Here is a 144,179-nt window from a genome sequence, read left to right on the forward strand (position 1 = left end):
GTATGTGCAAGTGAGGAAGCCAAAGGTGAGGTCAAAATGAGAATTTTGACTTGACTTGCTAGCTCTGAAGAAGGAGCTAGAGAGACAGAAGCCAAGGAGTGCAGGTGACCCAGCTGACAGCCAGCAGGGAAACAGGGGCCTCCATCCTGTAACCGCAAGGAAATGAATTTGACAACAGTCTGAATGAACTTGATTCTTCCCCAGAGCCTCTAGTAAGAAACAGCCCTGCCAATACCTTGGTTTTAGCCCAGTGAGACCCATGTTGGACTTTTTACTTACAGAAATTAGGAGATAATAAACGTGTGGTGTTTTAAACCACTAGGTTTACAGTAATTTGTTACGGCAGCTATAGAAAACTAATACAGGCAAGCACAGAAGGCTCCAGAGAAAGAAATTCGTTCATCCAGATGAATAAATCTCAAGGAAGCCCAAGAATAGCCTAGGAAAGAGATGAGTGTTAGGGGAGAAATAGATTGCTGTGATAGGGCAATCTTAAATCCCAGCTCCAAGTTACCTGTATTTACCATTGCCTCTAGGAAATTATACCTTCTCACCTCCATGTCATGGTTAGAGTGTGATTAACTCTTTTATTAAAAAAATATTTGCAAAAAGAAGAACTAAGTGAGGGTGACATAGAAATCAGTGGCACCTTCCATGGCTTTCTTACATGTCATCTTAGCCCATCCAATTCCCATTGAACATCTCAGACCTTCAGAAAAATTAGATGACTTTTCTAAAGTCATACAGCTGGTTATTAGTAAATCAGAAACTTGATTTCAAGTTCTCTACTGTCTTATCCTAAGTTTTTCATGTCATTCACCTTAATTCTTACCTATTATGAAAACTGGCTGGAATTCAAAGAGAATGCATTTAATAAATAGGCTACAAGAAAGTATGTTGTATTAGCACATGGAAAAGGAATACAGGCACTTATCTGGATTATTTATAGTTCAAGCCACATCATCAATAGGTAATCCTGGGTGTCTGACTCACTGATAACTCAGGAAAAAAACTACCAAAGATAGCTAGATACTTGGGAGAAGGAGAATTTTTGTTGAGATGACACAAATCGATGCTTCAGTAATTCTCTATTACACTTTTCCCAAGATCTCATGGCCACTTGGCAACATTGAATAACCTTGGTACCAACAAGCCTGAGTCTGCCTTAGCAGATAAAATCAATTTCTAATCCTGGAAGGCAAATTGAAAAGCCTTAGGAAGCAAATGAAATGATTCAGCATGCATATTGAGAATGGAATCCAGGAACTCAAGACAGGCAACTGCCCAGTTATTTTAAGAGAGCCTTATTTGGAGCACACTGGAATCCTCCCCACTCCCCACCCATCTGAATTCCACCAGCATTGCCAGCATTATCCTTTTGGTGTCCTGTATTTGCCCCTTTCTATCACTCTCAACCAAGCACCTCTCAACCAAGCACCTCTCAACCAAGCACCTCTCAACCAAGCACCTCAACCCCTCTGTCACTCTCAACCAAGCACCTCAAACCCCAGAATGCTGAGGCCAATAACTCTTGTACTCTGCTGAGTTGTGAGACCCAACCACAGATCCATCCCCATTCCAAGTCACCTCATTCAAAACATCCAGAGCTAGAGAAAGATTCAGGAGGTTTCTGCTGGAGCTGATAGACAGCTATCCAACACATTGAGGGAACCCTTAAAAAGGTGAAATCATTTATGTAACATCTCAGCTGAGATCATAAAGATGTGGAATGCACATCCTCCACTTTCTAGAATGAGATCCATAAAGAAGCAAAATGATTAGGGAAATATCCTCGAAATACAATTGAGATATGTTCACTTTAGAAATTCCTGTCGATATTTCAGTTTTGGTCTAAGAATTGCATTTTAGCTTTCCAGAGCCTTTACATCTCTAGCTGAGCTTAAAATAAATTCTTCAAGGACTACCCAGACTTCTGCACATGAGCACACAAATACAAATCCATTCCCTAAATGTTAGTGGCAACAAATAAATGGAAATAATCCAAGTCATTTATTATAATTGGTCTCACCAAGAATGCAATACTAAAGAAAATTTGGTAAATTATTCACCTTCGTTGAAAAGAATATTTGTAAAAAAGAGACACCATCCTGTCTTTTGGTTTTACCGTTTAAATTTCAATAGAATGTTTAATATAAAGATAATATGCAGCTGGAGACTTTCCATCTAAGTTAGCATAATTTCTTGAGTACTTATTTTAGACTTATCTCAAGGCTAAATTCCAAGGAGTGTGTGGAGGAAGCTGCATCAATGGAGAAGAGAGAGGAGAAAGAGAGAAAAAGAGAAAAATAGAAAGAGAGAAAGAGAAAAAGAAAAAGAGAAAGAGAGGAGAAATAAACAGAAAAAAGAGAAAGAGAAAGGAAAAGAGAAAAAAAAGAACAGAGGAAGAGAGAAAGGGAGAGAAAGAGGAGAGAGAGACAGAGAAAGAGAAAGAGAGAGAAAGAGTGTGCAAATGCATACACAAGCTTCAATGTATGGAGAGGAGTGTATTTATAAGCTATCGAGCCTAGTTTCATCACTTCTTGAGGACAGCTATACTCTGGTCTTATGTTCAGAGAGATGCTACTCAAAACAAAAATTATCTTCTTTTGCTTATATTCATTCTCGTTGATTTCTGGTGAATCCTTTCAAAAGTCCTCGATGTTGCACAAACCGATTCCTGGCAGGTCAACCTTCCACTGATAAGTTATATTCTATGTACATGCAAAGAGCATACAGTAAAACACAATTAACTCGTATAGAAACATATTAGGAATTAAGGAAGACCCAAAACCTGGCCTTGATTCTGATGATTTTTTTTTCCCCCTTTTTCTTTTTCTTTTCTGAGACAGTCTCGCTCTGTTACCCAGGCTGGAGTGCAATGGCACAATCTCGGCTCACTGCAACCTCTGCCTCCTGGGTTCAAGTGATTCTCCTGCCTCAACCTCCCGAGTAGATGGGACTACAGGCATGTGCCACCACGCCTGGCTAATTCTTTTGTATTTTTAGTAGAGATGGGATTTCACCATGTTAGCCAGGCTGGTCTCGATCTCCTGACCTCGTGATCTGCCCTCCTAGGCCTCCCAAAGTGCTGGGATTATACTCATGAGCCACTGCACCCAGCCTCTGAAAATACTTTTTATTTTCCCTGGAAGAAAGTCACTTAACTTGCTTGAACCTGAATTTGTTTATCATGAAAATGATGCTCTCATATGTCCCCACTGCTAAATGAAGAAGATGCTCTCCATTCTTGGGAGATGGTAACTCCATGAATACCAGACTGTCCTGAAGCAGGGAGCCTGGGAAGTAGGTGAAGAGAGACTTGAGACATTCAACTGATTCTTTTAAAAAAGCATAGCCTCATTATCCAATGAGGAAAATAAAGGGAAGAGAGAAAGTGCACTTGGACAAAGAAATGGAGTGGTATTAGACACATCTCCAACTTTCCCTCCACCCTCCAGTTCCTCTAGCATCACCCACTCTCTAACATCATTAGAAAGAGCTGCTAATAATGAATTAGAAAAGAAGAAAAAAAAAAGAGGGAGTGTCTTGATGTTTATTTAGTTCTTTTTGGCCAGAGAAAGCTACACAAGTCTCCCGGGATGCCACTTTTTCACCTCTAGGTCTCTCTACATTATTATTTGATATTCTTTGGAAGCCAATACTAAGAGGAAACTCTCAAGCATGACATTGGCAGTCCTAGACCGCCAGCTGTCACTCCTGCCATACACCACAAAACAGTGATCTCCAGAGCACTGCCCTGATTCTTCCTGCCTCAAAGACACATAGTTATATGAGTTAACAGGACCAGATATAAAAGTGTGGCTTCTATAAAGACACGTGCACATGTATGTTTATTGCAGCACTATTCACAATAGCAAAGACTTGGAACCAACCCAAATGTCCATCAATGATAGACTGGATTAAGAAAGTGTGGCACATATACACCATGGAATACTATGCAGCCATAAAAAAGGACGAGTTCATGTCCTTTGCGGGGACGTGGATGAAGCTGGAAACCATCATTCTGAGCAAACTATCACAAGGACAGAAAACCAAACACCGCATGTTCTCACTGGTAGGTGGGAATTGAACAATGAGAACACTTGGACACAGGGCCGGGAACATCACACCCCGGGGCCTGCCATGGGGGTGTAGGGGGAGGGATAGCATTAGGAGAAATACCTAATGTAAATGACGAGTTAATGGGTGCAGCAAACCAACATGGCACATGTATACCTATACAACAAACTTGCTTGTTGTGCACATGTACCCTAGAACTTAAAGCATAATAAAAAATAAATAAAGTGTGGCCTCTTATCCCCGCCATACTCCTTTTCTATGTCACTTTTAAAGCAACATCATTCAATAGTTCTACAAGAGTATAGAATGTTGTCAGCTTTGAAAAATACAGATTTCCTCAAAATGGGAAGTCTCCAAGTCCAGAAAGATTATGGAGTAAGCATGTTCTGTCCTTGGAAACGTAAAAGTCCAGAAAGATTATGGAGTAAGCATGTTCTGTTCTTGGAAACATAAGCCATAGAAAATGGAGAAGAGTGAAGGTCAGGGACCTCTTCTATGGCTGTACAAGCCTGTTCCAGAAGGAGAGACCTAGGATGATTAAAATACTGTTTTTGCAGCTGTCACACAAACACTACTTAAAATTCCCATTCCCTATCCCAGGATTTAATGCAAATTGCCCACATGACAGAGGGTCAAAATGACAATTTACATGCAATTAGCCAGATGTGTTGGAATGAAATTTCTCCCGCCCACCCCCCAAAATTATCTGAATAATTTACACATACATAATCACCTTACTCCAGTGGGAAAATAGTATGCCTTTATTTATTTCCTTCAAGTACCTAGATTTTCCAACAGTGTTACAACCAGAAAGTGTCATGTCCAGAAAAGCAAATAAGATAACTCTGTGAGGCCAGGCTGTCCCTCTTTTAAATGCAGACAGAATTAATTTGTGTTCATTAACTCCTTATCAAGTTACCTGACTTTGATTCCCAGCACAAAATGTATTTTAAAAAGGGGTTTGGGGGCAGTGGTAGATTTTCAGGAAATAGCGAGTCCTTTTTCTACTGAGATAAAAATCATTTGGCAAGCCAGGGTGAAATACTTCTAGTTTTAAGAGAGAAAAAGAAAGAGAAATGTAGAAGATGATAATGAACCACAAAAGGAAAAGGTTTTTTTTAAAAAAAAAAAAATTTAAACCAGACCTTACTTTTGAAAACAGCTCAATTTGCAGCAAATTTTTAAAGAAATGCCAAAGTTATTCCTTTGGGAATATGTCCGAGCTAAACCAGGCCATAGGATGACTGCAATAAAGGAGTGAGCAATTCAGGTGACTTTAATTAAAAAGCTTAGGCTCATCAGAACTGACCTTTCAGACCCAGCCTTTCATCCCAAAAAGGATTAAGCTGGTAAAAGCTAGTGATATGGACCTGAAGGAGGGGGTCTTGGAGCCTTGGGGACCAGGTTGCATTGTGAGCTAACTGTGGCTGACTGGACAGCAGATTGCTCCTTGGGAGGGCAGTTGGTTTTTATAATGAGGCAGTAGAAGCAAAGAGGGATGTCCCATAAGTTAGTGAGAAAAGATGAAACCCTCAGATGACTCGTAAGTTTCACTTGGCATCTTTTAATTGAGAGGCTTTAGAACCCCTTGGCTCCAAAGTGGCCTCCCTCAGTCTGCTCCCCAGGATTCAGATGCTGTGTGGGAAGAGATGGTCAACAAGGGCTGGGGAAGAGAGGACAGGAAGGGAAGCTAACAGCCAGGGTGATCGCCCTGCAGAGGATCAGCTCCATGCTTGGAGCTGTTTTCATGCCAAGAGCAGCAAGGATTCACTCTGAAGACAATCCAGAAGTCAAGGCTGCGCACAAAACTCCCTAAGAAAGCAGCCCTGAGTCTATGGGTGGGAAAGACCATAAACTCAGCTTCTATTGCAGTGAGAAGACCGATCCTTGTTAGTTGGGATCCAGGTTTGAAGGAGAAGTGTAGGAATCATGGAGTCTGGAGGAGGAGAAGGGATTGTATAGTCTTACTGTTTGCATTTATTCAAATGCAAGGGGGAGCTACCAGCTTTCCCTCCTCCCCATCTGGGAAGGATTAACACATTTGAGGGCTCTGAGCACTGACAAAAATTACTATCCTCTTCACTACCTATCTGCAAAATGGTGATTGTGAAGTTGTTCCTCAATATGATGGTTTTTCTCCTTCCATGCATATGGGGGCAATGCCACTCCCCATCTCCTTGAAGTCAGGTATGCCATGAGATTTGCTTTGGCCAAGGGAACATGAACAAGAAAGGAGACACTTTCAGGCAGAAGACTTTAAGAGTCAATACAAACCTTCCCGTACTGCCTCCTCTATGCCACTGAGGCCAGGGATATTCCAGTTGGTGGAAGGTCTTCCATATTGCTTCCCCTGATGAGGACAAAGTGGCACCAAACCACCTTACCCTATCCTGTCGTCCCATACTCTTGCTGGCTGACCCATGGTATATTAGTCTGTTTTCACAGTGCTGTAAAGAACTGCCTGAGACTGGGTAATCTATAAAGGAAAGAGGTTTAATTGACTCACAGTTCAGCATGGCTGGGGAGGCCTCAGGAAACTTACAATCATGGTGGAAAGCAGAAAAGCAGCAAGGCACCTTCTTCACAAGGTGGTAGGAAGGAGAAGTGTTCAGCAAAGGGGGCGGGGGGGAGAGCCCCCTTATAAAACTATCGATCTCGTGAGAACTCACTATTACCTCCGCCACGATTCAATTACCTCCACCTGGTCTCTCCCTTGACACACAGGGATTATGGTGATTACAATTCAAGATGAGATTTGGGTGGGAACACAAAGCCTAACCATATCACATGGTGAATGTGTAGTATAAGTAAACAATACATCTTAGTTATTTTCAGCCACTGAGATTTTGACATTGTTTTTTACTGAAGATACAAAAATATAAAATACCTAACCAAGAAGTCCAAAAGATTTCGGTTTCCTTAATGACTACTTTGATCATTTGGATTTCCATGAATAACCAAATTCTTTTAAAAACTTCTCTTTTGATGCTTCTGATATGATGCGGTACAGTGAGTATGCACCTCACCTGGTCTGACTATTGGGAAATCTAACCCTTCTCCCATTAGAAATTCTGCCCTGTGGCAAAACACAGCAGAATACACTGACTTTTGTAGACTATGTGAGTATCTCCTCTCTGCTGTCATTTACCAGAGAGTCACATGTTTTTAGAAAATTTATTCAAACTCTCTAAATTTCAGCTTTCTTAGTTATAAAATTAGCACCATAATTCATATCTTTCCAAGTTATTGTGCCCCAGGGAAGATAAGAAGTACACCAAGTATAGGGGCTCTCCCAACCCACTCCTGACCACCAGTAGACACATCACTCAACCCTCCTGAGGAAGGGTTTCCTTTCCATAAAATGAGACAATACCTACCTCCCAACTTGGGGTCAGGATTAAATAAATCAGTCAACATAGGGCTCTTAGCAGGTCTATGCACTGAATACACAGCAGGTGATATAATCATTGTGCTCATCATTAAATTGTTAAATTGCATAGCACCTAATATATAGTCAACAAATCTTAGCTGCTTCCCTTGCCCTTGGAGAATGAGAGCTTCATGTTTAGGAATGGAATCATTTGAAATAGCATTATCAACAGCTAATCAGCAGGGTGGCCAACAACCTACTATGAAGAGAAAAGGACTCAGAGTCTCTGCTTTAGACCTGTTTATGGCAAGACATGTCTGGGGCCTTAGGATGCCAGATTTTTTCCATTCTGCGAACACATGGCTTCCATTAGTTTACTGATACTGACACATCCGAGGCTTCCAAAGAACTCTGGGCCTCTGATGAGTGAAAGGTTTGCATGCCCAACAAGGAAAAGACAGGCTTCACAGGCATAAAAATGCTGCCAGGGGAGGGGCAGAGGAGGTGTTGAGTTTAGGTAGGAGACCAAATCTGGCTCTGTTTTTAATGACCATCCTGTCTACACCTGAAAATAAACTAGCTACACCTGGGGAAATTTCTAATGCTTCTGGAGCTCCAATGCCGATGTCAGTGTGCATATATAGCCTTCATTAATCAGAGTGAGCGTCATGTGGGTGTGTGCACACAGGGACTGGAGAATAGTGAATAGTTTGCACAGTGCTCACACACCGTCTCTACTGAACTTTCTAATCCAAAGCAAACCCAAGCTCGAATGATCAGCTTCTTTTACTATGTGTTCTAAGGACATCGTTGTTTGGTTGGCTTCTTAGAAACAGGCCTGAATTCTAATTAGTTTTCAGTTTGAGGCTGCAGAATGGTAACTCAATACCTGCCTAAACTTTATCATCTGTTTCCCATCTTCAAAGCGGCACGGTCCACTTTTGTGCTGAGCAAAGGTGATGCTGGGGACCTCATTTTGTGTTTTGCGTCTCGTAGCAACAAGTGCTATTTGAAAGAGGGGGAAAGGTGGGGCCATCGCTGACCTAAGTTTGGGACAATTCTTTGCTCTAAGTTTCATCCCCATGGGGAGGATTCCAAAGAAATAAGGCTTTGTTTCCCTGATTACAGAAAGGATCTACCTCGTTGGGGCAGTCCTATTGGCTCTCAAAATGTTTGTCATTTCAGACTATACAGCAAGAGTGAGCAAATAAAAGTCTGATGAAAAAATAATGAGGGCATATTTGCCTAATACGTGAAAACTAATAACGTGTTTTCCTGTACACCAAATCATCTGATTCTTTCAACAGCCCTACGAACAAGGTGAGCAGTTCGTATTGGGGCATTTTATAGGTGAGGAAAGTAAGACCGAAAGTGGTCGGTCCTCCTTGATTTGCATCTTGTCTCCTGACAACTAAAATCTTAAACCCTGGGCACGTTTCTCCATCTCTCTGTGTCCTCATCTGCAAAATGGGGAAAACAACAGTTGCTACTTCATGGGTTGCTGTTAGGTTTAATGAGTTAATATATGTAAAAATCTAAAAGTGATTAAAGATCACCTGTGACATAGAAAGAGTCAAATATGTGTTGGCTATTTTGATGATGAAGAAAGGTATTGAGTTGGTGCAAAAGTAATTGTGATTTTTGCCATTACTTTTTTTTTTTTTTTTTTTTTGAGACAGAGTATCGCTCTGTCACCCAGGCTGGAATGCAGTGGCGTGATCTCGGCTCATGACAAGCTTTGCCTCCTGGGTTCAAGTGAATCTCCTGCCTCAGCCTCCCAAGTAGCTGGGACTACAGGTGCCTGCCACCACACCCGGCTCATTTTTTGTATTTTTAGTAGAGACGGGATTTCACCATGATAGCCAGGATGGTCTTGAGCTCCTGACCTTGTGATCCATCCACCTCAGTCTCTCAGAGTGCTGGGATTACAGGCATGAGTCACCACGCCTGGCCACCATTACTTTTAATGGCAACTACGATTACTTTTGCACCAACCTTATAAAGTTGAAAATGTGGTACCCCAGAAGCTTAGAACTGAAAGTATCCATAGGAAGAATTGGGCTGAGATGAAATCCACATCAGCATAGCACAGAGAACATGAGAAAAACAAAATACCCTTGTTTATGTGACTATTCAATTCCCATCCTGTTTACACTCCACACTCTACCCTGGATGGATGACACACTGCTCCAAGCCCCTCAAGGTCATCAGGAAGATTGTGACCCAATCTGACATCTGGTCGTGGAAAGTTGCATTTCCTTCTTATTTTATAAAATGCATATGTTGGGGGACTGGGGGAAAGAAGACCAAGTTTGACCCCCTCCAATCCATTTAATAACAGCTAACATAAATTGGGCTTTTCTTATGCGCCAGGCACTGTGATATATATTGCACACATTTTCACATTTGTTTCTCATAGAGGGTGATAAAATGTATCAGTTTGCTCAGCACTGATGGGTTCCCTGGAACTTGGCTGTGTTTGTGTGTTCTCATGCTACTAATAAAGAAATACCCAAGACTGGGTAATTTATAAAGAAAAAGAGGTATAATGGACTCACAGTTCCACGTGGCTGGAGAGGTCTCACAATCATGGTGGAAGGCAAAACAGGAGCAAAGTCACATCTTACATGGTGGCAGGCAAGAGAGATTGTGCTGGGAAAATCTGATTTATAAAGCCATCAGATCTCATGAGACTTACTCACAACCACAAGAACAGTATGGGGAAAACCACCCCCATGATTCAATCATCTCCACCTGGCCCACCCTTGACATGTGGAGATTATTACAATTTAAGGTGATATTTGGGTGGAGACACAGCCAAACCATATCACTGGCTATAACTGAGTGTCCTGGGCAAGCTGGGACTGCTGGTCACCCTCCACGAGGAAGGTGCTCAATTCCATTTTGCAAATGAAAGAACTGAAGTCAGAGGAGTACCAAGGGTGGTGAGGCCAGTAGGGACTTTTCAACCCGTGCTTTTAAATCACTGTAAGATACCAGCTATGGAGAGCATCTTCCTACGGGAGAAAGTTGTAGCACATCAGTAAATGGATGAAGTTAGCTGTTGCTTTCTTTTTTTTTTAAACTTTTGGGTTCAAGGGTATATACACAGGTTTGTTACATAGGTAAACTTGTATCACAGAAGTCTGATGTACAGATCATTTCATCACTCAGGTACGAAGCCTAGTACTCAATAGTTATTTTTTCTGCTCTTCTCCCTCCTCCCATCTTCCACCCTCGAGTAGACTCTGTGTCTGTTGTTCCCTTCTTTGTGTTCATGAGTTCTCATCATTTTTCTCCCACTTATAAGAAAGAACATGCAGTATTTGGTTTTCTGTTCCTATGTTAGTTTACCAAGGATAGTAGCCCTTAGTTCCATCCATGTTCCCACAAAAGACATGATCTTGTTCTTTTTTATGCTTGTATAGCATTCCGTGGTGTATATGTACCACACTTTTCTTGTCCAATCTGTCATTGATGGAGATTTAGGTTGATTCCATATCTTTGCTATTGTGAATAGTGCTGCAGTGGGCAAAGGAATGAAATGAAACTTTGCAAATGAAATGAACAGACATTTTTCAAAAGAAGGTGTACATGCAGCCAACAAGCATATGAAAAAAATGCTCAGCATCACTGATTATGAGAGAAATGTGAATCAAAACCATAATGAGATACCATCACACACAAGTCAAAATGGCTACTATAAAAAAAGTTTAAAAAAGAAAAAATAGATGCTGGCAAGGTTGCAGAGAGAAGGGAACACTTACACATTGTTGGTGGGAGTGTAAGTTAGTTCAACCATTGTGGAAAGCAGTGTAATGATTCCTCAAAGAGCTAAAAACAGAACCATTCAACCCAGCAATCCCATTGCTGGGTATGTACTCAAAGGAATAGAAATCATTCTACCATAAAGACACGTGTACACAAATGTTCATGGCTGTTGCTTTCTTTATTACAAAGGGTTTCATATCCTCCTGGACTGAGTTTCTCTGTTGTTGATGCTGTTGGTGTTTGTCTGCTCTATGGTTGTTACACTTCCATAGGATTTGGAGGCATAATCTGAAATGTTAAATAACAGACTTTTATTTTTCTAACTAGTGTCATTCCATCTTTGAAAGAAAAATAAGAATAATGACATTAGCATTAGCAACTCTGAAAGAATCAAGACCTGATCTTCATAGTTCTATTACTTTCTTTTTCTATTTCCCCCTAAAAATAAGTCTTAGCTCCAGTGACTTTCTATGAATTACAATTTCAGAAGTGACCAGGGCTTCTCAAAGGGCACTTTCTTAGCTTCCACGTACCTTCCAAATGTATATCAAGGCTTCACATCACCTGGTATACTGCCTCTATAACACAGGTTCACAGAGTGGGATCCATGGCATAGAGTCGACCAAAGAAGTTATCATCTCAAGTTATAAGGAAGCTCAGGAAGAAAGGTTTCACGTGGAAAAAGGATTTTCCAGTTTCTTAAATAATTGTCCATGAATGGATTTACTTAAGCAAGAGCTTAAGTACACTTCAAAAAGAAACCAGGGATTATAGCTGCAAGATGAACATTGCATCAATATAAGGGCCACTTGGGGACACTCTGAAATCCCAGGGCAAAATTGACTGTCTTGGTTTGACAGAGGAATAGGGCCAATTGGGGGTTTAGGCTGATTTTGGTTTTTGTGAGTCATTTTGTCTGTGAACATGCCTTACAAATTAAAACAAACCCAAAAAATCCCTAGGTGTGAGATGATTAAAGTTTTAAATCTGGTCACTTGTAAATCACAAAAGCGCTGGATGAAAGCCACGCTGTTTGGAGGCTTTTGTTTTTCTTTTTAAAATCTTAGGTTTGCTGAGCTTATAAAGACTCCTTGAATCAAATAAAAAGTGAAGGTTTTTGGAGAGAGTCATTCTCTTCATATCAGATGCATTTTAGTCTATAATTTTCCACTCTGGCTTATGTGGCTGTCTAGGCTTGATTCCATCAACTCATTTAATCTCCGATTTCATAAAAAACATGCTTTCTGTTTATCTTTGTCCAAGTGAGTGCAATCTGTGCTTTCTAGCTCTCCTAACAATCCCAACTTTTTGAATTTCGTATCAGAATGGCTGTGTGGCATGGTAAATCTAGGCTGTCCTTGACAGGTTAGAAACTGCATACTCCTAGTGAGAAAATTAAGTGACTGCTCCCAAAGACACTAACTTAGCAAATTCTAACCTAAAAACAGATCATCACTTTAATTTACTGTGATTAAGTGAAGTGGGGGAGAGAAGTTAATGCAAATCAATGCATAGCTATAAGTTTTCAAAAAAATAAATGGTGAAGTTTCCCCCACAAACACTTAATGTTCATATACAAGCTAGTTGCTGAATTAGGGAAAATTTAGCATTTGACACAAGCTCATCTAAAACCAACCTAAAACAGAAACTTGAACTGAATTTGCTTACTGCTACATCCCTCTATTTTGTAAAGCTTAGAAGACTTCTTATGCTTCAAGGAAAGTTTGATAAATAACCATCTGACCAACAGAAGCTTGACATTTTAGTATCATTTTAATATCCTACCTAATTTGTATGTATAGGTCAGAGCTGTCCTACTGACCCATATATACAGATGAGATGCCTGAGTAAAACGACTATCTTTTATTACTATTCAAGGTCCTTGTTTTGTGTATTGGGTTGGTGCAAAAGTCATTATGGTTTTAAATATAATTTTGGGATGAATTTATAAAGATATATTCTACTTCAATGTATGCATCATTACCCCAAATAGATTCCCAACATTCTATCAATCAATCATTCTTATGGTCACAAACATTTGTTTCCCAAAAATATTTATAAAATTCTGTTTGTCAGCCCTATCATATATATTTTTGATCTATCCTATCTCAAATACTTACTACTTAGGAAACCAAAGCCCAAAATAAGTATTAATTCTCTATCTACCTACACACACACACACATATACAGCAATAACTTGCAAATAAGAGTATGATGGGAAAGAAAAGAGAGAAAGGACAGTCTACCACATGTCATGAAACAGACTTGCTTAATTTCACTCTGTATGGGGAATAAAGTATTAGAAATAACCCAAACAGCTGAGATGAAAGGCATTACTTTTGATTATTCATTTGTTTTTATTTCCAGCTCATCGTCTGTTATACAACTTTAGCCTTTTTAAAGTGAATTTATTTGTAAATAAGAATAATGAGTTGGCAACTGGATTCAGGTCTGGCCATTTTACCTGAGCAATGAAAAAATAAATGAGGTAGCGGTGTGCAAAACCATCTGACTCCCCTTTGAAATCCTCTTGTTTCCTCCTGAGATTGTCTAATTATAGAGTAATGCTGGAAGTATTCTTCACTTGCAGATTAATTAGTTGATGCTTAAGCAGTTCTTTGAACATAAAAGGCAACATGTAAATCTAAGTGTAATCAATCATCCTCAAGCTAATGATCATTTAATTAGTGCTTTCTGCTAGTTTAACAGTCCATAAAGAAGAGGGCAATTTAGGGAAGGGTCTCCAACCATTGCAAAGAGGTTGGATGTAGCTATAACTAGAATGAAAAACAATGTTCAAAATGAAGGTTTTAACATTGGAAATAAATTGGAAATTGACTTTCCCTTCTTCTGGTGACTAACAGCCATAAAGGAACTGAAAATGAAGCTTATCTTTTAGTAGCATTTGCTTTTTTCCAGAATTAGGAATCACATTTCAAATTGGGCTTATCCGATGTTTTATGGCAAAACCAAATACTTGAGGTGATATTTACAGGGCAGAAAAAAGTTAACTCTGGAGTGTTTGTAAATATTATGAAGGCTTAACTTCCTGCATTCTTAGTAAAATGGTATCCTAAATAGGAAATCATGTTCAAGTTGAAAGTCATACGATAAAGCTAGTTGTTTTGTAAAATACTTGTATTAGACCTTCTTACATGATTTTCTAATTATTTCTGTATTACTTCCCCTACTTGATTATATGCTCAAAGCCAAGCGCCTTGCCTATTTCCAGCCTTATTCAGCTAAGAGTCAGCATTCATTAAGTGAGTGAATCAATGAACAAATAATAACTAGAAATATACCTGTACAACGGATATAAGCAAATGTGGCTTTCGGTATAAAAATTAATCTTCTGAACTTAAAAAATATTATGCCAAAGAAAATGTAAACAGTTCTGTTTGTCAATTAAGTCCCCATTCTAATGCTGGGCTAACACAAACATCATCACAAAGAGATCATCCAGCCAACATGCTCCAGTTACCCAGCACTGCAAGGAGCCGTACTGGTTTACCTAATCAATAGCTGCATCACATGAGTTTTTAAAGCCACAGTTTTCTCAACTATGAATTGGGGCAATTGTGACAGTCACATGGAATGATCACAAAACCAACCAAATAATTATTTAATAGGTGTCAGCACAATTAAAATCAGTTGATTTTTCTTTTTACAAAACTTTAACTCAACAGAGAAAAAAATTTAAAACCTTGCTGAAAATATGTGTAGTCCTATCTCCCATGGACAAGAATTTCCTTTGCAAACTGATAATTCAAATAGCACAAAAGCAACATTAGAGATCAGCACTGATACCTCATGATAGTAAGAGGCACACACCTCAAACCTAAGCTTTCAGGGATGTTGTAAAATTCATCATTTAAAAAGAGATTTTTAAAAAGGCAATAGCAGTTATGAAGATATATGTCATATTAGCTTTTCCTCAAAAGAAAAAAAAAAAAGATGCAGAGAATTTAACCATGAAATAAACAATAGTATAATTAGGGTAACAGTAATACTATTTAAAATTTTACTCAAAAAAAGAAACACTTCAACAATAGTAGTAGATGAGTGTTTCAAAGTACTCAGATGTCTATCCTGTTTTTCAGAAGGATGTTTTTCATGTTCCTATCAGAACTCATGGAAGAATTTCTATATGCAATTTCCTCAAAAAAATCTCCACATCTAAATCTGACAAGACAGAATTTTTGGGCATTCCTTACCGAATAGGCTGGTCATACAGCAGCACGCATTTGACTGCATTCCAAAACATGTGTCTTAAGAGGCTCTACTGAAAATGTTCCTGCAGAAGACGAACACACAAAAACTATATTAGAACCACAGGTAAAGCATTGGATGCAAAAACCACATTCACCCTACAGTCTTTTGACAAAGGTTTTTCATAACTTAGCCTTTGACTTCTCTTACTTCTCGAGCGGATTTAATACCATCGACTTCTACAGCGTATAAATAATCTTGGTCTATGCACCCAAAGTCATGTAAGACAGTAGAAAAGAACCTACCTCAATTTGAGTAAAACATCAATTTTTAGGAAATCATGAATCTGTGTAAAGCAAGGCAGGAGAAAAACAGATACTGCTAATACCAATAGATTAAAACTTAGACCAAGAAAAAAGCCACCACTTTGTAAATGTTATCTTGGTCAAATCTAAAGTGGTGTCTAACATTTTTCCTTGGCTTCTTTTCTGAATATGAATGCTTTTTGCATTTACTTGAAATTATGAGAATTTTTTAAAACTCCGAAAACAGAACAAAATTTTTATCATTGCTGATTTATTCTCAAGCTTTCCCTCTTTTAAGAAAACACAAGAGGAAAAATAAAAACAATATAACAAATAAACAAACCTAAACAAGAGATGCTGAATTCTGCTACATTTATCATTTTGTAGAAGCATGAGTAAAACAAGATAAAACACGTGAGTGTTCATTTACACAGGTTACAAGCTTTATGAAATGCAAAGGAGCTGTATTTTACCATAGGAAGCCAAGTGAAATAGGGTGAAACAGAAGTCGATCATATTCAAATAATTAAAATACAAATATATTTCATGAAGACTCTGATTCCAGACCTCCACCCTCACTGTCTTCCACCCCCTTTTATTGGAATCTCTGAAACCATTTTGCTTGGGGCAGAAAGTAGATTTTAGTATAGTAGGAAAAATGCCAAACATCCATGGCAACTTAGAATTTTTCCACTTTCTTTACATGTTCAATTGAGACCTTCATAAAATTATAAATGAAAGGATACATTATGAGCACTTTCTTTGAAGGGGAAAAAGAGGGTGGGGGGAGGCCTTGCCTGGAAGTAAAATTTTGGAGTCTATATCCTTCTTCTCTGCAGCAGAACTCTTGGGAGCTTTCTCTGCCAACAGCAGGACCCCTAAGAAAAGCTCGCCTTTGCCTTCAGAATTCAAAAAAGTAGAACCAGCAGTTTGCTCCCCTGACTGTGGGTGAGACGTTGATCGCTAGGTGGGGACTGGAAAGTCCTGGGCTCCACTTTCTTGTCCCTCAAGGACTGAGGTCAGTGTGTCTTGGCGCCTTATATCCACCCTCTCCACCCTCCCACCTTCCTTCCCCCCCACCAGGGATTCACTCCTGTTTACATTGGGGAGACTGCAACTTCTGTTTCTTAATGTTTAAAAGAAGTTTAAAAGCTTATAAAAAGGCTCTTAAGATTTCTTGGACACCAATCATCTCTTACAGAACAATATTTTGATGAGTTAAGTGTAAATGAATCAGAAACCTACGTATTAAATTTCCCTTCACATGAACATCAGTTTAAAATATTAATGGAAAAAATGCCCGGGGCTCAAAGTATTGGGGGTTTTCTCAAACCCAAAATGCTTGAACATGGAGTGGAAATCCATTTAGATCAACCAGGTTTGCTGATCCTCCCTCTCAACCTCCCCTAGATTGTAGTTACCGTGGAGGGAGTAGTATTTCCAGCTATTGACCATCTGGCTGGGGACAGATCACATTCCTAGTCATTATGCTTGCATCTCAGCAGAAGCCCAAGGCTGGGCTGAGGCTGTTGAGATGTCCAGCCGCTGTTCACTAAAGGCTGACCCTAAAGGCTGACTTTTTTTTTTCTTTTCTTTTCTTTTTTTTTTTATAGACCGAGGGAACTAAATAAACAATCACAGAAGATCATAAATCACTGACAAAGATATTTAGATTTGGAACAGCCCTCAAAAACAGAATGTGCCACAATTTATCCCTCAAAGATTAACTCAGTCCTGGGTCCTATAATTGTGGATCCCATGACTTCTGATGATAAATGACACAAGGGTCAAAACTTGAGAACCAGTAGATGTTTTTGTTTTGTTTTGTTTTAAATGTTGACTCTGGATCCAAGAAAACACCCAGAGGAACAGAAGCAACCCAAAATCCTGAAATCAGACTTGATCCCCTAAAATCATCACCATATACACACACACACACACACACACACACACACACACACACACACACATATATATATATATATATATTTTTTTTTTTTTTTTTTTTTTTTTTTTTGAGACAGAGACTTGCTCTGTCACCCAGGCTGTAGTGCAGTGACGCGATCTTGGCTCACTGCAACCTCCACCTCCCATGTTCAAGCGATTCTTCTGCCTCAGCCTCCTGAGTAGCTGGGACTACAGGCACGTGCCACCACGCCTGGCTAATTTTTTGTATTTTTAGTAGAGACGGGGTTTTACCGTGTTAGCCACGATGGTCTCCATTTCCCGACCTCATGATCCACCTGCCTCGGCCTCCCAAAGTGCTGGGTTTACAGGTGTGAGCCACCGTGCCCGGCCCTGATTTTTTAAGTTAGTTTTTCATCTCTGTGTGTTTTGTGAATGGATGACCACACACACTAGGTGAGTGACAAAATAAGGAGATGGAACCAAGTGAAAGAGATTTCAAGCCTCTCCTCTTTGGTCACGTTAGCTAATCTGATCATTTGGGACATGTGTTCACAGATACTACAACTGTGAACAATTGTTAACTTCTTGGTGAAACACACCATATGTTCAGTGCTTCAAAAGTATTATTGGAAGCACGTCTGCCTAATCTTCAACCCAACTCTCATTCTAGTAATGCATGTGAAAGGGTTCTGCGAACTCTCATAAACTATCCCCACATAAACTATTTTTACTATTATTTTCAAAAGTTATATCCCTCACCCCCTTAAGGAGACCTTATAGTTCTTAGTGCTTTTGAAGACGCCCACAATCACCTCTATCTCAGGAGGGGTGAGGACACAAGAGTTCCCTTCCAATGGGATAGTTCCCCTTGCTCATTCTTTCTCAGAGGCACTCTCTCAAAGGTTTGGCAGGGTCTGGTGGTCAAGGAAGAGTGCATCTTTACAGAAACATACCTTTTAAAAACAGTGTTCAGCCTTGTCCTACTCAAGGCATGTGCTGGGTATATGTTTGTTGAATGGCTAAGTGAACGAGTGAATGAATTAAAAAGTCATAACTTTGAGAGGTGAAGCCAGCTGGGCTTCTGGGTGGAGTGGGGACTTGGAGAAATTTTCTGTCTAACTAAAGGATTGTAAACACACCAATTAATACTCTGTGTCTAGCTAAAGGTTTGTAAATACACCAATCAGCACTCTGTAAAAACGCACCAATCAGCGCTCTGTGTCTAGCAAAGGTTTGTAAAAGCACCAATCAGCACTCTGTAAAAACAGACCAGTCAGCACTCTGCAAAATGGAACAAGCAGCACTCTGTAAAATGGACCAATCAGCACTCTGTAAAATGGACCAATCAGCAGGATGTGGGCGTGGCCAAATAAGGGAATAAAAGCTGGCCACCCAAGCCAGCAACCGCAACCTATGTGGTTCTCCTTCCGTGCTGTGGAAGGATTGTGCTTTCCCTCTTCACAATAAATCTTGCTGCTGCTGCTGCTTACTCTTTAGGTCCGCATTACGTTTATGAGCTGTAACACTCACTGGGATGATCTGTGGCTTCACTTTTTAAGTCAGCGAGATCATGAACCCACCAGAAGGAAGAAACTCCGGACACATCTGAAGGTTGGAAGGAACAAACTCTGGACACACCATCTTTAAGAACTGTAACACTCACTGCGAGGGTCCACGGCTTCATGCTTGAAGTCAGGGAGACCAAGAACCCACTGGAAGGAACCAGTTCTGGACACAGCTCTTTTACAAGAAATTTGCATAGACAAATGAAAAGTTAAAAGACTGTCAGAGACAGGTATAGCACAAATTGCCCCCACCTCAACTAGCCATCCCTTCACCTCCAACCCCTCCCACCCCAGAAGATGATTAGGGTTTTTTGGGATAAAAGAGAAGCTGTACAGCAATGACACACCCCCAAAGAAAGCACACTAAGATTCCTTTGCTTTATATTGTTTACAATGTTTAACCTCTCTGGTGGCCACCAGTTCTCAAAAACTCCTAAGCATTTTCACAGAAAATAGAAGGAAGAGGAAAACCAGCAATAGTAACGTCAGTGGAGCTGGCAGACACAGAAAGACTCAGAAAAATATGGAGGCTCTAGGACGCCTGCTAACAAGTCTCATTTCCTAAAATGAGAACTGGGGACTGGAGAAAGTGTTATCAAACAAGGCAGGGAATAGGATAGACATCAGAAATGCCCAATTCCAACACATTTTCTCAGACTCCTTTCCTAGGCAAACCTGATGAATGTGCAGACATAAATAGATGATAGTCCTACCATAAATTGATCTCTTTTTATCCTAAGTAATCAAGGTCCAGTCATTTCCCCCAAGCTGGGCTTCTCTTGCTGTCTCTGGAGATTCAGCATAAACATGTTCCCCAAGTTTTGCTCAGGTAGATGAAGATGGCAGAAAGCATGCAGCTACTGGGGTTAGCGGCTGTCCGCTGATTATGTGCCCATAGTTTATCACCAAAAAGTTTCCATGCTTTCTCCTGGCATTTTCTCTCAAGCTTTTACAAGCCTTGTTCAGGGAGTGAAAACTCATTTTAAAGGTACTTTAGACCCACCTTTCCCTTAGGGAAAATTTCTACGCAGGGGGAAAGCAAGCAAACCAAAACAAAAGTTACACTTCAAAGCCTTACAAGCTAGCCACAGGGAGAAGGCTAAGTCTTCCCAGTTAGTTACTCAGCCCTCCCTTGTGCTAATTGCAGGAGATAAAGCCTGACTGTATTATTTGCATACTTGCTCAGAAGAAGGGCCACAGAAGGAGGTCTAGAAGCTCAGCTGGTGTTTGACTGACATCTTTTAGGACTTGGACCCCACCGCCCACCCCCCAACCAACACCACCACCAGTACAGGACCTGATGTAATATTGCCACAGACTGATTCCTGTTGCCTTTGATATGCAACCTGTGCCTACAGTCGGCTCTCAGGGCTAAAGAAAACAGTCAGCTCTTGCAGCATCTGATTTGCCTCCTGCCCTCGCTGCTGTTAATCTGCGACACGCCGCAGCCTCGAGATCGCTGCCGTTCAGAGTCGGATGTCATGGGGGCGACTGGCAGGGGTTCTTTCTTCTTTCGGTTTGATACATCCTTCCTTCCGCTGCTCCTCGCAATCAACCGCTAGGGGAAGGAGGGAAGCAGGCAGGGGGGAGAGCGGGAGACTTCCGGAAATCTCTTTCCTCCCCTCCCTTCACAGGTTGCCCCATAATGACCCTGGAGACTCCCGCCTGCCCCCAGTGAAGGAATTGGTTACTCTCCCAGAGCCCTCCCGGGCATCACCCCCTTCCTCACTTCCTCCTCTTCCTGCCCCCAGCCTCTACCCCTTCAGCCTCCTGTGGCTTCACAGCCAAGTGCCCCATCTCAGGAAGAAGAAGTTGGAGCTGCGTGATGGTGAGCTTTCAGACTTCCCATTACACCCCCCGCCTCTTCAAAGGTACAGAGGCAAGCAGGGGCTTCCCTGGTATCATTTGTGAATCTAGGAGCATGCAGGAGCTATCGAAGATGGCATGTAGCCTGTTCTTCTTTCTCTTAGTAAATAATATTCAAATGTGCTAGAGGGAAAATACTTTTTAATTTATATTTTAAAGCTGGTTTAGAATTATTTTGAATGTATAGTCTGTTTTCCTGGAGTCCAATTGTAACATGAACCCCAAACCGAGGAGTTCTGTTTTTATACATCAGGAAGGGGACCCACCCACTCACCCATCCACCCATCTTTCGACTCACCCACCCACTCTTATTTGTAACTACATAGTGGTTTATTTTGCCAGCACTGAACTATGCAGCTTGTTACCCCTTTGCCAGCCTCTGCAGACAGAAAGCAAAGGCTGATCCTTCTCAATTCTCAGTTGACAGGTACATTCCTACTCTGAAGCTACAGCTGGATGACACCTCAGACAAATGCACTAATACAAAAAAGTTTGTTTTTCTGCATGTTTTTGGTTTTGATTCTTTTATCGGAAGCATCTTTACGGCTGGGAGGCAGGTGCACATCCATGGCAGTGGAGGGTCAGATATTAGAATACTTACGGTGCTTACAATTTTCATAGGATCACCCCCCTCATCCCTCATTGCCAATCAATTTCACTCTGTTTCAGGGTCACAGATCATACCCCTAATCCTGGCCAGTTGTCTCACCAATGTGTGTCACAAGGGGCCTGGAGCAAGAAAGTATAGATGACCCAGCATAACCGTTGCTGCTATTGCAGAAAAACTCAAAGGGCACGTCCTACAAAGAGCAGAACACAATTAGAGGCAGGCATAATTGCAGGCACTAAATTAGCACGGGTCTCTCAGCCAGGGGCTAATCTAAGCCAGACCTCACGTCATGGCAGGCCATGAGTACATCGCAATTACAATTCAAAAGAAAAGAGAAAAATCACCCTCGATTCTCAAATGTTTATTTTTAACACGGCAGATACTTAGCAATTATATCAGAGACTGAGGCATCTGGAGTAAAAAAGAAAGGTGATTTGGGTTAATAATCTTTGAAAGGCTAAAGGATTTTCAATGTATCTATAGGACTGAGCCCTGTGCATGCTCCCCATTCTCTCCCTGACATCAGCCATATCCGCCCCACCTCTGCCACCACAGGTTGGTGCTACCCAAGGTCTCCACTCATGCACCATCCCTCTGCATCTCAAGCTTCATCGGGACCCTCCTCTGACCTGGCCTTACCTGGCTGACCTAGTGCCCCAGTTCTCTAAAACATGGAGAGATGGAACTGGTAGCTTGAACCCTCCCAGTTCCATCTCTTCCCTTTGTAAGTTTTCCTGATGCCCATGGGACCCCATGTTGCTAGACTATGCCCTAACACAGAGCCTTTAAACTTACTTCCACATGAAGGCAGAAATCAATCTTGAGCGGCCAAAACAAATATGCTTTCTCAGTGGTAGGCTTAGGAGTGGTTTTTTTTTTTTTTTCCCTCTATAATCAACATGTATTAATTTTACATTCAAAAATTGTGTGTGTTTCTCTGTTTAATTCGGTTTCAAAATCCAGTATACAACACACTTTGCTTCTCCTGGCTTTTTAAACTCTTTTCACATGCCATAGTCCTGGATTCACCAGTGCAATTAATTTGCCTTTAAATTTGTCACTTGGGATTCTTTGTGGTCGGTGTGGGGGCAGGGGAGGGAGGGGTCAGGGTCTTGCTCTGTCACCCAGGCTGGAGTGCAGTGGCATGATCATAGCTCACTGTAGCCTCAAACTCTCGAGCTCAGGCAATCCTCCCACATCAGCCTCCTGAGCAGCTGAAATTACAGGCACAAGCCACCATGCCTAGCTAAGTTTTTAATTTGCCAGGGTCTTGCTATGTTGCCCAGACTGGCCTCAAACTTGTGGCCTCAAGTGTTTCTTCTGCCTCAGCCTCCCAAAGCACTGAGATTACCCTGGGTTTTTGTTTTTGTTTTATTATTGTTATTATTAATCAAAGTAGAAATCACAGACCCATTGTATTTCTACAGGTGAAATCATTACAAGTTGCCAGGGATTAATTTCTATGAGTGGATGAGAGAGGTCTCTTTTTCACGTTTTCTTTTTGTCTGGGGACTACTGCCCTGATAAAACTTAGGCCTTTCCTGGCTAGGACATAGTAACCCTTCCAGCCATATTAGAATGCATTTTGTAAAACTTGGCCAAACATTGGGCTGTACTGGAATGTTACCTTTTTAAATTTCAGAATAAATAGGCTATCAGCAGGATCATGGACAAGTTTTGATCATACAGAGACAGTCATTGTAATAGGACTTTTTCTGTGTTAATACAATGATTTAATAAAGCCATTTGGCACATAAATACAACTCTCTTAGACCAAGCATTCTTAACAATGAAAGAATTGAGATCAGCCTATAGGGTGTATTAGTAAAAGTGTCTTTTCTAGCTTTAGTAAAACTCTTCCATCTGTTTAGCAATAATTTTATTATTCTGTATTTAAAACCCTCCTGAAGTAGATGTGGTAAAAAACGCTCTGCCCCTGTTATGATACTTTCCAAACAAGCTTAAAATTGCTCAGAAACAAAAGGCAGGAGAAAAAAGAAAGGGCAGTGTCTCCAGATAATGAAGTTCTGCCTTTGTGTTTTATCTGTAAAACAGTACGGTTTGAAAAGTCTGGATCCCATTTCATCTGAACTCACCATAAATGTAGTGCCTGGAATCCTCCCAAATGAATAAATTCTTTTCCGATAATTTTTAAGTGAGGAAAGATCAACAGAATAGGGGCATGGGGTGGGGGGGGGGGGATCGGAGAATTCTGGACACATTTTTTTCTTTTTCTTTTTGGTGAGCCATGCTGAATTTTGTCTCTCTTTCTTGAAAAACCTTAATAGATTTGTATATTTGTTGACCAAGTGCTCTTGTTCATTCCTATTCAGCTTGCCTGTCCCATCCCAAATATACTTGCCTCAGACGGCAACATGACAAAGCTCCCTTCCTTCTCTCAGATGGTTTGCAAGCTTCTGGTCTTCTTTCTCTTCTCCCTGTATTGTGCATAAAATGATGTCAATTTATGGTGGGGCAAGGGGATACACCATGGACCGTTTATCTCTTTAGTTTTCCTCCATGTTGTGAGGTCTTGCTGAGCGCAGTCAGCAACTTCTGGAGTGAGGAAGAGAACGAAAAGCTGTAGGCCTGTCACACTCGCTCTCAGGATTGAGTTTACCAAAGAGGAACTGTGTAATTTCTTTATATAAATGGCTTAACCAGACCTCAAAAAGTCCTGCAATGAACACAGTTCTCTTTAGGGCTTAATGTTCTCACTTTGCTTCTTTGTTTAAAAAAAAAAAAAAAAAAAGAGCGGGGGGGGGGGGGAGGCAAAAAGGCCATTGATCCTCCTCCTCCTTTGACCACTGGAAGAAAGGTAGAGAAAAAGAAAAAGAAAATTAAGAAAGGACCCATGTCCCTCCTGCTTCCTCCTCCTCTCCCCATCCACAGGCAAAATCTAATAAAGATGATTAAATTACATGTCTTTTCCTCCCATTGAAATCCACTGCATACTATTCAAATATTAGAACTCAGGAAATAAGGCAGGACAAGGTCCCTCATGAAACCTTAGAAGGCAGCACAGGGGTCTGAGCTGGAGGTCTGCTTGGCTGGGCAGCTCTAATTAAGAAATCACCCTGCTGAGCAGAACTTAATCTAAATAAAATATAAAAAGGAATCCAGTGAAAACCATTACCTCCCCACCCCACCTCCTCACACACCTCACATCCATAGGCTCCGTTTCCCGAGTCCTAGGAACTCTCCCTCCCATCACCTGGGAGTTCGATGTTGTTCTGTGTGCCCCACAGTACACTCAAAAGTGAAGTCTCAGCTCTAAGAAGCGGAAGCTATGTTTTGTGCTGGCCTCTTGCTGTTTGGCTGGCCTTTCACAGGGCCAGAGGCAGATTTAGTCAATGTTGTTTTGGTTCGGGGGGTATATGAAATGGAGATTTGACCAAGGATTGATTAAAGAGCTGGTTATTTGCTATAGTTAACAAGGTATCGTGTATTTCAAAATACCTAGAAGAGAGGACCTGAGATGTTCCACACACAGAAATGATAAATACTAACAGTTGTGGACACTTCAAATACTCTGATGTGACCGTTACATAGTCTATGCATGTAACAAAATATCGTATGTATCCCATAAATAAGTACAAATATTTGGATCACTTTTTAAACAGCAAAGAGAAAAAAAAAAATAGTTGACCATCTGGTCAGCCCTTCTATTCTTAACACAATGAACTACCAACCCACAGCCTCTCTGCAGGCTAGCTGGGTTCTTCTTGCCTGTCCACCAACTGCATTTGATGGAGTAGCCACCTGAGAGCAAAGTCCACATCTGTTTAACTTGATGTTGTTCACTCTCCTTGTACTAATTAGACCTTTATACTGTATTGAATCAGCCTCAGACCTCTGCCCCACCCCCATCCTGGGTGCTCCCTCTGATGTTCGGTGACATCTTTTTAGCCTCATTTCCCACTCTCCTCCATAGAAATCTGTTCTATGTTCTTGCTGATCTCACTGTTGACCCCATGAGTGTGCTGTTCTCTACATTACACCTTTGTGACTTTGCATGGGTTGCCATGCCCGACCACAGTAGTGGTTCTTAAGTTGTTGAAAACCTGTTGAAAGAGATAAACTCTATCCCTAAGGTGGGAAAAGCACACATATGTACATAAACACAGGGTTTTGCCAGCGATTTCAGGGAGTACCTCACTCTCTAAGAAGTATGCGATTACCAACTTGTCCCATTTATGCCTGAGGTTGCAATTTTTGCAATCAGATCTTGGTGATGATCTTGAGTAGTAGGATATAAATAACTCCCACATGCTTAGCATTCCAATAATGAAACACTAGGCATAAATGGGTCAAACTCTTGAGATTGATTGTTCTCTCCTTACTCCTCCCATTTTGGGAAAACTCCTACTTATCCTCAAGGAGACCGCCACAAAGATTGCAGACTCCTGCTCTGTGCTCCTTGATGTCTTTTGTCTGTAAGGCCAGTATACCACTTACCACAGTGCAATAATCATTTGTTTGCATGCCCGTCTTCCTCTAGACCAAAGGGGGGCAAATGTTCTCTTAACAGTGCCAGATAGTAAAAATTTTGGGGCTTTGTAGGTCATATGGTCTCTGTGGCAACTACTCAAGTCTGCTGCTTTTGCAAAAGCAACCATAGATGATGTCTTAGTCTGTTTGGGCTGCTATTAAAGAATACCATGGCCTGAGTGGCTTGTACACAACAGACATTTATTTCTCACAGTTCTGGAAGCTGAGGAGTCTAAGGTCAAGGCTCCAGTGGATTCCGCATCTGGCTAAAGCCTACATCCTGGTTTGTAGGTGGTGTCTTCTCTCTGTCCTCACTTGGCAGAAGGGAAAAGGGAGCCCTCTGGGATCTATTTTTATAAGGGTACTAATCCCATGCATGAGGACTCCACCCTCCTGGCCTAATACAATATGTTTTCATGCTGCTGATAAAGACATACCTGAGACCGGGCAATTCACTAAAGAAGGAGGTTTAATGGACTTACAGTTTCATGTTGCTGGGGAAGCCTCACAATCATGGCAGAAGGCAAGGAGAAGCAAGTTACATCTTACACGGATGGCAGCAGGTAAAGAGGGAGAGCTTGTGCAGGGAAACTCCCATTTTTAAAACCATCATATCTCATGAGACTTACTCACTATCACGAGAACAGCACAGGAAAGACCTACCCCCATGATTCAATTACCTCCCACCAGGTCCCTCCCACAACACATGGGAATTCAAGATGAGATTTGGGTGGAGACACAGCAAAACAATATCACCTAATCACCTCCCAAAGGCCCTACCTCCAAATACCATCACATTGGGGAATAGATCTGAACATAAGAATTCTGGGAGGACACAGACATTCAGTCTATGGGAGACAATATGGAAACAAATGGGCATGGCTCCATTCCAATAACACTTTATATGCACTGCAATTTAAATTTCACATCGTTTTCATGTTATAAAATATTTTTCTTTTTCAAACGTTAAAAAATGTAAAAACTATCTTTTTTTTTTATCTCATTAGCTATTCAAAAACAGACGAGATGGGGACAGATTTAACCCAAAGGACATAGTTCAACTCCTGGTCTTGATGGAGGAGAAGCCCTCAAAGGTAAATCTTACTCATTTTTGAACTTTATTATCTAATCCCTCAAAGGTAATTCATCCTTGAGTTTCATTATCTAGCATTAACTGATACAAAAAATGCATATAAATATACAATTGACACTTGAACAACATAGGTATGACCTGTGGAGGTTCACTTATACTTGGATTTTCTTCTGCTTCTGCCATTCCTAAGACAGCAAGACCAAACCCTCCTGTTCCTCTTCCTCCTCAGCCTACTCATTGTGAAGATGATAAGGATGAAGACCTTTATGATGTTCTGCTTCCACTTAATGAAAAATAAATCTATTTTCTGTTCTTTATTATTTTCTTAATAACATTTCTTTCTCAAGTCTATTGTAAGAATATAGTGTATAATACATATAACGTACAAAACTTGTATAATCAACTGTTTCTGTTACCAATAAGAATTCCAGTCAACAGTAGCCTATTAAGTTTTGGGGGGGTCAAAAGTTATATGCCAACTTTTGACTGCATGGGGTGTTGGGGCCCCTAGTCCCTGCGTTGTTTAAGGGTCAACTGTAATAACAACTATAAACAACTGAATGGCCTTTTGATTACAAAAAATTCCTTGAGACAGAGCCTGAAAAGAACAACCATAAACGTGGCTTTGGGGACACTGTTGCAGCTTCATGTTTCATCATGACTAGAGACATAATACCTTAAGTAGTTAGCCACCAACACTCCAATCACAAATTCTGGAGGTCTGGGATTATTCCATAAACCACTGGGTAGATGCAAACCTTCTAGAGCAGTCTAGTATCAGTAGAGTAAAACATATCTCCTTTTAAAAATAAGATTTCTTTACCACTCCCTGCTTTCACACAATCACAGCTTCTATTTATTTATTTATTTAGATGGAGTCTCACTCTGTTGCCAGGCTAGAGTGGAATGGCGCAATCTTGGCTCACTGCAACTTCCACCTCCTGGGTTCAAGAGATTTTCCTGCCTCAGCCTCCTGAGTTGCTGGGACTACTGGCACACACCACCACACCCAGCTAATTTTTGTATTTTTAGTAGAGACAGGATTTCACCATGTTGGCCAGGATGGTCTTGATCTCTTGACCTCATGATCTGCCTGCCTAGGCCTCCCAAAGTGCTGGGATTACAGGCGTGAGCCATTGTGCCTGTCTAATCACAGCTTCTTTGAGGCTCTCTTTAATATTCTCTTAAACCTTATAGGTAGGCAGTTCTGAGACAGCTCCTAATGATCTCCTCTCCCGATATTCAAGCCCTGATGTAATCCTCTCTTCTTGAATGTGAGCTGGACTTAGTGGTTTTCTTCTAATCAATTGAATACACACAAGTGATGAGCTGTCACTTCCAAAATTAGTTCAGACAAAGCTGTAACTTTTGTTTTGTTCTCAGCCTCTCTCAATTGCCTTCTCAGCTTGTATGCTTTGAAGAAGCAAGCTGCAGTGCTGGAGAGGCTCATGTGGCAAGGAAATAAGGGTGGCCTCCAGTCAGTGGCTGGTGAGAAAATGAGACCTTCCTTCCAACAATGGTCAAATAACTGAATCCTGCCAACAACCATATGGGTGAACCTCTCTCTAGTTGAGGTTTCAGATAAGACCACAGATATTACACTAACACTTTGATTGAAGGCTTATGAGAAATCTTGAAATGAGAAGACTAAGTAAAACCATATCTGGATTCCTGACTTACAGAAACTGTGAGATGATAAATGTGTGTTATCTTAAGCCACAAAGTTTTTGGGGTGATTTGTTTCACAGCAATTGATAATGAATACCTCAACCTGTAGTAACAACTGGATGTCTATTTACTCATTTTCCCCACCAAAATGTTAAGTTCCTACAGGGCAGAGGTTACAACATATTCATCCTGCTACCTCTCACAGCCCATAATATACAAACGGCCCATAATACATGATTAATCAATGTTTGTTAAATTAACATGTATTTTGAATTTCATTGAAATCAGTCAGTCAAAGTGATAATAACATTTAAATGTGCATGAGCAGTAGGACAAGGCAGAGAGCTGGTTAGGATAGAAAGTTTTTGAAAATTGTGAGGGGAGAAATTATTTATATTTGTACCCTGTTGTACCCAGCTTAGGTTTCGAAAACTTTCAGAGGGGGGGTTATTCATTTACAAAAGACTTCAAAGTTGGTGACTCCCCACCACACTAAAGAGGTCTTTGCCCTTATTGACCCAACTATACTGATTGCCCGGTGCACAGGGGAAGGTATTATAAGGACAGGGGAGAAGAAGGAAATAGAAACAACTGTGAAAAAGGTTGAAAAAATTAGGGAAAAGGATAGAAAAAGAGCAGAGGAAAGAGAAGAAGTAGTCAACATCCAACCCAGATGCAGAGAAATGGTTCAAAAGAAAAAGTCTGATTTTCCTGTCTGTAGTCATAAATATTTTGACAAGGAGCTAGGCATTTATCAAAAAGGAAAAAAAAAAAAAAAAAGAATAACAGAGGTTGTCTTTCAAAGGACCCAACACTCTTGGAATTCAATGACCTAATTCTGTATATGGTTACAGTGTAGAGATTGCCTCTTGTCTGATTCTCATGGCATTGAGACCTCTGATTTCTCAACAGCACATGCCACAGCACTATCAGAGGTCAGGAATAAACAACAGAGGGCATGGGGGGCAGTCTAGATACTATGCTCAGCAAACATATTTTTTAATCAGTGTAAATTCTCTCTGTTTTGCTGGTTGCTTATCTTAGCAGTTAAATCAACTTTTCATTACTTCTGTAGACATTATATAATATCTTCTCCCCGCAGCTCCAGCCACCAGCTGTTAGTCAGCAGAATGGGAGAGGGATTAGGTCAGCTTGAGCTGAATAACTTCCATGCTGACATTTGAGGAAACCAATTCCCAGCCACTGAACAAACCTAAATGTTCTGCAATGACCCTAGACCCAAATAGTTATTTTATTTTATTTTTTTTTCGTTTGTTTGTGACGGAGTCTCACTCTGCTGCCCAGGCTGGAGTGCGGTGGCGTGATCTAAGCTCCTCCTCCCAGGTTCACGCCATTCTCGCACCTCAGCCTCCCGAGTAGCTGGGATTACAGGCGCCCGCCACCATGCCTGGCTAATTTTTTGTATTTTTAGTAGAGACGGGGTTTCACTGTGTTAGCCAGGATGGTCTCGATCTCCTGACCTCGTGATCCGCCCGCCTCGGCCTCCCAAAGTGCTGGGATTACAGGCGTGAGCCACCGTGCCCAGCCCCCCCCTCCAAATAGATCTTAAGAAAGAAACCTGAGAGCATTCAAAGGTCAAAACAATTGGAGCTAGTTCTTTCAAGCTTAAATATTCTCATCTGTAAAGTGGGGGCAATAACTGTGTGTCTTATAGGGTTATTTTGAAGGCTAAATATGTATACAAGCCTCAGTCTACTGAAAGGTTGTTCAACCATAACACTCTTTTCATTTTGTGTGGGATAATTCTTTGTTGGAGGTTAGGGACACTGTCTTGTGCATTACAGGATGTTTAGCAACATCCTTAGTTTCTATCCACCAGATGTTAGCACCTCACCCACAGACTGCCATCTTCTCCATCATCACCATCAAAAATGTCTCCAGACATTTCCAAGTGTCCCCTGGGAAGGTAAAATCGCCCCTAGTTGAGAACCACAGTTCTAGTGCTTGGCATTGTTCCATAAATATCAGATGATCTTTTTATCATTACAATTATTACTAAAGGCAACATCACCCTGCTATGGAGACAGCTCCTTGGTCTCACGGAATCCCTGAATCCCTGCAATAGTTGCTGCATTTCTGCGTCTTTCCGAGAGTAAGGGTTGAAAAGCGATAAGGTCAATTCATCTGACAACAATCCAATAGGAAACCTACTGTCTCCGTAGAAGTTCTTTTCATGGAAAGGAAATGGGCTACAATTTTGATCTGCTGCAGGAACTAGGTCTATTCCTCAGCCTCACGGTTTGCGAAACGCTACAGACTTCCATGGGCATAAATTCTCCAGCTTTAGGGATTGCTGGTGTAGTTGACTCTTGAAGCTGCTCTTGGATTTCCAAGGGTAGCACCATTTTTACCTGAGAAAAAAAGGAAAAAGATATTCAAGAAGGAGCACTTTTCAACAGAAGTTACTCCATTTGCTGTTTTTGTGGTTTTGTGCTTGTTTGGGTTTGCAAGTGTGTTTTCTGCCCAAATTGTTCTTGCATATTCTAACAGTGTTTGCTTTACGTGTTTTGATACCACGCTGTTTTGAAGGTACAAATGTTTTTCATGGCATGTCTTGTGTTAAGTGTACAAACTGAGAGGTGAATGTCAGTGACTGAATAGAGTACAGTATTCCTCAAAGTTTTTAACCAAATAAACGCTAAGAGGAAAGTGAAGCGAGATTTCTGGAGGTCTGGAAGTGGCCAGCTGACAATATGGCATCTCTATATCTCCTATTTTTATCTTTACGCTAAATGCAAATTTTACTTTCTGTGCTAAAATAATGTTTCCTTAGTTTCAAGGTAAAAATGTGTAAATAGACTCTCCATATTGGCTTGTTTGTTCTGTGGATTTTCCTCCTCCCTTTTTTAAAGTATATGCAGTGAATTTGCAAAGATCACAGTCTTGGAATCTAACAGATCTGAATTCCAGTCCTTGGCTATACTACTGATAGAATGGGTTAACTTGGGCATATCACTTAATCCTGGGGACCCTCAGTTTCCATATCCGAAATGAAGAAATAAGAAGTGACCTACTACATCACACCATTTTAAGAAGTAAAGGTAATGTATGTAAACAACAGAGCAGAGGGCCAGGCACAGAAAGTTCTCTATAGTCATTAGCTGGCGTAATTATTATGAAGAGGAGCACTTTTGATGTAAAACATAGGTAGAGGGTCATAAGTTTGTTAATCTGCCCCTACCTCCCAACCCTCTACCTACCCTCCATACCTGGCCACCTGCCTCGTACAGATATTGTCCAACCTTTAAAGTGGAACACTTTTGATATAAAACATAGGTAGAGGGTCACACAAAACATGAATGAGAAACAAAACAGAGGTCTGTTAATCTACTGCCACCTCCCAACCCTCTACCTACCCTCTATACCTGGCCACCTGCCTCTGTGCATATCTTGCCTAACCTTTCCCAACAGGAAGAAGCTGGGCTCTTGTGAAATACTTCCAAGGATGAAACTAACACAGGTCATTAACTGTCCCAAGTATCTGTGCTATAAGGATTTCCTGTCACTTTCCCATGACTCTGAATTACATCTACCCTGAACCCCACATCAAAATCTGGGACATTGCCTTGTCATGCTGACAGTTGCCCAAATTTGCCTGGCTTTGTTTGCGTTGCTTCCCAGACCCCTCTTCTGAAGATTCCGATTTGCTTGGTGTAGGGAGAGGGGCAGAAAATTTATATTTTTAACAAGCCCCCGAAGTATTTCCTAAGGTTGTGCAAGTTGAGAAAGCACTGCATTGTGCTATCTGCTTCTGTTGCCCACAGTACCAGAACACATATCCAGACATCTAAAACAAAGAACAGCAGGTGTAATATCTTAAAAAAAAACTTGATCGTGGCAAATTTAATATTAGTCTAAATATCTATCAGAATTCAAACATACACCCTCCTTGACCCTGCAATTCTACTTCAAGGAATTAATCTTAACAAATATACTTCCAGATCTACAGAAAGGTGAATGTAAAAGCATTGTCTCTAATGCTATGCAGAATAATGCAGAAGACTGTGAGAAAAAAAAACCTAATGTCCAACAATGGGGGAAGAAATTTATGGCATAGTCATATCATAGAATATTATGGAGCTTTACAAAGACAGTTGTCTGTGTTTCGGTATTTTACATCCATACAAGCCATTCTGTGTGTGTTGAATTAAATAAAAAGTATCCATGTTATATTTTAAATTAAAAATGTCAAAGTGCCTAATAGTATGGGCAGTAGTCAATCTATCTCCTTCCTCTCTATAACCTTTCTAACTAGATTGTATGTGTTTTGTGCATTGTAAGATGTTTAGCAACATCCTTAGCTTCTGTCCACCAGATGTTAGCACCCCACCCACAGACCACCACCCTCTCCATTATCACCATCAAAAATGACTCCAGACATTTCCAAGTGTTCCCTGGAGGGTAACTTGGTTGGGAACCACTGTTCTAGTGCTTGAATAAACGCACATACTATCCCTGGAAGGATAACCAGAAGCACCACTGGTGCCTGTGGGGTAGGGGACTGGATGGCTAAGAGTGAAGGCCAGGAGGGGACTGAATTTGCACAATATATTTATTGGACCTTTTGATTTTTGTATCATGAACAGATTTGACCTATGTAAAAGTCTGTTTTGATTTAAAACAAAAGCCCTCAGTCTAGCTAGCACTCATACCCTACATTTATTCCTTCCTTTTATCCTTCTCTTTCCTTACCCCGCAGCTTTGCTCCTCCATTCACATTAGGAGAATCTTTTCCTGTCCTCCATTCCCACCACAGTGTGGACTTCCTCTCTCCCTATTTCCACTCTGCTTAAGCCCCACTCTTTCCTGGAGGTATGTCTGTCACCTTCAAGTTCTACTAAAGCTGCCTTGAATCTAAGCCACACAGGAGGGTTTGTCGCCCTGATTAAATACATTCCATGGCCATACCCTTCCTGTGCATCTACACATTCCTTGTCAATTGGAGATCTTATCACAGAGAAATGCTTAAAACATCATTCACTTTAGTGTCAAACTTTCTTCTCTCTTATTTTAAATTTTCATACATTTTTCATCTATGGGTGCCTAGAAAAGAGTGATATCTGAATTTGACATGTGTGTTGGCATTTCAAACATAAATTTCCCCGTAAACAGCAGACTCCCTATTTATTCTATACAATAACAATATAAGAAAGACCTACTTATAATATCTCCTACCGGCCTAATTATAAGCTCTTAGAAGCGGGGAGCTTATCTTTCACCATTCTACTTTCTTCTTAGGGCTTAATGCAGAAGTTTGACATTAAAGACCCTCAGGAAGTACTTGTTGAGTGAATATCAGAATGAAGTAGTGAATGTACTTTTTAAAAATTTTTATTTTAATTTCTGGGGTACCTGTGCGGGATGTGCAGGTTTGTTACATAGGTAAACATGTGCTGTGGTGGTTTGCTGCACCTATCAACCCATCACCTAGGTATTAAGCCCAGCATGCATTAGCTATTTTTCCTAATGCTCTCCCTCCCCATTTGACTCAGCAATCCCACTACTGGGTATATACCCAAAAGAATATAAATCATTCTGTTACAAAGATACATGCATGCGTATGTTCATTGCAGCACTATTCACAATAGCAAAGACATGGAATCAACCCAAATGCCCATCAGTGATAGACTGGATAAAGAAAATGTGGTACATTTACACCATTGAATACTATGAAGCCATAAACAGGAACGAGATCATGTCCTTTGCAGGGACATGGATGGAGCTGGAAGCCATTATCCTCAGCAAACTAGGGCATTTGCAGGAACAGGATGTACTATTCTAATTCATTTCTGGGAGCATTAATTGTATTTTGGCAGAAGAACGTATGGTTTGTGATACAGTGTCAGTACCATGGTTGCACAGTCTGTTTGTTGCCTTACAGTTGTTCACTTGTTTTTAGTATAGTCATTGAGTCTCCCTTGCTTATCCTTGACCCCATCTATGTCCTTCAGAGCACCAAGCGTAGGGATTTGTCCACAGCAGGTTCTTGAGAAATGGTATGGAATGAATGGCCTTTGATTAGCAATATGAGGAACATGTAGAAAGCTTGGCAAAAGGATAAGCAGTAAAAGTAAACAACCAACTTGCCCCCAAATCTGCATAATGTTATATTAAATGTTCATCATGGGGGGAAGAATGACAGGTAGGTTTGGGGGGTTAGCCATCTCTCCATACTTTCCAGGAAGTTGGATTTACGTCTTCTGAGGTAAGAACTAGAACAGAATATTTTTTCTAGGTATTTGTTCTTTGCTAACTCCCTGTCTTCCAACCAGGGAGAAGGTCTGGCTATTACAAAAAGACTGTGATCCTTTGGACTGTCAAGAACTTAATTAAAAATCATAACTGGTATTAATAACAGACATGGTCACAGGCCAATTCCTGTGGGTTTTTTCACTTATACATGCTCTCAGGACTCTCCAAATGAAGGCTAGCCCACAGTCACCACAGTGAGGGAAGGTAACATTCATGGAGGGCAAGGAATTAGGATCACCCTGGGGACCAAACAATCAATAAAACCATGATTGTGATTTTACCTAGATTAAGTCAAACATCAAGGACTCTTAGTACTTTCCCAATGCTCACTTTCCACCAGTAAGTTAGCAGCACTTAACATGAGCACACTGGGCATTACCTCTGCAGGAACAAAAGCTCACATGGAGCATTTTATACTCTGAATAGAAGAGTTTGCCTTTGACATCTCAGTGACCAATGTAAGTCAATTTGGAGACCACGTTGAACTATTTCTATCTTGTGGTCAGTTGAGGATGTAAGTGGTCCTCCAGTCAACAGAACCCATCCAGGTATGACAGAGAGACAACAGCTTTGGGGTGAGGCATTTTTCATGTGATGTCACTGTATTAGTCTGTTCTCACACTGCTATAAAGAACTACCTGAAACTGGGTAATTTATAAAGAACAGAGGTTTACCTGGCTCCTGGTTCCACAGGCTGTATAGGAAGCCTGTCTGGGGAGACCTCAGGAAACTTACAATCATGGTGGAAGGTGAAAGGGAAGCAGGCACAATTTTCACATGGCAAAGCAGGAGAGAGAGAGTGAAAAGGGAAGTGATATACACTTTTAAAACAACCAGATCTTGTGAGAACTTACTCACTATCACAAGAACAGCAAAGGAAAAGTCTGCCACCATAATCCAATCACCTCCCACTGGGTCCCTCGCCCAGCATTACAATTCAACATGAGATTTGGGTGGGGACCCAAAGCCAAACCATATCAGTCACTAAAAAGTAATGAAATTATATTACCTGTATCTGAATAGAACTCAGTTGTTAATATGTGATAAATGACCAAAAAAAAAAAAAATCCTAAAGTGGACCCATCACCTCTGGGTATGACCTATTTTTCCAGAGTAAAGCTGCAATTAGATGGAAAAAATGCATGCTCAAAATAAAAGTTCTGCTACTTTGGAGGCTTCGTGTAAAAGAAGACACTGCACAAGAGGTCTTCCAGGCTGACCTTGTCTGGTGACCACAGTCAAGTTACTGAAGATGGCATCTGTAGAGCAGATCCAATGACACCTACCACACAGAGTTGTTGTGAATGCAGGTTGATAGACATAAGGTACACAGCATTATGTGACTGTCGAGTGCCTAGTGTACAGTAGGCACTTAACAAATGCTTGGCCCATGGGAAAGAACAATACCCAACTACACACCCAACTTCAGACCCAAACAAGAACTTGATTTCCACCATAAGCCGTAATGATACAGTGCTAACCAAGAGGCTAAGACTACAGGAGGCCAAGGGGGGACATTCCTGCAAAGCCAATCTACAGCTCAGAGAAGGTTCTGAATTAAATCCTCACCATGCAGGTCTAAATGACACAGGAAATGTTCCCTGTGGGACTTTAGAGAACTCATTTGCCTGCTGCATAATTCTCAGTACTGAGGTTGCTTCCTTCCCTGATAATAACTGTCCACTAGTTAGCTCATGGCCAGCGGGTTGAAAAACAGAAAGTGGTTGGTGTCAGCCTCCTGAGTTGCCAAGTGGAGATATTTTTCTCAGGTTTCTGGGTGAGTTTCTAAGCCAACACCCTTGAAAGGGAAGCAGAGCCTTCGTGCCACAGGCATCCGGGACACAAGGCCTACACAGTATTTTTGAAAAGTCATTATCGCCCACTGACGATAAAGGGGCATTCACAGTGGGCAAAGCCACTCCACGGGAATGGGTGGAGCTGGTGCTACCAGGCAGGCCGCGGACCAACTTTGCAGCCAGTTTTCTTTTTTCCAGCATCTCTGGAGTTGAGCAGGTGCCAACACAGCTAACAGCTTTAGGAGGCCCCCGTGGACACAGATAGCAAGCCCCCCATCTTTTCCGTGGAATCTAGCAGCAGCTACCAGGGGCGTCATCACACTGCATTAATTTTTTCCCTTGCCTGGTTTCCCACATTCTGTGACCACCTTAGCTTGTGCCAGGGAAAATATTGAAAGCCTAGGTAAACGAAGGGGAACCCAACATTCACCAGTCTGGCCTTAAAATAGCCGGTGGAACGCCCCCATCCCAGAGAGTACACAGGCAGTGACTGCAGCTAGTGTGCTCAGAGCAGCCGCCCACCCCACCCCAACGGCTCATCCGATTCCCATGAAAGCCTATCTCAGAGAGAGGACAAAGCAGCAGCCAGGCTCCTTTGCTGCCTCATTCCCTTTGGGTTCAGGGATGTAGGTGAATATTAATGAATACCAAGTGACCTGATGCAAACCAGCACAAGCCACTGGACTGGACGGGGTGAGAACTCTGGTAAAATATGTCTGGGGTGGTGTACGGGTTGAGCAGAGAAAATGGAGAGAGCCAAGAGGAAGAGTGTTCCCGCAGGAGCGTCAAGGCCTCGGGCGTTACGGGGCACACCCCAGGGCTGAGCTCCCAGGGAGGAGGGAAAATGTTTCCACACTGACTGCTGGGCAGCCTGGGACATAGCTCTAGAACCTGCTGCTGTGGCCCAAGGCTGCACATCTTGGAAGGAGTGCACACAGCAGGGAGAGGGGCCCAATAGTAAGAGGTGCAGAAGGAAGAAAGGAGAACAGAGAGAAGATCATCTGGGGTCGAGGAAAAGGAAAAGTGTATAGCATATAAGCTTTATTTTCCCCATAAAATATTGCCTAATTGAGCACATAAACATGCAGGATACCCAGTGAAATCTGAATTTCAGATTAACAACAAATACGGTTTTCAGGATAAGTATGCCCCAGGCAATGTTTGAGACATACTTAGACTGAAGAAAAAAAAAAAAATCAGTGTCTATCCAGAATTCAAGTGTAACTGGGTGTTGTGTATTTTATAGGCAACTCTATCCCCACATCTTGCCCCCTGGGCTATAATGGAAACCCTCAAAGGCTGAGACTGTTTCTGCCATGTCCTTCCTGCATTCCATGTGCTACTTTGCTCTGTAATGTAGCACAGAAAGGCATCATAGCAAGGATAAGTGTGAACGCTCAGCAATCTGACTGTCCTGACTTCACCTGTTATTAGACCTGTGATCTTGAGCAAGTAACTTAATCAGTGTTTCCTAAATTTCCTCATCTGCTAAATGGGGATAAAGATAGTTGCCTGACTTAGAGAGTGGTTATAAGAAAACAATACATGGGGGCCAGGCGCGGTGGCTCACGCCTGTAATCCCAGCACTTTGGGAGGCTGAGGAGGTTGGATCACGAGGTCAGGAGTTCAAGACCAGCCTGGCCAAGATGGTGAAACCCTGTCTCTACTAAAAATACAAAAATTAGCCGGGCGCGGTGGCAGGCACTTGTAATCCCAGCTACTCGGGAGGCTGAGGCAGAAGAATTGCTTGAATTCGGGGGGTGGAAGTTGCAGTGAGCTGAGATTGTGCCACTGCACTCCAGCCTGGGTGACAAAGTAAGGCTCTGAGAAAGAAGGAAGGAAAGAAGGAAAGAAGCAAAGAAAGGAGGGAGGGAGGGAGAGAGGGAGGGAGGGAAGAAGGGAGGGAGGAAGGGAGGGAGGGAGGGAAGGAAGGAAGGAAGGGAAGAAGGAAGGAAGGGAACAACAATACATGGAAAGCATTTATTGTATCATAGGTTCATGGAAAGTACTCAATAAGTGCCAGCCATTAATCACTATTGTTGTTATTATTTGACACTTGGTAAATAAGGGAGTCTGATACAGAGAAACTAACTCATGGCTGTTAGAGACCTGTCTGAGATGACCCTGGACTTCCGCAACCAGCTTTGTGACCTTGAGAGAGAATTTTCCTTTGGGGTTCCAAGACACCTTCTAATTCTAAAATCCTATCATTTAAACAGATTGAATGAGTAAGAACCAAATGAAATAAAACTATCTCCGTAGATGTGTGCATGGGCTAAGAGGGTTAGAAAGCAGAAGTGTAACAGAGGATGTTTCACTAGACAAAATAATGATAATAAGCCCGTTCCCAAAGGCAAGATGTCTGGCTTTCGCAATGTTCTGATCTCAAAAAGGCTAGGTTTCAGAGACTTGGACAAAAGACAACTACATTAGAGCAGAGTATGTCTGTCTCAACTTGGATTTGCAGGAAAAAATTTTTTAAAACCCTAGTGCTATGGTCTAAATGTCTGTGCTTCCCCCAAATTAATATGTTGAAATTCTAACCATTATATTAATTTGAGGTGGGGCCTTTGGGGCATCATTAGGTCATAGCGGTGAAACTCTCATGAACGGAATTAGTGTCCTGATGAAACAGGCTCCAGAGACAGCCCTCATCCGTTCCACCATATAAGAAGAGAGAGAGAAGGCTTCATCTGTGAACCAGAAAGTGGACCCTCACCAGATACCATATCTGCTAATGCCTTGATTTTGGACTTTCCAGCCTCCAAAACTGTGAGAAATAAATTTATGTTATTTTTAAGCCACCCAGTATGTGGTATTTTCTTATAGCAGCCAGAACAGACTAAAACAGCTAGTGTAATACCAGAATGGCCAAAAGGGAGAACCTTCTCAGCTGCCAGCTTACCCGGCTGCAGTACATAAATTCAAGGCAGCCAGCACCAACACAGCAGAGAAGCCACGGTCCCCACTATCCACGATGCCTTTGTGGCCCAAAGTTACTCCACTCTGGGCGGGGCACAGTGGCTCACCCCTGTAATCCCAGCGCTTTGGGAGGCCGAGGCGGGTGGATCGTGAGGTCAGGAGTTCGAGACCAGCCTGGCCAATGTGGTGAAACCCCATCTCTACTAAAAATAGAAAAATTAGCCAGGTGTGGTGGCACGTGCTTGTAGTCCCAACTACTCAGGAGGCTGAGGCAGAAGAATCACTTGAACCTGGGAGGCGGAGGTTGCAGTGAGCCGAGATCATGCCACTACACTTCAGCCTGGGCAACAGAAGGAGACATGAGAGCTCAATTTAAGATGGGATCCTGGAACTGAGAAGGGACACTGGGGTAAAACTAGTGAAACCTGATAAACTGTGGAATTTAATTAATTCTAATATACCAATGTTGGTTCCCCAGCTGTGACAAATGTACCACAAAACTATGAGACGTTAACAAAAGGGAAAACTGAATGATGCAGTAAATGGGGACTCTGTAATTATCTTTACAACTTTTCCTTAAATTTAAAACTAGTCTAAAATATGGCATTTATTAATAATTAATAATTAATATTAATTATTAAGATTAAGAAAATGTGGCACATATACACCGTGGAATACTATGCAGCCATAAAAAAGGATGAGTTCATATCCTTTGCAGGGACATGGATGAAGCTGGAAACAATCATTGTGAGCAAATTATCACAAGGACAGAAAACCAAACACTGCATGTTCTCACTCATAAGTGGGAACTGAACAATGAGAACACTTGGACACAGGGCGAGGAACATCACACACCAGGGCCTGTTGTGAGGTGGGGGGCTGGGGGAGGGATAGCATTAGGAAAAATACCTAATGTAAATGACGAGTTTAATGGGTGCAGTAAACCAACATGGCACGTGTATACTTATGTAACGAACCTGCAGGTTGTGCATTTGTACCCTAGAACTTAAAGTATAATAATAATAAAAAATAAACAAAAGCAGTAGAGATTTTATAATTGCCCACATGTGCATAAAACATCTGTGGGAGGAAAAGCAATAAAATAATCATTGCAGTTGCCTCTAGAAAAGGACCTCAGTTGCTGGGGGAAGTGGTTTTATTTTTATATTTTGAATTATAATTCATGCAACCATATTACCTCTTTAAATATAAGAAAATTTACATCTTTTAAGTATAAAAAAAATTTTTAATACATTTTAAATTTGTTTCTATAAGACACCTTAGTACTCTGAGTAACACATTAAACCAGTAGCTCTCCCAAAGAATTCATTAACTTGGATTCATTGCTTTTATTAATAAGTTGGATGTCCTAAAAGTACAAGGCTTCAAGGATGAACGGTATTAGGGGTATGTAAGTCTTGAGGAAAAAGAGAACATTGGATAATGGTGTTCTCGGGATATTGTCCAAAAAAGTCCCAAGCCTCCATGAGACATGAAAGTATGAAGTAACAGAGAGATAATGGAAAGAGAGATAGAATGCTACGCAGACTAACTTTGCTGACATAAAAAATGTATCAGGATTAGCTCTCTTCTGCTTCCCAATAGACTATATTCTATATCATCCCAGTTCTAAAATGAGCCTCCCTCTGCCTCTTGGCCCTTAACCAAGAGAAATAGACTGAACTGTTGAACTTCTAAAGGACACCGGGGACCCCGCAAGAGCTGCCTCTGGAGCCATTCTTTCCTGCACTTTGCCATCACCCTTCTGTTTCAGCCACCACTTGGCAAAAACCAGCTGAGAGGTGACTGTGAAATGAATTCAAATTTGACTCCAAGAGGGAAACAGGGCTCTCCAGGCAGAGCCATAAGCCCGAGAGAAAGGGCACAAGATTAACAGGTCACTGAGCCAGCCAGGGCGAGGAGCCAGGAGGACACCCACCGAGAGAGGCAGGGAAACGGTTAATAACTCAAGGTGACAAATTAAGCCAGCTACTCAGGGGCTCCAGTTTGGCTGATTGTGAAGTCAAAACAGAACAGTCGGAAACCGGGAAGGCGCTGTCACTTTTACTGTATTTTTCCACACGTATTTTTATTTTATTTTTTAATTTGGAAATGTTCGTGGGGAACTGGAAAATGCAGGCTGGAGAACTCCTGGGGTCTGGGAGCGGAGACACTGTGTCTTTGCTGGATCTCCATCCAATTTGGACCAGCCGCTCCCTACGAGCTCCAGCCGCCAGGGGCAGTGAGTCTCCTAGTGGTCGTCCTCCTTCTCTGTCCTCCGCCCCCCACCCTGTGGAGATATTCTCACCTCCTCTAGTTTTCACTGCCCCTCTGTGCCAGCGTGCAACCTCCTGCCAAGTTACACTAACAGTGTTCTCTATCCACCAGCCACACCGGCCTCCTTGTTGCTGAACCCAGCAGCTGCTTAACAGGCAGCAGATGGAGAAAGGGTTGGAACTCTCAGGCAGGAGGGAAACCTTGGGTGGAGAGGCAGAGGAGAAATAAAATGCTCTGCACCTATCCCAATCAGTATGTGGCAAGGACCCGGCATTCTCAATGCCCCACATTTGAACAACTAGCCCATAGAAATTCCCTAAAAGGAAAGGGTAGGCCCAGGATGTTTAAAATGATCGTGGACCCCGTTTTGGGAAAACTGAAGGAGATTAGGGCGAACTGTGACAAATGTATTCTGAGGTTTACCTGCCCCTTGGATCTAAGAACCCTTGAGCTTCTTAGTGGAACCTTCTAGGCATAAGTTTTTACTGTGCATGTAATTTCTAAATTAGAGGATGCATGCGTATCACAACTTTACATTTAAATGATACTTTCTACATCAGAGGATATACCCTCTGCATAGATTAATCTTGTAGATTATTTTAACTCCTGGTAGTAGAATTGATAACTTGACTTTAATATTAAAGACAAATATGGCCCCCACCACCAATGCGCGCGTACACACACACACACACACATTCACAGTTCATTCTACAGAGGTATCTCCACGTGGCATTGCAATTCCAAATTTGAGTTTAATGTCATCCATTCTAAAGAAGACAAAATGGTTTTACTAAGTGAATTTTAAGCAAGAGAAAAATGGATAGAAGGCAGCATACACAAGTGCAGATATGTGCAGGTCAAACACACACACCCTTTCTCTTCCAGTGAGCACTGCACTTGCTTCTGAGCACCCAAAGGACACTTTGAGAACCCCCAAACAGCTGCTAATGAAATGGCTCCACTAGGGAAATGCTTCCCTATCATTAGGCCAAAGCTGTAATGCTCAGGTCCTGGGTTTCTTAACGATGGTTTGGGGCTAACGCCTGGTGGGTCATCCCCTGAAGACCTTATCCACCCAGTTGCAGTCTCTGACCCTATCTCATGGAATAGTGCAGAAACACAATTCGCCCATTGTTCTCTGTCTTGGAGATTGAAGGAGGGGGGAATACAAACCCCCACCTCGAAAAGATTAGTGCAATTATTAGCCAACAGTAATGGCTATAAGCCAATCTGTTCTCAAATCCTCCTGAGCACCAAGTCACCTTAGAGTCTCTTAAAGCCCCAAACACAAGACTGTGTGTTTTCTTGAATTTTGCCATGGTGTTCTCGAAGGCTGCTGGGCCGGTGGTTAATGCCGCCCTTACCCACAAGGCTAATAAGCAGAGAAAGAAACAGTGAATAATACATGTGTCTGAGCCCTGGGTCCCCATACCCCCATAAGTCTGTAAAAAGCAGATGTCCAGTCCAGACAACATTGGCAGCTGCTTCACCTAGCGTTGTTTGGGCAAAATGCTTGTTAGAACACAACCATAGATTGTGACTTATAGCTAGCATTAATTATAGAATTCTTGAGCAACGATGTGCTTTTTCCTTACAGGAGTAAATTTTTTGACCCCTGTGCTACCATTAGCACTGCTGGTCATTCAAGGTCTCCCATCAGGAAGTATGAGAAAAGAAGTTAAATTCTGTTCCAAGATTTGGTACACCTGACTTATACTGCACGCGTATTTCAAAGTGTAGTCTCAGAGAAATGAGGTCTTATCTTAAGCTACTCAATGTATATTGATTAAATATAGATGATGATGGGAAATACAAAGAAGGAAACTTCAAGGATACAAAAGTTTTTTTTATATATTTACAAAATACCAAAGCAACCGCTTAACTGACTGAATTTAAGTCGCTGATCAATTAAATGAGACATTAAGATAAGAACTTGTCAACTGAGTCAAAAAACTGACTACTCCACTTAAGAAAGCACATGCCTGTGTAAATAAATATAGAGGTGTACATTAACATAAATCAATACCTACAGTTCAGGGAACTATTCAATCATTTCTTCAATCTTCAAACCATTACTGATTCCCTACTATGTTCCTGGCACAGTTAAAACCAGAGGCTTGATTTATTTTAGAGTAGCCATATTAAAAATCTCTTTTATTTCTAGAGAAATTCATACTGCTTAGGAAACGCAAGCAAAGGAAACAAAAGCCTCAAAGCTGAGCAAATAAAGAGGTAATTTTCTATGCAATGGCCAATTGGGGGAGCTTTCAAGCATCTATTGTTCATTATTGGGAAGACCTATATTAAACTTTGTACGTGTCTATGAAATACTTTTATGAGGTATTAAATATAACCCCGTTCCTACGAATTAATACCATGTCTTTGCAGCGTTCAGCCTCATTTCTCACACAGCAGGCTATCAGAAAAGTCTCTGTTGAAAAGTCTAGAGTTTGAGTCGAAGTCACCAAGTTACAATATATTACAATGACTCAATATTCTCCATTATTTATTCTCATACACACCTTAACAGAACAAGTGATATACCCGCTGCGTTTGTATACAGCTCCCATGATGTATATTCTAATACATACCCTTAAACACACATGCACACACAAATCTGTTTGTCATCTGGGAAGGCTAAGATTTTAGTTAAACCTCAGAAAGATTTCTGTGTAATAATTGGAAGATAACTGAAACCCCTGATGACTCATTTTCTCTACTCACAAAATGGAGGTTAATAAAAATAATAATAATAAATGGGTTCATTTGGAAAGTACCTAAAATCCTGAGGCTAAATGTATTGTGTAGATATAGGAGAATCCAGTGTTATAAAAGGTATACATGAGACCACTCTCTGGCATTATTCACTGGTCATAAGATAGATGGGAATATATCGCTACTAGAAGAATTTTCTCCTCGGAATGCCTAGAACTCAGCAACAGGTACAATTACTGTCTGTAAGCAGTATGGCATTTTCAAGGTTTTGTCAAGCAAATATTTGAAGTATATCTATCACATTCGGGTGGGCATTCCTGTGCAAATACAAGCACAGGCACAAGCCCATTTAACCTCTGTACTCCTCTCTGCAAAATGGATATAAGTCCATTCAGGTCTATTACTTGATCATAGCCAGTAATGATTATTGTAATCCAGGAGAAGAACCAATAGCAGAATAAAGAATATTGAGGCTCTGATGAAACACAGAGCCCCAAATCCCCTGGGTCCCCCTTTCATCTTTAGTTACTTGTCAGCCCAGAGGCCCGGCCTGTGGGAACCCAGCTCAGCAGCACCTTCATGTGGATGAACTTTCTAGATAAGCGCCCTGGGTACCAATATGCCGTAGGAAATCCGATCCACAGCTTGCTGCTCACTCACTTAACTTTCTTGTGTTGGAAACCAGGCAGGGGCCCTTCACACTTTCCAACAGCTCCCTTGTTTGCTTATGGGGAATCATGCAGATTGAGAGCAAAGGAGAAATATATAGGAGGCAAGGGCAGGGGATAGAGGCCTGGCCAGGAGCACGAAGATTCGTGGTAAGAAAGCCTGCCCTTTGGGAGAAGAGTCATTCATACCTCTCTCCATCAATCCATTGCTGATTATCCTCCCTAACTCCCTTCCCTCAATTCCTACACATCAATACAATTCCTTTGTAGAGGTTGGCCGGCTTCTCCCCCAGCAGGTGGCCGGAACAGACTCTGCTGGGAGATTGCAAGTCACCCCTAGTGCCTACATCGAGGCAAAAAGAGAAGAAATAAGGATCACAGTGAATTCTCTGTCAAGGTTAGCAAAAACGAGATTCAACTGACAGCTTTTTAGCCCAGGCAGCTACTCACCTGGATCTGGCATGAGGCTTGACCAAGTCAGGTAAAACTCCAAAATCCAAATGAGTAAGTCCAAGAGTCTCTACCCTGCCATCTTTTCCTCTGCCCTTGGCCATCGGGTGTGGTTTAGCTGACCAAGAATATGGTTCTTTTAAATTCAGCAGGGTTGTAGAACTCCCAGGCCTTAGTCTAATCCTGCCTACTATTCTTCAGTCTCGGAGCTGCTTTTGAAGCCGGAAAGTACCGGCAGTGGAGTGCAGAAAGCTTGCTCCAAACATTGAATGAGCCCACAGAATACCTCAATCCGATCTTTTATAGTGCTTTGTTTATTACCTGTGTGCCCTTATTTCATAAGGGAACTGAGAAAGAGAGAGAGAGAGAGAGAGAGCAGGAATGATGAAGATGACTATTAGTAGCAATCCAAAGACACCTTTTCTTAAGCCTCATTCATAGAAGCAAATGTGGCCAAACAACCTAGCAATTGTTCTCTCAAATGTCACCTTTCTGTATGGGCCACTGTGCCGATAAAACTCGGCTCTCTCGTTTTCTGCTCCCCCTGCAGCCCCTCCCTGAAAAATTACGATGTTATCCTCCAAATATCTCCGGAGAAATTGAACCGACAAGGAAAGCTTTTCTTCTTCTCCCTCCCCGTGCACCCTCCTCCCGTTTTTTCTTTCTTCTTCATGCAGCTTGAACAATTTGGCTCTGTTCTGGGTGCATTCCTGTGGCCCATTCTCTTTCGGTCCCCTGTACAGGCCTGAGGATGGTGGGCCAGAACACAGGCCCACATTCAGACCCAGGATAGCGCTTGGGGGGAGGACTGGGGCGGAGGAAAGTGAACCAAATGTACCTAGGATTGTTGCGCCACCAACTTAATACCTGGGCAGAAAGACAAAGGCTCTTTAGAAAGAGCCTGAGCTTCGGGGTAACCCATCCCCCCACCCTCCCAGAATTCAAAAGATAACAGGAGCTGAAAATAAGGCACTCACATAATTAAACTTTTCCAAGTCATTTCAGGGGACATTACACATGATGACAGAGAACTCCCTGCTAACCCTTTCTGATGAACAATCTTTGTTAAGACAAGAAGGGAGCCTTTTTCTCCGTGTGTGTGTGTCCTTGTGTCTGCAGGCCCATGTACCTGCACAGGTGCATCCGTGTCTGGACGAAGTGATCACGCCCCACACCTTTTTACATAAGCAGAGGTGTAACCATTGCTTGGAAATCCTCTGATTTCAGGGCAGCCTACAAAATGAGGAGGCCCTCTCAACATGAACTCTCTTTTATTCTCAACAAAGGGTATGTGGGCATTTTAAAATTTTTATTCATGTATTTATTTTTGCTTGGGATCCAGAATTTGCACGTGCCCAGGTTAGAGGGTAGAAGGCTTGGGAATCAGTTCTGACAGTGAAGGAAAAGGAATTCCTGGGTCCATACAAGTCATAAAGTGTTTAGAGGGCCTTTCTTCCAAAGGAGGCAGGTGCCACACCTGTTAATACAGTCAGCCTTCAAAAGGCAACTTCAAGACAGCAGCTCATCATCCTTAGCGTCAAGCTCCTTAGCCAAACTTTTTATTAAAAGGAAGAATTTTTAGTCAGAAAACTGGAAAACCCTGACACAAAGAGCTACCCCTACAAGACAACTGGGAAATAAGAAGGGAACAAGGGGCCGGGCGTGGTGGCTCACACAGCACTTCAGGAGGCCAAGGCAAACGGATCACCTGAGGTCAGCAGTTCAAGACCAGCTTGGCCAACATGGTGAAACCCCATCTCTACTAAAATACAAAAATTAGCCAGGTGTGGTGGCGGGTGCCTGTAATCCCAGCTATTTGGGAGGCTGAGGCATGAGAATCTCTTGAACCCAAGAGGCAGAGGTTGCAGCGAGCTGAGATGGTACCATTGCACTCCAGCCTGGGTGACAAAAGTGAAACTCCATCTCAAAAAAAAAAAAAAAAAAAAAAAAGAATGGAACAAGCGTGCACCTTAACACCAAACAGGACTTCTGCTCTCTTGTAAATAAAACACAAAGATACACTTACACCACTGCTCTAAATCACTGCTTATTTGATTTTCAAGAAGACTATTTGCTCCATGAGACAGGGACTGTGTCACCGAATCCCCGACATCTAGCACATAGAAGTGCTCAGTATCTCTCTCCGAATGTTGAAAAATTCCAGATTCACGAGGAAGAGGAAAACAAATATAGAGTGGTATGCTGGAGCTGTTCCACACCCACTCACAAGAGCCAATTATTAAATTTAGGAGAGTTTTCTGAGCCAATTGTTAAACACGGCCACTATTAAAAGTTAAATTCTATAAACTTAAAACTAAATAAATTGTATTAAAAACAAAGGTAATGAGCTCATCACTTCCTTGTTATTTTACTATTACCTACACTCTGGAGGTTGTTTACATCTGCTGTGTTTATATGGTGGAAATACTGTGTCCTAGTGACTACCATGCATCTCTACCCTGCTCTTATTTCAATTATGTCACATTTTTAGCTTAAAATAGGCCTTGGTGGGAACACTGACACCATGGAAATCTAAAAATGCCATAAATCATGGTTTTATAGTTTTGTAATTGTCTAGACTTGAGACAGCGATGAAGAAAATATTAATAATGCAGATTAAACATAAAAGTAAATCATGTCAAGGGTTTTTACATGGTGAGTAGCAAAATAACAACCAGAAAAAAAGTTAAGGAAATGTTCTTCCAGTATTCAAAAACTACTCCTTGATTGAGAGAAGCAATCACTTACATCATTTGACTAAGAACTGACCTTCCAACATACATCTTAATTCTTCCATTTATTTTCTTCTTTCTTTCTTTCTCTCTTTCTCCTTTTCTTTCTTTTACTCTTTCTCTTTCTTTCTTTCTCTCTTTCTTTCTTTCTCTCTTTCTCCTTTTCTTTCTCTCTCTCTCTCTCTCTCTTTCTTTCTCTCTTTCTTTTGAGACAGGGTCTCACTCTGTCACACAGGCTGGAGTGCAGTGATGTGATCTCAGCTTACTGCAACCTCTGGCTCCCAGGTTCAAGCAATTCTTCTGCCTCAGCCTCCCAAGTAACTGGGATTCTCTCTCTCTCTCTCTCTCTCTCTTTCTCTCTCTCTTTCTCTCTTTCTTTCTTTTGAGACAGGGTCTCACTCTGTCATGCAGGCTGGAGGGCAGTGATGTGAACTCAGCTCACTGCAACCTCTGGCTCTGAGGTTCAAGCAATTCTTCTGCCTCAGCCTCCCAAGTAGCTGGGGTTACAGGCAAGTGCCACCTTCTCTGGCTAATGTTTGTATTTTTTAGTAGAAATGGAGTTTCACCATATTGGCTAGGCTGGTCTCAAACTCCTGGCCTCAAGTGTTCTGCCCGCCTGCCAAAGTGCTGGGATTACAGGCTTGAACCACCATGCCCTGCCATTCTTTCATTTCTCAACAGACATGAAAATATCAACCAGCACTAATGCTGGAACTGTACTTTTTCACCAACTGCAAAAGAAAAATATCAGTAAAATGCTTTTGTGAGAATCAAGGAGGTATATGGAATTTATAATAAAGGATATTTAATATTTTATAATTATTTGCAAATTGTGCACTACACATCCTTTACATCAATAAAATTTATAGTAAACTTATGTCCATATTAACATGAATTTTTTTTGAGAGCTGATTCTTAAATATTTACCATCTGTGGTGGCTCATGCCTGTAATCCTAGAACTTTGGGAGGCAGAGGTGGGCAGATCACGAGGTCAGGAGTTCAAGACTAGCCTGGCCAACATAGGGCAACCCCGTCTCTACTTAAAATACAAAAATTAGCTGGGAGTTGTGGCACGCACCTGTAGTCCCAGCTACTCGGGAGGCTGAGACGGGAGAACTGCGTGAACCTGGGAGGCAGAGGTTGCAGTGATCTGAGACCATGCCATTGCACTCCAGCCTGGGTGATAGAGTGAGGCCCCATTTCAAAAAACTTACCATCACACTACTTACTGTCCAATAGCATACCTATATGTAAGGAAAGGGGGTAATCTGAATAATTTATAGGATGATAATTAAATAGAGGTATAGAAATATGTGCATATGTGCATGCATGTATATGTTTAGTCCATCATTTAACTTGGGGTTAGTAGAGGCAGATCGCAAAACACAGAAACAAGGCTATTGGTAGAAAAATGAAGCAACGTGAGCTATTCCTACCTGCCCTACAAGTTTCATCAGGGTCACCAAGAACAAGACTCATCAAAGGAACACACACAAAAAACACACAAAAGAAACAACACAAAAAAAACAGAAAGACAAATACTGTGTGTTCTCACTTATAAATGGAAGGTAGTAATTGTACGCACGGACATGGAATACAGAATGATAGATATTGGACATTTGGCAGGGTAGGGGAGTGGAAGGGGGGTGAAGGATGAGAAATTGTGTAATAGGTTCAATGTATATTTTTCAGGTGATGGCTATACTAAAAGCTCAAACTTCACCACTACTCAATATATCCATGTAACAAAATTGCACTTGCTTCCTTTAAATTTACACAGATAAAAAAATTTAATTAAAAAAATACAGACAAAGGAGGCAAGAGTACATTCTTAAATTTTTCACACATCTGTATAGTGTTTTACATTTTCTAAAAGGACTTTTCTACAAACCATATTGTGTGAGCCTCGTAATGTTCCTGTGGGAAGAATGAACTAGAGCGTATTACCACTTTGTGGATGAGCATATTAAGGTTCAAAAGGCTTATATAGCTTGCCCAAAGTCACACAATGGAGAATGGCTGAGATAAGAACAGAACCCAGGTCTTCTGATTCTCATGAGAAAGTCAAAATACTCTTTTTGGAACAGCTCTTCTGGAAAGTTCTATCCCTCTTAGACCTCAGTTTAAGCAAGGAGGCAGTTCAGTGGGGAGAGAGAGAATCTGCAAGCCATGTTGCCAATCCCAGCCAAGCTTACTAGCTGTACCTCCTTGGGCAAAGGGCATTTAATATCAAAGCCCAGGGTTTGAACTGTCTGTGTGCCCACTTCAGCCACTGCACCCCTGGCCATAGTAATCAAAACTTCAATAGACTCATAACTATGGCAGAGTCAAGGTCCTACAGCACCATTGATTAAAGTGCTAGTTTTCATACTTCTTTTTTTCAGAATAGCAAAGCTCTATGTGTTCCAGCAAAATTCTATTAGAAACAATAAAATACAATTCAGCGAAAACGAAAAGTTTCTGCAGTTGAATGGGAATGGTGGGATGATAGTGGTTGGTTACTCCTGCTGGCTGCTCATGTGGACCCTTAGCACTCCCAAAGAACCCTCGTCTCCTTGGGGCCCTTTAAAAAATACCGCACCTGGCCGGGCGCGGTGGCTCACGCCTGTAATCCCTGCGCTTTGGGAGGCCGAGGCGGGCGGATCACGAGCTCAGGAGATCGAGACCATCCTGGCTAACACAGTGAAACCCCGTCTCTACTAAAAATAGAAAAAAAAATTAGCCGGGCGAGGTGGCGGGCACCTATAGTCCCAGCTACTCGGGAGGCTGAGGCAGGAGAATGGCGTGAACCGGGGAGGCGGAGCTTGCAGTGAGCTGAGATCGCGCCACTGCACTCCAGCCTGGGCGACAGGGCAAGACTCTGTCTCAAACAAACAAACAAACAAACAAAAAACCTCACCTTAACATTTAATGCTGTTAAGGGGAGTATGTGTGTTTGTGTTGTGTTTGTGTTGTATGACTATGTGTGCCTATGTATGTGTGGACGTGTGTGTGTGTGTGTGTGTGTGTGTGTATTGAAAGGGCAGAGTATTCTGTGTTCTATATTAATATGGGTCTCCTCCTAAAGCCTGGAGAAGATATCTTAGAATATCCTGCCACTGGTCACAAGAGAGCAAAGAGAACAAGTCGGGGCCCTTTGGGAGAACTGGGTGAAAAAAATATATAGCTCCAAGCATATACCCTACCACAGCAAAGCAAGTGGTGAATCTGTCTCCATAATAATGGTTAACAGCACTGCTGGTTAAGAGGCAGGCACTGCTCTGAGCACTTCAAGTGTATTAGGGTTTTAACTGTTTTACCGTATCCCTCTGAGACAGCTGCTGTCATCATCATGACTCTGACCGAAAAATCGATGCAGAAAGAGGTTAGGTAACATTCTCAAGCTTTCACTGCTTGTAAGTGGTGAAACTGAGCACAGACCCATGGAGGCTCAGGGTCAGAAGCATACCTTGTGCTATCTCCAGATGGGGAAGGCAGCAGCCAATCCCACCTCTGGGGGAGCCTCTCCCTAATCCCAATCCAGATTCTGAGCACGTCCTGGGATGGAAGTTGCAATCTCCTTGGGGGTCTCCAGTCTACTGTGGGTGGGGGTTATGAACCCATGACTTGCTGATTCCTGGCCAGGACCCGGCATTTGCATTTTTCACTGAGCCCCACAAATGATGTGGGCCTGGCCCTGGTTGAAATACAAACCCAGACACCTCAAGTCCAGAGATAGAGCTACCAATCAAAGTGCAAGACACCTTGCTCTTCAATCCATAAGAGCCAGCACCTTTTTATTAAGGCTTCAGCTGTTCAAAGAGCTCCTTGCTCCAGCATTGGCGGACTCCTCCTTCTTCAAAGCTCATATGACAAGAAGAGGAAATGTGTGTGACTGGTCCCCAGAAGGCCCCAGGCTTTGTCACGTGCTCATCCCACAGGAAGAGGGCGTTTCCATTCCCTCCAGGTGTCTTACGCTCGCCTTGTATTTTCTTCAGGTTCTCTTAATCATTCTTCTAAGAGCACTAATTAGGGTAAAATTTCCCCCAAAGGATAAAGGGCCAGGTTCCCCGGACTTATGAAATAGCCTATAACGTTGGAGCTTACTCCAGTGAAAGAAAAAGCCCAGGCAAGGAGCCAGTATCAGTTCCTTAAGGAATCCCTTTTGCTGAGAGTCCCAACTTCCTAGAATCCTGAGACATGTTCCAGTGTTTTCTTGGGATGACTAACATATAACTCCCCAAAGGGTAGGAGCTCTGCTTAACTCACAAGTTACTGGCCCAGGACCATGCCTTGCAAATGACAGATACTTTGTAAGTATTGAGGGCATTGGCGTTTTTGTGGGAGAGAAGGGTTGTGGGTATTTTGGGGGTTTTTTGTTTTTAGAGATGGGATCTTTTTCACCCAGGATCTTAACTCACTGCAGCCTCGAATTCCTGGGCTTAAGGGATCCTCCCACCTCAACCTCCTGAGCACCTGGGACTACAGACACGTGCCACTACACCTGGGCACTGGCGTTTTTGAATGGACCTAATTCATACACTGACATTGGACTTATTAACTCTGTCACTGGCATCTGTATCATCTTTAGGTCTAGATTTTTAGAGTTAAGATTGAGGAGGAAAATCCGCATCCTTTATCTGGTCTGTTCCTTCCTTTCTTTTTTATCAGTCCCTACAATAACCAATAGCAAACAAGCCAGGGACCCTTGGCTCCGTAACAAAGCCAAACAGGTGTGAGAGATTAGCTCCCTGGATGGAGCCTCTGTCCAACAAAACAATGTCAAATTCCCCCCTAATAAAGTCCAGAGCTGTAAGCAATTCCCCCTTGTTATTAAGCAGGAAAGAAAATACAGCCGGCTCCTTCCCAATTAGCTTGGAGGACCCTCCAATGAGCCGAATTTAAACCAGAGACCTGCCACGATCTGGATTCCACCATAAATAGGGCCTGCCTTCTCCCAAGAAGGAAAACTCACTGGCCCAAGCTCCCAGCCTTCTTGGCACGCTGGTGCAGACAGCCCTCAAACCCCCACCCCAATATCCATGGGCTGTCTCTGCCTCTGATTCAAACCATCTTTACAACTCCCTGCCAAATCCCTTACTTTGATTTTCCATATGGAGGCTTGGTCTCATTTGCCAGGTTGGTGTTTATAAGGATGGGTTTTTTGACAGTTTCGCTGTCAGTGAAACAGAGGATGGGACCCCACCCCTTGAACATGAATCACTTTCTTGTCATCCAAAAAAGAATGAAAGATCAACATTCTGAAGCAATAACAACAACAAAATAGAAACCCCAGAGGTATCTAGCAATGGGAACGTCTCGTCTTTCCTTCCCTCCCCCATCCCCTGCCTCAAACTAATAGGCCATGGAGTGGATGATAGAAAGACTCCAAGGTGCTTCAAAGAATGGCCCATCACTCTGTTACCTCGTGTTTACACATGGGGTACATAAATGCAGACTGCAAATGTCACCTGATTGTTTCCCCCACATCATCTTAGACAGTGGTCAGAGGGAATCTCTTTCCATCTTGAACATCTTACCTGAATAGGGAATGTTTAAACATTCTTCATCTCAGTAAATATTGTGATGGCCAGGCTATGCCCTAAGACTGTAAAGCGTTGTATTGGTCTGTTCTCATGCTATTAATAAAGACATACCTGAGATTGAGCAATTTATGAAGGAAACAGGTTTAATTGACTCACAGTTCCACATAGCTGGAGAGGCCTCACAATCACAGCAGAAGGCAAATGAGGAGCAAAGACATGTCTTACATGGCAGCAGGCAAGAGAGCTTGTGCAGGGGAACTCCCCTTTATAAAACCATCAGATCTAATGAGACTTACTCACTGTCACAGGGAAGACCCACCCCCGTGATTCAATTACCTCCCACAGGTTCCCTCCCACAACACATGGGAATTATGGGAGCTACAATTCAAGATGAGATTTGAGTGGGGACACAGCCAAACTGTATCAAGCATCAATTCATTTAATTATCTCAAGAACCCTGTGTTAGCCTGTTCTTGCATTGCTATAAAGAAACACCTGAGGCTGGGTAATTTGTAAGGAAAAGACGTTTAATTGCTCATGGTTCTGCAGGCTGTATAGGAAGCATGATGCTGGCATCTGCTTGAGGCCTCAGGAAACGTACAATCATAGTGGAAGGAGAAGGAAGAGCTTGTACTTCACTTGGTGAAAGCAGGAGCAAGGTGGGGGAAGGTGCACACACTTTTAAAAACCACATCTTAGGAGAATTCACTCACTATCAGGAGGACAGTACCAAAGGGATGGTAATAAACCATTTGTATTAGTCTGTTTTCACACTGCTTTGAAGATACTGCCTGAGACTGGGTAATTTATAAATAAAAGAGATTTAATTGACTCACAGTTCTGCATGGTTGAAGAGGCCTCAGGAAACTTACAATCATGGTGGAAGGCAAAGGAGGAGCAAGGCATGTCTTACATGTCAGTAGGAGAGACAGCAAGAGCAGGAGAACCTGCCACTTATAAACCATTCAGATCTCATGATAACTCCCTCACTATCACGAGAACAACATGGGGGAAACCACCCCCATGATCCAGTCACCTCCCGCCAGTTCCCTCCCTCGACATGTGGGGATTATAATTCGAGATGAGAGGGACACAGAGCCAAACCATATCATTGTTCATGAGAAATCTACCCTCATAATCCAATCAGCTCCTACCAGACCCCACCTCCAACACTGGGGATTACAATTCAACATGAGATTTGGGTGGGGACACAGATTCAAACCATATCAGACCCTATGAATTTCCTCTCATTTTTTTAAATGACATAACTGAGTATTTTAAACTACTCATCCAAAGCAACAGCTAGCCACTGATAGAGCTAACATTTGAACCCAGCATTGAGTTCCAGAACTGTGGCAGACTTCTATCTGCCAAATATTCCTGATCCCTCCTTAGCCCTGCCTTCTGGGCACATCGCAGGTGTATTAGTCCGTTCTCACATTGCTAATAAAGACATACCTGAGACTGGGTAATTTATAAAGGAAAGAGGTTTAATTGAGTCGCAGTTCCACATGTCCGGGGAGGCTTATAATCACAGCAGAAGGTAAATGAGGAGCAAAGTCATGTCTTACACGGCAACAGGCAAGAGAGCATGTGCAGGGGAACTCCCCTTTACAAAACTGTCAGATCTCATGAGACTTTTTCACTATCATGAGAACGGCACAGAAAAGACACACCCCCATGATTCAATGACCTCCCACCAGGTCCCTCCCACAACACATGGGAATTATAGGAGCTACACTTCAAGATGAGATTTGGGTTGGGACACAGCAAAACCATATCCACAGGACTACATTTCTTGGGCTCTGGTATTTGGTGGGGCCTTGTGACTGGTGCTGGGCAATGAGTTGTGAACAGAGGTAATGTATACCACTCATTACCCAGGCTGAGCCAATGTGCATTCCCCCAGAAGGCACTGTGCCCTCTGCCATGCTCCCTGGCAATATTCCAGAAAGTTCCAGCCTGAGTCCCAGAATATGGATGACAATGACAAGCAGGCTATCACCTCAGCTTCTGGTGATAGACACACAGTGTAAGAAATACACTTTCATTGTCTTAATCCATTAAGATGTGGGGTCATTGCCATAAGAGTGAGGAAAACAGCTAGTTTTGAAGGAAGCGAAAGGACAAAGCTTATGAAGGGATTTCTGGGGTGACTATCTATGCTCTATTTCCCAACCTGAGTGCTGGTTACAGGGATATTAGGTTTTGTTTTGTTTTGTTTTGTTTTGTTTTTTTGAGACAGAGTCTTGCTCTGTCACCCAGGCTGTGCCTGGCTAATTTCTTGTATTTTTAGTAGAAACGGGGTTTCACCATGTTGCCGGGATGGTCTCGATCTCCTGACCTTGTGATCTGCCCGCCTTGGCCTCCCAAAGTGCTGGGATTACAGGCGTGAGCCACCGCGCCCAGTCAGCTTTCTAATAATATGATAAATATTTGTTTTGTGTGGGTTTCTATATCTGTGTTTTATTTGACATGAAAAGGTTACAGAGTGTTTGAGGGTTGTTACCACACCCTAATGCAACCAACGCTGACTGATACACTGTCACGGTCCCTTTTATAACGTGCTTTCTTATGTCTCAGTTATCCCCCTTCTGCTTCAATGTCAACAAATTTCTATCTTCTGACATATGAGAACTAAAACCTTTGTTTTTTCTGATAAGTCTAAGTCTCTTAATAGAAAGGACAAAGTAGAAATTTGAAATGAAATATGAAACGCATTATGGAGGCAAAAAGTCTTCAAATGTGCCTCTTCTAGAATTTCCTTAGGGATTATGGCTTCATTCCAAAAGGCAAGACATGATTGACCCTGAAATAGAGAATGCCAGTATTGGACCTCACCTGAACTCTCTCTCTGAGTCTGCTTTTCCCTCTTCTAGATCCCACAACACAACTCCTTGTGGTTACTTTAACTTTTAATGCGTGGCACTTTTTTTTTTTTTTTTTTTCCTTGAGACGGAGTCTCGCTCTGTCACTCAGGCTGGAGTGCAGTGGTGCAATCTCGGCTCACTGCAAGCTCTGCCTCCCAGGTTCACACCATTCTCCTGCCTCAGCCTCCCTACTAGCTGGGACTACAGGCACTCGCCACCATGCCCGGCTAATATTTTTGTATTTTTAGTAGAGACGGGGTTTCACCATGTTAGCCAGGATGGTCTCCATCTCCTGACCTCATGATCTGCCCGCCTTGGCCTCCCAAAGTGCTGGGATTACAGGCGTGAGCCACTGCACCCAGGCCAATGCATGGCACTCTTATTAGCTGTACACACAGAGTGGGGGCAAATTAAGATATTAGCTTCATGAGAGATATTTAGTGAGGAAAGCTCACCAAGAGAGAAGGTCTTGATTACTTTCAGCTTGTTCTTATTGGCAAATGTCTGAAAGATATTCAAAGGTAGGCTCTAATACATCTACAGAAAAGCCAGGGTACAAAGGGCAGACGGAAACTATACTGCCTTTTCTCCTGCCATGAACCTAGCTCAAGCAATAAAGGGTGGCACTTGTGACATAAGGGAGCTTGGAAAGATAGGGAGTCACTAGATATTGTGCCAAAACAACTTCCACACCCCAACCAATGTTAGCCATAGAGAGGCAGGATGCTTTCCTTTGGGGGTCATCAACTAGTGTGATATTCTATAATCCATTCCCCTTCTATGTATGTCCTCTCCTAAATAAATCCATCATTTCAAAGGGAAATGACACAGACTGCCAGTTCTTTTTAAAAGATTTGTTGTTTGGGCTTTTGTTTGTTTGTTTTATTACTGATCTACTCATCTACAAAAGTTGTCTGCAGTTTCAACTGTATTTTAGAAATCTTGCCCTCTTGGCCGGGCACCATGGGTCACGCCTGTAATCCCAGCACTTTGGGAGGCTGAGGCAGGTGGATCGCGAGGTCAGGAGTTCGAGACCAGCCTGGCCAACATAGTGAAACTCCATCTCTACTAAAAATACAAAAAATTAGCCAGGCATGGTGGCAGGCACCTGTAATCCCAGCTACTCGGGAGGCTGAGGCATGAGAATTGCTTGAACCTGGGAGGCGGAGGTTGCAGTGAGCCAAGATCACACCATTGCACTGCAGCCTGGGTGACAGTGCAAGACTCTGTCTCAAAAAAAAAAAAAAAAAAGAAAGAAAGAAAGAAAGAAAAAGGAATCGTCCCCTCTTGAAAACCAACACCCAAACCAAGTCTCAGATTCTTATCACCCACCTGCAAGGCAAACTGCTGAGTATTCACTCCAGATTCAGCCCATTGAGGGTCCTCTGTCAGCACTGGGAGGTTATTGACCAACAAGTTTTCCCAAGCTCTGTGAATGCTAATCTAACCTCATTAAGCCAACGCAAGAAGCTGTGTGATTGATTTATCCTGTATAATAAAACCAGGCTATTACTCACGGGGCAACCTGGCACATTATCTGGTCCCTTCTGTAAGTGGTGGCAAACCAGCAATACCATAAACTGCTTTGCTATTTCGGGAGAGATAAATTGCTAATCTGTGGTTGTCATACCATAAATGGATTTTCATTACAGTCTGGGGCAACACTGAACTTCAAGGTCCTGTAATTATAATCCATTGATTTTTTATTGTCACCCACTAAAAGCAAAAGCATAAAATATTATCATTTTAACACCAAGTTCCAGTTGAGTGTGAACGCTGCTGCTGTAAATTACAGGTGGCAACCAACAGATGAAGCCAGTGACTCCCTTCTCCCTCATACCCGGAAACATGCCCAAGAGAAGCCGACACCAGGGATAAATCATTTACAAAGGCACCAAACAGGCCATCTTTTCCAAGCACAGGAGTCTGCCCTTTCTCTCTCATGGCATTTCTCTCTTTCTACCAAACATCTTAGCTGTTTGCAAGAGATTAAATAGCATACCAGTACAGTCTACAGACTCAGGAGGCAAAATGCTTTATTTTGAATCCTGGATCCTCTTATTCTTAGTTGTATAATCTTGAGCAGCTGTGCCTCGGTTTTCTCCTCTGCGAAATGGGTAAGTTAATGAAAGTACTTACCTACCTTGCAGTGTTATGATGATGACTAAAAGAGTTAATTCATGTCAAGCACTTAAAACTGTACCTGCACAGAGAAAGCATTCAATGCATGTCATGTATCATTCTTATTACCATTATGATTACCACATGAAAGAAACTATGAGTGGCTGTCATTCCTTGCCTTCTAGACTATAACTCACTTTTTAGTAGGAAACTTGTTTTAGACATCTTTTAAAATATATATTTAGATATTTAGACTCTGAACTTATTAAAGGCAAATTCTGGGATTTACTAAACTTGACGTCCCATGGGCCCAGCAGCAATGCCTGTGGCGCTCACACCTAACTGGACCCTGGTGTTAAAGGTATGTTTTATGCTTCTGCTTTTAGACAGAGATATACTCTCTCTATATATATTTTTTTATATTTATGTGTGTATATAGATATATATGCATATATATGTATATAGATATATATACAAATATATCTCTATATATACATGTATATATGTATATCTATAGATATCTATAGATATACATATATATATAGAGAGAGAGATAGTATTAAACAACTATTGAGTGAATAGAAGCTGGAAGTAATTTCCCACTTAGGAAGAAGACATTTTGACTATGAGACTAAGCCCCTAAGTGAACTGTGATTCCCACACAGGGTTACTGTAGAAAGGATTTCCACATTAAATAGAAGGTTGAACCAGAGGACATTTAATAACTTTTATCAGTCAAGACTATGAGATTCAATGACTCCATGACACTTGCAATTTCAGCTTCAGATTTCAGCCACTTTAAGGGAAAAAGAGACACATAGAAATCTTGACCCTGGGACTTGCAGCCCCACAGTGGCACTTCTCCAAGAAATGGATGGTTTTCACCTGTGGTAAATAAAATAAATATGAAGGTTTTTAACAATAGGAAAAAAGAAGGATCATCTAGCAGTAATTATAACCTAGACGGCCGAAGACTTATCTCTAAAAGGACCCAAAGCCATGAACGTCCTCCTCATGTATTAAAAAAAGGCCTTTATGCCCTCTATTGTCATAATTGAAAGAGGTAGACAACAGGAGGGGGGCAAAATATGGCCTTCCAGATGTGTCAGGGTTGTGATAAGTCATGTTTAAACTTTACCCAAAGTGAAATAAAGTGTCAACAGAAACTCCTGTCCAAACTCTCTGATCAGGTCAGGCAAACAACCAATCGAAAAAAAATCAATCAAATGTGAAAGGTGGCCCACAGGGGTGGGAATGCTTCACTCTGGGATTCCCATAGAAGCCAGGTCCATTTAGCAACATGTTTCTTGCCAGCTGCTGCTTCTCCTTGTGGTCCTGAAACAGCCAGAAGCACACCAGAGGGTGTCCTTTCATGAGCTGGCTTGACCCTGAGCGGGCTGAGAAGTTGGTGACCTTTGCCAATGCCATGAGGAAGGAAGGATTCTGGGACGGATGGGCTCAAAACAGGTTGTCTGATCAGTCCCAGGGTCAGTGCTTTGAGAAGAGAGATGGCCTACACTCCTAAGAGGAATGGGAAATTGAGCCTTGATCTGGAATTCTGTAAATGCTCAAGGAAGTTAGTTCTTGAGGGTGAAAGAGGAGAGCAAAAATGTCTAAGTACACCTGGCAGAGTGAGAGCAATGTGCCTCCACGTGGCCCGTCCAGTTGGAAATAGACTGCATTTCCCCAGGGGTAAGGAGTTGGCAAGGATCAGACAGAAGCTTGAAGCCCAGCCAAATAGATTAGTGTTTAGGACACGGTTACAACTGCAAGAAGGAGGTAAAGTATACATAAATCAGAAATGGGAGAAAGGATCAATCTCATGAACTGAATAAATACGGCAGAATTAAATGTGTTTTGTGGACAGGAAGGTGTTTGGATCTTACCTTCCACAACAAATCAAATTCTAGACCCCTAGTGCAGACGGAACTCTTAAAGCATCACTATTCTAGCCGGGTACGCCCAGGAACCAAACGGGCTGACGGTTTCAGCTGGATAAGACTGGAAGACAGCAAGGACTTGACATTGGAAATGTACTCACAGACCCTCCTACCTGGGATAACTGACTTTAGAGCACACCTTCATTCCCACCCTTCTATATTTTAACATGGGACTGAGACTGGGACAGAGGTTAACGAGGCATCTCAAGCCACTCAAGAATTAGATCCACGTAACTGCATTTGATGAGGAAGTAAAAATTACTACAAACAACAAAAAAGTGTATATACGTTAACCAAGTAGCTATAATTCTAGGGTCTTATTTTTAAGGAAAAAAAATGCATTAAAGGTAGAAAAGGAGAAACGCAGGTGGAGAGAGAGGAAGAAAGTTGGATACGAAGGCATTTTGAACATCTATCACTATTACATTAGGAACTTCACATGAACCATTTCATTTCCCTCTCACAAAACCTATGAGATTGAGACAATGCTGCTTATTATGGCATTGTTAATAATAGTGAAAAATTGAAAACAGCCTTCTTGTATACTGCTAAGAGAGTAAGCATTATGCTGCACCCTCATAATGTTTTACCACAGAGCCTTTAAAACTGTTTATAAAGAATTCTGTCCTGATAGGCAATGTTTATAGTATAATGGTAGTAGAAGTACACAAAATTGGTTATGCAATAGAATTACCAAAATAATTATATATTTTACTTGTTTATATGTATGTATGTATGCAATATAGCTGTATCTTAATGTATCTACATGTTTATTAAAAAATTAGTATGATAAATGGGTGGTGGGATCATGAATTATATTTATTTTCTTTGTACTCTTTTCTATGCTTTCCGAAATTTTTACAATTAATGTAATTACTTTTATAATAAGACAATGAAAATCTTTAATAGAAATAGCTTATTTACCATTTGCTGTTAATGCTAATATCTGAACATACAGTACTTTGCTAAAACACCATCATCAAAGGAATTGACCGGGCTATATTTGTCAAACAATGACAAACTACAGTCAATTGGAAAACACCTAAAATATGTCAATAAATGCTCTGCTGCTATCAGCTTTGCAATATACTTTATCTAGTCTCATAAAAAAAGCAACATCACGAGGCGTGTGACCCAAACAAATATATATTCAATGTGTTTCTAGTCTGAAAATAACACGCCCTGATAATGTCCTCCATTGCTATTGAGACTACTTTGCAACTAGAAACATTTGCTTAGAAAGTGGTTAAAATCATACATGTGTTATTGTTATTCCCACTTTTTAAAAATCTAAATAGTAAGTTGTAGTTTGTAACATGTTTTATTAATCAATGCCAATCCCAAGATAATAAGCCTAAGATAAAGAGTGTCATAAACATTTCAATAAGAACATATGGTGGGGGAAATTGACAGAGCGAGGCCTTTGAAGGGCAGTTTTCTTACTCTAAAGCAAGGTCATAAAAGGTGTTGGAAGATGAAAATAGACTGGGCAGGACCCAGTGGTCCATCACTGAGCGTGGCAGGCAGGGAATGGCTTCCTTCCCTCTGCCAAACTCTACAGCCCACCTGTGCCCTCATCAATGGCCTAGGACTCAAGTTAGAGAGGGCCGAAAAGTACTAATGAGACAAACAGGAAGGCAAATCATATTTAATGCCAGGAGACATAACTGATTTGCAGTTTAGCAGCTATAAACATGACTATTCCCAGATAGTCCAGATGGGAGACTTTTCATTATATTCAAGAGTTTAGATTTAGGCAAATAGGGCTGTGTTATCTAGAGGACTCTATCTTGTTAAATATTCAAGTGTGTTTCCAAGGAAGATTATACAATATCTTGCTTGGGATATTACCATGGATAAGGCAGATATTAAGAGTAAATGATTGCCTACACACAACCATTTGAAAAGCAGTAAAAGACCGGCAACCAAAAGTGTTTTCTTCCTTAAAGCATTATGATACCTAGAGTTTCACCACTGAAAAATTGAGCTAGGCACTATTTTTTTTTCAAGAACCCCATTTAAAAAGGCTAATAGAGGCTGGGCACAGTGGCTCACGCCTGTAATCCCAGTTCTTTGGGAGGCCGAGGTGGGCAGATCACGAGGTCAGGAGATAGAGACCATCCTGGCTAACACAGTGAAACCCCGTCTCTACTAAAAATACAAAAAATTAGCCAGGCATGGTGGCGGGCGCCTGTAGTCCCAGCTACTTGGGAGGCTGAGGCAGGAGAACGGCGTGACCCCGAGAGGCGGAGCTTGCAGTGAGCCGAGATCGCGCCACTGCACTCCAGCCTGGGCGACTGAGTGAGACTCCATCTCAAAAAAAAAAAAAAAAAAAAAAAAAAAAAAAAAAAAAAAAAAAATGCTAATAGAGTTGCTAGTGGTAACACAATGCAATGAGTTGCTGACATCTGGCCATGCAACAACAAATTAGCATGTGTTCCTCCATAGATGCAGAGATCTGAAATAGCCAGAACACTGCTCAGAGAAAAGGGGAAAGTCTCCAGAAGAAAAGAAGGCACCAAAAAATCTACAAATGCTGGAAGGAGAAGTAGTCCATGGGAAGCAATGTTGAAAACTGCGTAATCCTCAGTCTCCCCTTGGGTGACTCCTGCGTTTGGTGCTTCAAGGCAGGAGGCATGAAATAGTCATGAACATTCCCTTCAGATTCAGAGTTTCTGCATCCAGTTTTACATCCATTGCAAGTCTCTTAGTGACCTCCTTTCCATTCCTCACACTGTGAATGGACACGACCCACCAGAAGGGGAGACAGACATCTTTTGAAGCCAATCTTGATAAAGGAGGTACTTCCTTTTTACCCCATAGTCAGCCAATTTGTTGCCTATAAGCTAAAAACCAAATCTAAATACTGAATTTGAAACTTAGCACAATGACCACCACCATCTGAGCTCTCTGGAACTTCCAGGTGCTTAACAGCGTTTCTCAAACACAGCACTCCTGACTTTTGGAACGAGTTAATCCCTTGTTGTGGGGCGAAGGGCTGACAGCTTTCCTGCACAGTGTAGGGATTTTAGTGGCATTCCCGGCCTCTACTCCCTGGGTTTTCCCCAGATGAGAACCAATGCACCAAATGAACAGAAATCTTTATTCTCAAGAAACGCAGGCTACATAAGTGCAGTCTCATCTCATTCAACGCTTTGTGCCAAAGTTCCCCACTGGACTTGCAGCATGATTATAAACTCAGCGGTAACAGCAATGGATGTCTCTTCCAGGTCTATGCAAAAGCTTAAACAATAAAAAGACAATTCCCATGACTAGAAGAGACCTTCCCAAGAAGACCATTGGCCTATATGTCCAAAAACCGTTGGGTTCTCTGCATGTGTGGTCCTAATTAGATATGGGTAGCATTTGTAATGGAGGCATCTACATCTTTGTCTAACTGCCTATAGTATGGGGAATTATCATCTCCATAGGGGACATCTCAGTTGACTCATAGCAGAATCACCATAAACATCTCTATGATTCCCCATGGTATATTGTCACTCTGATCCCTGGCTGGGTTTGAGAACATATAAAAGGTAGTACAAAGACTCTCTGTCCCATCCTGGTACCATCTTGCAGTGGCTTGTCTGGAGTTAGAACCTACCTATCTCTTGTCTTCAGAGCCGATGAGGTACCTTGGAATCAAAGACCATAAAAGTCAAAGCTGGAAGGAACATAAAAGATTGCCCAACCAGCCTCTCATTTCATAGCGAAATTGGAAAGGGTTATCAGCTAAAAATGGACTGATCTAGTTCATAGCACTAAGGAAAAAACAGCCTCAAAGCAAGCAGAAACCTCAAACCAATGACAGTCAATCCTGCTTGGGTGGCTCTAGCTCTTTGCGGGAAAGCAGTAAAGCCCTCAAACATTTTTTTTTCTTTTAATATTTTTAACTTGAAAAACTAAACATGTTCTATAGATCATTTTTGAAACTCCAAATGTTTAGAATGGCAAGCTTTTTTAAATTTTCATTCTGAAAGCACTAGACAGACTGGTAGGACCAGGGGAGGCAAAGGTGGATTATTTTTTAAGCCATTCAGTTATCCCCACTTCCTCCGATCCTTTCCCCTCCCCACACCATCCCCTGCTGTCATTTATCAAGACTGCCCCAATCCTGTGGAATTCCACTCATTCTTCATCAGGGCTTTGACCTCCTCCAATCAAACAAGCAAGGTACATTCTGGGAGAGCGCTAATGCCAGGGTATCGGGGGTACAGAGGAGGAAACAATCGATGCTCCAGGACTTTCCCACGCTTAGTGGAATCAATTTTATCGGTGTTTGGACACTGGGTGTCAAGGCTGGTCAGATGGAAGCCAAAGGTTCTGTGGGGGAGGGGACTGACAGAGGCTGCTGCTGAGGCTTCAGTCATGGGACAGCTTCCTGGAAGGGACTCGTTCCCTCAAGTCCAGCTCATTCAGAGGGACATGAGGATCACCCTCCGCTAACACAGATGCTGAGGGTCCCTCCCTCTCTCTAAGATGTGAAAACGACCCCAAGCAAAGTTCCCAATGTACCCTCTCTGCACCTCAGAAAGCCACAAGGAAATATGGATTGGTTCCAGAAAAAGGCAGGTACCACAGGCACTGGGCCCTGCCTTCATGAGTGCATCGAAACTGTTCATGCAGCTGCCTTCTCTCAATTATCCAAGAGCTGTTAGTCTTCATGGGGTCTTGTCCAAATCTTCTGCCTTTTCTCTTCCTTTGGCTGTTCCCTGGGATCGTGATGATTGTTGCTCTCATCCGAGGTGAGCAGAAGGTGAAATTCAAACCGGTCAGGCTGCTGCCTGATAGAATGTTCGGAAAGAGAAGGCAGGTGAAGCTGCTGCCTCAGTGGAGACCCTGACCTTCTACCTGCTGTCCCTCCCACTTTCTCAAGGGCACCAGTCTATGCTACACCTCTGGGCTGTGTTCACGTTGCTTCATCGTTCCATGGCCCTTTGTCCCCTGACTCTTGCCATCTACTGAACATCCCTCCTGATAACAGGACTCAGCTAATGCTCCTGGGTGAAGCTGTCCCTAATGTGCACTAGTAAGTTGCCTCTCCCTCAACTCTGTTCCCATTCTGCCAGAAATAAAGTGACTATAATTTTCAGTTAATGTTTGAGCTCCCCTGAAGGCAGATTCATCTTTACCTGATTCATCTTCACGTTCCCTGGCCCCAGCACAATGGGTAGTATTTACTAGACGTTCTATAATTATTCGATGAGCACATTAATCTGTAGATTTGCATAATCAAGATTCTTTCTACTCCTTATAATTCCAGAAACTGGGGCCTTAAGTGGGTGCAAATGTTTGTCTAAACCAACACATTGATTTCTATACAAGAAAATGCCGGTGAGGTCCTTCAGATATTCTGCCAGGTGCCTCCCCATCTAATCCCTGACCGTAGCCTCAGCCCAACTGCTCTGAAGCTTCTAGTACCTGCATGGCTGGACAAGGGACACTGGCATCACCACCCACAACCCTGCATGCTGCAATCTTCTTCCCACACCAACCCCACTCTCTCTGCCCCAAGCAAAAGGACTATGCAAACGAGAGAAGGCCTAGGATCTCAAGTCTCAGTGACTCACCTGCCAGCTCTAGGCATACATATATGACCTGTAGACTTCATACTAAATCATCCTCTTCATGATACCAAATATCCTTATGGATGACTGGTACATCCTCTGGTAATCCAAAAGTGTCCTACATACCTGTGTGATGTAGTAAGCTACTGTCTCCCAGCTCCCAAACCTCCAACACCTGCTCTGGGACGCTAAAAGGGACTCTGCAAATCATGTTTTTCCTTTGCTAGTTGCTTCTAATAGATAGATTCTGGCAATAGGGGGCAGTAGAGGGAGACTGGAATCAGGAGACGGCAGAATGCATCTCCCCACTTTTTTACTTGCTGCTCCCACCAGTGCTACCTAGCAGCAATACTTCATCCTTACAGCAGTAGTTGGATACAGTCCCTATCTCCTAGAGTCAGCCTCAAAGTGCTTTCTCAGAGGTGCAAACTCTAGGAAGTCAGTATTGCTCCTTCCTCAGATGTTTGAATTCCAGCTCTATAAGATCCCTCCTTTAATCTCCTGACATGCCATCAGCAGCCATACAGGGCCTTCCCCTCAGAGATTGGACTTCAACTCCTCAAGGCCCTTCCTCTGATCCTTTAGGTTACAATAGACCTAATCTTTTCCCTTATTCCCCAGCCCTGGTGGGGGTAGCTTCTTCCTGCAGTTACCATCTCTGTGTTTTCTCATTGTTCCCATTTCGTTACTTCAGCCTTCCAAAAAGGCTGAAATATATATAACCAACTTCCTAAATTAAATCCCCTCTGTTGAAACACCTAATGTGCTTTCTGTATTCCTGCATGCACCTTAACTAACACAATATCCCAAAATTCTTTCTGGTTGTTACCTACAGGAGAAATCTGAAAATCAAGTCAACGTAATGCTTAGGAAACAACAGGTGCTGGAGAGGATTTGGAGAAGTAGGAACACTTTTACACTGTTGGTGGGACTGTAAACTAGTTGAACCATTGTGGAAGACAGTGTGGCGATTCCTCAAGGATCTAGAACTAGAAATACCATTTGACCCAGCCATCCCATTACTGGGTATATACCCAAAGGATTATAAATCATGCTGCTATAAAGACATGTGCACATGTATGTTTATTGCAGCACTATTCACAATAGCAAAGACTTGGAACCAACCCAAATGTCCATCAATGACAGACTGGATTAAGAAAATGTGGCACATATACACCATGGAATACTATGCAGCCATAAAAAAGAATGAGTTCATGTCCTTTGTAGGGACACGGATGAAGTTGGAAACCATCATTCTGAGCAAACTATCACAAGGACAGAAAACCAAACACTGCATGTTCTCACTCATAGGTGGGAATTGAACAGTGAGATCACTTGGACACAGGATGGGGAACATCACACACTGGGACCTGTCATGGGGTGGGGGGAAGGGGGGAGGGATAGCATTGGGAGATATACCTAATGTAAATGACAAGTTAATGGGTGCAGCACACCAACATGGCACATGTATACATACGTGACAAACCTGCACATTGTGCCCATGTACCCTAGAACTTAAAGTATAATAAAAAATAATAATAAACAGAATGGCAGCAGAGTTTAATTCACATATTTCACCATGGTTTTGACACTAGTGAAATACTAGTATCAAGTATATGTTGGACAAGTATCAAAGTATACTTGTCCAAAGTTATTTGGACAAGCCTAAAACCTCCTTGAGTTTCTAGTCTTGAAACCATAGTGGGAACAGATAACCGCAGCTTCTTGCTCTGTCTTTAAAATGCAGCAAAAAGACAGTCCATGTAAAAGAGCTTTAAGGTCTATGTTAGAAAAGCACCATCAGCAATACATAACTACTTTGACTAACAACAGGCTGCAAAGACACTCCCTAGTTTTGGCCTCAGTAGGCTCTGCAATACAGTGTTTTCACCGATGCCAACCACACAGGAAACATTTCAGAGCTGCTGCTTTGTGAAAGGTTCACACCTTGATGGGAAGAGGTTTAAATCTCCCATTTCCTGTATTGATAAGAGCATGATCACCTATTTTCAAAATAAGGTTCATTCTCAATGTTGCAATACCAGGTAGGCCATCCTCTCTGCTGGGAGAAGTACTTGTTGGAGGGTGTCAGTTTTGAGAAAAGGATGAGAAGCAGAGGGGAGGGAAACAGTGGAGTAAGGATAGGAAGAATTTTTTTTTTCATGTTTGGAGCTATGCCAAGGTGTTAAATTCCCATTAAGAATGGCTAGATCTGGAAGAAACTTGATGGATTAGTGGAAAGTGGAGGTGGGGGGAGAAGGCGGCACCATCAGTTGCTGAAATTGGCCCCAGACAGGTTTCCTCATTGTTCTGCCAATTGGTTTTGCAATAAATTGGAGGAAATTTGGCGAGATATTCAACCAGGGCATGGACAGTGTACTGGGACCAAAATAAACAACAGTGAATAACTTGGCAATTTTTCATGGGATATTTCAGAAGTGAGTTATGAGACACCACGTTGTGAGTTATTTCTTATAAGTTTACATAGTGAGAATTAAAATAAGGCGATAGATGACAAGTTTTGCTCTTAAAATTTGGGAGGCAAATACCAAATACGAAATCCAGTTATGAAACATACAATGACCTGGATAAGAAAAACAGAATAAGGTCAGATATCTGAGATGACATAGCATAGAGTCAACATATTGAACTCAAAGAATTTACCCCAGAAACTCCACATACAGAAACTACCCAGAATATCTACTAACTGAGGATATTTTTTTCTAGAAAAAGATATTCCTGATATGCAGCCATTGTTATGTTTTCTGGAATGAGTATCTATGAATTAACAGAGATTTTTAATAATTTGTTTACTGTGAACTCTTTTGGAAATTTGGTGAAGTCTATGGACTTCTTTTTAGAATTACATGTGTAAATGCATAACTTGAAACACACCGAATTACAAAATAAATTATATGGCAATGCAGTTGCGATCTAAAAATATTTAGGAAATAAAATTGTGAAACATAACATGTATGCTTCTTTATTAATGCATCCAATAACAAGAGCTGAAGGTGGGTCTACTAACTACCATAATTTTGAAGCAGTGAGGAGCATAGATGATATCTTGAGATTTTTACAACACTACAATGTGACATAAAAAATCTATGACTTTTGTTGTATCAGATAAAGCCTTAGTTATGACCAATACTATTGTGTCTTATCACATACACTTGTAAGGGAAAAATATACTACATTTCAAATAGAGGTTAGAAAAAATAAAGGTAATGTTTTCTTAATCTAACTTAAGGATTCCAAGAATTCTATTCATAGATCTTGTTTGTAGGGACCTATGGACACTGAGCTAAGGATTCATGGCCAACTCTTAGACCTAAATAGTCACATGATTTTTAAATACTCTTTGTTTTCTATTTTCCCAAAAGATTTACTCTATTCATTCCAAACAAATGGTTTCCTTCTAACGTAAAACAGGTAAGACCACACCCTTATTAAAGGGTGTGAAAAATGTTAGGCTATCTTACAGAACAAAATTTAAAAGTCTCTTAAACTTAATGCTTATTATTAAGTGAAAGAAAATCTGAAATGCTGTATGCTATATGAATCCAACTATATGACTCCTGAAAAAAAGCAAAACATTGGAAACAATAAATAAATGAGTGGTTGCCAGAAGCTGGGGGGAGGGAGGGATGGATAGGTGAAGCAGGGGGATTTTTAGGGCAGTGAAACCACTCTGTATGGTATTATAATGGTGGATACGTGTCATTATACATTGGTGCAAACCCATAGAATATATAACACCCAGAGTGAACCCTAATGGAAACTATGGGCTCTGGGTGATAATGATGTGTCAATGTAGGCCCATTGGTTGCAAGGAATGTACCACTCTATGGGGTGTGTTAATAGTGGAGGAGGCTGTGCATGTGTGTGGGGGCAGGGGGCTACAAGAGTTACAAAAAGTATAATAACTCTCTGTACCTTTTGCTCGATTTTGCTGTGAACCTAAAACTGCTCTTAAAAAAGAAAAATACAGCCTAATTGTTTTTCTTTAAAAAGAGAACAATTAAAAAGAAAAACAAAGTCTCCTCTTCCCACATTCTCCAGTTTCCATAAGGAAGGGAGAACAGCACCCTCATGGGCTAAGCACGACTGCAGCCATGTGCCCGAGAGGGAGGTGGGATGTAATCTGTAGAAAATTGGAGGGCGTTGATTCCGCCATGTCCTCCCCATTAGATCTGCGTCTATCAGAAACTTTTTATGTCTTGTTCCTAGTCAACAGGGGGTTTGTTCACATAGCTCCTACCCCTATTTTGTTCTCACTTTACAGAAATGTTCCACCCCAAAGCAGCAATGGTACCTGAACCACCTCAGTCCCTGGTGGACACTATTTTTCATACACACCTTGGGGAATGTCCTGGAGGAATCACTTGGCCATCAGCAGACTAGAAATGCTCATGGTAACCTGTGGATTTCTCCTTTAGCTCCTTTGGGCGATGTTACGGATATCATGCCTCCATGGCCAGACTGTTAGGGAAGTTTAAAATCAGAGGTGGTTACCAGGGAGTAGGTACCTGGAGCAACCTAGAAGCAGGGGGCTCAGACCTGTCACACACAGTCAGGAACTCCATCAGCAGCTGATGTTGGCAAGGCCCTGAGACCTTTCCAAAATACCAAAAAAGCAAATTCATCTCTTCCAAATGAGCTTCCGTAAACTCGGTTATTAGAGCCTGACCAGTTCAGATGGCTGGGTTCAGGGAAATGAAAACCATTTTTCTTGTGACCAACTCAGAGTTTCCAGTCTAACCACCACAGCAAGTGGCTGGATCTCTTTTCTACTCAAGTTCACAACAAGGCAACAGGTCCTCAGAGGGTTGAGCATGTCTGCATTTTCGTAAGAGGAGATAAAACAGAGGTAATGTGCAGTAATGAAAATCCTTTGGGGGCACTGGGAACTCAGATCACTTAATTTCTATGTGCAGGTCCTGACTTCTCTGCACTTTGACTTTTCTATCTGTAAAACACACCTAGCGAACTTGACTTCTAAGCGTGTGATGTGATGTGGCTAAAGAAGTCCCAACACAGCTAGGAATTGTTCATCCCTTGAGATTATTCACTCACGTTGCTCCCTGTGTCTCTTACTTTCCTTCTCTACACATCTATGCATTGCCAACTTAGCATACTTGCAAACAGCTATAAAAACTGAATCTGGGTCTCTCAGGTCCTTCCACAACTTTTTAGATATAGAAATACTGAAACAACCAATGCCTGGAAACTAATATATCAACCTCAAGAATGGATTGAAGAGTGTGTGTGTGTGTGTACATGCATATATGCACATTTTCCAAATCACTTTATTTCTTGACAATGGCTACAAGAGTTACCAAAAGTATAATCACTTCTTTTTTGGTTAATTACATTATGCCTTACTAAAGACAAAAAAAAAATCTGAAGACTAAATCTTACCCATATTTGTTTTTTTCTCAATCAATGTCACCAAGTGTATCAATGGATTGTTTTTGGCTGCAAGACACAAAACACCCAGTTAAAAGGGGTTTACACAGTAAGGACACACCAGTAAGTGAGGAAGCAGGTGGCTTCAGGAAGGGTTAATTCAGCAGCTCAATAATTGGTCTCTCTCAGAGTCTCCTGGCTTTCCCTGATGGTTGCAATTTGTCTGTCTCAGCATTAGGCATTACTTCTTACATAGCTAGTCAAGGCAAAAAGGAAAGGCCAATTTTGATGAACTGTTTTATGCAATATTTTCCAAGAGCGCCCAGCAAATTCCTACTGTCTTTCTCGTATGCCAAGTCTAGGATGCCCACCTCTAAGCCAATCGCTGGCCAAGGGATGTTCAAGAGTGTTATGATTGGCTCAGGTCAATCAAGTTCCCTCCCTTAGGATCCTCCTGGTCCACCTGCCTTGACACATTGCTCTTTAAACCTCGACCCAATTAAGGTTCTGCTAGGAAGGGAATAGCAGGGACTGGACACTGGGTAGATAATCAATAGTTGCCTAGTTACAATACTTTCTTCATTGCTTAAATATGTCTGTTTGAATACAAACTGTACAAACATTCTTAACTGAATAACAGATTACACAGTTGTCTGCAATTGGAACAGAAATCTACTGTCTACATGACAGAGGTCTGGAAGTCCTTTTCATAAATTAAATTCAGAGCAAATTTTCTAGTTTCCAACTTTTAAAAAACTTTATCTAGGCTATTAAAATCCTAACATTCTTACAAAGCTAATCTTTCCTCCAAGGGTCTCTCTGTTTTAGTGGTTGTAAGACTGAACTGCCAATCAAAGATCTAAATATATATCAATAAGTATTAATAACTAAAGCTGATCATCTTTCATCACTTCTGTTTTTATCAGACAAAAGAAATCAAATAAATCAAACATTGCTGAGATTGGAATGAAGCTCACAATGAAGTGGTGTGTGTGCACGTGTGTGTGTGTGTGTGTGTGTGTGTGTGGTATTAGTCATCAACTACCCATGCTGACCTGTTTACAATATGGCTTGTTGATATGATTATTTGAATAAAGGTATACATTTCAAGTCCACTTAGGAAACCAATCAGCAATAGCCCTGAATTCAGTAATAGCTTAGATATTTTCACAAGGACCAGGCCAAGTGTGTAGTCAGCCACGTTTAGCTTTACGCTGACATTGGAATCAATGTCCGAAAAGGGGAAAGCAAAGATAGTCAGAGAAAACAACTCCAGAGTCAAAGGAGGTTTCATGCCAGCTGAAAACACACTTGTAAAGAAAATGAATGTCTCTTTTTCTGCTCTTTTAACCCCTTACAGAACTCTCTCAATCAGCATCCTCCGCTCTCCAGCCCGCAATGTTTTCATCTTGCCTCCCAGTGAGCTAGGGCTTCTCTCCTAAATGGGCAACTAGCATCGCAACCTTCCTCCTCCCCTCCCCACCAAAGCTTACCTATCCTGTGTCCTGTTCCAAGATGACCCTGCTTGAAGTGATGGAAGTGAATCCTAAAGATGAAATTAAATGTCACTGTGCTCATGGGCAGTAACGGTTTGGGAACAAGACTTGCAATGGAGCAATGCTTACAGGTCATGCCCAAAAGGAGAAATTCCTCCTGCAGCTCGCAGGCATCTCAGAGAGGGAGGTAGGTAGAGAGCTCTATTTGGGACAGGAGAGGTGTCTCCCAGATCAGACCAAGGTGGTGGCCTTCAGTTCCACTCAGGTTTCTGGACAGCTCTGATGACAAGGACAGAGGTTTGGTCACATGGAGGTCTTGAGCCCAAGTCTCTCCACTTTCAACATGCACAAGTCACAGACACAGCCCTCAGAACCTCTACAGCAAAAGGCTGAGTCCAGCCCAGACTCCGCAAATTCCCTCTTCCCTCGCAGGCCAAATAAGAACTAATTTTAAACCACCACAACCCAGCTTGGGGAAAAGGCCCAGGAAAGCTCTGCAACAGAATAGACAAAACTGTGCACTCCACCCAAGCTGTTTACCTGTCCACTGAGCCTTTCAGGGACTAAACACTGGTCTGGGGTTTGGGACGTCGTCCATTCTACCCTGAAATTCCCTTTTCAGGTTAGGATTAGGAAATCCATCCCTACACCGGTCCCCGCCTAGCCAGAAGCTCCTGCCTTTGTCCTCTTTTTGGTTTTCATTAAGAATTCAAGTCTGGATTCCTCTAACAGAAGAGCTAAAGAAAGGGTCCTGCTCAAATTTGTCTATACTATATACATGCTTAAGCTAGAAACTTCTGAATCAGTCAGAGTTCTCCAGAGAAAGACAACCAAGAGCAGATTTTATATATATCATATATATATTATATATATAAAATTCATATCATTAAGAAAAAACCAATAATTTATAATTTGCTATATAACATAATATGGAATATATAACAATATGGAATATACATATGTTATATAGCAAATTATAAATTATAAATACATGTATTTATTATGATACATATCAAATTATAAATTATTATAATTTAAGTATTTATACATAAATTTACATGTATTGATAATTTATAATTGGACATATGACATAATATAGAATAAAATATATAATGTAATATAAATTTTATTAGAAATAGCATAGAATTATTATATTATATAAAGGTAACATAATTGTGTGATATAATATAGTTTATATAAAATAATACAATAACTTATAATATAAAATACAAATATTTATTAGCTTATTTACTTTCAGGAATTAGCTCATGCAGTTGTCAGGGCTAGAAAGTCTAAAATTCACAGGGCAGGCTGGTAGGCTGGAAATTCCCATGTGAGTTGAGGCTGCAGTCTTAAGGCAGAATTCCTTCTCCAAGTTTTTGGTCCCAAGGCTTTCCAATTGATTGGATGAGGACCACCCACATTATCCACGGTAATCCTCTTTACTTAAAGTCAACAGGTTGTAAATGTTAACATCCACAAAATACCTCCTTAGCAACACTTAGATTATTGTTTGATTAAATGACTGGATAGTGCAGCCTGTCCAAATGGACACATCAACTTAACCATCACAGCTTCCAATGGCTTTGCTGGTATCTGAATCTCTATGAAATTCTTGTATGATAGAAGCTTTGGGGTTATTCAAACCTCTTAGGCTATAGAAAGCCATAGACTTAGTGGATCTGGGATACACGGTGTAACTCCACCCCAGGTCAGGCAGTGCCACCCCAGAAACAGAGCTCTCAGTACCCAAATAAAGTAACAATAAAACTCTCAGGCTCAATGCTTATTACGGGTTAAGCAATTTGCTAAACGTGGCGGCAGCAGCATTCGACAGAAGCTACTTCACTGAAATCAGTCCCTCACGTTCTTCCTTTAGAGATGAGGAAAATCTGAGGCTCAGAAAAGTTCTGTCACTTGTCTAAGGTCACACAGTGTTTTCAAGTGGAGGATTAAGATTTGAACCCGACTGTTCTAACGGCTCAGGCCTGCGCCATGTCCTCGAGAAAAATGTTATCTCTGAGTCTAAAACTGGATAGATAAGGAATGTCTTCATTCTTCCCTTCCACCTTCCTTCCCTGTCTTCTTTCCCTCCTTTCTTCCCACCTACCTCCCTACAACTGTTACAAACGTCTACACTGGGCACAGCCCTGAGTTCCCAAGTTAGCAGCTGGGGAGAGGGGGTGGTAATAGGGAGGGGAGGACACAGTTGAGATGCCGAGTGTTTTCAGCTAGCAACTAATCAGGGTAAAGCAGGAAGAGAAGTTTTGAGTTGCAAAACGTGTTTTTGCCAAAACTAAAAATTTGGCCCTGAAATGTTAAAATGTTACCTCTGGCCAAAGATGCCCTGGAAACATCTACCTTTACTCACACTCGCACCTACCCTGATGACATTTTGATGCAAACTTTCTCTGACTCCCAGACTAGAAGAGGCCGAAGGATGCTACCCAAATCAGTCCCTGTCTTCAAGCAAAAGTGCTCACTGCATTTCAGATCTTCTCAGAGGAAGAGTCCAGCCTCACCCAAGACACTCACCTGCACAGTAAATGACACGTGACATTGTCATGGCAGCTTTCGTCCTGACCCAGCCTTACATAGGACTGACAAATCCACTGCGTGCTCACTATTGGGTCATGCGACATTTGGAATCGGACACCTGACAACACTGCCCTACAGAAAGGCTAATGGAAACAGAGGCTGCAGCCATGGCCCAGGAAGGATGGTCTTTCGCACACCTGGTCTTTCGCCTCTGCCACAACTTCTTCCTCCAAGGAAATCAACACAAATGAAAACTGGCTGATGCTCCGGTCCACCAGAGGCTGAAGAAGAAAACCGCAAAATGGAGACTGCCCAATTCTAATTTAATTCAGAAGAACAAACAGAGCATCACTCAGCAGACTTCAAATCCCCAGTCAGAAGATTTTGTCCGTGAAGTAAATTGTTTCATGGGCCATCTACCCCACCTACTCCTTCTTGCCACAGCAAGGAGGTGAAAATAGCTCTTGAAGCCATGGTGAGTGACATTCTCGTGACTACATTGTTGTCAGTGTTGATCTTGTACTTTTTAAAAATGTCAAGTCAAATACACAATAGGAAAAATTTATTTACAAAGTAGCTACAGTACTGCTATGTGAGGCTCGCATTCTCTCTCTCTGCTCGTGTCACTCAAGACCCTGCTCAAATGCCGCTTCCTCAGAGAAGCCTTTCCTGGCCACCCAACACTCACTTTCCCTCGAGATCTGCTTTATTTTCTTTGTGACATCAAACTGTATGTTTGTTTGTTTCCTTACGATGTGTCCCCACGACTGGAATGTAACCTCTATGCAGATAGGGGCATTAATTTAATCACAGCTGTATTCTCAGCATTTAGAACGATATCTAGTACATAGGAGGGGCCCGGTAAATATTTGTTGAATGAATGTATCAATGGACGGGTCCAAGAATCAGTCATTTAAAAGACCCTGATGAAAATGAGCCACCTTGGGGTTTGATATTTGAAGTTTCTCTTATTGGAGAGCTAGTCTGAAAATTCTTGACCACAGTTTCAAATCCCAAGTGTTATGATCACACTGGTGTCAGGGAAGCTCTGACTTGGCTGGTCAGCAAACCAGCTGTGGAATTTTTCTACTTGTCACACGGACAAAAATGTCCTTGAAGAGGTATCTAGTGGAAAGTTTGAGATCAAGTGCTGAAAATCAGATGGCCCAGGTCCCAGTCCTGGATCTGGCACTTCCTAGATGAGTCTTGAAATACTGATTCAACATTCCAGTGTTTTAGTTTCCTTGTCTATGAAACAGGGATGATACCCATTGTATCTGCTTCATAGGGTTTCATGTAAGGAAAAATAAGCAAATACATGTAAGTCACATTTACTGGTACTTAAGGGAGAGCTCAATAAAGTGCTAGTTATTGTTAATATTATAGTTTTGAAAAACTAACAGAAACATATTATTTAATCTAGGACTAGTGCTTGCGCAAGGCAAGTGAAGCACCTAGAAGGCAAAATGTTAAGGGGTGGCTCACTCTCAGGTGCTGACCGTGCCCCTGTATGACTCTGAGAATCATTACATTTTGAGTGCTAGGTACACCACACACCTCACCCCAGCCCCAGCTCTGCAAGGAAAAGACAAGCTAGAAATAAAACAGTGTGGTACAAAAAATGTTCAATGCAATTGGTCTTGTGGCTTAACGATGTTTACAGAAAACACCTGACTCTGGTGAAATATAATTCACGAGAAGAGCCAGAGCTCATACAACCGCAGGACCACAGTCGTATTTTGGTGAATGTATTCCTAGAGGTCTCTAGATAAAATCCTTTCTGATAATGAGAACAGTGGTTCTCAGGGCCAACCTTCAGACTTGCTTGAGGCTCCTAAGGCTTCCACCCAATATGTCTGTAGGCAGGTCCACACACACATTATGCAAAGAGAGATTTCTGAGATGCACCCATAAAGACAAAATTTTATCATTAGGAAAAAAAGTGCATTTGTAAATGTCATAACAATAAAATTATGCTCCAAGACTTTGGACAAGATCAAAGTAGTATGAGGAAGGGGCTACAGGAAGAACCTCAAAATCATCAGATGCCCAACTTGTCCAAACACAATATAAGGAAAATGACTAGTATGGTTTATTCCTATATATCATTGTATTAGTCTCTTTCCACGCTGCTGATAAAGACATACCTGAGACCGGGCAATTTACAAAAGAAAGAGCTTTAATTGGACTTATAGTTTCACGTGGCTGGGGAAGCTTCACAATCATGGCAGAAGGCAGGGAGGAGCAAATCACATCTTACATGGATGACAGCAGGCAAAGAGAGAGCACTTGTGCAGGAAAACTCCCCTTATAATAACCATCAGATCTTGTGAGACTTAATCACTATCATGAGAACAGCATGGGAAAGACCTGCCCCCATGATTCAATTACCTCCCACTCAGTCCCTCCCACAACACGTGGGAATTCAAGATGAGATTTGGGTGGGGACACAGCCAAACCATATCAATCATGATGTAGTTCCTGCCATGTCATGTGGATAAACCAACCCTGCTCTCTCTAACCACACAGCTGATTGCTTTATGGAATGGCTGAGAAGTCACAGAACCAGATACAAAGAAGGCTATTTCTAGGATATGCTATCCTAAATTTTGCCCACCAACGTTGTCCGTGTAGAATGGTGGCCAATAAGCCCAATTTCCTCTCTTTCAGGAAATATGAATATTAAGCAAACCAAGACAAGATTGATCTCTAAAGTCCAGTTCTCTATGAAGGTTGCTATGCCTCACAGTCCTGGGGCTACTAGGATCCAGAGAGATAGCATCCCTTTCTCCCCCTCAGCATGTACCAATCTTGCAATAAATCCCCATTACAGAAAGTAAACTGAGTGGAGGTCCTCTTTGCAGAGCCTGACATAAGGTTTCATATTTATCCATAATCTCCAAATGTACTAATAAATTTTGGTAATAATACAATTATCAAACTAAAAAGAGAAAATGAAAAAAAAGGCGAGGACCAGGCATAGTGGCTCACTCCTGTAATCCCAGCACTTTGGGAAGCTGAGGCGGGAGGATTGCTTGAGCCCAGGACCAGTCTGGGCAGCCTGCTAAGACACTGTCTCATAAAAAAAAATACAGAAATTAGCCAGGTGTGGTGGTGAGTGCCTGTGGTCCCAGCTACTTGGGAGGCTGAGGTGGGAGGATCACTTGAGCCTGAGAGGTTGAGGCAGCAGTGAGTTATGATTGCACCACTGCACTCCACAGAGTGAAACACTGTTAAAAAAAAAAAAAAAAAAAGGCTAAAATGCCAAGAACAAAGTGTCTGTCTCATCATGTTCTTCCGGCATAGATTACTGATTTTTACAGAGTTAATGAAAATATCCACAGTGATATTCATGGTGCCTCCACATTTTAAATTATTTCTCCACTGTGCTTGTAAGAAAACTGAAGCTCGGATCTATAGTTTGTTATTATAATCAATATTTTAGTGACCAACTTCCAAATATGCCATTTTGGCTGCTGAACCATTTAACTAAGTCAAAGGCGACACAACACATTCGGCCATCTTTATTTCTTCTCTTCCTCTCTTTGGCCAAAAGGTGGTAGTAACTAATCAACTGATCGACTGCCTTTCAAAAATGGAGGTCAAAATGCTCACATCCAGGTTCCAGATGTCCTGGTTAAACAGCTGGGAGTGGAATTTGACTCCCATGGAAAGAGTTTAAGCCATGATTTAGTCATTGACCTCCAATGTTTGCTCTGACTTCTTACAGGGGAGTTCGAAGTGGAACTGTGAAGTTTCCCAAGCTCCGTGCAGGTCACTGAAGTCCACCCTGCAAACAGCAAGTCCTTCACCTTCTGAAGACCTGTCAGCAAGGAAGGAATTTCTTCTCTCTGCTTCCTGGCACAGTCATTACCTGTGATCTTCCATCCCGATTGGTTGACCCTAGCAACTGAGTCCCATGAAATATGTATTTAGTGGACTGAATGAACTGGACAATTGAATCAGAAAAAGCAACAAGAACTCCCAAGGTTAAAACAAGTCCAGGACTACACTCCTCTCTTCCTGCCTCTCCACATTGAACTGCAGTTTCTAGAGAGGACTGAGCAAAGAGACGCTGGTGTCTTTGACTTCAGGGAAGAGCAATGTCAAGGAGAGAGGTCAGCAGATTTTTTTTAATTTCTATTCACCTGTCACTGTCTAGACTGCCGTCGCGGTGGGTGAAGACAACATTTAGGGATTCTAGTGCTAGTAGGATAGAAACAACATTTCTATTTTGTTATTAAGTAAAGAAATACTACTCTTTATCAACCTTCTCCTTCCTGGTGTGCAGAATGACTTACAGCTAAGGTAAATGGTCTCTCAGGAACTCATAGCACTGCCCACTTCCAGGTAGCTTCAGCTGGGCATTCAGCAGAACACAGCATAAGGGCTAACAGCGAGCAGAAAGCCCCCAAACTCAGCACCTGTCTTTTTAGTATCTCATAGAGAAAAATTAATGCAGGAAGCATACCTCTGGACTGAAAGTGGGGAAAGCATGCACTCTTCTCAGGTTAGGGCCAGGATGCAGCAACAGCTATGGTTGGCTGGACTCCTCGGCACCGAAGAAGAAAATGCCATATGCTTTCAAGGAGCCTTCTGGAGTACCGAACTAGGACATAAAAATATTCAACTGCTCTTGCCATTTGAATGGGGAAATATATGGTCCTAGGTCTGCAGCAAGAGAAGTGGTGCATTCCACCCAGCATTCTCATTCTAAAATGCAAATTGGATCATGTCTGTCTTCAGCTTCATGGTTTTCACTGGTTTTGGATGAACTGCAAAGTCTTTAACATTGCAGAGAAGGCTTTTTCTGGTGTGGCCCCGGCCTCTTTCCCCAGGTTTATCTCTCACTCCATCCCATACCTGCACTGGCCTTCTGTTTTCCAACTATCTTATTGACCTGCCTTTCCCAGAATCCACAATGTTTTCTCTTATACCTGGATTTTACACACGCTATTCCCTCTACCTGGAACATATTTTCCCCACCCATCCATTCTCTGGCTAACTTTTACTGGACTAAAAAGCATATGACAGAAAACACACAGTACCAGCCGTCAGCTGACAGTTTTTGCATTATATTAATATTTTCTTTCTCTGAAGCTCCAGAGACCAAAACTGTACAAAACAACAAATCAAGCAATCCCAGATGGTACATAATTTTTCACCAATAAATGTTAAATATAGTTCATATATGCTTATATATATATATATATATATTTTTTTTTTTTTTTTTTTTTTTTTTTTGAGACGGATTCTCGCTCTGTCACCCAGGCTGGAGTGCAGTGCCCAGATCTCAGCTCACTGCAAGCTCCGCCTCCCGGGTTTACGCCATTCTCCTACCTCAGCCTCCCGAGTAGCTGGGACTACAGGCGCCCGCCACCTCACCCGGCTAGTTTTTTGTATTTTTTAGTAGAGATGGGGTTTCACCGTGTTAGCCAGAATGGTCTTGATCTCCTGACCTCGTGATCCACCCGTCTCAGCCTCCCAAAGTGCTGGGATTACAGGCTTGAGCCACCGCGCCCGGCCCATATATGCTTATATTATACAAGTCTTCTAGGAAGCCAAACATTAATGATGCAAATTTTAATGTTCATTTCTTTAAAAAAAAAAATCCATGTATAATATTAGCAGATTATTCCTTTTGGAGTCAGATACATGTGGCTTTGAGTATCAGCGCTGCCACTTACTAGCAGTATGATGTTACGCAAATTATCAACCCCTTTGTGCCTCAACCTTCTCATCTGCAAAGTGGAAATCATCCTAGCACCCGCCTGATGGATTTCTTGTGAGGATCAAACGAGATGATAAGAATGAAGTGCCTTGTGCTATTTACCAGGCATGCAGTGTACTCAGTCACCTCAGTGAATGATCACTGTTGCCATCTTCACTGTTGTCATCATCATCATCAATATGTATCAACAGCCCTGCTGCGTCTTTCCATGGTGGCTCCTGGTGCTTTAAAACTTGACATGCTGATTCCATTCTGCAGCTACCAAAGCCTTTTGGGGGTTAACCTAACCTTGATCACTCCTGAAGAGCATCCAACCACCACCTTCACCTTGGGCAATAGGAAACTACAGGCTCTTCTCAGGTGGTTATTCCCAGGAGGGGGAACTTACTACGACATACCAGGGGTCCTAATCAACAGAATAATTAAACAGGGAGGCAGCCCTCTTCTGCAATCCCTGACATCTGAACAGTCTGTCGCCCCTTTCTAAGCCTATTCACATTTGTATGCCCAACTTGAGGGAACCAGGGCGGCTATTACTCTTCTCATCATTTTAAAATGAGGAAACTGAGGCACTTAAAGACAAGCTGCCCAAGCTCACACAAGTGAACTGTTCAGCTTTTTCTTCAGATTACCCCATCCCATGCCCACTGTGCACACACCCTGAGCAGCAGCCCCTAACCTCAATATCCTCTACCCTTCCCAGAGGCGCCACCAGCTCCTTTACACAGTTTAGTTTTCCCTTCTTCCAACAATGGCCGTCTGTAAGAGGCCCTAGGCGCCTGGAATTTGAAATTGTTTTTCTTCCCTCCCTTCCTGAGGACCAGATTGTTCCTAAGCTCCAGGCTGCCTGGCCAGTGCAGGCCTGACTTGCTGGCACCTAGGGTTGCATTGAGGATATGGATTTGTTTTTGCAGGACTGCTCATGAGCGATGGAGTGCTGGCGTTGGCTTCCTTGTGAAAGGCACATGGCAACTAGGCATGTATTTGCAGGGAAGGAAACTTCAAGAATAAACAGAAAATACACACACTCCACATCCTGCCAGCCAAGCCCCAGCCTCCCCAGTTCTGACAGGTGATCCATTCTGACTTCCTTACCGAGACACACACCCAAGCCAACTGCAAGCCTTGAAGCATGGCGGGTGGGAAGGAGCACAAACCCAGATTCTCCACATTCTAGGGGTATGGGCTTGAAAAAATGAAACAAGGTCCACATCTGAAACCCAGGGAAAGCAATGCCTACCTCTTAGGGTTATTGCGAGAATTGGAATTCAAGCTTATATCATGCCCATCCCAGGCCTGGAGAGTGGGTGCCAGGGCATGCTAGCCTTGTCAGCATTCTTTTGGCTCCTCCAACATACCAAAGTCTTCCCTACCTCAAGGCCTTTGAATGTGCTCTTTTCTCTGCCTAGGATGCCCTCTCCCATCCCTTCTCCTCTCACTCTCTCCTTGTGAATGACACCCCTCATCCTCCAGGTTCCAGCTTAGACATCATCTTCTCTAGGAGCCTTTTCCCAGCTACCCCAGATGCCAGAGAGAACCCCCATCCTACCCCACCCCAATAATTGCTCTCTATATAGTTTGATTTGTTTGAATATTCCTCACAATTTCTAATAATTTTTATTTGCTCTGTCTTCCTGTCCAAATTTTAAGCTCCTTGAGGCCTACTCTCTGCTGTGGCAGAATTTGTGCCTAGAATTTGATAGGGGAACAATCAAAATCTGTTTAATTAATAAATACATGCCATTACTTTGTGCAGGCTTAATTAGTTCAAGGGAGAGATCAATAACAGCCACTAGAACCCAGAATCCCTGACCCTGTGGGCAATTTTATCTCCAGCTGAGGTCAGATGAAGAATAAATGGCAGTGGCAGAAAGAGGCATAGCCAAAAAGGCCAAGAACACTAATGGTCCTATTGCTAGAAAGGACATTGCAAAAATTCAAACTCTTTATTGTGTGTTCTGTAATATGGGGCCACTATACTATACCAACTGGACATTTCCTCCCATTTCTGCTTGAGAATCTTCCCTACCTGCATGAATGTGTTGACTTAAAAACGTCTAAACCACCGAAGAATTTAATAGAAGACTGGATGGAAAAAAATACTATCAGTGACAAGTTAATACATAGGAATTCACAATTAAGTTCTATCATACAACACAGATTTCTGAGGGCCTTGGATTACAAACAAATGTGATTCTACAATCAACAGCTGAAAAATTTGCTCAGAAAACAAAATACAACATTTTTAAACCATTCCAGAGACCTATTAAAAAAGCATAAAATAGTCTACAATAATGATTTGGTTAAGTGCTTTGAAGGTCAGAGTGAGTTAGAGTTAGGAAAAAATTAAAAGAAAGAGTTTTGGCCAAGGTCTTGAAGAGAGTGATTGAACAGGCATTGGCACTAAAAATGTATAACATTTTAGAACTGGAAGAAGGATTCTTTTTATTATTAAATATAACCCACTTATTTACAAATGCAGAAAATGAAGCCCAGTGTTCCCCATCCCCTCACCCAGTTCCTGCAGGACAGGAGGGTCAGGACATCAGGAGCCGGGGCTCCCAGTCTTTCCACTACATCATCCAGGCCATTTTAGAAGGAGGTGGGGCAACATCTCAGCCAGGGCACCAAAACGAGTGAGCAGGATGTGGCAGTGGCTGTAGCAACAAAACTAGGCTAGGAGTGTGCGGAGATGTGACGAGAAAGGCTCGAAGGTGGACGGAGGGTGGCTGGTGGCCGGTTTCCTCATAGAACACCCTTATTTTTGGACTGTTGACTCGCTGAGCAGTGCCTGAGTCATCCCCCTCGAGGCTTGTAACCAACTCAAATAGAGGAGTTTACACATCACTCCCTTGACTTTGGGCATCGTGGGTGCCCACCAAATATGTGTTGATTTGCTTTGACTCTGATGCTGGGCCTTTAAGTGTGAGATGGGGGAGTCTGTGTGTGCTACCAGCAGAGGGTGTTCTGTTTATGCTAGAAAAGTGCAGAGCAGGAAAAACATATATATAAACCACCTCTTTTATAGATAGCAGGCATTGCCCCTTTTGAATTCAAATGCTTTTGTTGGTGTGGAAAGAGTTGAGCTGGAAGAACAGCACAGAGACTGGAAGAACAGCACAGAGGTGCCATTTTTACCCTCCCTTTGCTACATCCAAGCATGGCACCACGGGTGTGGTCCCCTTTCTCAAGCTGGAGAAAGAGCCTCCCCAGAGACATTTGGATTCCAGCTCTATTTTTTAATAGCTGCATGACCTTGGGCATGACTTTGACCTCTGTGAGCCGCGCTCTCCTGCTAACATTTGGGAAAGCATTTCAGCATTATGCATGGCCAACAGTAGCTGCTCAAAAAATACCAATTCTTCTTTACTTACTGATAAAAGTAGGCCAAAGGGAGTGGACAGGCTGCAGGGAGACAGGGAGAGCAACTCTAAGTGGTCTGGTGGCAGAAAAGTAGGAATCCATTCTCATGCTGCTGATAAAGACACCAGAGACTGGGTAATTTATAAAGAAGAAGAGGTTTAATAGACTCACAGTTTCATGTGTCTGGGGAGGCCTCACAATCATGGTGGTAGGTGAAAGGCACGTCTTATATGATGGCAGGCAAGAGAGAATAAAAGCCAAGTGAAAGAGGGAACTCCTTATAAAACCATCAGATCTCGTGAGACTTATTCACTACCATGAGAACAGTATTGGGGAAACTGCTCCCATGATTCAATGATCTCCCACCAGGTCCCTTCCACAACATGTGGGAATTATGAGAGCTACAATTTAAGATGAGATTTGGGTGGGGACACAGCAAAACCTTATCAATAGAACACTGAGGAATTGTCAAATCAGGGAACAAACCCAAAAGCTTCTAAAGAAGAAGAAATGGGGCCATGGTTAGAAATGAAGAGCAAGGCTCAGAAAACTTGGGCATGAAGCCCAGTACCACCAAGGCAAGAGCATTTGAGCAAGTTCTATTCCCTCTTTGGATCTCAGCATTTTCAAGTAAAAATAAGGAAGTTTTCAGGCTGGGCGCGGTGGCTCAAGCCTGTAATCCCAGCACTTTGGGAGGCCGAGACGGGCGGATCACGAGGTCAGGAGATCGAGACCATCCTGGCTAACCCAGTGAAACCCCGTCTCTACTAAAAAATACAAAAAAATAGCCGGGCGAGGTGGCGGGCGCCTGTAGTCCCAGCTACTTGGGAGGCTGAGGCAGGAGAATGGCGTAAACTCGGGAGGCGGAGCTTGCAGTGAGCGTAGATCCGGCCACTGCACTCCAGCCTGGGTGACAGAAAAAGAGACTCCGTCTCAAAAATAAATAAATAAATAAATAAAAAATAAGGAAGTTTTCATATTGATCACTGAGGGTCCTTATAGCTCTATGGTTTGATGGCATCATACATGACCATGGCAAAGGGAAGAGGCTGGAGCAAAGGAATTGCCTCCTTGGTTGTCTTTCTCATCAAGGGCAGAAGCCAAGTAGACAATCGCATCAGGACCTAGCAGACTTAATGATCCTCAGAATAGTGGCAAAGAGATGAAGGTGAAGTACACTATTTTCAGCCCAGAGGGTCTCCATTCTTTCCAGGTTCCAGCTATACTGGGAGAAGTTGCATGGGAAGCATACTAAAGGGAACAATCCAGTCTATCACAAAAGGCCCTGAGACTGGACAACACGGTAAGAAAATCAATTAAAACTGCCTCTGGCTTTGACCATGTTTGCCTATAAATTAAGCTCCAGTACCTAAGCCATTTTCTCTTTCCTGCCCTTCCAGGGTAAAGGAAGAGAAGCTAAGCGGATGAAGTAGGAATTAAAAGTGCAAGTCCATCATACCAAAGAGCTGTCTCAATTACATCCTGACCCCTTTTAGTAATGTACCCAGGGGTGTGCTTGCAGTTGGTTTAGTCCCCTGACATTTAACCACCTCCAAGATAGGCCTGGGACTGCTGAGACTCCAGTGGTAACCAAACCAAGGATCCTGAGCACTTCCCAGTGCCCAAGCTGGCAAACAAAAGAACATGAGTGTTGTTTGGGTTGGGTAAGCTGATACTGCTCTTCCTTTCCAAACTATCTGGGTCTGTGGAAGCTATATATATTAGTTTCCTAAGGTTGCAATAACAAGGGAACACAAACTGGGCGGGGGGAGGTGGGGAGGGGGGTTAAAATAACAGAAATGTATTTTCTCAGAGTCCTGAAAGCTAGAAGTCTAAAATCAAGGTGTCAGCAGGGCCGTGTTCCCTCCGAAGGATCTGTTCCATGCCTCTCTCCTGGCTTCTGGGAGCCTCAGGCATTCCTTGACTTATAGATGCTTCCTTTCAATTTCCCACCTTCTCATAGGGTTTCTTCTATCACATCACAGCATCTTCCCTCTGTATTTGGCTGTGTCTAAATTTTCCCTTTTTATAAGGACATGAGTCATATTTGATTAGAAGCCCACCCTACTGGCTGGGGTAATTGAGCTATACCCAAAGATGAATATGACCTCATCTTAACTAATTATATCTGCAATTACCCTGTTTCCAAGTAAGGTCCCATGATGAGGTCCTGGAGGTTAGGTCTTCAACATCTTCTGGGGAACACGATTTGACCCATGACAATGGGCTTCTGTAATTTATGATCAAGGGGTCAAGATTTGAAAGTAACATTCCTGAAAGATTAAAGACCATGAGGATGTATTCCTTGTCCCCAGTGTCCCTTCACCAGAAACAATACATTTTGCTGGATGCCAACACAAGCAGTTTCAAGCCAGATACTGGCTTATAATCTCTCTCCCTTTCTTCACTTAGCCCACAGCTGACTCCCCCATGAGCTGCCAAACACTCATAATGCATTCTCGTCACCAAGAAATGCCACTGGAATGAATCTGCACCAAAGCTGTTTATGTGACTAATGAACCTCCATTACGTTGCATCCAAGTAGGAGGAAAATTTATATTCTACTCAATGAAGGAGGGCTTTCTTGGAGGGGGTGGGAATCACAGATGGCTGGGAATAGAGGCAGGCATTCAGAAAAAGCCACATATATGAACAAATACCAACACGACAACACTGTAAAGGTATCTTGTATCACGTTGGGAACTGTCTCTCCAAACCTCCACCCAAAAAAACAAAAAACAAAAAATTCAAACTAGAATACTTTCAGGGGTGGCAGGGGAAAAGGCATCCTCTTTTCTTCTTCCGTGGTTTCAGGTACAGAAAGTTGGGGGTAGTTATAAAAAAGGCTCCACCACTGGTGTCTCCTCACATATTATTTCTATATTAGTATTACCAGGCTTGTTAGCCAAAGACAGATGCCAAACAAAAAGCTGATCACATTTCCCAATCTTATTTGCAAACAAGCGTTCATTTCCTGCTTATCAAGGCACAGTGCGGGTACTTTGTCCATTCAAATCATTGTCTTAAGCCAGTGATGCAAACCAATGAGCAAGGTTCACCCCAACCAGAGCCTGGACGCTCAATGTCATTGAACTCAAAGAGCAGATAATTAGTATTGAAGGGTGTGATTGCAGCCCAGTCGGCCAGGTAATCAGCCCCTGATTTCTCTTCAGGACTTTAGACCAGTTGGAAATCTTAGCCCTAGAGGAGGCTGGAGGGAATTATCCTGGAAGTGTAGTATCCCTTTTCAAATATAAACACCAGACAATTACACCAGCCAGTTAGCCCTTCCTTGCTCAGCACACTTGCGTTTCAGGCAGCGATTGGAAGGGACAAAAGGGACCCCAGCTCTGCCTAGGCAGCTGTCTCCCAGCCTTGGCTCCCTAGGGCTCTTCCATCAGCTCACTCACATATTCCAAGACTGTCGCAACCTTGGGACGTCTCTGCAGACTGAGCCTCCTCATCTCGGTGCTTGTTTTGCAAACATTTGGCTGCTTCATGGGAACCTGCCTCAACCTGAGGCCTGAGCTCCCTCTTGGCTGGGATGGTGAAGTCTTCTTGAGAAGGGCTGATCTCTTTTCTGATCACTCAGATCAGATGGCTTGGAAGTGACAAAGTGAAATGCATCTCTCTGCCATCCCTTCAAAGATGGAATGCCAGTTCTCCGTTCTCAGCAGCCAACAGCCAACTTTGACATAAAACTTGGGTTGAATATTTAAATGGACACTCGCATAGGAGCAAAATTTTTAGGAAAGTAGCTAAAGGTTCAAAACAGGTCCCCAGTCTCCTTTCTGACCCTGGGTGGCCCCTTCTCTCTGGACAGGGACGCCATCTGACAGGGAAGCCATCTGACAGGGAAGATACATATGGAAATGTAGTTGCTTCTATATCAGAGAATGCTTTCTCCATTTTCTTTACAGTGCTTTGCTTTAACCAAATTAACAATGGCTAACATAGTTAGACAGCAAAATAAACATGAGTGGCCATAAAACACTGACTCTTGCAGCCTCTGATGGAGGCTGTGCAGCCAGCTACCCGCCCCTGGACTCGGAGGGAGGGCCTAGCGTATAAACAAAGTTTGCATGCAAGACTCCATGTATTATCAACATATCACATTCAGACTCCTGCCAACCCCACAGCAGACACATAACTCTACATTATGTAATGTGGAAATCAGCAAGGCTTTGAGAAAAGTGGCTTTTTGTTCCTTAGAATCTTATCTTCCACCTAGGGTGGATGTCCTCCCAATCAAGTCAAGCAACTCTCCATGGCCACGCCCCAGGCCAGGGGCTCAGAGCTTCAGGCCACTGCTGCTCCTTCTTTCTTCTAGAAAGTGCTGAGCTTTGGAACACTGGGCAAAGGCCTTCTTGCCTTCTAAATAAGCCTCCTCTTGCTTCCATTGCACCATACTTTTTTCTCCCAACATTTTACTATGAAATTTTTCAAATATCCAGAGAATCTGAACCACTCCTGAGACCTATTTTTAAGTTAATACTGTCTCGTGAATGGCTCTTGAATTCTTCTCCTTTCCTCCAAGTAACATTTTTCAAGTTACCTGTCATGGGAAACGTGTGGCATGGGATGTCAGTGCCCCACATGGCTGCTCAAGTTGTAATCCAGGACTTCTCTCAGTTTTCTTTCAGAGATGAGAAGAGTCCAGTCTTCAGTCACAGACAGATCTGGGTTTCTATGTCAATCCCTCCATTTCCTAGCTTCCTAGCTAAACTCTGGATGTGTTTCTTTACTGCTCTGAGCCTGAGCTTGCCTTCAATTGGTGGTGGGCATGACAGCCAATCCAACTACCCTGTAGTGAGCACTTATTAGATGCCAGCAACTCTTCCACATGATACCCACAGGCTCTAATCCTCATAGTAACCACAAAGGGAGGCACTAGTGCTATCCCCCATTGTAGATAATCAGGCTGGAAATGCAAGCCTACTGCCTATGGTGCCGTAGGAAGCACACACAGTGTTTATGACACACTTAGCACAAAGCCTTCACTCATAGTGGCTTTTCAACAAAGAATTCAAGGATCATTCTTATCAATAGTGGCAACATTTTTGCAGAGGGCACCCAATCAGCACACAATCGTAGCTGAGAACACAGACTGTAATAAGCGCTTCTCATTGTCCTGGCCTTCTACACGCCCTTCTTTTAGCATCTGAGTTTGTTATCAGTGGCCTAGCACTAAATGGCAGCACCCCTAAACCAAGGCTTTACTTGGACAGCAATTTTCTGTGTAGCTGGCAAAGACTTTTCTGCAAAGCACTGCTTTGAGTTCTGTGATTTTTAATTCCGAACACTTTATGGTATCATTGTGATAAGGAAATGGGAAATGTCGAAGTGCTGCCATTAGAGACTTCTGTGTCATATCAGATAAACAGAATTCAGACACAAGCACTCGCTAAGGTATACCTTTTATTGGATGGATCATCTTTTTTTTTAAGTGATGGAAATGTATCAACTCTAAACTCTGTCCATATGCTCTATTGTAAATATGGCTATTGGCATGGTGAAAATATTTCCAGACTGGTTCATCCCTCTTCTGTTCAGTTCAAAGATATTTTTCGCAGTGGTTGCCAAATTCTAAACCCTAAAGATTCTGGGGCTGGTGCCCCATTGATGATTAGCTCTTCTCTAGGGTGCCCCATCGATGATTAGCTCTTCCTTAAAAGCAAATGGACTACCATCTTTCAGCCCAAAAGCCTCTTGACTGCCTTCAACCCCTCCGTCATCCTAAGCTCCTCCAAACTCACTCTAAACAAACTCTCCCACAAGGAAGCATGTCAAAGATCTTTACAGTAAGTATCCTGGCCTTGGAAAAGGACAAAGAAAGGGCGAGCACACGCTGAATTTTGATGAAGAACTTTCTTTGAGTAAGAGGTAGAAGTGAAGCACAGAAAACGTGGCATAGCTTTCTAAAGTTGCAGACCAAGTTGGTCAAAAGAAAGAGAGAAACTAGGAGTTCTGAATCCAGAGTGCTACTGTGCATTAGATCAGTAATAATTTCCATTAGCGTAAGTTCAGAGACCTTGGAACCAAAACAAATCCAACTGTAGAACAAGTGTTTTGGGGGAAAAAAAATGGAAGGCTCCCTAATGACATCATCTTTCTCACAGGGGTGAAGTTTCAGATACACCAACACAGGGCACTTTATAAGTCGAATAAATTGTGTATCCAGAATAAGAACGAAGAGGTATATCCTGCATCTTCACCATTAATAGTTGAAGAATATAATATGGAATTGGGGGAGTTGAAGCTGGAGTTTGGGAAAAAGATCCCCAGTCCAGGAAAGGGACAAACAGCTACAGAAGGAACAGAACACTGACCAATCCAACAGTGAAACTCTCCCCAAAGGAGAGTTACAGGCAATTCCAGAGCTATATCTACACAAATATGATTCTTGCTGAAATCTAAAGAGAAGAAAGAATGAAAGGCAAAGAGGGATGAGATAAGGTAGTAGGATCCACCAGGAGTCCACATACAGTCTTGACAATTATGATTAAGGACTTGCTATTGGGACGGACAATCCTGCCAAGACATCTGGTCACATTAATCCTCCTTTGGGCTGTGGAAGTTCACCACCAGAGGTAGACGTGTCATTGCAGAGAAACAATCAAGGAGGAGGAGAGAAAGGGATGTTTTAGGTGGGCTGGCAGCACAACTTTGTGGACTGCCCTGTTTTTCAACAAACCCACAGAACTCTGTGGAGCCAAGTGTTCTTCACGCTAGGCCAGACTTTCCTACCCCACCTTGGGGGTCTGCCAGTTTTCGCTGGCTCCCTCTCCAATGTCAAGCCTTCTTGTGAAATGACTGGTGCTTCCTGCTTCCCATCACACCCCCGACCCAGACACGCCACCTCTCCCTGGGTATCCGCCCTATGGCTTAATGAAAGGGAGCCAAGGGGCTCTTGAGGACAGAGAAGCCCCTGTTCAGAAGAGGAGAAAAAGAACAGGGTCACTTCCTTCCCTGTTTTCTAGGTTTCTTCCGCCTTTTTCTCTTCCCGCCGTCCCCTCCCATGGCCGCTGCTCCTTGGCCTTGATTCAGCACTGCATTCCTGCTTCTTTGTGTCCCAGCCTCCCAGCTTGCAAGGCCGTGGGGATGTTCAGAGAGTTACAGCTCCAAGAAATTCTCATCTCCATAGACCTGTCTACCCACCTCCCACCTGGGCTCCAGAGAAACAGCCAACATTCCTTCAGTCCCACAGAGAAAGGGTGTGACTTGAATTACTCAATGAAGCCTCCAAGCCAGCCTCTTAGTCCCGCAAAACAATAGAGTTGTATTTTTCTTGGACTTCATTCATTTTATTTGGTTTCTCCTTTGATTAGCAGAAAGAACTCCTTTCCCTCCCTCTCCCTACCACCACTTTTCTTAATCCACCAACTTCACTCTTCTGGTAGTGCCCAACTCCCCAACCCCAGTAGGGTGAAGCCTTGGATCATGAACTTGAGTGACGTCAGTGAGCCTGAGAAACGCCATCCGCCATCCGCTTCTCCTGCGCTTTCTCACACGTGGGAATCTCTCTTGGGAGTCTGCATCCCATCTCTAATCTGTTTGTTTTGGATGCTAATCCCAGGACGCTGGGTGAGGTGTTAGGCAGACTGACCTTTCCTGTTTTCTGAGTCAGTGATCTTAGATCACTAAGTCAGGTGCTAAGTGTTGAAAATTAAAATCAATGCGTGGGGCCTGCAAGAGGGAGACAAGAAGGTGGGAACAAAGGGTGAAAGGGGAAGGTGACATCTAGCTTTGGTTGAAACAAACAACAACCTATTTATCTGCCATCAAATCCATCTTCATCAAAAAGAGATTCTGGTGTCTCGTGTGCCTGTAGTCCCAGCTACTCGGGAAGCTGAGGCAGGAGGATCACTTGAGCCCAGGAATATTAGGCCAGCCTGGGCAACATAGTAAGACTCTGTCTCTAAAAAAATGGGGGGCTGGAGGGACTGTATGTATTTGGTATGAGGCACACAGTATGAAGAATATGATGTGGACATGACTCCTCCTGACAAACTGCCTCTGAAAAGCTACAGCCCAACTCCTAAAGCAGCTTCCACTCAACCCCAAACAGTCAAATCTTCCGGTATCCAGGGAATTTTTGTTGGTTGTCTACTGAGCTCCTGATGTATGTCAGGCTGCAAGGATATTTAAGGACTATCTTTTTTTTTTTTTTTTTTGAGACAGAATCTCACCCTGCCGCCCAGGCTGGAGTGCAGTGGAGTGATCTCGGATCACTGCAACCTCCGCGTCCCAGGTTCAAGAGATTCTCCTGCCTCAGCCTCTCGAGTAGCTGCGACTACAGGTGTGCACCACTGCGCCCAGCTAATTTTTGTAATTTTAGTAGAGACAATGTTTCACCATGTTGGCCAGGATGGTCTCGATCTCTTGACCTCATGATCTGCCCGCCTTGGCTTCCCAAAGTGCTGGGATTACAGGCATGAGCCACCGTGCCCGGACACAGTATCTTACCTCTCCACCAAGCTAGGGCATTTAAGGCACCACCAATTCCACCCCCAGCTTCTCTATCAAACAAACAGATCTGATGGAATAACAATGCTAATAATGCCAGGTGTTTGGCTTGGATTGGCTTTTTAAATCCAGCTTTTATCTCAGAGGTCAAAATCCTAAGCAGGCCCAAGACAATGCAGCCTAAACATCTTTAGAAACTCAAGACAGCTTCTCATTTTAAATATGAGGAAACTGACTTGTTGAGAAGTGAACTGTTTTACAGGTCACGTTAACATAGTTATAGAAACACAGAGGTCACATTTCTGGTTTAAGGAACTCCTGATTTAGAATTACTCCCTGAAAGATCTATGGAGGTTGCACTGTATTGACAAAAATTGGCTTTTAGGTTTAACCAAACGCCCTGCCCATCTGCCCAGGCTTTGTTGCAGGACAGTCTTCAACCCTCCAATCTCCCATTCTAGCATACAGCAGGGACTTCCTTCTGCTTCAGCACATCAAGCAGAGCAGGCACAATTCTTTTCAACAAATATAGGTTGAGCATCAGTTTTGTGCAAAGCATTTGCTCAAATCAAATAATAAAAAATACAGAGTCCACTTGTAAAACAAACCATCTCATCATACTCTTCATAGACATGTTTTCAAAATTCAGCAACTCATCCTTTTTCCTACAAAATTCTGTTCTCAAGAAGAGACAACTTGATTATCAAAGGAAATAAAATATCCCATTTTCTCTTCTCTGGGAAGCGCGCACACACATTTTTATAAAATAATAATTTACCGAGTAGGATTTACACATCACTGATATAAATATACTAGACCTGTTTACATCTAAACTCCAACTACACACAAATTCTTTTAAGGCTCCACAAAAAAGAAAATGAGAAAAGCAAAATTCAACAACACCCTAAAGAAGTCAGAGCCTCTTTCTATATTGTCAGGTAATTGTTAGCAGAAATCAGCTGTAATAACAAGCCATTTTAAAGGAATGCCAATTCCATTCTATCCTGCTTAAAGAAGATCCAGAATCCGCCTTTGTTCCTAACCTGGGCACTTTGGAGAACATAACAATACCTTCTTTCAGAAACTGTGGGGAATCTGAAAGGTAGGATTCCTGCTCTCCCAGATAAGAGCTGGCAGGAGAGGTGGCCACTGTCAAGAGGGAGGCTGGTGTGAGCCCTGGGGTCAGCCAGGAGCACCCTGGAGAGACGACCAGGCCCATCAGAAGGGAGCAAGGTAAGGGGTGCGGCAGGGAGAAAGTGTTTTCCTTTCTGAAACTTAAAAAGGATCTCCACTCATTCAGTGTGGGCTTGTGTGCAGCCAAGGCCTCCAGAGACTGCGGAACCACCAGTCTCTGGAAACGTCTCCTTCGTCGTCCTGGCTGACGGCATATTTGCAGTTTGGGACTGTTTTATGCAGCTGATTCCTTCCAAGAGTCTGAGGTTTAGGGTTTGGGTGAGCTTGCTGCTTAGCCTTTCCCCCCTTACCTTTTTATTCACAGTTTCTGACACACAAAGCACTTTAAAATATCCATGGAAACCTTTGTGACCACAGACTTAGAACATAGCTATGACCAAGTGTCAGAAATGGGGAAGGAATCCGCGAATGTCCAGCTATGTGGCACAAATGTGTTGCTTTCTCTTTTCCTAATCAGGTCCCAAAAGTGGCATTTCTTTGCAAAGGGCCACACAGACAAGGGCTTTAGCTAGGAAAGCACCACTGCCTGACATGCTGAATTAAGAATGAAGTTGCCCTTGGGTTGGTAAATTTGGGTAGTTGGATAGCATGCAGCCAGGCCTCTCCTGGCCATTCAAGAAATGTTTGTGGAATGAATGTGCACTGCTTTTTAAAAGAGCACACTGTCATTGTTAGAGCACACTGGACACTTCCCAAGGCAGGAGTTTTAATGTTTAAATTTTTCATTGTTCTTGCCCACCGCTCCCCTCAGCCTTCCTAGCTCCCTGTAGAGAGGCCTGAGCTCAGGGAAAGTCAATAAAATATATTCTTGAACTGACTGATCTTTGTCATTCTCTTGAAATCCCCTGTCCTTGTTCTATCTATATTCACTGGAGTCAATCCTTAGCAATGCCCTCACCCCATCCATTCCATTCTCCAACCAATTATACAGGAATAATTGCTAAATATTAAAAGACTAACCCCAGTTGAATTGGAATCTGGCTCTCTCATGGAGAAAACAGTGAAAGAACAATGGAAAGACACCAAAATACTCAGGGAACCCTAACGCTATCTACCTCATGGGTTTCAGCGAGTCATAACCACCCCCTCTGTGTTTTGCCCTCTTTTTTCCTTAAAGGAGCACATAGCAACCCTCTTCCCACGTGTTCTGCATGAGCAAGTTTCCAGAACCCGTGTTTGCTGTACCAAGGAAATGTGTTATCATTCAGACCTGGCTTGAACCAGAGAGTTCTAACCTCAATTTCCCCCAGAAAGAATGCACCCTTCCTCTACATGGTCCTCCAGCATTAGGGGACAATTGGGAACTCTGGGTAGATGGGGAGCATGGACACAAGAGCAAACGGCTTGAGGCAATGGGGATGCAGATAACAGAAGAAACCACTTGGGTACCACACCTGCTATGGCTTATGCAAAACGTAAGACAACCATGGAGGTTCAGAAATTCCCAGCAGGCAGGGCACAGTGGCCCACACCTGTAATCACAGTACTTTGGGAGGCCGAGGTGGGTGGATCACCTGAGGTCAGGAGTTCGAGAGCAGCCTGGCCAACATGGTGAAGCCCCATCTCTATCAAAAAACACAAAAACAAAAACAAAAATTAGCCAGGCATGGTGGCGCGTGCCTGCAGTCCCAGCTATTCGGGAGACTGAGGCACGAGAATCACTTGAACCCAGGAGGCGGAGGTTGCAGTGAGCTGAGATTGTGCCACTGCACTCCAGCCTGGGTGACAGAGCAAGACTGTCTCTCAAAAAAAAAAAAAAAAAAAAAGAAAGAAAGAAAGAAATTCTCAGCAGCCCCTCTTCCTTTCTAACCCACTCTCTTCCATTGACAACCTGGCTTAGGGACTGCCATCTCTAAATGTGAACTAACATTGCCCCACAAAACCTGTGTTCCAAAGAAAACAAGGCAAGGCCAAAAAGAAACAAGGCCATGGTAAACACAGTTTCCCCTGATGTAGAACAGAGATGATGACCGGGTAGCCCATCCCAGTTTGTATTGAGTTTTCACATAGTAAGCTTCCAAAATTTGGTAGCTATTGTTTTCTTGTTTCATTATTGTTGTTGTTAGTGTTGGTTTTTACCCCTTAACACCTACAGCTGTGAGATTTGGGTCAAGTGAATTAACCACTCTGCACCCCATCTTTCCCATCTGTAAAATGAGGAAAATAAGAAGAACCACCACAAAAGGTTCCTGGGGGCACACAAGGTAATACATCCAGGTAAAGCTCTTAGCAGATTACCAAGCTCATACGAAAGGCTGTGCAAGTACTTCCTTTTATTAAGAAATGTTAGCCCCAGCACAGTGGCTCACACCTGTAATCCCAGCACTTTGGGAGGCCAAGGCGGGCAGATCACCTGAGGTCTGAAGTCAAGAGTTCAAGATCAACCTGGCCAACATGGTAAAATCCCGTCTCTACTAAAATGACAAAAATTAGTCAGGCGTGGTGGTGGGCGCTTGTAATACCAGCTACTCAGGAGGCTGAGGCAGGAGAATCGCCTGAACCTGGGAGGCGGACGCTGCAGTCAGCTGAGATCGCGCCACTGCACTCCAGCACTCCAGCTTGGGTGACAGAGCGAGATTTTGTCTCAAAAAAAAAAAAAAAGAAAAAGAAAAAGAAAAGAAAAAAAAAAAAGAAATGCCTCCAGTAGCAGAGAAAGGACAGGGTAATAATAGCGGGCCCTGCACTTCCAAAATGATGGGGACTCTTCCAGGTGCAACAGGGTGGTGGCATCCAAGTTCTGCTTCATAGAGTAAAACGATTTTTAAAATCTGCATCAAGATATAAAAAGGCTGCCACATCCCATAGAGAAGAAAGAAATCCCAACACAGAGCAGAGAAAAATAAAGTAACGATCGCTGTGAAGCAAAGTCAACCCACACACCATTCCTACAAACCCAAACCGGGGAGAAGTTCTCATGAAAAGGAAATTAAACAAATGGAGGACACGTCTGATGTGCATGGTTCAAGTCACACTTTGTTCTCTGCTCCTCGGAGACAAAGGCAGCCAAACCCTGATTAGGGGAGAAGGGAGGAGATAAAATCAGAGATGCACTTCACAAAAGAGTGGAGTCCCAGTCTCTCCACGTGACCAAAAAAGAGCGAAGAAGAGCACAGGGAGAACAAGACGACTGTGGAGGAGTGGGCTTGCGGGACACCCGTACCCTGAGTTCCGTGATAGCAGCAGCATGAGGAACTCTGTGTGTGCACGCAGCAGCGCGGGAGACAGGCGTGGCCCCTGCGGCGCGGCATCCACAGATCTGCTTCTCCATGAACTGTGTGACCTTGAGCAAGCAGCCAGCTATTGCCAGAGCTTCTGTTTCTTTAGGTGGAAAACAAAGAGAATAATTCCTTCCCCTCACAGCCTCCTAGAGATGTGCAGGGAATAGAGCTGAGGAGTGGATGGAAGGGCACTTCAAAAGCGAAAGCAGGAAGCAGCAGCAAGGAACGTGTATTAGTGATGGAACTCTTTGAGAAGGAACAAGGGCAAATGAGTATGTGTGCTTTAGAGTGGCGCGCGTGTGTGTGTGTATGAGAGAGACAGAGGGAGAGAATGAAAAGGCATGTCCTCCCAGGATTCCCCCACGTCCATGAGTGATGGTGCAGTGTGCGAATGGGTGTTTATTCAGGGAGACTGCATAGAGCTGTCATCACTGAGCCCAGGCAAAGGCTGGTTGCAGGGGAGAGGCGTAGAGGCCACAGTTGTGGGTGGAAGCTGACAAAGAAGAGAGAATACAGGCTCTAAACAGACAGGGGGCCAAAACCAAGGCTTCTCCTCCCCAAGCCGGCACCCCACACTTCCTACATGTGGTGGCTGCCCACGGGCTGGAAGAGAGTGCCTCTCCTGTGACCCCTCAGTGCATCACCCCACCCATCTGAGCAACAGGTTTCACCCAGAAGCAGCAAAAAGCTACCACACTTTTGACATTTAATAACTAAGTAAATAGCTGTTGAAATGAACCCCGCCCATCCTTCCCCACCCCCAAGCCAATGCAACAGTTGCTGAAGCTAATGTTTCTCTCCTCCTTCTGTCCTCATTTTCCTTTTCACCTCTTCCTACTCCTCCTCCTTCTTCTTCCAAATAAATCACACAGTTTGGATTAGGGGCAGGAGTAGGGGTGGTTGATTTTGTTTCTCGAATGCCCGGGGTCAGAGGATGCAGAGTCAGAGAGGCACGAATGATATAGACAATACACACTGTGTACACTCACTGCCATTCTCGCTTTCCCTTTAACTCCCACCCCTCCCCTTCTACAGGAGGGGCTGGGAAGGGATTTGTGCTTCTGGGGCTCTGGGGACTGCAGTCCCTGGGGCCATCTGGGAGTGATTAGCCTACAGATTTCAGGTAGCTCCAGCCACACGTGCAGCCCACATGACACCCGCTAATTCCATACCCACAGCTCTCCTTCTCCAAACAAACAGCAGCACGGTTTGCAGAAAGAAGAAAATGCCTTCCCAAGAGGAGCTGCAGAGAAAGGCCAGGTCATAATTGTCTCCTAGGCACCAACTCCCCACAACCACCATCTCCGCCCACAATTCATTCACCAGTCAGCTACACCACCACCAGGGCTCATCTGTGAAAGGGCTGTGCATTGAACTTAGAAAAGCAAGCAAAAAAACCAGGAAGAAAAAAAAATTATTTTCACTGTATATTTGGGCAGCAAGGTCTGGGAGTTTTAGAGGTTCTGATATGTTAATAATGATTTCAGTTTGCGGTTTGATTGTTTTCTCAAAACCTGTAAATCCAGGCCAGAAATGTATGAAGATTACAGTCTGAAAGCTTTATATCCATCATTCCAAATATTCTGCAAAGGAGGTCTACAACACTCTTTCTTATAGAAGGAAGCCAAGGCCAGGCACGGTGGCTCATGCCTATAATCCTAGCACTTTGGGAGGCCCAGACAGGAGGATCACTTGAGCCCAGGAGTTCGGGACCAGCCTGGACAACATAGTGAGACCCCATCTCTACTAAAAATACAAAAAATTAGCAGGGCATCATGGTGCGCCTGTAGTCCCAGCTACTCAGGATGCTGAAGTGGGAGGGCCACCTAAGCTCAAGAAGTCATAGTTGCAGTGAGCTGAAATCACACCATTGCACTCTAGCCTGGGTGATGAGAATGAGACCCTCTCTCAAAAAAAAAAAAAATCAGAGGGTAGGAAATTTATATGAAAGTGCCAAGACAAGGACAGATTTCCTTGTAAGTGGCATAAGGAGCCATCAGCCAGACACATTTCAAAGGGAGCCTTAAGGACATTCCATCTAAGTGATCAGCATGTCCCACTGTGTGCCTAATGGCTAAAATTCTACCATTAGGTATTCATTGCTTTGGTTATATTTTAGCATTCATTCCCTACATGAACATTTATTCAGCAGAGTCTATGTGGCGCACAGACTGAGGATACAAAGAGGATAACACTACATGCTTGTCCTCGAGCAGATCACATTTTAGTGGTGGACAATATACGCACAAAGATAGCAGCACAATAGAGGCCTGAACAAAATGTTATAAAAACACAGAGAGGGGAGCCAATAGCTTTTCCTACGGAGTCCTCAGATCTTCACAGAGGGGTTAGCATTTAAACTAGATCTCTACCCCTTATTTAAGTCTCACTGCCTCTTAGACTGAGAACATATGAAGCCTTAGTAGTCATTTACTCCATAGTCTGAATAAGTCTCACATCTTTCCCAAGGTAAGATAGGTGCAGACAGCTTTTATCTGGGAGAGACACCTTTCCCTGAAAAGGAGAGTTGCAAGAAAGGACTGAAAGAAAGCCTTCCTAGTGTATGAAAAAGAAGAGTGAAGATGAGGTATAAGTCAGCATATAAATCCAAGATTTTTCAGAATCAAGAGATAACTGAATCTTTTCTCTGAACCCATTCTTTTATTTTATTTATTTATTTATTTTATTTATATTTATTTATTTATTTTGAGACAGAGTCTCACTCTGTCACCCAGGCTGCAGTGCAATGGTGCGATCTCGGCTCACTGCAACCTCCACCTCCCAGGTTCAAGCAATTCTCCTACCTCAGCCTCCCAAGTAGCTGGGATTACAGGCATGTGCCACCACACCTGGCTAATTTTTGTATTTTTAGTAGGGACGGGGTTTCACCATAATGGCCAGGCTGGTCTCGAACTCCTGACCATAGGTGATTCGCACCCCCTCGGGCTCCCAAGTGCTGGGAATATGGGTGTGAGCCACCGCGCCTGGCCTGAACCCATTCTGCAGTCTCCAAAACAACTTCACTAGCACTTCCTGGTTGCCTGACTAAATATCAAAATGCTTCGAGCAAAGTGAAGTTGGAGTGGCAAATCCCAGAGACAGGAGAAGGGAATAGGTGAGTTTGTATTCTATCCTCTGCCCAGACTGTGCAGGCCACTTGGCTGATGATCCTGTAATAACTCAAGAGTTGGCTGAAGTAGGCCTTGGGCCTAGCTGAGCTGAGGAAGGTGAGCTTAGAGACAAATGTCCCCGCTGATATCACCCTGAAGCCCTGCTTTCCTCAAACCTAAGTTCCTGGAGGAGAGTCAGAAACCAGAGAACCATTTAAGTGCCAGGAAAATACAAAGCAATTAGTGACTTTTGCTTTAGGCAGAATCTAAAGGGGAAAAAGAAATCTTTGAGCCTCATGAAACTCCACCTCCCTGGGCCTCTTCCGGAACCACAATGTTCAGCCCACTCAGTGTTTGGCCAATGCCACTCTCTCCTCCCCCAGAACATTTCTTTGCTCCTGGAAAATCATCTGGAAACTGTCATCACCACTGTGCTGGTTGGCAGATGTCCCCCAAAGAGAGAGTGAAGTGTACCACACACTACAAGGCATTTCTGGGCTTGGACCAAGAAGGGGTGAGGGCGGGGAAAGAAGATGGCCCAGTCAAAGAGCAACACGGCATCAGCAGGGTTCCTGGGGCCAAGAGGAAACAGATGGGATGGAGTCTGCCACCAAACCCAGAGCTTGGGGTACCTCTCCTTACCTGTGCTTTACCTGCCTCCAAAGCACCTTGATGGCGCCGCAAGGATGGGAGGCAGCTTTCTGTGACCTGTGAGTCGTCTCAGGGAAATAGAGGGGGAATCCATGAAAGAGGCAGCAAGAGAGAGTCTCAGAACATTATGAGCCCAGAGGGCAGAGCAGAGTTCATGTGGACAGAGGCTGGATTCTGATGGAAATCAGACCTGGAGACAACAGCAGAGACCAAATCTTGTCTCCTTCAGAAGTTTAGGCACATTGTCAGCCCTCAAGCAACATTCACTGAATTGATTTATTCAAAAATGAGAATGATTTGATGTTGTGCTAAATGGGAGAGACATGACAAGTGACAGGGAAAGACAGGATGGAAAGGACACGGTGTCTCCACAGCGTTGTACTTCCTCTACCCAGAACTCCAATCCGTCATCTGGAGTCCCAGAAACATTTAGATGTAGCCACCCCATTCCCCTAATCCCTGCTCAGCCTCGTGTTCGTCCATGCTTTGCAAATTTGCAGGCACTCACAACCGCCTGCTTTGCCGCCCATGATACCGCATATATTTAACACAGTTGGGGTTCAAACTAATGCTCTACTGGGAGCTCCCTAGGAAAACTCTAGAGCCAGGTCCCTGGGAAGAAGTGGAGCCTGGAGGCATGGGGATGGGGTGAACGCCTGCGTGGAATATCTGAGCAAACCCACTCTGCCTTTCTGTCCAATCGTCCGGTAGAAAGCATACCTTACAGGTATGGTAGCAACCCCTCCCTCCGTCAGTCAGACACCACCTTTTCTCCTGGCTGCTGAGGAAAACATCTCAACCTATCAGATGTCTCCACTGCTCCAAGAAAATGAGTATTTAGGGGAAAGATTAAATGCCCATATACTTGAATCTATAGGGACCCTACCCCTAAATTATACTAGTAACTGTTTATCTGTCTCTGCTTTGCCTGTGGATATTAAGGCAGATGAGACAAAAAGTCTTCTTTTGCCAACCAAAGCTGACAGTTTGGCGAGCTTTAGGGGGACCCCAGAGGGGATCAGTTTCTGTAATACAGTTGATGCCTTCTGACTGTGTTTTCAGGACTTCCCTCACATTTTAGCCAACCTGGAAACTAGGGAAGAAAAAGTTCTAGGTTCCAGTCCTAGAACTCTGCAAAAGAAAACAATCTTCCCTTCCTCGTGGGGGTAAACACATGTGATCCAAAAGATAGTGACAGGAACACTGTTATATTTTCTGGGTCTTAATGATTTGGAAGGGGAGAGGGTCCAAAAATACTGTCCTCTCCTACGCCAGTCCAAATTTCACAACCCATCCAGAAAACAAAAGGCTGAAGACAGAAAAAGAAGACATTTACTATTCAACTTCTCCCTTTTACATCAGTGAGAGAAAGGGCCTTGGGAGAAAGATGGCACAGAGACAAAAGAAAGAAAGAAAACCAAAAATCTCTGCTTTCTCAAAAATCCCTGGTCTGCCTATCCAGGCTGGGAGAGACCCCAAGGGCAGCCTGTCCCTCCTGCAGCCTTGCAGTCAGCGACAGGCACCATGAAATTAATTTGAAATAAACAATGACAAAGCAGGAAGCTCAACGGGTCCCTGAGTTGCTTTGGGCCCCCATTCCTCCTCAAAGCCCCTAGGCTGTTTAACAAAGCCGTGGGTCCGCCTACCCCAAGCACTTTTTGTGGCGTCACAGCTCCGAGGACCATCAGGGGGCTTTACTCTCGCGGAAGCCCAAAAGTTGGGGTCTGACCTCATGACCTTGGCCTTCCCAGGGGCGGGGGGCCCTTGGCACAGGACACGCTGCCCCCCGAGTTCGGAGCTCAGGCCAGTGGCAGTCGACCTAGCCCCCGAGACTCCCTCACGCCGCTCCTAAACCAAAACGGAACCCAACACGAAGCTGGGTGAAGCTGTAGCTTGCAGGAGCCAGGGAGATGCGCTCTGCCCGGGATTTCCCGGGTCCTGCTGAGACAGAAAGGATTGCAGGGAAGACAGGATAATTCGTCCTTAACTCTGACCGTTACCTTCGAAATTGTACCTTACAAGCATGTCCTCTATTTCCGTGGCTTGATGGGGACACGTTCTCTGATTAAGATCCGGAATAATCGCCCACCCAGTGGGATCTCTTACAGGGAAGCGCTGGTTAGGATACCTCCAGGCTGAGAGGAAATCATCGCCATTGAGCCTGCCCTCCCCTAGGGAAACCCCACCCCACAAAACCATCCTGAGCATCTCGGCTGTCTTGGGTCGGCACCTGAGACTGAATAGACCTAAACTGAAGGGCGATCGAGGGGGAGGAGCAGGTGCTGGTGCGGAGGAAGCGCTAGAGGCCGAAGTGGCCCCCGCCGAGTATGTCGCAAAGGAAGCACCACTGCGTTGAGCGCTGATTTTATCTTTATTTAAAACCACCTTCAGCTAAAACTGCCTAAAAGACTTTCTACAAGAGTGGGAGTGGGCGTTAGGGGGAAAAGCTGGCCTAGGATATTTTCCGCAGGGCGTTCTAGGGATGAGTTGAGGGAATCCGCATGACGCGCGGCTCCCCGGTGCCACCGCTAAGGACAGATATTTTCGGAAAACCCAGAATGAAAAAAGAGCACACTCGCTCTGGGAGCGCAGTTCCTTTGGGACTGGGGCCTTCCACTCCCACCCCTCCTTTTTCCCTGCTCGGCTCCGCAGCTCCACGACCAGCCAGCTCGTCCGGTCTCTGGCTTGGGCTCCGGTCCGTATCCCCCGGGCACCCTGCTGTGTTACAGCCGCCCCACGCCCCCAGACCCGGCCAGGTCACCGAGGCAGACTGGAGGTTCGCGCTCCCTCACCCGACACCTCCCGTCCACCTCATCTTTCTTTTTTTCGAAAACAGGAAAGGGAAGAAAACTGAAACACCCCTCTTGGTCTGCAGTTGTAGCAGGGTCGGGATTCCACAGCCCTGGGTGGCACATGCTGAACAACTTCCCAAAGCCGGGCTCCCGTGTGGGAAGAAACACACACGCAGGAATGCACATTCATCGCGTGTTCGCAACTGTCGCTGGGAGGTCTGGCGGCTGTGATGGGACATGCACTCACTCGGGCAACACGTCCAAAGGTCACATCTATTCGGTCAGTCAACAGATATTTATTGCGCACCTACGACGCTATCTTCTACTTTCCTTTTCCCCTTAGCTGTTGCTGTCCAACCAAGCGCCCGTCCTGAGACGGGCTTACCAGCCGCTCCCTTCCACAAGAAACTCGTGTCCGGCGTGAAGAGCGAACGATAAACACTCTCCAATCTCAGCGAAAAGTACTAATTACAGGAGGGGCTGGGAGCCCGGGACCCGGGGACCTGTCCTCGCAGGGACTGGAGTCTTCTACCTGCAAGGGACCCGGCCCGGGGAACTGGAATGGAGAAGGGGTAACCCCTTCTCTCACCTCTAATGAGAACATTGCCCGGGGCTGAGACATTTGGGAGACGCCGCTGCTTACCCCACCAAACTTTCCCTAAGGACAGAGAAGCGTCCCTACTGAAAACGGATTTAAACACTGTCCCCACTTTCGCTAAGGAAGTTTGGATAGGGAGGTTGTGGTCCTTAATTCGCCAGGTGAAAGGAACCCCATCCGCTCGCATCCATCACCCCCATCCTGAGCACTGCGTGTTTGCGCGAAACTCGCCCTGCGCCAGCAACTGTGGGCTCGGGTCTCAGCTCCCGCGTAGACGCGGAGGAGAGATTGGCGGCCCCCGCTGGGGAAATTGAGCCCGGCGCCGGCCCGGGACATGCAAGGGGGGAAAAGGCGGAGATCCCAGACCTCGGTTTCCCGAGGGCTTCCCTGGGGAGCCACTCGCACCTCCGTGTCTCCGCTCCCGGCGGCAGACCTCGCAGCGCTTGCTCAAGAGCGGGTATCCGAAAGCACGTCCCGAGCACAGAGAAGCGCCCTCGGTCTCCTGCCTCTTGACCTACGCCCTTTCCCTCCCTCACCGCATCAGATGGAGGACCCTGACTCCTTTCACCCCTGGCTAAATGTTCTAGCTAACACTGGGTCAACAGCCTCAGTTTCCAGATCTGCAACCTAAACATCAGGAGCGGGTTCCTTTCCCTCTACCTGTGCCTGAGGTCCTCTGGTCGGGGACTGCACGCGTCTTCCCAGGTCAGGGAGGAGGGGTCGGGGCCACCAGAGAAAGACACAACGAAGCGAATGGAGCCCCTGAATGGGGAAAGGGGAGTGGACACCGGGAGGCCCCTGCAGAAATGCAGGACCGATCCACTCGCGAATTGACGGTACCACGCGCTAGACTTGGCCTGACTGTGGCAACGCTTGGCACCTGGGGAATAGGGGCCTTCTCCTGGCCTCAGTCCCCAAATTCTGTGCAGAGTGGAAACGGCTGGCATCTCGAGTGCTCTTTTTCAACCCGGTTCTCTACAGACACAAGTTCCCTCACTGAGCTGCGCAGAGGTGGATTCGCACAGGAGGGAATATTGCGTAGGAATTCCTGCAAATATAAATCTCAGCAGCAAAGCAGTCAGATTGAGTGGAACACACCACCCCCAGCCACCACCATCCAAGTTTTCCCTGGTTCTCAGAGTTGGAGACAGTTTCTGGGCTTTTGGCGCCCCCTCTGGATACAGATGAAAACTGCAGCCCATTTTTAAGTCGCCTGTTCATCGTAAGTTTTCAGGAAGATGTAAAATTTAAAAATGCTTGCATCAAATCAACGGGAAATGTATAAATCCCTGTCGTTTATGACGTAAAAGTCTATATATTAGTATCTTATTGCATGATTGCATTAAAATATGTTTATACATATACGCATATATCTTGACACATATTTAGTGAAATATTCCAAAATATCTTAGTCACAGCCTTCTTCACTGACTTTATGCCAGCAAACATGGTAATTACAATATAACACAACCAAGTACAGACGACCTGGCTAAAATGTCTCCCCGCTAGTCTCCGAGTCTCCTGAATCAGGTGTCTGAGAATCACACAGTTATACTGTACACACAATACCCTGCTACCCAGGACACAGAAATAGGTCCACACTACACGGACTTTTTTCTCCTAGGAAAGGACGATGCTGTTCTCACACTTTCTGAAAGTAATCACAGGCCAAGGATACGAAGCTATTGTATGCAAATTTCTTAAATTTGTAAACAAACTATAGGGCACCGGAAACATCCTATTTGAATAAGTTACATTCGTTTAAAAAAAAAAAACAAAACAAAACCGCTGTTGAACCAGGCTATAACTTACTACCTTATGAAGAGATGAAGAGTTCCATTTCCTATAAGAAATGTCGGGCTTCTTTCGAAGACAACGAGAGAAAACAAGATTTTTAAAAGTTCTCCCGTAAGGACATTGATTTGGATCTTGTGATAGTGTCCTCACTTCGCAAATTAGAAAGGGGAAAAAAAAAAGTTTTTAATATGATGTGGGCCGATTCACCATAACAACAATTTAATTAGAGGCGAATTTTTGCAAGAGTCCAAAAGGGGGGGGGGGGCGGGGAGTTTAAAATTAAAGAGTTTTCCCAATGTTGTGCGTTTATTTGGGATTCTGAAAGCACGGAACCCGCAAGCGACCAAGATTTTTCTTCTGTCCCAGAGCAGATAGCTCTGCACTTACCCAACCTGGCTCTAAGCATTTCGTGTGAACACAAAGGTTGTGCTCAAATCACACTTGAAATACATGAGAGACACCACCAATGCCTCCCCCAGAACTCCAAACTATATGCAGGTCTGAACCGACCGGACTGGAGTCAGAAGCACCGGCGCTTCACCCCTTCAGGTGTTTAGTAAATGCCAGCAAAAGCGGGCAAGCAGCACGACTCTGCCAGAGTGGAGCATTTTGTCTGCCGTGGTGCCCATTTGTTTGGCCTTTTGCAAACCAAGTGACCGGCCTGGGCCTCGCGGCCCGGGACAGCCGCATTGGCAAACTTCGATCTCTCAAAGCCAGAGCAGTTAGCAAACTCTCCCCAGGCAGGACGACTCGGCTGACGTTTCTGACTCGGCCAGGAGGCAAAGACCAAAACGTCAGAGCAGTAGCCCTGTTACTGAGGAGCGTCGGCGGGGTCGCGGGACTGGAGAAAGACTTGTCAGAGCTCAAGGTCGGTGTGGCGCGGGGCGGCCCCGAGAGCGCGGGGATCCTGCGTGGCCACGGCCGCCGCTGCCAACCTTCGCGGGGACTTAGCTTTGCTTTCCATTGACTCCCTTTGCAAAAGTGCAGCAGAATCCTGACCAGCCGCACCAGCCCCGGCGAACCCGAGCATGTTAATCTATTTATGTGGATTATTACGGAGGAACAGCGGGCGTTGAGTCACCAAAACATTTGCTTCAAAAGACTATTTCTAAGCACTTTTGCAGGCAGGCAGGCCCCAGGCGCGTAAACTCGGCTACGCATTAAGAAGCGGCTGCTTTTCGAATACTACAAACTCCAGCTAAGTCCCCTGTGCCGCGGAGAGAGCAGTGAAAATAAATGTCGGAGGTGGGGGTAGATCCTAGTCTAGACATACACACTTGCGCGCGCGCGCGCACACACACACACACACACACACACACAAAGATTCGCGCGGAGAAGTCACTAAAATTCTGGCATTCCGAGAGTTCGACAAACTTACACACTTGGAAGTCCCGGGTCCCCCGCCTTTCCCGCAGCACCCCCCGCCCCCCCTTCCCGACCGTCCACCCTTCGGCTGCGCTCCCCTCCCCTCTCCTCCCCTCCCGTCTCGTCACCCAGCCCAGTGCCACAATCCTCCTCCCTCCCCAAAATCGGGTCCAATCAGCTGCCTGGGACTGCTGTGCTGTGATTGGCGGGTGGCTCTAAGGTGAGGCGGAGTATTTATTAAAGAGACCCTGGGCTGGGAGTTGGAGAGCGGAGAGCAGAGCTCGAAACTGGCTGGAAACTTCAGTGGCGCGGAGACTCGCCAGTTTCAACCCCGGAAACTTTTCTTTGCAGGAGGAGAAGAGAAGGGGTGCAAGCGCCCCCACTTTTGCTCCTTTTCCTCCCCTCCTCCTCCTCTCCAATTCGCCTCCCCCAACTTGGAGCGGGCAGCTGCGGACTGGCCCCGCGCCTCCCTAAGTGGTAGCCGGCCGACGCGCCAGCCTCCCCGGGAGCCGCTCGCTCCGCATCCGGGCAGCCGAGGGGAGAGGAGCCCGCGCCTCGAGTCCCCGAGCCGCCGCGGCTTCTCGCCTTTCCCGGCCACCCGCCCCCTGCCCCGGGCCCGCGTATGAATCTCCTGGACCCCTTCATGAAGATGACCGACGAGCAGGAGAAGGGCCTGTCCGGCGCCCCCAGCCCCACCATGTCCGAGGACTCCGCGGGCTCGCCCTGCCCGTCGGGCTCCGGCTCGGACACCGAGAACACGCGGCCCCAGGAGAACACGTTCCCCAAGGGCGAGCCCGACCTGAAGAAGGAGAGCGAGGAGGACAAGTTCCCCGTGTGCATCCGCGAGGCGGTCAGCCAGGTGCTCAAGGGCTACGACTGGACGCTGGTGCCCATGCCGGTGCGCGTCAACGGCTCCAGCAAGAACAAGCCGCACGTCAAGCGGCCCATGAACGCCTTCATGGTGTGGGCGCAGGCGGCGCGCAGGAAGCTCGCGGACCAGTACCCGCACTTGCACAACGCCGAGCTCAGCAAGACGCTGGGCAAGCTCTGGAGGTAGGGCCCGGCGGGGGCGGCGCGGCAGGGTGGGCATCGCGGCGGCGGGGGGCGCTGGCCAGGGCTGACTTGCCCCGCCCCGCCTCCCATCGCCCGGGAGTTGCGGTTCCGGGAGCCGGCGGGATGGGGGTGTGGGAGTGGGAACGGGGTGTAACTGTGGCTCAGAGTTTGTCAAAGTTCTTGGGCTGCTCGCGGGGACGCGGAGGAGGGGGTGGTAAGTGGAAGGGGTGGGGGAGGTAGCTGGAGGATGGACGAAGACTGGTGGGAGACGGAAGGAGGGGGCTGCCATCCTGCTCTCCCGTCGCCTGGAAGCTCAATCGGGGCGGGGAAGTGAAGCTTGGCTTCCCCCACCCCGCCCCTTAAAACTGCACTGTCTCGTGCAGCCCCCCCCCTCCTCCCACACACACACACCCACGGAGATGGGGCAGGGGAGAAACCGAGGTTGGAAGAGACCCTTGGCAGGAATTGGGAGGCGGGAGGAGGGAGGCTGCTGGAAATAGGTGGGAGTGTATGGGGGGGGGTGAGAATTGGAGAGTAATTGGGGAAACGTTTTTAAGGGTGTTGGGATTGGAGGCGATAACTCCAGCAGCAAAGGCGTTTAGGGGGCAGCAGCAGGAGTCGTTTTCATCTTCAGCATTTCCAAAATAGAAATAAAAGGGGAGGGGATGGAGGGGGCGGGGAGTGACCGCTCAGGTCGGACTGCAAGAACTTATTTATTTATTTGTTTATTTTTAAGAAAAGTTATGAGCTGTGGTTGCAGGCGGGAGGGAAGATGGAGTTGTATGCAAAGGTAGCCAAGTGGTCTGGGTCGCCGCCTCCTCCCCGCCGACCTGACAGTTTGGCGGGTTTCACTGACCCCTCTCCCTCTTTTTCTCTGTGCCCCCCGCCCCGCCCCGAGCAGACTTCTGAACGAGAGCGAGAAGCGGCCCTTCGTGGAGGAGGCGGAGCGGCTGCGTGTGCAGCACAAGAAGGACCACCCGGATTACAAGTACCAGCCGCGGCGGAGGAAGTCGGTGAAGAACGGGCAGGCGGAGGCAGAGGAGGCCACGGAGCAGACGCACATCTCCCCCAACGCCATCTTCAAGGCGCTGCAGGCTGACTCGCCGCACTCCTCCTCCGGCATGAGCGAAGTGCACTCCCCCGGCGAGCACTCGGGTGAGTCGCCCCTCAGCCCCGCAGGACAAGCCACCCCCGGCCCGCCTGGCACGCCCCCTGCCCTCCACCTGGGAGATTCTTTGTGGAGACTTTATGCTTCCCGGGAGGTACACACTACCCTTTGCCCCTGTCCCACTCCCCCTCTCTACCCAGAGCCTAAGAGGCACCCAAACACACACACATACACACACACACACCCCAACTCAATCCCAGCATCCGAAGAGATTAACTCTTTTTATTGGGAGGTAAAATGCCCTTACAAGCCTTACGAGACCTCCCCCTTCTTCCTTTGCTCCCCCACCCCAAAAGCATACACAGGGCTCTTCTACAAGTAGCAATTTGTTCTTCCGGACCCTCCGGGCCCCAGACCCTCCCCTGATAAAAGGGGGCTGTCCAGTGTGTACCGGCGGGTTAATCATTGGGCGAGTTATCTCCGGTGCAGCGCGCCTGCCGCGCGGGTGCGGGCCCTTACTACACTTTAGCAGCGAGGGAGGGTCCCCGGAGGGTGCCTAAGACTAGGGCGTCTGCACAGCACTTGTTGATTTTCCCGTGCTTGTTCTTTTATTGTCCGCAGGGCAATCCCAGGGCCCACCGACCCCACCCACCACCCCCAAAACCGACGTGCAGCCGGGCAAGGCTGACCTGAAGCGAGAGGGGCGCCCCCTGCCAGAGGGGGGCAGACAGCCCCCCATCGACTTCCGCGACGTGGACATCGGCGAGCTGAGCAGCGACGTCATCTCCAACATCGAGACCTTCGACGTCAACGAGTTTGACCAGTACCTGCCGCCCAACGGCCACCCGGGGGTGCCGGCCACGCATGGCCAGGTCACCTACACGGGCAGCTACGGCATCAGCAGCACCGCGGCCACCCCGGCGGGCGCGGGCCACGTGTGGATGTCCAAGCAGCAGGCGCCACCGCCACCCCCGCAGCAGCCTCCGCAGGCCCCGCCGGCCCCGCAGGCGCCCCCCCAGCAGCAGGCGGCGCCCCCGCAGCAGCCGGCCGCGCCCCCGCAGCAGCCACAGGCGCACACGCTGACCACACTGAGCAGCGAGCCGGGCCAGTCCCAGCGAACGCACATCAAGACGGAGCAGCTGAGCCCCAGCCACTACAGCGAGCAGCAGCAGCACTCGCCCCAGCAGATCGCCTACAGCCCCTTCAACCTCCCGCACTACAGCCCTTCCTACCCGCCCATCACCCGCTCGCAGTACGACTACACCGACCACCAGAACTCCAGCTCCTACTACAGCCACGCGGCGGGCCAGGGCACCGGCCTCTATTCCACCTTCACCTACATGAACCCCGCCCAGCGCCCCATGTACACCCCCATCGCCGACACTTCTGGGGTTCCTTCCATCCCGCAGACCCACAGCCCCCAGCACTGGGAACAACCCGTCTACACACAGCTCACCCGACCTTGAGGAGGCCTCCTATGAAGGGCGAAGATGGCCGAGATGATCCTAAAAATAACCGAAGAAAGAGAGGACCAACCAGAATTCCCTTTGGACATTTGTGGGTTTTGTTTTTTATTTTGTTTTTTGTTTTCTTCTTCTTCTTCCTTAAAGACATTTAAGCTAAAGGCAACTCGTACCCAAATTTCCGAGACAGAGACATGACCTATCCAAGCGCATTACCCACTTGTGGCGGCCAATCAGTGGCCAGGCCAACCTTGGCTAAATGGAGCAGCGAAATCAACGAGAAACTGGACTTTTTAAACCCTCTTCAGAGCAAGCGTGGAGGATGATGGAGAATCGTGTGATCAGTGTGCTAAATCTCTCTGCCTGTTTGGACTTTGTAATTATTTTTTTAGCAGTAATTAAAGAAAAAAGTCCTCTGTGAGGAATATTCTCTATTTTAAATATTTTTAGTATGTACTGTGTATGATTCATTACCATTTTGAGGGGATTTATACATATTTTTAGATAAAATTAAATGCTCTTATTTTTCCAACAGCTAAACTACTCTTAGTTGAACAGTGTGCCCTAGCTTTTCTTGCAACCAGAGTATTTTTGTACAGATTTGCTTTCTCTTACAAAAAAAAAAAAAAATTCCTGTTGTATTAACATTTTAAAAAGAATTGTGTTATGTGATCAGTTTTGGGGGTTAACTTTGCTTAATTCCTCAGGCTTTGCGATTCGAGGAGGAGCTGCCTTAAAAAAAAATAAAGGCCTTATTTTGCAATTATGAGAGTAAACAATAGTTTAGAGAAGCATTTGGTAAGCTTTATCATATATATATATTTTTAAACGAGAAAAAACACCTTGAGCCTTAAAACCATGCTGCTGGGAAACATTTGCGCTCTCTTTTAGTGCATTTCCTCCTGCCTTTGCTTGTTCACTGCAGTCTTAAGAGAGGTAAAGGCAAGCAAAGGAGACAAAATCTGTTCTGGGAATGTTTCAGCAGCCAATAAGTGCCCGAGCACACTGCCCCCCATTGCCTGCCTGGGCCCCATGTGGAAGGCAGATGCCTGCTCGCTCTGTCACCTGTGCCTCTCTGAACACCAGCAGTTAACCTTCAAGACATTCCACGTGCTAAAATTATTTATTTTGTAAGGAGAGGTTTTAATTAAAACAAAAAAATTTTTTTTTTCAATTTTACCTTCTTTAAAATAGGTTGTTGGAGCCTTCCTCAAAGGGTATGGTCATCTGTTGTTAAATTATGTTCTTAACTGTAACCAGTTTTTTTTTTTTTTATTTATCTCTAATCTTTTTTTATTATTAAAAGCAAGTTTCTTTGGATTCCTCATCCTGGATTTGTATAAATGCCTTTTTGTCCATCCCTTTTTTCTTTTTGTTGAAAACAAACTGGAAACTTGTTTCTCTTTTTGTACAAATGAGAGATTGCAAATGTAGTGTATCACTGAGTCATTTGCAGCGTTTTCTGCCACAGACCTTTGGGCCGCCCTACATCGTGTGTGTGTGTGTGTGTGTGTGTGTGTGTGTGTGTGTGTTGACACAAAAACAATGCAAGCATGTGTCATCAATAATTCCTCTGCATCTTCTCTTGGAGTGAGGGAGGCTACCTGGAGGGGATCAGCCCACTGACAGACCTTAATCTTAATTACTGCTGTGGCTGGAGAGTTTTGAGGATTGCTTTTTAAAAAAGACAGCAAACTTTTTTTTTTTTTATTTAAAAAAAGATATATTAACAGTTTTAGAAGTCAGTAGAATAAAATCTTAAAGCACTCATAATATGGCATCCTTCAATTTCTGTATAAAAGCAGATCTTTTTAAAAAGATATTTCTGTAACTTAAGAAACCTGGCATTTAAATCATATTTTGTCTTTAGGTAAGCTTTGGTTTGTGTACATGTTTTGTTTGTTTCACTTGTTTCCCTCCCACCCCCAAACCTTTTGTTCTCTCCGTGAAACTTACCTTTCCCTTTTTCTTTCTCTCTTTTTTTTTTGTATATTATTGTTTACAATAAATATACATTGCATTAAAAAGAAAATGGCCCTGTGGATTTATTCACCCAGTTCTCCTGTTGGACGACTTGGCAAATTTGAGCACAAAAGACATCATGAAGTGCTGACGACTGTGATGTTTTTTATGAGCACCTTTGGCAATCCTAGAAAACACGCTGAGGAAAAGACTGTATCTCCAAACATCTAGGCAGAGAAATCTTGAAAAAGTGCCACTTGAATATTTCGATCACACAGAAAATTACATGTCAGTAGTTGCCCACTCTGGCAAAAATGTTTGTTGTGGTTTTCATGACCTCATGCTTCAGGGCAAAAGCTGTCCCTTGTGGAGGTCAGAGGGAATATTAGACTGAAATCAGGAGCTCGTCAGTAGACAGAATGCCAGAGGGGTGACTTGTTTCTCTGGTTTTAATATGGCAAACTTTCTGTCCTATGAACACATACCCAAGAAATGGAGTGTCCATTTAAAAAGCAAAGGAAGCCAAAGAAAAACAATGTCTACAGGGAACCAGAGGGAAGCCTGTCGTATTAACCCATTAAATGATTCAGAGCCTTTCAGATTTCTCTGCAGAAACAATGAAAGGGGATGATTTTTCTGCTCCCTCCAGTTTAACTCATTCTAAGCAGACGCAAAGCCATTGTAGAAGAAACAAGACCTAATCCTGTTTTCCTTGGCCCCGGTTCGATGGGGAGTTTCCAGGTTCAGAGAAACGCTCAGGTCATTTTTCATTAAATAGATGAAATCACTCTTTCCCTCACATGGGCACACCTCCCCACCCCCACTCCCACACCCCAGCTGATTGGAGAAGTGTCTCTAAAGAGTCAGTCACCTTCACCCTCTCAGGCTAGCTTTACTACTAGGCCTGTGTCTCTGACAGTCTTAACCAGAGTCCAACCTCTCTGGCATTACCTCACATTGTCTGTTTCTGCTTATTGGATTCCTGGCTGACATCCCACACCAGGAACATGGCAACCAGGAAAATGGTAGTTATCAAATCGAGTCTACATTAGTACTCGGCCTCCTTTGCAAATTCCTTCGACAAACATTGATTGAGGGCCTGTGATCTGCGGGGGACTGTGCAAATCCTTCCCTACCCCTTCAGACATCAAATTCTGTTCCTTGTTTGTGACATAGCCTTCCATGCACTGAGGCCCTCCGCTCTTACAAAATCTCTATTTTTTTTTCTCTTGCCAACACTCACAAAGTCCTTTTAAAAAGTCTCTGTGGTGTTCACTAATTCTTGTCTACCTTATTCATTCTAATCCCTTTGTCTATTAAAATCAACACACACCATTCCACTGTGACTACCCCCTTCCCTAGCAAATCTGTATGTTTGTTGGACTGTTCTTTCTTCCAGAAACATGCTCTTTTTTCCCAGTATGTGGCCTTTGCCAGGACTTCTTGAAGCTGAAATGTCCTGTTTGAACATAAACTTGTGAAGGGACCTGAGGCAAGTTGTTTTGCTTTCCTGTGCCTCAGTTTCCCCTTTTGCTGAGTATGTTTATAATTCCTCCTACCTAGAGCAGGTTGTTAATAGGGGAGATTTTAGCCAGAGCAGTCTGGGAATTGACTGCATTGGAGTCTCCTGGTCTGTACAGCAGTCTCCCTGCATTAGAATTCCTGGGAGTAATACCCAGGAAAAAGTGTTTCATAAGCTACCCGAGTGGCTCTGATACACAGTGAAACACAAGAGACACAGGAGTGCTGAGAGAGAATTCCTCAGAATCCCACTCACCCCCATATCTATCATATCTAGTCAAAGCCCAACATCAACAGATTATAAAATATTTTGGAGGAATTTTTAGTCTAAATCCAGAAGCACAGAGCTTATCACCCTGGCAACAGCAACATATTGATTGGAAACCAAGGAGAGTCCTCTACACCGGAAAGGAAAGAGTTTGTATGTAGATCCAGGGTTATTTATTTGTTTGTTTGTACTTAAAATAAAACCTTTTCTTTGCTAACCATTTTAACAAAACTGGAATTTTTAGCAAAAGGGAATAAAAATAAACTCATTTAAGAATCAGTCTTTTGCTCTATTATTAAAATAGAACCATGTGGATTCGTTTGAGCTGTTTGACTTTCCCACTTCAACTCCATCCCCCATCCCTTTCCTTCCCTGATTTCCAAAATGAATGTTTTTGAGGCAGCATGGTGGCATTTTTTATATTAAAGCAATTGATGAACTATCACTACAGCCAGAGATGGATTTACTATGAAGCAAACAAAGCCCAAGCTTCAGTGCTTCTCAAAAGTACAGGCTCCTTTTAAGGCTCTAGACTTATTCTTGACTTTTTAAAATTTAAATTCTTTTTCTTAAAGAGCTTTTCCTTTAAAAAATAAAAAATAAAAAAGAATAAGCTTCATGCCCCACAAAAGCTGGATCCGCCCCGACCACACCTACTGGCCAGTAAACTGCAGCATTAGAGGCTGCCATAGAAGATAGCAAGATACTTTTCTTTCTGTTCTCAACAGTACCTGACACATAGTAGGTGCCCTTCCATTGTATCCGTGAACACGATGGTATTGCCAAAGAAGACACTGGAATCTCTGCAATAACACTCTACCACTGTCTTTACACAGTTTCTCATCCCTCTGAGAGTCAAATGAATTTTCGCTTCTCGAATGACCTTCACTTGTGGGCAGAAGACAGGTTTCTTGCACACAAGAAACGCAATGACCTGCCCTCCTATTCTTTCCCTTCCCTCTTCCTGCTCATACCTTTTTTCCTTTCTTTACCACTTCTCCCCTGCATTTTCTCAGAGTCTCCCCTTGACTTCGACAGCTGAAAACTCTGCTGGGCCCTGATTGAGCTATTCCTCTTCCATCAAGCACAAACTAGAACTATTTTACTCTGAATTTCTGGAGAATCGTTCTTTTTTGACCAGATACAACATGGGCCAGGTAATCTCAGAAAACAACCAGGCTAAATTTGGGGCAATAGTTCCCTGAAGCTATGGTTAGACACGTCCCTTGAGTATTCAGGATTTTATATTGAGCTTCATCCGATCACCATTATTTCCTGCTGTCATATTCCACTCTCGAATGATTCCCACTCCTCATTCTTTCTGTAAACATTTGATTAGGATGCAGCTATGAACAAGAAAGACTGCCCCATGGGGCTTACATTTTCATGAAGAAGAGGCAGGCAAAAATAAATAGTACTTCCTGGTCTTTCCTTGTTTGCATGCCATGGGGGAAAAATGCAACTCATTAGGGCCAACTGGGAGAACAGGCACAGGGAAGGAGGAGTTGATGGATTTGGAAATGGTTTTGGTGAGAACATGCTGAGTTCATTTTTCCTCTCCTGATCTTCATCTCTTTTTCAGTGATATAAAATTGACTCCATTTACATAAAGGGAACCCACTCTATTTTTACCTTAGTCACTCTCTCCTGCTCCTCTGCCCTACCCCCCAATAACCCTCTATTAGTCTCTCTACCTCTTAATGAACCATGGATTCATGGGTCTCACAATCCTCTTTTTAGCAGAGACCCCAAGAGAAAAATCCAGTCCCTAGTATCCAAAGAGTCTTTGGATCGCTAGAGATTTGGTTAATGTAGCCTGCAGAAATGAGGAAGGAATCAGAAATGAGGAAGGTATAAAGAAAGGTCTTTTAATTTATTTGTGTTTGCATTGCAAAAATCTCTTATACATTATCTCAGCTATTGAATACTTCTCCATCGCTTCCAGAATACCTGCATGGATTGAGAGCTCACATGCACCATGGAGATCTTTAAATGTGGAAAAATCTTACCTCTGCACTTTCCATGCAATGGCCCAAGGTGGCCCACCTCCACAGCAGAATAATGTGTGTCTTATCCTTCTTCTGAGTGACAGCCTTTCAACTATGTGTGCAGTTTTAAAGTTTTCTTTTACTCTTCCCAATCTAAACACTTACAATACATTTTACATATGATAGGGTTCCCAAACGCTTTTATATTTGACAGCCTTCTTCGAATATACTTCACTTACTAGTATTCTCAAATGAGTGCACTCGGATTTTTTCCAGGACTCCAAATACTTGGCTAACATGGAAGACAAATAGATTCATCATTCTTGTCATCAGGAATCATGTTTCTATTAATTTAAATTAAAATCATATTAGCTCTTATAGCAGCCAAGTCACCCAGTTATGTTATGTTAAGTAATTTCTTACCTATCCTGTAATTGTGCAATTGATTTTTCAACCCAAGTTTTACATATCCTCCTGTTTTGACTGGAGTATGACATATACAGGCCCAATGGAAGAAAAAAATGGCAAAGGGATTTGCATTATTGAGCCCTTACTTTGGCAGTCACTGTGACAGATGTTGTATATACATGATCTCATGTAATCCATTTAACAACCCTTTGAGACAGGTGTTCTTATTACAGTTTTATGAAGAAGGAAACTGAGGCTCAGAGAGATTAAGCAATTGACCTAAGGTCATGTGACTAGTAAACGACATAGGTAACTACCAGAGGCTCCCCCCATCCTCTCAGTTTTCAAAAGAAAATTAGAAATAGAGTTCATAATGGGAAAGGAATAATAAATGGAGAAAGACAATTCTTATGTTGTAAATTATGTTACAGGAACCTCTTCAAAGCAAAATCTGACCATATGACCCCCTATTCAAAACCTCTCAATGGCTACCTATTCTTGGAATAAAATCCAAATTCCTTACCATAGGATTCAACTGCCTTACTCTAGGAGTTGGTAAACCACAGCCCATGTACCAAATCTGGTCCACCTCCTATTGTTGCAGATAAAGTTTTATTGGAACAAAGTCATGCTCATTAGTCTACAGATTGTCTATGTGCTTTTCTGCTCCATGGCAGACTTGAGTAGTTGAAACAGAGGCAGTAGCCAACAAAGGCACAAAATATTTACTAGCTGGTCCCTTTACAGAAAAGATTTGCTGACTGCTGCCCTGCACAATGTAGTCTTTGCCTAATTCTATGACTTTATCTGTTGCCACTACTCTCCTTATTCCCAAGGCCCCACCCCTCTGCCTTCTTTCTCATTCTCAATCTCTCAAACTCTTTGCTGTTTCAGGGCCTTTGCACTCCCTACTTTCGTGACCCTTTCATCAGTTTCCCTGTTATTTCTTTTTCATCTTTCAGTTATCAGCTGAAACGGACCAAGGGGCCATTTGGTCCAAGGGGCCTTCCCTGCCCATCCTGGATATAGTAGTCCACACTGCCATCACCTCAATCCTCACTAATCCATTATTCCATTTTTGTAACACCATCACTTCCTGAAATAATCTTTGTCATTTATGTGTTTGTGTCCTCCAACTAAGGCTTTGAACTTCATCTTGTTCTCAATTTATCTCCATTACCTGGGAAAGTGTTTGACACATAACAGGAGCTCAGTCAGCATTTATTGACGAATTCATTGGTGTATTAAGTTGCTGTGTTCTCCCAGATCATGAGATGGGAATCAAGTATTAGGGGTTAGAAGGCAAAAAAAAAAAAAAAATCAATAACTCATTAACTAAATTATCAATTAAATTAAATGAACATTTGATTAATGTTCACTATATGCCAGGTAGCAGTTGGGCTTCAAAACTAATAAGATAAGGAGCTCACAAAAAGAAGGGTGAAGATAAAGATATTAAACAGACAAGATTGTTGAGCATTGAGTTAGAGATGTATATAAAGAATGCAGAGGAGGGAGAGTAGAGGGAAATTGTCCAGCTAAAGAAAGACACTAAGGCACAGAGGAGGGACTGTGCAAGAACATGGAAATATTCAACAGGCTGGTGCTTTGGGGCAATTATAAGTTAGTTCACTGTGACTAGTATGGGATATGGGTAGGTAAATAGCAGAAAATTAGTTAAGAGATAAGCAGAATCATAGTGAACTTAAGGATGTGAACCAGGAAATGGCAAGAGTTGTTGCGCGTTTTAAAAAAGAGGACATTAGCTGGGTGTGGTGGCTTACGCTTGTAATCCCAGCTACTCAGGAGGCTGAGGTGGGAGAATCCCTTGAGCCCAGGAGTTCGAGGCCAGCCTGGGCAACATAGCAAGAGTCTATTTCAAAAACTATATATACAAATTTAAAAGTGGACATTGTTCCACCTGCTCCAACCCAGACTTTTGACTTTGCTGTCAAAATCCAGGAAACCAGATCATTAAGGAGACCACTTAGGAGTCTCTAGTTTAGTCCATCATAGAAGAGATAAAGCCTGAGCCAAGGCCAAGGCAGTGGGAATAAAAATGGAGAGGATGGATGGCTAAGAGAGGACTCAAGGGCTAGAAGTGATGGGGGTTGAGAACTATTGGTATGCAGACCACTGAGAAGGTGACATGGAGGCTAACTTCTATGCCCTACCTTCAGTGGCAGAGTGAAAGATGGTGTCATTTGAACAAATCATGGAATATAGGAATGTAGTTGGACATGCTTAGTAGTCAGTTAGAAACACATGTAACCTATGTGGATCATGATCAAAATGCACTTTCTATTGGCCTTCATTGACTCTGGATTTTATTCAGGAGCTGGATCTTCCCTTGGCCCTTAGTGCTCACAGGAAGTAGGAAAGCAGGTGGGAAGGGAGGGAGACATGACTTTTCCTATTATTCTCAGAATGATAGGGGAACAAAAAACTACTATGCTTTTGTTTTCTTTTCTATTATTATTATTATTTTGAGATGGAGTCTCGCTCTATCACCCAGGCTGGAGTGCAATGGCATGATATCGGCTCACTGCAACCTCTGCCTCCTGGGTTCAAGCGATTCTCCTGCCTCAGCCTCCTGACTAGCTGGGATTACAGGTGCCTGCCATTCTACCTGGATAATTTTTGTATTTTTAGTAGAGACGGGGTGTCACCATGTTAGTCAGGCTGGTCTCAAACTCCTGACCTCAGGTGATCTGCCCACCTCGGCCTCCCAAAGTGCTGGGATTACAGGAGTGAGCCACCTCACCCGGCCTCTTATGCTTTGTTTAAGTCTCATTTTACAAAACTGAAATGTCCCTCCCAGGAAATGTCTAAATTGGCTTAATAGTAAATCTTCCCTCCTCAACGCACAAATGCTCCAGGATGAAAACCCACTCTGGGGAAGAGGATGATCGTACACCTTTCTGCATGTTCCCTGTTTTCCCCTCCCCCACTAGCTGGCTGCTTTTTCCTGTCTGCCCAACAGAGTCAAAGAGGATGAGACTAACAGGGGAGGAAAAGTAAGAGAAAGGGGTATTTATATGGATGGTGCCAAATTCTCCAGTCCTAGTAGATGGTTAAGGCTGGTATTCCTGGCAGGCCAGGCACCTGAGCAGCGCTGCACTGCTTCCCCTTGGGCGCTTTCATGAACTGTTCATTCATGCGGCTGTCTTGACTCCGACAGATACATCTCTATTAGACAGGTAGTTTCACTGCCTTTCCCACCACAGAGCATGCTCAGAATACCTCCAGCCTCTTTCTGCGGAGGTCTCCTCACCTTTGCAGGTAACTCTGCTAAACAGGACCCACGACGGTGCCATGTTTGCTCTCTCTTCCAGATAGGGACCCACATTTGGTCGATGGAAACACGTCCCTCCCTTACCCAAGAAAAGTCAACACTTCTCACAGCTCACCCTAGATAACTAGATTCCCAAGGCAAGCACGAGTTCTCCGTGCTTCTCAACTGCAAGAACTCTTCTCAAAGCTTTGCAAGTGACCTCTTTTAAAGCCCCATTTATTGCAAATCAAAACCACAATGAGATACCATCTCACACCAGTTAGAATGGCGATCATTAAAAAGTCAGGAAACAACAGGTGCTGGAGAGGATGTGGAGAAATAGGAACATATTTACAATGTTGGTGGGATTTTAGCTAGTTCAACCATTGTGGAAGACAGTGTGGCGATTCCTCAAGGATCTAGAACTAGAAATACCATGTGACCCAGCCATCCCATTACTAGGTATATACCCAAGGGATTATAAATCATGCTGCTATAAAGACACATGCACACATATGTTTATTGTGGCACTATTCACAATAGCAAAGACTTGGAACCAACCCAAATGTTGATCAATGACAGACTGGATTTAGAAAATGTGGCACATATACACCATGGAATACTATGCAGCCATAAAAAAGGATGAGTTTGTGTCCTTTGTAGGGACATGGATGCAGCTGGAAACCATCACTCTGAGCAAACTATCACAAGAACAGGAAAACCAAACACCACATGTTCTCACTCATAGGCGGGAATTGAACAATGAGAACACTTGGACACAGGAAGGGGAACATCACACACGGGGGCCTGTTGTGGGGTGGGGAGAGGGGGGAGGGATAGCATTAGGAGATATACCTAATGTAAATGACGATTTAATGGGTACAGCACACCAACATGGCACATGTATACATATGTAATGGACCTGCACATAGTGCACATGTACCCTAGAACTTAAAGTATAATAAAAAAGAGAAAAAAAAATTAATCATAAAAAAATTAATCTTAAAAAAAAATAAAATAAAGCCCCATTTACTCAACCTGGGGTCAATGAGTAACACACCATACCTCCCCAGTGAAGGGAGGATGAGTATCCATTGATGAAACAACCCTTAAAAAAGCATCCTTTACAGATTTCCTTTCCCCTCTTGGACTCCTGTCTTGCTTTATTACGGGGTTTTTCTGTATGTTTGCTTGGTTTTTTTTTTTTTTTTTTAATCCTTTACATGCAGTGAAACGCATAGGTCTTAAGTGTGCAACTTGATGATTTTTGATATGTGTGTACATTTGAGCAACTACCACACCAGTCAAATTAGAGAACAAACTAATCACCCAAGAACATTTGCTCATTCCCTGTTTCAGTCCGTCTTCATTTCCATAGACAACCACTGGTCTGATCTCTAACACCCTTGATCAGAATCTGTTCTTGAACTTGATATGAAAGAAATTATACAATAGGTACCCATTCATATCTGGTTTGTTTTGCGTAAAATAATTTTTGAGATTCCTCAATGTCATTGCATGTATCAGTATTTTATTCTTTTCTCTGCCTAACTAGTACTCCATTGCATGAATCTGCAAGATTCTGTTTATCTATTTTCCTGCTGGTGGACATTTGCACTCTCTAGTTTGGGGCTATTGTGAATAAAGCTGATATAAATCTCTCCTGGGTAAATACCTAGAAATGTGATTGCTGAGTCATAGAATAGATAAACGTTCAATCTTACCAAAAAATTGCCAAAGCATTTTCCAAAGTTCTTAAATCATTTTATACTCCCATAAGCAGGGAAGGAGAGTTACAGTTCCTCTACATCAACACTCCCATCTGTTGTCAGATTTTGTATTTGCGACACCCACTTTTGTGGGTGTAAAATGGCATCTCATGCTTTCACTTTACATTTCCAACACCCCTTCTTCCTCAATGCCCTATCCAGTTCCCTTGCACACTGTTTGTCCTTATGGAATTCGACGGACATCAGATCTGATGACCCTGACACTCTTTTTGGAACCCAGATGCTTATTTCCTTTATTTGGATAGGAAGAGTTCAGATATCCGTTTTTCTTTTGACTTTTCATTTTTGCAGCTGCCTCGGCACTGTATGAATCTAGCTAGACCCATGTGGGGACGCGCCAAACTCTGTGAAGAAGCTGATTATGCTGGTCCTCTAGGTCCAGCTGGTGACAAATAGGGCTGGGAATTCAGGAGTGTCTAATGTGAGACTTTCAGGCTCACTTACAGGCAGCTTGGGAGGTGGAAGAAGTCAAGGGATAAGGGGGGAAAGTTAAAGCCCAAATAAACATCTGGCCCTCTAGGTGGCACTTATGCAAATTGCTCTAATTCCTGGAACTGTGAGGAGCTGACCCACATCTATGCAAATAAAGGACCTTTGGAAAGACAATGTTTGTGGGACTTCTGCACTTTATAGCTTAAAGCCCCTGGAAACCGTAAGATTTGCTCCTATTCTGAATGTCCCACATCTCTGTAAATTTAGAAGAGACACTTCTCTTCAAGGGTTTCCCAAAGCAGAACTAGAAGGAGTCTGGGTCCTCATTTTCCCTTTTAGTTGAGGCCCGTGTCTCAGAATCATCATGTGTGAGTCCTTCCCAGTCAACAGATCTGCCTCCCTCCAGAGCCAATTTTGAAAGTCCCTGAAATTTCTGAAGTCTTCACTGAACATGAGCACACATCTGACCTCTCAGTGGATTTCATCACCCAGCTGGCCCCTGTGTGAACCCCTGCCTCCATGAAGAATTCTTGAAATCCATCCCATTCTCCACCTGCAGCTGTTTTCTGGGATTTAAGGGGAAAAAAATGACATGCCTTATTTAAGTCTCCCCAATGCCCCTGCCCCTTGAGCCCCTATTCCCACCAAGACTCCTTTCCCTCCAATGTTCACCTGTGTTATCTGATCATTTTGATTCAACCACAGTGCAAGTCGGCAACTATGAGAACCAAGCTTGCATCTCATGCTAGACAACAAAATTAAGACGGCAGGAACACAACCTGAGCCAACAGCATAACAGAAATCAGCCATGCATAGTAGTCAATCAATGGACATGGGACCAAATAAAATCCAGCTTCCGGCTAGAGACCAGCGCCCACAGCTGTTCATCAAAACCGTCCTCATGGGCATACAGTGTGGAAAGAACTGACATGCTCAGGTCTATCCAGCCACATTGCCCAGGAAGTCATAATCGTCAAGACAACCAATGTTTCTTGCTCATCTACTACCTGTCAGGCTCATGCTAGAAGCTAATGGCACAGAGGTGAACAGGACAGAGGGACCCCACACCTAGTAGAAAGAGACCAATGTTAAACAAGTGATGTTAATAAATTATGGATATTTATGTTTCTTCATTAAACATAGTCAAGGGAGTTAAGCAAATAAAGAGCTTATGGTCAGGAGTTCCCTAGCTTCTAAAATTCATCATCTAAATGTGTGTTGCTTTTAAATACCAAATAAAACATAAAAGGTTGCTTAATAAATAGGTTACCTGACAAAAAGTAATATCCTGATTTGTACAGCCACCTGTCATTTGATTAGCAATTGGACTGCTCTACATAGCAAGGTTACACTTTATTACTGCATTAGTGATTCAACTGAAATGATCATTACTATTCATTATTGATGGTGGGAAGTAGAGAAGGAGTAGCAAACTCCTCACTTTCTCAGAAACTCTTTGTCTCTTCTGATATGATAGCCGCAGTCTTCCTTCAAGTTGTCACATTTTCAGTCTTCATTTCTCAGAGCTACCCGGTCTAAAAGTCCCTCTGGAGAAAGAGTCCAGTTGTTCTTGAATGGGAGCCAATGATTATGACTAAATGTCTTTTCTGCTTATTCAGTGAATCATCCTGGTCGGTCGTTGGCAAATGCCATCTTAACCTGCTGCTGACTTTATGTGCCAAGAACCCAACAAAAAACAGGTTTCAACAAAGTTGGGGGAATTTACATGAGATCGAAGAAAGAACAGTCATGTTGCATGGATAAGTTCAGTGGCAGTTATGGTACCTCTTTGTCCATGTTCTCTGATATATTAAAAAAATCATTCAATCTCTGTTTTTACAGTCTGACTTGGAGAGTGAAGAGGGAGGAAGGCCACAGGGCACATCTGATGACCTCCGGACACTCTTTTTGGTGATACCCAACCAGCCGAGGAGCAGAATCTTGACAGACTACAACCCCCCCTCAGGCTTAGGCCCACCCCACAAGCTGCTGTTGTCCTGCCACAGCTGTTTCCGTTTTTTATTACAATTTTCTCCGCCTTTCATTTTTCAGGCCAAAGAGAAGCTCAGGGGGCCCATCTGTTCCTCTCTTGCTCTTTTGCCTGTTCCCAGAGGCAAAGCTCACACATGCACGCGTGCACACACACTCCACACCAGACCCCACAAGCTCCTTTTAGGACAATGAATGGGAACCAGAAGTGAACATCACCCACCCAGCAACACTCCAGGGACCTGAAAGGAAAGGCGGCCTTTTCAGGGAGGAGGCAGTGTCCTCAGAAGCCCTGATAGAAGAGCATTCCGTGGAAGGAGCATCAGAGACAGGAGCAAAAGCTTCTCACGAAAACAACAGGTTTTCTTCCGAGGAGGACTTTTTGTTTTGTTTCTGTTTTTACTTCAGCTTATTAAAACAAACACACAAAACAGGGCTCGCAGTGCAAATTATCTCAAAGTCTGCAGTGCAAATTATCTCAAGTCCAGAAAACCTAAGATAAATGATCTTGGGTTGAAGAAAAATGTTAGAAACTAATTGATAGAGCAACTTGCCCTTCAAGATGGAATGAAAGAGTGTCATTTTTAAAACAAAAGGCAAAGTCCCTATGGCTCCAAGTTCAAAGCTAGGTCTCTGAAGACACGGTCACATGAAAGTACCAAAATTGAACTTTCGATGACTGTTCTTCCTTCCTTATGGAGCAGGAGTGAGTCTGCATGTCCTGTTCATTTTTCCTTCCCAATGCATCTCTTCAGAGCCATCTGCCCAGAAAATGCTACTGCAGTTCAGGCTGCAGTTGGTGCCATTGTCTCCTCACTTATACTGTCATCCAAACACTTGGAAGCACCAGTTGTCTTGTTTCTGGATTGTTCAGGAACCAACAGCATGGGATCCTATAGATCACTCTGTGAAACTTTATAATTTTTTCAAGCACACCGCTCCTCAATGGATCCATCTCCAGCCATCTCTCTGGATAATCAGTCCCATGCCCCATTGCATTGTGAGATGATTCATGTGGGTTTCATAGCCTTGGCACAACTGCATTTGGTGGCATTTTGTTGCAGGGGGACTTGGTGTTTAGCAGCATCCTTGGCCTCTACCCACTAAATGCTAATAACACCCCTCCCTAGTTTCAACAACCCAATATTGTCTCCAGATATTTCCAGATGTCCTCGGATTGAGGAGGGTTGGGTGGGGGAAGAAGGAAAACTGCCCCAGTTGAGTTGATCTGTTAGAGACCATACCTTTAAGAAGGTGGCATTCATGGGAGGCCAAGGTGGGCGGGTCACCTGAGGTCAGGAGTTCAAGAGCAGCCTGGCCAACATGGCGAAACCCTATCTCTAATAAAAATACAAAACTTAGCTGGACGTGGTGGCGGGTGCCTGTAATCCCAGCTACTCAGGATGGACGTGGTGGTGGGCACGTGTAATCCCAGCTATTCAGGAGGCTGAGGCAGGAGAATCACTTGAACCCAGGAGAAGGAGGCTTCACTGAGCCGAGATCCCACCACTCCACTACAGCCTTGGCAACAAGAGCGAAACTCCGTCTCCAAAAAAACAAAAATAAACAAACAAAAAGAAGATGGCATTTCAGAAAGGGAGAACAACCCATGCACAGTAACTATGATCCGGGATACATGTATAGGAAAGATTCAGGTGTCAGAATACCTATTTTTTGCATTGATTTTAAAAAGCATATTTTGTCTTTCAGCCAATGGCATCTTAGATTTGACCAAATGCAAGTTCGTTCAATATTCTTTGGTAGTTTAAAGGAATTAATGATTCTTTTAGCTTGGGCACAAGAGTGGAGAGGATAAGGCTCAGGAAAGGCTTGACGTTGTGGCGTTGTGGCATGAACAGAATTTGGGTAGAAGACAACGGGGACAAACACTTTAAGGGAAAAAATAGAATAAACAAAACACACACGTAGTGAATGGCAGTTGCGAGGAGAGAGTGAGAAAGGCAAGGTTGCATAGGGAAGCTCAGGGATTTCTGGATTTTATTATGCAAATCAGAGAGGGTCAACAGAACTCTTGCATGAGAGGGTGGGGAGGTAGCAGTGAATAATTATGGCGGCATTTCACAAGATCCTCAGTCTGGGATATACCCCTTCCTATTACCTGTCCTTGTTTAGAACTTTGAAGACTTGAATCATCTCCTCCAAAGAACCGGAGTCAGTCACCCTTGAACTCTGTGTTCTATGTTCCTATGTCTTGTTCCTGTGTTATGTAGATATTTCTTGTATTTTGTGTTGTCATTGCCTCCCAAATGTTGTATACAGCTTTGTCTCCTTGACAGCAACACTTCTCAAGCATCTGGACCACAGGAGTTGTGCTTTCCTCCCTCTTAGGTACCACCTGTAGCACTTAGCAACCTGTGCAGCATTGCACTCTTTGCAGAGTACCTGGCACGTAGTAAGCCCTCAACAAACATCAGTGGCAGGAGGGAAGAATAGAAGGAAGAAATGAAGAGAGGGAGGAAGGAGGGGAGGAATGGAGGGATGTGGAGAGGGAAGGAAGATAGCAAATGACTTCTTATAGAACTAGAAAATTAGCAGTTCTCCTAAATTGTTTCTGTCCTGATCTGAGTACTCCTTTGTGCCCTTACTGGCACCTGCTTCCCAAATTACTGGAATCATCAGAAAGCCTAAGTCCAGGTGGCCTTGGCTTTGGGTCTGGATGCAAAGATTTCTTTCTGATGACCTCAATTTGAAAACTTCCCTAAATGCCACAGTCACACACCAAAAGCTATGGCTTCTGTGTTTCCAGTTTTTCCCCCGCACTGGGGAACACACTGAGGAGCTGCTACAAGTAAAAACCGGGGCCCTATGTCTCCTCCATCCAAACACTAAAGAACTAAGGTCACCTCCAGGATGCAAGTGAAGCCACACCACTGCCAAACATGTGGAGGGCATGAAAACAAAGCAACCAAAATGGACAGCCTCTCACCACACCTCCCACAAGGCACAGCCATGGGGATTAGAGTTGGGGCAAGGTCTGTTCAAGCTTGCGGTGAGACTGAAGCAGATAACTGAAGCTGGGGAAGACAGAGTCAATTCATTTAATTTTCCCAACAATTTCCAAGGTCATTTCAAAGGACACATGAGATAATGACTGCTGCATTGTATGGGGCCAAGAATTGGGCTTCCCTTTCTCTCCATCACTTCTCCACCAGGCTGTCATAATAGCCTTCCAAGTCACCTCACGCTCTACCTCCCATTGACCTCTGTGCCCCTGTCAAATCAAATCCTGAAACACAGCCCTAATTATTCGCTGCTACTTCCCCACCCTCTCATGCAAGAGTTCTGTTGACCCTCTCTGATTTGCATAATAAAATCCACAAACCCCTGAGCTTCCCTATCCCACCTTGCCTTTCTCACCTCTCTCCCTGCTACTCCCATTCACTGCCTGTATGTTTTGTTTATTCTATTCTTCCCCTCAAAGTGCTTGTCCCCATTGCCTTCTACCCAAATTCTGTCCATCCTAAAAGTTCAAGCCTTTCCTGAGCCTTCTCCTCTCCAGGCTCAAGGTAAGCTAAAAGAATCTTTCTTTCCTCTAAACTACCGAAACATATTGCACAAACTTGCATTTGGTCAAATGTAAGATGCCTTTGGCTGAAAGACAAAATGTGCTTTTTAAAATCAGTGAGATAAATATGTATTCTGACACCTAATCTTTCCTATACATTTATCCCGGATCATAGTTACTGTGCATTTCCTTTCTGAACTGACATCTTCCCAGAGGCATGATCTCTAACAGATCAACTTTCGTGTTTCTCATCAATCCTAGCGTAGTGCTGGTGCTGTATTCACAAACACACATCAGTATACATTCATATGAATATGGAAAAATGACAGTAAGAGTGAAAAGCATTTCTGCCCTCAAGAATCCTTATATATTCAATTCATTAGGTTTTGTAATTTAAAATGTGTACTTAAATATTTTTAAAAGCCTGATTCATACATTTTAAGATATTGGTTTATATTGACAAGATACAGACACATACGCATGCTAATGAGGAAGAGAATAAACATCACAAACTATCAAGATATTGCACCTGGGCACCTGCTAAGTGCAGACACTGCAAACTGGCTGATGGATGCATTTTATTTTACTCCTCACAGCAGCCCTATGAGGTAGGTACTGGGATCCACTTGTTATAGATGAACAACCAGAAGCTCATGACCTTAGGTCCCAGCTTGCAAGTGGCTGGGGCAGAATTTGAATTCACGCTGTCATAATGCCAAAATCTGAGCTCAAGAATTGCTAAATAATGTCTCGTCTAGTTTTCTCATCAAAGAGGCAAAAGGTATTCGCTCTCCTAGAAATGGCCAGATCTCATGCCAGTCCTACAGTTGCTCTGCTGACACTCAAGAAGGAAGTAGGGTACCTCAAAATATGGTTCCAAGAGAGGCCATACAGGGAATCATGGCATTTTCCTCTTTCCTCAGAGGGAGAAACCAGCAAGGATCTTCCCACTTGGCTTCCTAGAGATTGCAGATAGGAAAACAATAGCAAATAAATAAAGAACAAACAACAAACTGAAGTGTGTTAGCCTGGGCCTACTGAGAAGTAGATGCTGAGATAAGATTAAATGAGCACGGATTTTATTTTTTATCATTTTATTTTATTTGTGACAGGGTCTTACTCTGTCTCCCTGGCTGGAGTGTGGTGGCACAACCATAGCTCACTGCAGTGTGGAACTCCTGGGCCCAAGCGACCCTCCTGCCTCAGTCCCCCAAGTAGCTAGGACTACAGGTGCACACCACCTGTAGTGGCTAATTTCTTTTTTTCAATGGCTTTGTAGTAACAGAGTCTTGCTCTGTTGCCCAGGCTGGTCTCAAACTCCTGGCCTCAAGTGATCCTCCAGCCTTGGCCTTCCAAAGTGCTGGAATTACAGGTATAAGCCACCGTGCCCAGTCTCATACGTGAATATTTTCTTAAAGGAAATGCTTGTGAGGGCAGGGAGATGGGGCAGGGGATAGAGAGAGCTGCAAAAGTTGGTACAGCCATCAGGCCTCAATGCAAATCTGACCCTGAGTTAAGGACAAAAGGTTGGTAAAAGCCTCCTAGACCACTGGCCAAGGCCACAGGGGAACTGTCAAGCTAAAGTTGAATCTCCCAAGAACAGGTCTTCCTTAGCACAGCATCCTTGCTGCACTCAACCATTGGTCAGGAGCAGCCTATGGGAGTCGTGGCTTTGGAGCAAACTTGGCATTGAGTTTCAGAGAGCAGATGCTCAGGCCTTTGGTCAAATACACTCCTTGTAGTTGAAGGTACAATCTCATGGAGCGGGAGAGTGGGGATCACTCAACTGGATTAAAATAGATTGTGTGCATCTGTGTTAAGGTGGCTGCATGGATGGTGAAGGAAGGAATGGGATCAGCTCAGCCCACGAGCTAGAGAACCCTTGAAAACTACTGTCACAGCTGTTGCCTTTTGTCATGCGCTCTATGAGTCCAAGTAACTACTATTCACATTTCCCCTTAGCTACCACACTGTGTGGAGGGTATGATAAAAGACCCTCAATTTTCTTTATTGTGAATGCAGCTAAGCTTTCCTTTTCAACTATAAAAATATCATACACACTGTGAACAGCTTATTACAAATACAGAAATTACAGAAATAAGTGGAAGAACCCCTGCACTCCAGCTCCCAGCGGAAACCTCCACTAACCACTGCATATGTGTCCCTTCCATTGCGCATGTGCCCTGCAAATGCAAATGAGAAGTAAGGCGACACCATTTATTGGACTTCTATTTGTTTAGCACCTTGTGCTCTGCACCTGTCTCCTTTGATCCGCACTATGACCTTGAGAGGTAGGGCCCTTTAGCCCTACTTTCTAAGTATACAGATGAGGAAGCAGCAATCAGAGGAACCAATGAGACACAGAGTCAGGGTAGGCCTGAGAACCAAACTAGTGCTGGAAAGAAAGGAACTGGCAGCAAACGACACAGACCACATCCTCACCTATGACCCTAAGCTTCTGGGCAGGGGGGCTGCAGCTCACATCGCTGCAGATACTGCCTCCTCCCAAAGGTAACACAAGAATGTATCCCGCAACAGAAGAGCTCTGGAGAAGTTCCCCATATTCTCTCTGGGAGAAAGATTGGGTCTCTTCCTTCTATGAGTGTCACTATTGTATTTTGACTCAGGATTCAAGGGAGAAAAAGAAATCTATTCACTTATTCAGTTACAATAAATTGCCTCTCTTGCCTTTTGATTATTAGAATCAAAAACCATAGCAGGGAGGAGGTGATTCCTGGAAAGGATGCAGATTTCCCATCCCTATAGCACGTAAGCAGACTATGTTATAACCCCCAACTCTTAGTTCCACTCTTAACTGACTGTATGTGCTTCTGAAAAGACAGATGATATCCCAGAAGGAGAGAACATAATACCACCAGAGCTGCTGAACTCGCACCATGTTTACTTTTGATCATCTCTCTTTATAGGGCTCTGGGATCTGCCCACTGGACTTTATTTTCCACCTAAGGGATTATTACTCTTGCTGGGCCCTGAGTTCATTTTCACCCCTAATGGTCTCAAGCCATAAATTTCAAACTGTTATTAACATGGCCAGACAGATTTGTAAGACTCCTATAGACAGCATACAATTAACCATCTCCTGTCAGCTGGAAAATCAGCTCAATAGCCATTCAAGTTCATGTCCAAACCCCTTTACATTAACGAAAGCTTAGGAAGGTTCCTCGACTCTCAGAGTTAGAATCTCTCAGAAGCCGTGGAGACAGGAGGAACTCTGAAAGGGGAGATAGAGTCAGCCAACAGAAAGGAAGGCTCTGCACATGTCAGATGCTCATACAGGTTATAAGTCAACACAGTAGCACCAGTTTTTTTTTTTTTTTTCACCCTGATCACTTTTTTGGAGCAGCTATGCAAGTAAGTCCTACAAGATACCAGCCTGTTGATTTTTACTAGTCTGCTCTGTCCCTGGAAATTGATATGCAAGTAGATACTTACCAGGGGCAAATAGCAAAATGGCCAAGTGAACATGCTTGTCAGTGGTTGAGGGCATGGTCATAAATCATAGAGTACAGATTATTCCTGTAGCAAAGCAGAAGGAAACACTGGTGCACAGAGCAGGTCTCTCATCCTTGGCATAGGGGCCTGGCCACCAACTCAGAAGAGAAGCACCATAGCCAAGCATCGTGATGGGTGATGCCAAGAGTAAATGCATGTGTCTTAACAAGGAAAGTGTGGGGCAAGACTGATTATTGCTCAGACTTCGTGAGCCAAGATGGTGGGGAACTAATACAGATAAAAGACAAACAAGCAAGCCTTCCATAATCTTGGTTCAACTTACCTTGCTGATTTGGTATCTTACTATTCTCCTGCTCTTCAACCATTCTATGCTCCATTCACATCAAACAACCTATTCTTCCTCCTTCTCTTTCTCCTCCTCCTCCTACTTCCTCTTCTTCTCCCCCCTTCTCCCTTTTCTTTTTCATCCTCAAATCTCTTGGGTCTGCTTTTGTTTATATTCCTCCTTCCATCTGGGATGCCTTTCTTTTTAACTGTAAATCTCTGTATATTCAAATTCTACTTGGATTTCAAATCTCATCTCAAATGTTACCTCCTTCTTTTATAAAGCCTTCTGTTATTACCCCTGAATTCCATTTTATGGCAATAAGAACTTTTTCCTGGAGTAGTATTTTTTGTAGTTGTATCTTCTCTCCTATTATTAGATTGTACATTCTTTGAAGGCAAAAGTCATGTTCAATTCTCCCTGATAGAGCTAGGATGAATAGAACAATGCCTTAAACTTAAAAAAAAAGTATGTGATAGGCACTCCATAGCCACTAATACATTAATGAGGACACGAGGTGTAGTCAAACAAATAGACACACTGGCTAGACAGCTTCATCTGCATATCGTTTTTCAACTTGTCCAAGACTGAAGTCATCTTGTCCCCCAAGTCTTTATTTTCTGTTAGAGTGAGGGGTCTCAACACCATCCAGCTAAAAATTTTCAAAGCATCCTCAACTATCCCTACTCCCATGCCTTTACAATCAATCCCCAAGGCTTCCTGATTTTACCTACTAAACATTCCTTTAACCCATACCCCTCTTCCCTGCAACCACTGTCCTAGTTCAGAAATCCTTTCTCCTAGATTATTACGTCATCCTTTTTATGGGTTTCACCAACTCAAAGGTTACACTCGTCTACTTCATATTCCATTTTGTCCAGCAAGCGATCAATCTAAAACAATCCTGATGTACCAATCTCCCAGGTTAAAATATTTAAAAGCCTCCCCTTGCTTAGAGCATAAAGTCCAATATCTTTAATCCAGACTGGAAAGTTCTTGGCTATATGGTCTTTCTCTACTCTGAACAGTTCTGAACAGCTTTATCCCTCGCCTCTCCTTGCTTTGCTCTTTAAGGAGAAAGCAACGCCATACCCCTTGATGCTCCTTGCTGTGTCTCCCCTAGCTGTGGCTGCACATGAGTGAGTTCTTTGTGCTGATCCTCTGATCTCTTCTCCTGGGTACTCCTACTCACTCATCCTCCAAGCCTTAGCTGAGAGTCAGGAAGCCTCCCCTCCTCCCGGGCTGTGTCAGCCTCTCCACTGCACTCTCAGACCACTTTCTTATTCTCTCCTCCTACCATTTACCACGTTATATTTCAATCATCTTTTCTCATACCTGTGTCTCTCATGAGACTGAGCCTTCTGTGAAAATGGTCAGTATTTTATTTTGTTTGCATTTGCAACCAGAATAAAGAATAACTCCCCAGCTTTTTTTTTTTTTTTTTTTTTTGGTCACTTTGTAAATGTCATCGGGGCAATATGAAACTTTGGTAGAATGGTTTATTTCCTAATTGCTAAGATTCCCATTCCTTCAAAAGATTCAAAAGGAAAACACGATGCTCCAAGAGGGGTCAGGACTTCTGCCCAGCTAGCTTTCATCTGGTTCATCCTGGCAAGATTGGGAGAGTTGATGGAAATACTTCAACTTCCCTGTACCCAAGCCAAGGGTTCTTATTATGAGATGACCTCATTAGTGACACATCATTATTTTAACCATGTTCAAAACTGAGATGTGTGGAGAAATAGAAAGTAAAAAAGAAGAAGAAGAGGAGGAGGAGGAAGAGGAAGAAGAGGAGGAGGAGGAAGAGGAAGAAGGAGGAGGAGGAGGAGGAAGAGGGGGAGGAGGAGGAGGAGGGGGAGGAGCAGGAGGAGGAGAAGGGGGAGGGGAAGGGGAAGAAGAAGGGGAAGAAGAAGGAGAAGAAGAAGGAAAAGGCGGAGGAGGAGAAGAAAATAAAATAAGTCACATTGAAATTTCCTGATTAAAAAGAAATTTTTAACCATCTACAAACTGGAAACCCCCATGAGGTTGCTACAGTTTCTCTCCCTTTGTCTGGAAATGACAATATGAGCAGTGAGATCTAACAAAAGTCTCTGAAAAATACAAAAAAAATTGCCAAGTCCTGAAATGCCCACAGAATGCAGTCTAGGCCTTGAGCCTTCTGTAGGGGAAAGTAATTATAGTTTTTGCCATTACTTCTGCACCAACCTAATATACAGCTGCAGATAATGACGTTTTACCTGGGGTTACTATTCTAGGTATTGAACAAATCAATTTAGAAAGACTTTTCCCAAAATGAAGCCTGCGCAATGTTTGAATTTTGCCATCTCCTGCTTCACACTCTTGATCTCTCTTCGCAGTGGCAGCTCTGGTAACCCCCTTTCCTGATGCCCACAGCCAGCTGTGTAGGAACGAGTGGGACATGCTGCATGAAAAGGAGTCTGATTGTTGAGAAGCAGGGTCTGGGGACACTAAGAGCAAACCACCTGTACCTGGAGGTAATGAGGCCTGGGTTGTCCTTCTGTCTGCAAATTGGAATCAAAGTGATTATTTTTACTGTACTGTTGTTCTGCTAGATTTTAGCTGAAGCTTTATCAAAGCCTGGTTAATTTATAACAGTGTTTCCAGGGGAAAAAAATACATTCCAAATTCCAAACAACAAGGTTGCAAATGAAGGTGTGGGAAAGAGTTCTCTTTTTAACGTGGAGATGACACATGTCTTTGTTAATTAACCAGAAGATTGGAGTCAATATTCCTATCTGCTTTCTCAATACCTTCAGTTCTTAGTGAACTTGTCATTAACCCAAACATCCTGCTTTATTCCCATCAAAACTGTTTCCATATTTGATGTTCTTCATCATCATCATCTCTATGCAATGGATTTTTGAAACTAAAATTCTCAGGACTTCACTTTTGACCCCATTGAATTTCATTTGGCTTGTTTTGATGCCTGGCTACCAGACTCCTCAGATCATTTTTAATTCTGATTGGTAATACTATCAGTATTGGTTATCCTGTCCAACTGTTGATCATCAACACATTTTAGAAGCATTTCTTTTATGACTTCATCTAATTTTTTTTAAATTAAAGTGTTAAGTAGGACCATGGTAAAGTAGAACTCAAATGATCTTCCCCTGAAGACGTCCCCTCACATTAACACCCTTCTATTAATAGCATGGAAGAGTCAAAAAAGGTTTGTAAGATGTGGCCATCCTAAGCACAAGGGTAAAGAAGCTTGATATCCGCCTCAAACCTCTCCACCCTGTCATGGGTACCACCTAGGTGTTACCGAAAAGGGCTCCCAATCCAGACTCCAAGAGAGTGTTCTAGGATCTTGCACAAGAAAGAACTCAGGGTGAGTCCATAGAGTAAAGTGAAAGCAAGTTTATTAAGAAAGTAAAAGAATAAAAGAATGGTTATTCCATAGACAGAGCAGCCCTGAGGGTTTTTATTATTTATTTTATTTATTTTATTTTATTTTATTTTATTTTATTTGAGATGAAGTCTAGCTCTGTCGCCCAAGCTGGAGTGCAGTGGCGCGATCTTGGCTCACTGCAACCTCCACCTCCCGGGTTCAAGCGATTCTCCTGCCTCAGCCTCCCAAGTAGCTGGGATTACAGGCACGCACCACCACACCCAGATGATTTTTGTATTTTTTAGTAGAGACGGGGTTTCACTGTGTTGGCCAGGATGGTCTCAAACTCCTGACCTCATGATCTGCCCGCGTCAGCCTCCCAAAGTGCTGGGATTACAAGCGTGAGACACTGTGCCCAGCTGCCCATTTTTATGGTTATTTCTTGATGATATGCTAAACGAGGGGTGGATTATTCATGCCTCCCCTTTTTAGACCATATAGGGTAGCTTCCTGACGTTGCCATGGCATTTGTAAACTGTCATGGTGGTGGCGGGAGTGTTGCAGTGAGGATGACCAAAGGTCACTCTCCTCGCCATCTTGATTTTGGTGGGTTTTGCCGGCTTCTTAACTGCGACCTGTTTTGACAGCAAGATCTTTATGACCTGTATCTTGTGCTGACCTCCTATCTCATCGTGTGACTTAGAATGGCTAACTCTCTCAGAAAGCAGCCCAGTAGGTTTCAGCCTTATTTTACCCAGCTCCTATTCAAGTGGAGTTGCTCTGATTCAAACGCCTCTAATACAGCTATCACGCTAGAGCTTCATGAGTTAATACCAGATTGTTCATTGGTCCTCATCAGGCCCTCAAATAAAGGCCTTACAAAAAGTAAATTTAGAATTATCACCTGCTTGAATTACATTTAGTGAAAATATCCATTTTGAGATATTAAATTACAATATAGAAATATTTATATTTCTCAAACATGAGCTTTTTAAAAAGGTGTGAGAACCACTGCTGAGGTGCCCAAGTCTCACCCTTCAAGCCTCTGGGTAGGTCAGGAGCCCCATTAATGAGATGTTTTTATCTTTCCTCCTCAGGGACACTGTGAGGCAAAGCTAAGCAAGTCAAAATCACTTAAGAGGCAGTTATTTCAACTCTGACAATCAAATCTTGTTCTGGACAAGAGAGAACACTTTATACCATGACGCATGTTATAGATTAGCCGTTGAGAACTCCCAGCACCCACGGTATAATCAGGTTCATCAGCTGACATGTGACAAAGCAGGGACAGACTCTTCCCAAGGAAACAATGTGATCATGAGCGGTCCAGTCCCACAAAACCTGGTCTTCACTTCTTTTGCCACCAGCAGGGTGGCGGTGTGGAGCGGCGGGCAGGGGGAACAGGGATAGAGGCATAGGGCTTTGGGGGATTAGTCAATGCCATCAGTCACCTAACACCTAACACCTAAATCTCCATTAGAGATTTTCTAATGGAACAAGAGACAACGGAGGCCATTGAGTGGAAGGAGAACCATCTGGAGAAGAAAGGAAGATGGTAACACCTGACATTCCTTGAGTATCTACAACATGCCAGGTATGTTCTAAGCACTTTGCATGCCTTGTCTCAACCAAACAACAGCCTGATGGGGAAAAGACACTAATAGCTCAATTTTACCTGTGGAGAAACTAGAGCAACAAAAAGTTAAGTCACAAAGTCAGCATCAGATAGCTGGTAAACAGCAGAGATGGGATTTGAACCCAGATAATCTGGATCCAGACTCTGCCCTTGAATTCTCCGGCCTCCCCAAGTGTGGTGTTGGAAGTGAGATAGAGTAGCCCCACCATGCCAAGTTTTAAGTCTTTCTTCAAGGGCATGCAATGGAAACACTATAAGAGAACAGCTTGCACCGAAACACGTTTTGAAAGTCCTTGAATAAAGGCTGTCTCTGCCCTTTTTCTGGGCCCTACTCTCACCCTAAACCTCGGTATCTTCTGCCCCACCTGCTCCCACACAGTGGCTTCTCCCACAGCATCTCCAGTGACAACTAGGTTGACACTATTTGGGATCCATTTTTCAGTTATACTATACACACTTACACCTCCTCCTTGGTCATTTCGTAAGAGGTGGGAGGGAGAAATGCTGGTCTGGGGAGGTTTTGGAAAGCATTCATTCCTTCCATCTCATAGCACCCTCACCTTCCCATTAAGAGTGGCCACCCCAAGGGGATATTCCACTAGAAGAGGGGCTGGGGCTTCCACTGTGAGAAGAAGGAGGGGGAGAAGAGGGAAAAGAGGGAAGAAAAATGGAAAAGGAGGAGGGGAGGAGGGGAGAACAGAGAGGAGGGGAGAAGGAGAGGTTGGGAGAGGAGGAAGGGGGAGGGGAGGTGGGGAAGGGGAGGAGGAAGAGGTTGTCTCCTGAAAGGAAGAGGCTTTTCCCATGGAAATGCACTGTGGCTGGTGCCCATTAGCATCCCTATGCATAATCAGGGTTCAGCCTATTGTCATGCAAATTAATTCAGATGACAACACTCTCTCCTCGACAACACTGCCCCAGCACAAGGAAGTTTCTCACACTGTCTCAGCCAATACTAACGGGCCTCTACGCCATCTTTCATTAATTATTTTTCTCCCCTTCACTCCTGCAAGGTTTGTTCTCAGCTACATCCCCCTTCACTTCCCAGCTGCTGTTGGCTCCTTTTCATCCCGGAACAGTCAACATCATTGCCATAAACAAAATATAATTTTTTAAAAAATGAATAAAAACCAGGGGGAAAGTTACATTTCAGATCAATGCTGAAAACGAAGAGTTTGACTAAACAGAGAAACCGAATAATTTCCAGGCTTCACGGAGCAGCAGCTCCTCTTTTCCCTTTTCCCTTTGTGGAAAGATTCCAAGCAGCATCTTTTCTCTCCAGCAAGCAGCATCCTGGGGGTCACTCGGGGCCTGATAAGACAGACCCTGTGGGTTTGACTATAGGGCGGTGACTCATCCTTGCCATTGTTTGTCCTGCCAACCTCTTAGTCCCGGCCACTGACCAATTCCCGCTTATCCACATCGGCAGGCTTAAGTTCAGCCACCAGGCCACTGCCACCGGCTGAGGCCAGTTTTTACCCTGAAGCGAGTCATCTGTCAACTCTAACCCAAGAGCCAAGAGAAAGAGCAAACAAGGGTGGCTTCAGACCAAGCCAGAAGGAGGTGATGGCAGAGCTACAGCTCATTTGTGCTGTAGGCGCAGGCTCTAAACCCTCTTTCCACCTGTCCACCCCCTGGATATCCAGATACCTTGTCCCTAACCCTTTACTGGCCTGAGCATCTGATCCCTGTAGCCTAAAGTTAAGAGCTGGCACTCGCTCTCACTTCTAGAACTATGCTTTCTGGTTCTGTATACGGCACACTAGACTAGTTTAAAGCACAGTTCCAGGTTCTGAAGATCAAGTTCAAATCCTGAGTGTCTATTTTCTAGCTGCACAATCTTAGACAAGTTACTTACACGCTGTGTGCCTCAGTTTACTCATCTATAAAATGGAGGTAACAATTGTTACTCATCTCCTAAGGCTGTCGTAATGATTGAACACATACTACATGGGAAGTGCTGAAAATGATGCCTGGCATGCTGTAAGCATTTTAAATAAAATGTTAGCAAGGGTTATTAATTAATTTTCCCAGACTTCACCTTTTTTTTTGGTTTATCTGACTAACTCCCCTTTCTAATTTAGCCAAGTTCACTCCTCTACTTATTGCTTCCAACCCTACTCCAGGCAGCTCTGTTCTGGTTTCTTTTGCTGTACAAAATGTTTTGCAACAATAAAATGCATAATATCATGCAGCATTGCTAACACAGAAAGAATGTGACCCAGAGCCTACCCTTGTCCCAGACACCGAACTGGTCCCTGACAGTCCTGACATTTTTACCACACATCTGAGTAAATAGGGTAAGGAAAGACAGGGGCAGAGAAGGACATAGTAGAAATCAACTGTAGCTTACACATTATCTGAACAACAGAAAGGCTTTGTAGCCAGACAAATTATATGCAAATTATATGCAAATCTGAATGTAAATACTTTAGGCCCAGGGAGAAAATCCTTGAGGAGACATTCCTATTCCCTTCACCCTCACTTCCCAAGCTGCATTTTCTTTTCTGATTGGCTAGTTGGGAATTCATTACAAAGATTCCAAGGTACATATAATTCTCTAAAGAAGTTCATTCTACCTGCTTGTCAGGGGTTAGAGGCTGAAGAGATATCAGGAAGCCAATATTACTGCAGCTTATACCTCCAACCGAAGGGAGGGCTACGTCCATTCAACCCCAAGCCAAGACAAAGAGGAAATGGCCTGGATGACTGTGGACAAGCTAAGAGCTAAAGAAAGGACAACAGACCCCTCAGGGACTTTGGGCTGGGCTGGACAAGGGCTATTTGCCTGGGGAGCTGGGTGGCATGCTTCTTAATTTCAGTTGGAGGACATGGGCTTGCCGAAGCTCACTCTACCAGGATTTGCTCACACTGTTTCAGGTATTTGACCAAATGTGAAAGGACGCATAAACTAATTTGCTTGGAGGTGGGGGCAGAAAGTGGAAAAGGAAAAAAAAAAAAACCACAGCTACTTCATTCATTCATTCAACAGAATCTTCCTGGGGCTCTACTGAATGTTGGGCAGCCCCCCACAGCCATTACATAGGGGCATTCATCTAAGCTTCTCAGAAGCGAAGCATTCCACACTGAGAAAACTCAGGCTCAGAGGGCATACCTTGCTCTAAGTTTAATGCCAGCATAATTGCTGAAAGAAAATCAGATCTATAACTACATTGCTGTCAAGATACATTCACGATCCCCAACCTCAACTGGGCCCTCAAAAGAGCCAGAAATAGTGTATGTTTCTTTAGACAACTCATGTTCCCATTCTAGTGAGTGGTTATGGTTTACCTCTGCTTTCCTCGACCCTCCCTTTGGAAATTTCCCCTGTTCCTTGCCTTCCGGGTGATGATCATGCCTTATACTTCACAGAGAAGATGGAAGCCATCCCCACTAAACCTACAGGTGCAGCCCCACTTTACTCATCTTCTCCTCCTCCTTCCCTGATGCTTCTGGAGAAAACAAGTCCCTTCTGCTATCAAAGACCAATTGCTCTGAATCCTCCCCAGGGACCTGCAGGCTCAGTTAGTCCTCTCTCTGGGGCACCTTCAAATTCCCTTTCACTTCTTCAGCCTTCTTGTCTGCATTCAAACAACAGGTCAAGCAATATATTAAGTGGATTACCTGCATCATGCACTTAGATTAATGCTTGTTGCATAGCAGGTGTGCCTAACAGTTTTCTCTAATCATTCTATGAAAAGCTGATCAATCTTACTAGTATCGGGAACAGGCATGAAACACCAATGAGATTTCATTTTTTTGTCCAAGAGCAGCACTGTCTGCTAGAACTTTCTGTGATGGCAGAAACACTCTGTATCTTCATTGTTAATATGATCGCCTCTAGAGCAATGTGCCGTTATCAAACATTTGGAATTTGACTAGTACGGTTGAGAAGCTGAATTTTTTATTTTATTTCATTCTAATCAACTTATATGGCCATACATGCATAGTGGTCACTGTATTAGTTAGGTAACACTATTCCAAATGTCTGGCAAAAACTTTCAAAAAATTGATATTACCCAGCATGACACAGAGTGTGGAAAGACAGGTACCCCCATACACTGGTGAGTCAATAACTGTGGTCCTTTGTAGGGTAACATGGTAATATTTGTCATTTCAAATATATGTTCTTCAAGTTCTTAGAATCTAGACTAAAATAAACTCATATAAGGGCACAAAAACTCATATAAGAGTAAGAAATTTGCAATTTGCACATGTGTTTGTTTCCAATTTTTCCTTATTGCAAATTATTCAATAATGTATGCCTTTCCTCATCTGTAAACAGAAGATAATAACAGATAATAGGCTGGGTGTGGTGGCTCACACCTGTAATCTCAGCACTTTGGAAGGCCAAGGCAGGGGATCCCTTGAGCCCATGAGTTCAAGACCAGCCTGAGCAACACAGCGAGACAAAGTATCTACAAAAAATACAAAAATTAGCCAGGTGTGGTGACATGTACCTGCAGTCCCAGCTACTAAGGAGGCTGAGATGGGAGGATTGCTTGAGCCCAGGAAGTTGAGGCTGCAGTAAGCCATGATTGAGTCACTACACTCCAGCCTGGGAAGCAGAGCAAGACCCTGTCTAAAAAAAAATTATATACATATATAATTATATATATTATTATCTATTATCTATCTATCTATATATATATATATAAATTATATATATAAAATAATATAAAATAATAGATAATAATCATGCCCAGGGTTATTGAGAAGACAGAAGTCAATTTATCTTAAATGCCTAACAGAAGTTCTAGAACAAAGCAGATACTAAATAAATGGTAACTATTATTACTTCTTTTTTTTATTGAGATGGAGTCTTGCTGTGTCACCCAAGCTGGAGTGCAGTGGTGCAATCTCAGCTCACTGCAACTTCTACCTCCCGGGTTCAAGCGATTCTTCTGCCTCAGCCTCCCAAGTAGCTGGGACTACAAGTGCGTGCCATCACACCTGGCTAATTATTTTTGTATTTTTAGTAGAGGCAGGGTTTCACCATATTGGCCAGGCTAATCTCGAACTCCTGGCCTTGTAATCCACCCGCCTCGGTCTCCCAAAGTGCTGGGATTACAGGCGTGAGCCACACTGCACCCGCCCGTGATAATTATTATTAATTAATAATAATAGCACTAGCATTGAAAAGTCAAAATTGGGATCAAAGCTTTGTAACCCCATTCTTAAGCCTTCCTGGTTGTACGATGAGCAGATTTCAGGAGGGACCTGCTGTCTGGGGGGAAGAAACCTTCAGAGGAGAATGTAATAGAGAGGCCTCAATCACAGAAGGGCGTACTGCTCAGACTCCACACTCAGTACTCTGTCAGGGCAAAAGGTGCAGACCAATGGTTCTCAGCTATAGGGGATTTTGGACACAGACTGCCCAGATCTAACCCCAGCCCTTCCTCTCAGGAACTGTGCATGGGGAGTTCCTCAGACTCTCCGGCCATAGCTTCTTCGTCTGTAACATGGAAATGATGATGATAATAAGAGTGTGTGTCCCAAAGGGAAAGATTATATGGCTTAATATAAGCAAAATGCTTAGACTTTTGTGTCAATTGCATAGTAGATGCTATAGTGTTGACAATCCCTGTTATTTGCCCATGCCCATGGTATGGCCCAGACCAAAGTCAACCCCCTTTATACTTCAGCACTTGGTACTAAAATAAACCATGTGCTAAAATAAACCCCAGAGCTCAATTCACTTCCACTTGGAATCACTAGAGATGTGAAATTTCCAGAAACTACAAAATGTGAAACTATAAAAAATAACCATCATAAAAAATTTCATGAATATGTGTCTGTGTGTGATGGAAGAGAGACTTTGTGAACTTTTATAATTATTCAATGCTGCTTGTATATGGCATCCTCGAAAGTTTGAAATCCTTTGAAAGGATTAGAAGCACAGGCATGTTATAGAGACTTGATTTGTTTATTAGCTTGCAGGGCTGGGCATGTTTTCAAACTAGAAATGGGTGAGGGGTGTGGGGCTGGAGAGTCACGGGCTGTGAGAATGACTGCCATCAGGAATGACAGCATGGTGTTGGTCACTGTCAGTCAGGGATGAGTCAGGAATTGAGGTCCCATCCACACGCATC

The 144,179-nt window shown here is 43.6% G+C and overlaps 1 protein-coding gene and 2 long non-coding RNA genes across 7 annotated transcripts; 1 reads left to right on the top strand and 2 right to left on the bottom strand.

Annotated features, from left to right (window-relative positions):
* Positions 1-11,380: 11,380 nt before the first annotated feature.
* LOC103878970 lies at positions 11,381-22,842 on the bottom strand. 4 transcript variants are annotated; one of them, XR_004179496.1, is made up of 5 exons: positions 21,784-22,842; positions 20,506-20,766; positions 19,307-19,383; positions 15,436-15,515; positions 11,381-11,509 (listed from the first exon to the last, which is right to left on the bottom strand). It is a non-coding gene; the product is annotated as an uncharacterized LOC103878970 (long non-coding RNA). The 4 variants fall into 4 exon arrangements; XR_004179495.1 differs by having other exon boundaries at positions 21,759-22,842; XR_004179494.1 differs by having other exon boundaries at positions 20,555-22,840.
* A 1,077-nt stretch (positions 22,843-23,919) lies between these two features.
* On the bottom strand, positions 23,920-74,561 carry LOC103878969. Of its 2 annotated transcripts, XR_002517775.2 has the most exons (5): positions 73,696-74,561; positions 72,215-72,271; positions 71,153-71,275; positions 31,109-31,308; positions 23,920-24,122 (listed from the first exon to the last, which is right to left on the bottom strand). It is a non-coding gene; the product is annotated as an uncharacterized LOC103878969 (long non-coding RNA). The 2 variants fall into 2 exon arrangements; XR_002517774.2 differs by lacking the exons at positions 31,109-31,308; positions 71,153-71,275; positions 72,215-72,271; positions 73,696-74,561 and adding an exon at positions 24,846-26,607.
* Positions 74,562-109,008: 34,447 nt separating this feature from the next.
* Positions 109,009-114,177, top strand: SOX9 (SRY-box transcription factor 9). Its single transcript, XM_003913356.5, has 3 exons — positions 109,009-109,574; positions 110,476-110,729; positions 111,304-114,177. Exons 1-3 carry the CDS (start codon positions 109,144-109,146, stop codon positions 112,146-112,148), a joined length of 1,530 nt encoding a protein of 509 aa, XP_003913405.1. The 5' UTR covers positions 109,009-109,143; the 3' UTR covers positions 112,149-114,177.
* The last annotated feature ends 30,002 nt before the right edge of the window (positions 114,178-144,179 follow it).

The sequence above is a fragment of the Papio anubis genome, chromosome 17 (genome assembly GCF_008728515.1).
Source record: "Papio anubis isolate 15944 chromosome 17, Panubis1.0, whole genome shotgun sequence".
NCBI lineage: Eukaryota > Metazoa > Chordata > Mammalia > Primates > Cercopithecidae > Papio > Papio anubis.

Bases quoted from the DNA above. Each gene is read 5' to 3' on its own strand.
- SOX9 (XM_003913356.5), top strand. From the start codon at position 109,144: ATGAATCTCCTGGACCCCTTCATGAAGATGACCGACGAGCAGGAGAAG. The intron at 109,575-110,475 runs GTAGGGCCCGGC...CGCCCCGAGCAG, and splicing joins ACGCTGGGCAAGCTCTGGAG to ACTTCTGAACGAGAGCGAGA. The intron at 110,730-111,303 runs GTGAGTCGCCCC...TATTGTCCGCAG, and splicing joins CTCCCCCGGCGAGCACTCGG to GGCAATCCCAGGGCCCACCG.